General features: G+C 39.5%; 7 protein-coding genes across 18 annotated transcripts; 1 reads left to right on the top strand and 6 right to left on the bottom strand.

Annotated features, from left to right (window-relative positions):
- The first annotated feature begins 2606 nt into the window (after positions 1-2606).
- Positions 2607-10421, top strand: foxo4 (forkhead box O4). The gene is made up of 3 exons (XM_026917753.3): positions 2607-5125; positions 5254-6738; positions 6970-10421. The coding sequence occupies exons 1-2, from the start codon at positions 4694-4696 to the stop codon at positions 6718-6720; spliced, it is 1899 nt and encodes a 632-aa protein (XP_026773554.3). The 5' UTR covers positions 2607-4693; the 3' UTR covers positions 6721-6738; positions 6970-10421.
- A 1527-nt stretch (positions 10422-11948) lies between these two features.
- On the bottom strand, positions 11949-28743 carry sesn4 (sestrin 4). The gene is made up of 9 exons (XM_026918216.3): positions 28549-28743; positions 19139-19339; positions 18612-18794; positions 18142-18351; positions 16710-16824; positions 16471-16601; positions 16006-16172; positions 15404-15548; positions 11949-14518 (listed from the first exon to the last, which is right to left on the bottom strand). Exons 1-9 carry the CDS (start codon positions 28612-28614, stop codon positions 14429-14431), a joined length of 1308 nt encoding a protein of 435 aa, XP_026774017.3. The 5' UTR covers positions 28615-28743; the 3' UTR covers positions 11949-14428.
- Positions 28744-47594: 18851 nt separating this feature from the next.
- Positions 47595-52281, bottom strand: il2rgb (interleukin 2 receptor, gamma b). 2 transcript variants are annotated; one of them, XM_026918318.3, is made up of 10 exons: positions 52142-52281; positions 51871-51985; positions 51740-51770; positions 50544-50673; positions 50258-50433; positions 49423-49565; positions 48413-48569; positions 48199-48304; positions 48023-48107; positions 47595-47930 (listed from the first exon to the last, which is right to left on the bottom strand). In XM_026918318.3, exons 2-10 carry the CDS (start codon positions 51922-51924, stop codon positions 47793-47795), a joined length of 1020 nt encoding a protein of 339 aa, XP_026774119.3. In that variant the 5' UTR covers positions 51925-51985; positions 52142-52281; the 3' UTR covers positions 47595-47792. The 2 variants fall into 2 exon arrangements, with proteins under 2 accessions (XP_026774119.3, XP_026774118.3); XM_026918317.3 differs by lacking the exon at positions 52142-52281 and having other exon boundaries at positions 51740-51985.
- zgc:92907 (uncharacterized protein LOC436733 homolog) lies at positions 51987-58770 on the bottom strand. The gene is made up of 4 exons (XM_026918319.3): positions 58576-58770; positions 58213-58375; positions 55186-55324; positions 51987-52395 (listed from the first exon to the last, which is right to left on the bottom strand). The coding sequence occupies exons 1-4, from the start codon at positions 58729-58731 to the stop codon at positions 52284-52286; spliced, it is 570 nt and encodes a 189-aa protein (XP_026774120.2). The 5' UTR covers positions 58732-58770; the 3' UTR covers positions 51987-52283.
- A 2365-nt stretch (positions 58771-61135) lies between these two features.
- Positions 61136-66238, bottom strand: rap2c (RAP2C, member of RAS oncogene family). Its single transcript, XM_026918316.3, has 3 exons — positions 65213-66238; positions 64662-64969; positions 61136-61834 (listed from the first exon to the last, which is right to left on the bottom strand). Exons 1-2 carry the CDS (start codon positions 65483-65485, stop codon positions 64691-64693), a joined length of 552 nt encoding a protein of 183 aa, XP_026774117.1. The 5' UTR covers positions 65486-66238; the 3' UTR covers positions 61136-61834; positions 64662-64690.
- Positions 66239-68659: 2421 nt separating this feature from the next.
- Positions 68660-110978, bottom strand: mbnl3 (muscleblind-like splicing regulator 3). 11 transcript variants are annotated; one of them, XM_053235770.1, is made up of 11 exons: positions 110508-110978; positions 95182-96252; positions 85430-85594; positions 84969-85169; positions 84321-84572; positions 81437-81484; positions 80562-80712; positions 79822-79857; positions 79055-79162; positions 76870-76964; positions 68660-75002 (listed from the first exon to the last, which is right to left on the bottom strand). In XM_053235770.1, exons 2-11 carry the CDS (start codon positions 95353-95355, stop codon positions 75000-75002), a joined length of 1233 nt encoding a protein of 410 aa, XP_053091745.1. In that variant the 5' UTR covers positions 95356-96252; positions 110508-110978; the 3' UTR covers positions 68660-74999. The 11 variants fall into 11 exon arrangements, with proteins under 11 accessions (XP_053091745.1, XP_053091743.1, XP_053091744.1 ...); XM_053235768.1 differs by having other exon boundaries at positions 68660-74999; XM_053235769.1 differs by lacking the exon at positions 110508-110978 and adding an exon at positions 96346-97171 and having other exon boundaries at positions 68660-74999.
- A 1090-nt stretch (positions 110979-112068) lies between these two features.
- hs6st2 (heparan sulfate 6-O-sulfotransferase 2) lies at positions 112069-124427 on the bottom strand. Its single transcript, XM_026918570.3, has 2 exons — positions 123470-124427; positions 112069-113494 (listed from the first exon to the last, which is right to left on the bottom strand). The coding sequence occupies exons 1-2, from the start codon at positions 124006-124008 to the stop codon at positions 112660-112662; spliced, it is 1374 nt and encodes a 457-aa protein (XP_026774371.1). The 5' UTR covers positions 124009-124427; the 3' UTR covers positions 112069-112659.
- Positions 124428-127966: the final 3539 nt, after the last annotated feature.

The following is a 127966-nucleotide window of genomic DNA, read 5'->3' as shown; positions in this document are numbered from 1 at the left end:
ATTTCCTTTGTTGTCATTCTATCAAACAGATCAAAGAAAACACTAGAAAAATCCTTTAAAAATGTAGCCTAAAATATTTCCATCCATAGTGCATTCAGTTTTTAGGAAATTACTTTGCTGAGTACATATACACTACCAGTCAAAAGTTATTGCATTATGTATTTTCATAAGATGTCTTAAAATGTTTAGATAAAGGCTTATGGAAATTTGCTGGTAGGACGATTGTAAATAGATTGTAAAACTTCATGCCCCTGTACAAATTTAATTTCTGATCCAAAATGTATTTTTTTTTTTAAGAAAACAAGGTAGGTTTTATTGAAAAATAGTTTTCTCTGTAAGTTTTCATTTATAGCTAAGAAGTTGTGATTTGTTTAACACTTTTTGTTCATTCCAGCTGACCAGCTGATTCTATGTCTTATTTCATAGTGTTAATTTCTTTATTATTATTATTATTATTATTATTATTATTATCAGGGGGCCAAGCACCAAAGGTACATAGGCACCCTATTGTTATTCTACCTTTTCTTCTTCTTCTTCTTCTGGCTAGGGTGTCTATGGCAGCCCATAGAACTGTCTGGTAAAAAGTTGTGAAATTTGGTAGATTGATTGGGGAATCAACTGAAAGACTCCTTGATTGATTGAATCCCTTTGCCTAAAGTTATGGCTCTGCTTTCCTGTGATTGCTTAGGCAACAATTGTAGCGCATCTGTGAACGTGTGGCTCACCAAGTCTGGGTGCTTGGCCCCTGAAAATGCTGCTTGAAGTTTTAATTATTATTGTTGTTGATGATGTTGTATTATAAAATAGTTTAAATTAATAAAAACGAAAGGATGGCATGTTGGTGGAGCAGGTGGTGAGTTGGTGTTTCCATCTCACAGTTCCAGGGTATCTGGGTTGATCCTGAGCTTGGGTTACTGTCTGTGCAGATCCCCTCTGGGTTCTCTGGTTTCCTTTCACCTCCCAAAAAATATGCCAGTAGGGAACTGGCTAAATAAATTGGCCCTAGCTGTGACTGTGCATGTGCATGGTGCCCTCATCCAGGGTGTGTTTTCGGAACAGGCTCCAGATCTAGAGGAACAAACCAAAGGAATAGTGTGCGGCATTGAACTTTGTTTTCTAAGAGTGTATAAAGATAGGAAGACAATACACATTAATGTGACTTGACAAAAGAGTCCAAGGCATAGGGTTGAACAATTAAGAACATTTATTTATTTATTTACATTTATTTATCTGGCATACACTTTCATCCCAAGTGACCCCAAATGAGGTAGAATTCAATCTAAGCATAGAGCTGTTAAAGGAGCTGATAGCTATATGATAGCCTGGAGATTAAATTTCCACCAACTGACCAGAAACAAGTGCAAGATAGTCATTGGAACAGCAGAAATGGTGCCATTACTAATGCTCAGGAGTGCTACAAACATTGAGGGAGCTCAAAATACTGAATATAATGTTAATAAATGGGGTAAGCTACTTTCTCCCACTACATTTAAGATTCAGTGAGCTGAACTGTCGAGTTTTTCCCAGTGTTGCCAACAATAATAGATAGATATTAGTAGAGATGTTATTAGAATAAAATAGAATAGAATAGAACAACAATAGAATAGAATATAGTTTTATCAGAATAGAAAATAATATTAGATATTAAATTAAATTAAATCTTAATATTAAAATAATAATAGTATAATTTATTTCTTATAGAAAAAAGTCATCTTTGGTCATGGCACTACAAACTAAACTTTTACTCGTTTACAGAATACTATATTTTCTATCAAGAACGCAGACAAAAAGAATCAGTGAGGAATAGTGAAAGGTGAAAGGTCAGCAGTAACCAGGAAACGGTTTCTCACTTTTAATACGATCTCCGAGTTGAAAACGTAGAAGGAAAAAGCTTGAGGGCGGGACAAACAGTGGTGATCAGTGATTGGGCGTTGAGAAACAATGGTGATCCGTGATTGGCCATTGGGAACAACTGTGATCAATGATTGGTCGCAAGAGCAACACAGTCAAGCATCACTCACTGATGGTGAGTCGAGCGAACCTGCTCTCGAGCCATAACACGTTCAAGACTGTCACTAAAGTGTGCTCAGAAAGTCGCTAAATTTTGTAAATTTTGTCGCTAGGCTCTTTTTTTTTTACAATTAAAGTCGCTAAAGGGGTCTAAAAATCGCCATATTTAGCGACAAAGTCTCTAAGTTCGCGACACTGTTTTTTCCTGTTGCATCATGCAACGTGTCGCCTCTACCGCCCAGCATCTGTAGCGGCAGGGCCGCGCGCACCGCCTTCTGGTCAATGTAGTTTTAGAAAGAGAGCTGCTGCTAACACACACAAGGAGAGTTCACTAATGGCGGAAATCCGGTCACGTACAGACACCGGCATCACTTCAGCTCAGTGCGTTTGTCTACGCCACAAACATATTGTGACACGCTTTTTACAATTACTAGTTGTATAATACCTTATTATATACATAATTAATAATTTATATAACAATAAAATAAGGTTTTATACAACTGATACTCCTTAAAGTATATTCTCCTAGTATGGTTTTTATATAAATTAATGTATAATTAAGCATAAATTACTGACTATATTAAATAGTCTAGACCTTTGGCTTATAACCTGCACTGGTTATGGTGTTATAATTGGTCCTATTATTTAAAAATGCCTTTTCTCTCATTATTTTTATTGTACCCCTTTATCCTCTATTTTGTTGTAATACACTGTAAATATTTATTTTTGTGTTTGTTTATTGAATGATGTAATTAATTAAATAAATCGATCCACACAGTCATCTATCACATGTCCTCGGTACAGTGTTAAGAACATGAATAAGACGAGACCGTTTTAGCATCACACCGCTTCTGGAAACTGTTACATAAGAGAGAGATTTAGAGCAGCCCAGCTTTCTCTGGATTTCTGCCATCCCTGTTTACAGCACACACACCATACCACTAACTGCATTTCCCAGACACCTCGCTCGCGCATGCGCAGGAGCCGTTGGCTGGCAGTGGTAAACAGACGTCAGAAGGGAGTCTTCGCCTCGAGTCAAAACAAAACAAAACAAGATCCATACGATGAATGACTCTTTGAATGTCTGAATCGTCCGCACGACGGAAAGGATTGAACCCTAACTACAGCGGAAAACCAGGTTCCAGAGGAAAAGCCGCTTTCTGCCACTTTTACAGGGGGATTTTTTTTAACTAACCGGAGGAGTTAGCCAACTAGGTGGCTACCTAGTTTCTTCTCACGTTAAAACTCTGGTGTCGAGTTTTGTCCGGACCGACGAGTCGCTGAGGACGGAAGTGAAGATGCATGGTTGAATTCTTGCACTTTCGAGTGACAAGAAGTACGTAAATTTCGCTCGGAATTAGCGAACTGTGTACGGACGCATTCGGCGTAGTTGCCGCGCAAGCATCGTGTGTGTGTGTGTGTGTGTGTGTGTGTGTGTGAGAGAGTGTGTGTGTGGAGGAACATGGCAGATGGTGACACGCGCCTACACACAGCGTGTCGGAGCGGACACACTTGAGCGAGAATAAGACGGACTGTTTGAGTCTGATTTCGCTATCAGACATAAATAATCGAGATTAACTAGTTCAGTTAACTAGTATTCTCCTGGAAAGGTCTGACTATTCAAAACGCGTTTAAAGGGCGACGCTAGCTGTGTATACAACTGGTGGCGAGGAAGAATCTGGGTGGAAGAATCAGTACAAATAACCTCTTAGTGATCTATTGCTATAAACTGATCTATTGCTATAAACTGATCTATTGCTATAAACTGATCTATTGCTATAAACTGATATTTGAGTTCAAGTGGAATTCCGGGCCGTGAAATGACAGATGATTGGCTGATTTTGACAGGCATGATGTTGCGCGTGCAACTATTACCCATTAACACACTGATTAACACACAGCATGCCATTGCGGCCATAGAGTGATGAAAACGACCACAGTTTATTACAAGAGATGGTAAAAAAAATGGTCTATCACTATAGTAATGACTTGAAAGGAGCTGATCTCAGTTGTTGAGGATGACCTGGTGTGCGTTTGATAGTCTAATATAAATTTACTGTTTACTACATTGTTTCCACGCATTATTTCCCTCTTCATTGCACGCTTTTCCCACTTTTTTTTCTCTTGTTGTCATTAGTTTTAGCCTTCAACCCCTAGAGAAGATATGTTTTAGACGTGTTTCTTCTTTATTTAAACTTCAGTCCTGGCAGTCACCAGGTTTTAATGTATTCAGTGGTGTTTGTCATGTGAATTTCCTTTGTTCTTTATGTAAACAAAGAGACCCTCCGTTTCAGTCGGAAGCTTTATGATAGTTACTATTAAGGAGATTATTTGGCCCGTTTAATCTATAATCTGAGGATTAAGCAGCGCTATAGATATACATACACACATATACATTGGTGCGCACAGATTATCACGTCTCTGCTCAATCCGCTCAAAAACAAACAAAAAATCAAGTCTTCAGAAATTAATTTTTAATAAATATCCTTAAAAAATCAGCCAAACTACAAGTATACCAGCGGCATAACTTTTAACGATCAAACAGCATTATTAAGTGAAATCTAAAAGTAGTTATTTTACACTTGTAGTGTTTTAGAGGGAAAAAAGAGCAGGTACGTGGTTGCTATTTTCAGACTGTAAACTGTCAGACTCTTTCCTGAAATTGGAGTAATTGCTGTGCACAATGGAGACGGACAAGGCACCCCCGATTGACCCAGATTTCGAGCCGCAGAGCAGACCGAGGTCTTGCACATGGCCGCTGCCTCGGCCCGACATCTCAGCTGTCAAAGTGGAGGGGCCAGACGGCGCCGAGTCCGCCGCGGGAACCCCGCCTGCCGAGGAAGATAAACAGGAGCCTCAGCCAATCGTATCCGAGCCCGAAAAATCCGCCGCCTCGGAGGGAGGAGCGATATCGGGAGTGGGCGGAGCCGCACCTCGAAAGGGTTCATCCCGGCGCAACGCCTGGGGTAATCAGTCTTACGCTGATCTGATAAGCCAAGCGATTGAGAACTCACCGGAGAAGCGACTCACTCTGGCACAGATCTATGACTGGATGGTCAAAACAGTGCCGTATTTTAAGGATAAAGGTGACAGCAACAGTTCTGCTGGATGGAAGGTAGAGTTACATTCACAATGCTTTACTATGAGGTTATTAATGATCTGATCTGTAGACTTTATACATATTTTATCAGGACCAATCACCTCATAGTTGTGTGTGTGTGTGTGTGTTTTGCTTCCACCTAGAACTCAATTCGTCACAATTTGTCACTCCACAACAAATTTTTGAGAGTACACAATGAATCTACTGGAAAGAGCTCCTGGTGGATGCTTAATCCTGAAGGGGGTAAGACAGGGAAAGCCCCTCGTCGCCGTGCTGCCTCCATGGACAATAGCACTAAATTGCTAAAAAGTCGTATGCGGGCAAAGCAGACCAAGAAGCAAGCTGTAGCAGGTGGTGTTGGTGGTCCTGGCGGTTCCATACAGGGTGAGGGTGTGTCCGGTGCAGGGAGTGCAGACAGTCCTGGCCCTCCAGGACAGTTTGGAAAGTGGGGAGTGAACAGTAGCAGCCCATCATCACGTGGTAGCTTGGATGACCAAGACATGTGGACAAGCTTCAGACCACGCACCAGTTCAAATGCCAGCACTTTGAGTGGCAGGCACTCTCCAATTCCCCCAGTGAAAGAAGACGAAGATGACTTGCCTGAAGACGGACTTTTGGGTGGGTATCCCACTAGCAGTCTTCCACCTACACTTACTGAGACCCTAATGGAGGAACTGGACCTAATTGATGGACTTACCTTAATGACAGCACAGCAAGGTGGTGCAAGCCCGAGCACAGCACCGCAAGCTCCACCAACTCCATTGCCTTCTGCTTCTACCCTTCTGCCCCGTGGGTCTAATTTTGCTTCATATCGTCAGCTGCAGCCAGTGAAGGGATCTCAAGGACCATCCCAGCCAGGGTCACAGAGCTCTGTTCAGCAGGCCGGGGAGTCCAACACAAGCCTAACAAACTTTGGAAACTCCCTCTTTAATCCTCTGCCTGGTCCAGGATCTCGCAGTGGTTTCAGCACCCATGTGCCCTCCAGTCTTGAGGCACTCCTGACCTCTGACTCACCCCCACCAACCGATATCTTGATGACTCAAGTGGACCCTCTGATGCCCAGCCAGGGAGGTGCAAATCTTTTGGGCCTCGGGGACACCATGTCTGGCAACCAAGCTAAGGCTGGTCAAATGATGTTGGGCAAGAGTATGGAACCTAGCCCAGTGCCGCAAATGACCCTTCAGCCTCAATCCCAGCTACCGCCACAGCAGCACCAGCAGCACTCTCAAATGAGCTTTGGCATGATGCTGTCTGGCATGGGCCAGGAACTACCACAGCTGGCAGCCATGAAGACCCAGCATCAAATGCCAGGTGGAGGGCTACTTCAACATGGAGCTGTCCCTTCTGCAGCAGGGAATGGAGGTCTTCAAGGGGTAAGCCAATATGGGACACCAGCTGGCTTTCTGTCCTCTCAAGATCGTCTGCCCACAGACTTGGATATTGAAATGTTTACAGAGAACCTGGACTGTGATGTTGATTACATCATAAACAGTGACCTTATGGATGGAGATATGAGTGACTTCAACTTTGACCCCATTGTACCAGGTGGGCAAAATTACCCTGGGCCAGCCACCACACAGAGCTCTTCTCACAACTGGGTCCCCAGCTAACTCTGCTAAGGATAGGAGGTAAGGCACATAGAAATGTAAGCATTTTGGTTTCAAAATGACCACAAAGAGCATTAATCACAAGTGCTATGCTATTAAATTATTAACATCTCTTTTCTTGTACATTATTATTGGTCCATGGTATAATATGGCTTCCCTTTTAGATTTTTGGTGTTCTTTCTTCCTAAATGTCAATTAGAATTTGAATAAGAATATGTTTAACAATTCTTTATTGTTTATTTTTTATTGCAGGTCAGCCCTTCATCCCTAACCAAATAATGGAATCTCACATGGTGCATTAATTAAAATGTCACCCCTTCATTTTTTTTTTTTTTTTTTTTTTTTTTTTTTTTTTTTTGCCTCCATGTTCGCCATTTGTACCTCAAATGCATAAACTGCTTTGGCTGAAGATACAAACTTTGGCCAAATTTTTAAGATATTTTTGGCAACTTTTTTGGATCACAAAAATAAACCTTACTCAAGTGCCAATATTCATTAGACACCAGACCCAGAAGGTGTCTTTGGGGGAAAAAAATGACTGGAAGTTGCTGTTTTCTTTGATGTCAGTGATATTGACTAGGAAAAAAGGAGAGAAGAAATTAATGATGAAGCACAACTAATAAACTACTAATCACATTTATTACAGTAATGCCTATTACTAATACCAAAGTAGTACAGGGCTGAGATGGTACCCTCACTAGATTTGAAGACAGAACTGATTTGGCCAGGAGAATCAAACTTTGCTGATACTTGAGGATCTTTCTCAACTGGTCAACAGTTAAAAAAAAAAACAAAACCGAATGGACTAAAAGTCATCATGCAATTTCAAAATCAAGCAATGCTTTCTTGATCACTTGGTTGGATCCTTTGATCAGGTGGAGCACAAACCTGACACCATATGAACATCTTCAGCATTAATCATAGTTTGAATGGGGACTGTCCCAATGAGCCCAGAACATAATGAATATTTGGACACTTATGCTGCGCTCAAGTAGTACACTCTCAGTGGTACGAACTGTGCTTGTATTTTGCATCGGAGGCAAAATATTTTGAGGTGGTTGATAATGATTATTGTCATGATGATTAATGCTTTTGGTTTAGCATTTATGACTCTACTCAGGAAGGTGTTTTTTTTTTTTTTTTTCCCTTTTGTCCTAAAGAGTGGGGACTGATCATTGAGTGAGAATTTGATATTGATGATTTGTTCTTAAATTGTTAACAGTATGAAGAAATGTGATTATACATAGGGCATTTTGATTTTACCATAGAATTTTAATGGTCATGCTTCTATGGTTTCTACCACTTTGCCAACTCTGTCAAGTTGAATGGCATTGTGTTATCAGTGTGCCCATTTGGAGGATACAATATTTGAAGGGTTTGTGTGTGTGTGCGTGCGTGTGTGTGTTTGTGTGTGAGATGTGTGTGATGTTTTAAGTACTTACAGGTGCTTAAATTCAGCAGAGAGAGAAACAATCAAAAATAATGTTGAATAGTTTCATTCAAAGGATGAAACTGATTGGTTATTCAACAGATGCTATATAAAATGTGCCCTTATTATATAGAATTCTGTACAGCAGTACAAAAAGGGGCAAGACATACTTTTCTCAGTGATTGACTTTTTCTTATGTAGTACTAACAATCTTTTGTATAAATTTGTTAAAAAGAAACAGAAAACAATTAAGTATACTGACTAATTTTAATGTTTAATTTACATTGGGGCTATATAATGGAAAATATTCTAATCAGAATCTTATACTAATCAGAAAGTACCCTCTTAATAGTGCAGAAACTATTTTTAACGGTCATTTTCTATGTAATCTTTTATTTTTGTAAAAGATAAGATGCATGTAGATTTTATACCTAACCAAAGGAACACTAAGAAGACTGGGATGGCCTGAGAGGAAAGTATTGCAGTTTTTATACATGTTAACTTTTTATGGATTTAAATGGATTGCATGGGTGCAGTTAACAGTATAACACCTTGCAGATTAGAAATTGCCATGTGATCGCTACTATATTTGGAGTAATTTTTAAAAAATGAGGGTGAACTAATGAGCTGTATCACTTTGCCAGGCAATTTATATTTCATCGAAAAATGGTAAAACACAAAGTGGATGATGATGCAATGTCTAACTCTCAGGGTTTAATAAAACAGTAGTAATGTTAAGTAAATAAGTAATATTGATTAAAAACTTCCTGATGGAAGCGGTAAGATAATCATTGCTGATTTTATAAAAGCCACTCAGCCATCAATGGAAATGTTTTAACATTACAGAAGTATAGCTTATGCTCCACTTGAAAATGAGAGGTTGTGTAACGTATGCATTCACCGAATTTCGGTAAAAAAAAAAGTTATAAACTGCCAACAAACACTAGCATGTTGCTCTAGAACAAACCATGTATCTCCATACTCTTTCTTTTTTTTTTCTTTTAGCTGTTGATGTAGAAATGTAGTTTTTCCTTTGATTTTTTTTCCTGTTTATGTAGTTTGAACTTTGGTTTTAGAGCTGGATATTATTCATCATTTAACGGTAATAATATGAGCATATTAAAACATGAACTAACTGTTCAAGCGCTCTGTTCTTGCAGAGGATGGTTGTTTCCTCCTGTCAGTTGGTGCTAGACATGACAAAGTCGGCCATATTTAGATTTAAGGGCCTTTATGCAGCACATCTTCAGCACATTTTATAAATATAGAACTTAGAAAGATAAATTCACCTTTATTAATCCACAAACATTTGTTACTTTTGTAGATCCTAAGTAACTTCATAGAAGCAGAAATGAGAGATTAGACACTGAATGAGTCTTTCGACACACATCATGTGCATTTCTTGAAATCAGTCCTTTTTTTAAAAAAATGGAAAAAAAAAGGAAACAGTGTTACTTTGTTAATCTTTATCTGTATTTCAATGAACCGTTTACATCGTTGCTCTCGTCGTTTTGGGCTGTCCTTTGTTCCTCTGAAGTTCCACACGTTCGATGGTGTTTGGATTATATGGCGAAATCTTGTAACGGATTTGAGAATGAACATCTGCACAGCTTGAGTGACGAACCAGCAGGCAAGGTTTAGAGCAGTAGGCTGGAGTGCTGAAATGAAATTTGGACATTCTCTTTTCTACTCTGATAAGATCCCGTTGTGATTATTTGCTTAAATTCTCATAAATGTGGTCCAAGTTAAATAAAAAATGTGCCAGAAAAATTGCACGAAAAAATGAAATTGAGCCTCTTGTCAAAACTAAGTCTGAAGGTTCGATTACTATTGAAAATAGAGAGGACTAACAGCATTCAGTTGAGTGGTAGAATGTGAACAAGATTGAATTCCCAATAGACAGAGCTTGAAACTTTATAAAATAAGAGTTTAAATACATTGACCTCAGATCACACCTCTGTCTCGTGGCTTTCTCGTGTTTAATATTAATTTCTTATCATTTTTTTTCCTGTTCTCCTGAAAAGGGTCTGCTAAATATCCCAGTTGATAAAACACTATGTTTTAGTTTGTGGATAGATTTTGTTGTTGTTTTGGGGAAGGGGGTATAAAAGATTGGTGAGTGCTTAGCCAGGTCACTATATGTGTATTTCATTCATTGCTTTATATTGATTAATGTATTTTTTCTTTCCCCTGCTCTTCTTACTTTATCGTTAAGTTAGCCAGAGGTGACTGTGAAACCAGTCAAGAATATCTGAAATAAACTTAATCAGTTTAACTCAGCTGCCCTCTTGTGTTTCTGATGGTGTAAATCCATATTAATTTATTAAAGCAACTATGTTTTACAAACCTGGAACAATAGTAGTGATTCGAATTTGAAGGACACCTCAAATTCAGAGACATTTGATGCTTTTTCATAAATTCATAAACTGAACTGAATTCAAACTCATGAACTAATAGTGAATGGGGAAATTATCATGAAGCTTCTTATATCCTTGTAGTTTCTTGTCTTATAGTAAACAAAGTATTATGAAATTGTTATTTCTGTTCCTGGATTCCAGTTAGCTTGGCCTCAAAGTGCTAAACAGTCCATACAGTTTACACAGAAGGGTGTGAAAAACAAAAACCATCCAGCGAGCGTCATTTCCATTTGCGTAAATGCCTTGCTGAGGAGAGAACTCGTCGGAGAATGGCTAGATTTGAGCTGACAGGAAGTCTATGGTAAAACAAATAACTACTGTTTACAACCACGGTGTGCAGAAAAGCATCTCAGAACACACATATTAAACCTGAAGGTGAATGGACTACAACAGCAGAAGACTAAGTGATGTTTTTACAGTCAACTGTAGAGTTTCAGTGAGTCTGTACCCACTGCAGCCCAAGATTCCTGTATTTGGCTGACAGGAGTGGAATCCCATGTGGTTTTCTGATGCTGTAGTCCATCTGCCTCATGGTCCGACTTCTTGTATGTTCTCAGATGCTTTTCTGCTCACCACAGTTGTAAAGAGTGGTTATGTCCAGTCTGGCCATTTGCCTTTGAGCTCTCTCATCAACAAGGCATTTCCACCTGCAGAACTGCTACTCACTGGGTGTTTTTTGTCTTTGCACCATTCTGCGTAAACTCTATAGACTGGTGGGCATGAAAATCCCAGGAGATCAAAGCTCTTGAACCTGTATTTGCATGATTTTATGCATTGTGCTACTGCTGCTACATGAACGACTGATTAGATAATTGCATGAACGAGCAGGTGTTCCTATTAAAGTGACTGGTGAGTGGAACCTTATTTTTTTCTGTTTAAAATAATTAATATACCTGTATGTTACAGTAAGACAGCTAATTATTTGGGGGGTAAAAGGACAGGACAGGGCAGAGGTTGACATACAAAGGATGCTGTCAATCAGAATCTGTCATCCTTGATTAAAACATCATGCTATAAGACCAAATAATGGTCAATAGACTAGTAATACATGAGTAATTGTTAAGTTTCTCAAAACAGAAGATTACTTAATGGCCATTTAAGTGCACTAAGGAAAGTAACGCAGAATAACCTATGATGAGCTTTGCCTCAATACCCTCCCATCCTAATTGGCTTCTACTTATTCATGGTCTGTTTACATTTCAGGGACAGGAGAGCAAAAAGTCTGGCACTAGATGGCACAATTGCCAAAGTAGTGCAGAACAGGTTTGAGGGTAATATCTGACTCTGCACAAGATTGCACAGCAATAACCAACACTCAGCTTAAGCCAGAAGCATCCAGATGAAATAAGTGCATTAGGAGAGGAAAAAAAACAAACAGACACAAGTGGTATAGCACATCTTTATAGAAAAAATAAGTTCTTATTTCAGGGGAAAAAAGATTTTTTTGCTTAATTTTCCTTGTTTTGACATTTTTTTTTGTGTGTTCTTTTTTTTTTTTTAAACATCTCTACATTTACGTGGTAAATATTAGACAACTTGGCTAAAGCCACACTTGTTCAGTCTTTCAGTCTCCACCAGGGATCAGAAGGAAAGCCAAATGGGGAAATAGTCCACTGCTGCATTTCGATGTCACAGAAGAAGGCAGTGAGGGAGAAACCAATACAGACATGCTGATGGCAGGCAAATGACAGCACGTTAGCGCCATAAAACCGTGGAACAGCTTGATAGTGCCGGGGATTGGCCAATAATGAGAAGTAAACCACTGTCCCTGTTCTGTTTGACTGCTGGGGAAGGAGCAGGAAGAAGCAGCATGAAGACAACAGTTTGGCCCGTGCTACCAAACAGGGCTGAATCCAGCACGCTTTAAATGAGCCTCCGGCGTCGCAGCAATACCACCAGTCCACGTCTGCCTTACTGATTTAAAGCTAAAGGCACTGCACTTAATAATCTCCATCGCTTCACACAGTCCAGTGCTTGGCTGAACCGTCAGTGGAGACACTCCACTATACAAAGTTCTTAAATCCAACAAGTCAGTCCATAAGATCAGCATTAGATGAAATAAATCTTTTTTTTTCTTCTCCGATATGTGACTAGTCATTCCCCAATAGTCCCACAGTGCTGTACTATATAAAAGGCTGATGAGACTCAGCACTGAAGTCCATCTTGCCCCACCTTCTCTTCCAAAAAAAAAAAAAAAAAAAAATCAACAACAACAATCATCATCACTGGCTATGTTTAGACAGGTGCTCAAGTTGGATGTAATGCAGAAACCCTTCAGTTCCAATCAATATCCTGTCACAATGTAGAAGACCAATTAGACTTGGAGAGGGGAAAAATACTACACCCTGTCTGAACACAGCCATAGTGACACAGTAATGCAATATGTTTAAAAATAAATAAAAAAGAAAATAACATTGGTGCCCATGTTTCTTTGCTCTGTACCCTACATGAGCAACACTTCTGCACCAATTCAATACTATCATGGCTTTATCTAGCAAGTAACGCTTGGCCTTTTCCACAACCAAAACATTTGCAGTAAGTATGGCATCAGCGTGGTACCAGTGAACGGAGGCCTCACCGGGTCATTTGTTCCAATAACTGTTACAGCTGCTCAGAGGCAACGCAGGTCACTTATGCAGTTCTGTGCAAAATAGTCCAGTGCAAGGAAACAAGTTGTGCAGATCAGTTACAGGAAGCATCACAGCAGGCCTGACCTTTGACCTTCTTCGCATTATAAAGTATCACAGATGGCAAAGTATCACTGAAATGTTTTGCAGATGAATCAGGAAAAAAGTCCTTCATTTGACTAGAACTGGCCAACATTAAAAATTGTGAATTCAACTTAAGCTTTTTCTAAATGTTGTAGTTTGGGTGGAGTGTAGCCTACATCATAAGCTAACATATGCAGTAAAATTCCTAAAAATGCACCAATTGGTTTGAAAGTGCTGCCAGATTCTCCTAAATCACAAATGTGTGTGTTATCTGTAGCCTTCACATGGACACTGGATAAACCAGCAGCACAACTGGCATTTTAAATTGAGTCAATTGAGTCAAAAGCACAACCTATTTTTTAATAAATCAGTCTGATGCTGTAGATGTTTGTGCCTAAATAACTTTTTATCTAATCTTAAAAGTGCCATTAAAACAAAGTTATAGCCAGGTAACTTTTTTCCTATATTGTCTGCTGTCTTGTTCTGAGCTTAAATTCAAATGAAAGAGTCAGAGAACATGCTGAGCTTTATCAACATTCAGCTGTTCGTCTCAGCTTCAGTAAACACTGCCTTCGATTTCGGGAGAGGTCGAGTCATCTGTTTTTTTTGCACCTTTCAATACTCTAGAATTGAAACTGACACATTCTCTTCTCCTTTCTTGACTGTCAGTCAACAGAGGAGCAACAGGCAAAACAACTAAACAATAAAAAGAACCTCAACAATACAAAGAACAGAATAAAGATAATTGCACATGAACAATCTAAGAAAAAAAACAACAACATTCAAACTGAAGAGTAGAAAAGACACACACATACACACACAAGTACATAGTTGATGACACAGAAAGTAATGAATGGAACAACATGCAGAAAAGGGTGAAACAGAAATAAAGATTGTTTCTGCCTTCAAGTGTCACCTTGAAGACGCTTCACAGCAGTACCTTAAGTCACACTTTAGCAACCTCTGAACAGAACAAAAAACAAAAAACACAAGATATGGAGAAGAAGAAATATTGCTCTTCACAAGTCCTCTCCGTCTTTTTTTACCACCTATTTCCTTTCCCCATTGCCCCGAGTCAGGTCTTCTTCTTTTTTTTTTTTTTTGTACCATAAGTGACTGTGCAACTCTCTCTCTCTCTCACGTGTCTTGCTGTCCTAGGCGATCATGTACTGAGTGATTGCTCGGAGTGCGTAGAGCAGCTCAGCCTGCAGCCGTGCCTCCATCACCAGCAGGTTCACATGTACCTGAGCAAAACAGATCCACTACATTAATAAATATTTTAATATCAACTTTAGATACATTTTATATCAATAGATCAACAGACTCTGGGTTTAGCAAGACTAAGACAGTAAAAGACAGCAGTTTTTCCACAAAATCAGACACAAACCGTAACATATGGAATAAAATATGATGGGGAGTGATGTTATAGGAAAATAATCCATGACCAACTGAAGTTGATTATTTTCCTATAATGGCACGTCCTGAAGCACGTTATTCCTCTTCTACCACAGCAATTTGCCAAGGATCACAAATTTTATTTATTAATGATTGACACCTCATGCTTTTCAACCATTTAAGGTTACATTTAATGTTGTGAACGTTCGCAAGACAAGTTTCCTGTTATCACTTATGTTACAGAAGCTATAAACCATCACCCCCCTTTTTTTTCCTCTCTCTCTCTTTAACGTTAATGAGACAAAAAAAAATGCAGCTTGTCATGTTATAAAAAAGTAAATGTAAAGCGCAAAGTGCTCTGTACTGAGGATTTTCCTGTGGTGGAAAACTGTTCCAAAGTGCTGGCACCTCAGGCATCTTCCAATATTTTGTGAAATTAGCAGAAAACTATAACATACCAATGATTATATGTCTTTTTTGGTAAAATTTAAAAAAAAAATCTGTTTATTAGCCTTCGATTATGTAGGCCATCCGCCAGTCAAGTCTTTTGAATGAGTTACTAAAAAAATGATAATGCATTAATATAATCTGTAATTTGAATTAACAGCCCGCACTATTGTCAGAGCTGCTGCTATAGAACATTAAATCAACATCTGACCAATTAGATTTGAGAATTCAACAGCACTGTGGTATAAATAGTAACAACAAATAAAATCTGATTCCCTCAAGCCTACCTTTTCTGAGGCTTTTAAAGAAACCAAAGGCAGAGGGCACAGAAGTTTCTTAGTGGAGTCAGGATTGCAGGCCACAGCCTTAATATAAAGCTTCAGTCCGCGTTCCAGCAGCTGGTTCACTTCTCCATAATCATAATCATCATATCTGTTGAAACACACAAATCCCACGCTATGATTCCTTACCACATATAAATGACAATGGCAGTGAGATCAGTGTGAAAGATCAGCATTAAACACAACCTCCTTTTTTTCTCCTTGATGTGATTATATTGGACATAATTTATCAGTATCAATTACTGATACAAAAAGTAATTACAAAATTACTTTAAAAGCCAAAATTATTATTATTATTTGTTTTTACATTAAATTGCTACTATTTTACCAGCACTATATTATATTACATTACAGCAGTGGTATGTTTTAGGCCTTATTCTCCCACCCCCAGATATCATCAATTGGAAATGCTGCTGTTTCACTAGGAAATACATTAAATCGCACAACAAGATGTGAAATCAAGATGAAATCAAGTGATTTTAGTTCTACTTTACAGAGGCTGTGGGCATCAGTGAGTAGGAATAAACAAAAATGCACACTCTTTGTACCTAATTCCATAGCTGCAATGGATGTAGTTCCAGATGGCTCTCTTGAGGTCCGGATTGCGAGGGGATGGTAGTGAGGCCACACTGCGAAACCGCTCATCTAGCAGGTGCCCGATGTCTGAGTAGAGGCGGTTTACCAAGGAGAAACCGTGGACCTCCCACGAGTAGTCCTACACACACAAACACACACCAGTATTCACAAAAAGAATAAACTCTGCCGAGGCTGGATTCTGTGAACACCATAGGCTCCTTTTTCCTCTAAGTAAAACAACACTGGAACACCCTAGCTGTATTTTGGATCAGTCAAATAAATCCGAAGTGACAAACAATCGAGTTGACCTTTGAGAACAGAGTACAAAGTCTCTCTTTAAGCTCCAGGGAAGATGAAGTGTAGAATTGCCATCAAGGGCACAGAGTGTGACTGAGCGGCTGCCATGTTACAATCTAATATGGTGGCACGATCCTCACCTGCACCCGCAATACTTGGAAATGGTCTTCCTCCTGCCGGGCAAATTCCTGGTAGCCGAAATCAGGGTCCTTGACAAAGCGAGAGGGATCCGTCGAACACATCATCTCTTCTTCTTCCTCCTCGTCCATGTCTGAAGCAGAAAAGTGGAAGGGGACAAGTAGAGTAGAGTCAGAGACGGACAGGGATATGAGAGCGTTCCTCTGGCATGTTTGATGGTGAACCAGGACACACAGCTTACCTATATGCAGGAGTGTGTAAGACTGAAGGCCTGGGTGTCCTTTTCTCTCTTTCTCCTCCTGTGACTTGTGGATTCCTTCTCGTAGGCACGCCAGGTCACAGCTCGAGTCTAGAGACTGTACAAGAGAGAAAAGCCACCATTACGCACATTAACATCCACATCTATCATAAAACCACACACACAAAAAATACAAGTCTTTAGCTTACACAAATAACAAGGTTTCATAAGAGATACTGACAATCTTTGGCTCATTACTTATGGATATTCAGCGCATGGCTAGTGATTGAGTTCTTTTCCTTTCCAGACATTTAAGATTTCCAGATTCACACTTTCAGTATTCATTTTATCTAGCTATTTAGGCCATTAGAGCCCATGAACTGCATCATAAAAAGGGAAAATGCTATATGCAGAAAACAAAAAACAATGGAAGGTCTGTTTTCCTACAGAATGTCTGTACATTTTCTAAATTTCTGCATTCTTCCAATTGTGGAAATGAGCCATAAAATTCCATACTTTTCTCGACTTTCCAGACCTGCCCAAGAACCAAGCATTGACTAAATTTATTTATTTATGAAAAATAGCCAATTTATGTTATTTTCAGTATACTATACAAATACTTACTGAAATACACACACAAAACTTTCACATGATTTTGGATTGTCCTGAGGGCAGATGAGTGTGAGCTGGTGTTAGGGCAAATAAGCTATAGTACAGATGGCAACACTGTTAACAAGAAAAATCCTTGTAGGCAGACAATACAACAGAATTCTACCACAAAACCCCCAGTGTAGGTAGATGGACGAGACAGACATTTTTTCTGATACAAAGCAAGAGAAACACCTCCGTTTTTTATTGAACAAAGTTCTGCCTTTTTGGTTTTTACTGGCTCACAAGATTCATGAATTCACAAGTCAAAGTCACCTAGATAAAGTCAGTGCGAATCGAAACTAAGTGCTACCAAAAGGAAATGCGTATATTTCACATCCTGCTCCATTTCCCCTTCAGTGAATTGGTTTTCTGCCTGCTTAATATTGCTCGTGTTAGGTCTGACTGCTGCTTTATCTGAGAAAGCGAGCTTTCAGCTTTGCAGTTTTCAGCTGGCTCCTGCATCACCATAGCAAGGTGTCAAAAATCGCAAGGTATATAAATATTTACTGAAATACACACAAAAGTTCATAAACCACAGATGTTGGTATCTATGCTATACAGATCATGGACTAAAAATTCCCTTTATTGATTATAAAGGTGAGTATTTTGAACACATCACTCTGACCTAAAAATTCTCAAATATAGAAATGTTTAAAGATGTTTAGAATCTGCTGCATTTTTCACCAAATGTGATGCAACAGAGCTACGCTTCGCTGCCTGAGACTCAGGCCATGTTAATGATGGAAAGCTGTGTGTGGGTGAGATGAGCACTTTAAGCACTTACCCTCCTGCGAGGTGGGAAGGTGGCGTTGCCATTGGCAGCATCACAGAGGCAGTAGCCTGGAGGTGTTCCATGTGGCGCTCTCGGGCCGGGTTGTGTGTCCTGTTCAGAGCCAAACACGAAGCTGCAGAGTGCATGGCAGTGAGCCAGCAGAACTACAGCCTGGACCAGCTCAGCCAGAGACCAGCACTGCTCACCTGACTTCAGCAAAGCCTGCACAGACATCACAAGTCCCAGATCAGCACAACTACGACACAGCAGATCTTTCGGGAACCGATCTCTGCTTTCTCTCTTTGTGCACAATAGAATACTGTTACGCATCATAACTAATTATCAGTGATTTGCTCTAATATACTGAAATTTACATTCTAGCACTATTAACACACATCATGACGTGCCCTCAGACACTTTTAGTACACACAATGCAAGGTGTCCTTGCTTTCGTATTGGAACATAGCTTCTGTCCACTGTACCTGAATGTGGGAGCGAGCAGTGAGCCAGGGCTGGTGAGCCAGCACTTTGTTTATGTGGTCGAGCTGCTGGAGGCGAGCTGGTGCAGACTCCAGCCCTTGCAGCCACACCGGGTCTCCACCAACCCGCAGGAACAGAGCCGAGTGCAAAGACACAAGGTAGCTGCAGTGATGCCGTGCTGCAGCCTGAAAAATGCACAAAAAATGGTTTTCCACTTGTACAGGTCATTTTAAATGGTTGATAATGGTTGAAAGTGACTGGACTCGGGGTTTAACTGAACACAGCAAAAGTCCAGTCACCTTCGTACTGCTATTACTACTACACATTCTGCACATTGTGAGCGGTTTTGTCTACAGTTATCGTGCTTATACACCAGCTTCTCTTTCTAGTTCCGTTTTATGTTTTTCTTCTACTAATCTCCTCTCTTCACATGCGAATCATTTTTACTAGCCCTGTCTTTTAGAGTGACGTACTGACGTATTTCCTCTCTTAAATATAAACATGTGCAGTCATCTAAAGGCACTCTTACCATGATGGCTATGTAGTGGCGGTAGTGATGGGGCAGAGGGCCGTCCATGTTAAGGATGTAGTGCTGCGTGCGCAGGAAGCTCTCTAAATACTGCGGATGGGAGGCCATTTGCTGTGATACTGTATCCAGGCGCCCCCTGCCGGCCAGAGCCTTCATGCACAACGGAGAGGAACCGTCCTTATCAGAGCTCATCTTCATCACCTGCGTACAGGAGAGCACAATATAGCACGTCTGACATGACCAGGTAAAAAGGCTTTTGAAACTTTTGTAAAAGTACTGATAAAAAGAGAAAATCAACCTTGTTTGTGATGTGATTAATCCACATCCTGTCTTGGCATTTAACTATAGATTACAGAAGAAAATAAATCAACCCCAGATTGACCATCAGGTCATATTCACTACAAGTGTATTTTCCCGAATTGGGGCTGCACTGTAGAACTTTAAATATAACACTGAAATGACAACAGGCTGCAACACTACCATGGCTAAAAAGCTTGAATCAGCTGAACTCCTCAGACTCCTGAAAAAGAGGGAAAGAATATACCAACAACCCTACCAGCAGCACTCTAAATAATTCCTCAGCCAAAAAAAAGAGGAAGGGGGGAGAAAAAGAACAAAGAAGGACTCTGCAGCGCGTCCTGGAGGCATGCAGGCAGACAGAGAAAAATATTCCGCAGTGAGAGAGGCCTGCTTGTCTGGAGTTTTTAATCTTTGAGACAAAAGCCAGACTGGAGTCCAGCTGAAAAGAGTAACAGACAGAATTTGCTTGGATAAAATCATTAAGTCTTTAAACTGGAAGTTTAGTCAGAACATGTAATTAGAACAGCAAATTCAGAATTTGACAAACATTCCTGGTTATATGATGCCTCTTTGATGGGCCTATTAGATGGTAAGCTTTGTGCTTGACTTACGGGATGAGAGAAATTTGCCCTGGAGCCTCTTTCAGTCTCTTATCTGTGTATACATGAACGCATGAACGAACGAACACACACACGCACACACCCCGAATGAAAAGGACTAAACAGATAGTACCAAAGCTGATGATAGATTAAGATTAGTAAAGGAATATGGCTATAAGGAAAACAACACAGAAAGGAAATTTTGTATATAGTAAATGCCACTATAAAATTTCCAAGACAAACCAGTTTCGTCTATGAAAACTACTGCAACAGTTGTTATACAAGTTATTATTATTGAAACTAAAATGGGTCATGCCTCTCTTTCCTGGAATGGGAAACAGGAGAGCAAGGCCTCCCACAGCCAAATGTCTCTGTGCCAAAAGCACAGCAGTGCTGGCAGCAGTTATTCCTTCGAGTAAACCGCTGCTCAGCAGGCCAGGCTGACAGGCAGTCATGATGGGAAGGAGGTCAGTTACACACAGGGAGGGGGGGAGAAGCAGCACAGCTTCTGACTAAACTCACACATGTACACCATCACGTATTTATTCTTGTATGGTCTTGCAGCATGGCTTATACAGAACTGAGTCATAGCTGTTGATAGAACTGTTCCCTAATACACACGTTTCTGTTAAACCAAAAGGCTGAGTCAACTCTTAGCTAACGCAAACTTAGCCTTCAGCAGGTCAGGTACACACACGGATCAATCATTATCTGTATTTGTTCTACAGTTCTACCATTGTTGCTGAAAGAAGAGAAGAACCATGTCAAATTAGTACTTTAAGTACAAACTCTGTGTTCACACTGGGAATTTCAACAAGGATAAGTACACTATTAACACCCCGATTACATAATAAAACCACTGAGAAATGAAGTGTGGTGTGTTAACACAACTTTTTCTCTCTTTGGCGGAGAGAAAAAAAAAGCCATAAGAGGGTGTTGAACTTCTTTTTTTTTTTTTAATTTTTAAATAGCTGGCCTATCAAGCAACACCTTCACATTTTAGATTTTAAAACTGATGGCTGTGACTGTTAAAAGCTGGTCTGGTGTGGATCAGTCACGTCAGGTACAGTGTCAAATTTTCAGACCTGATTACCCTAAAACTGTAGTCAGTTACCTACCATGTGCCTCTACTCACTGATGGTGTATTATTCACAGCACAGCAACGGCATTGGTATGCTAGTATACTAGCTATACCTCGCCTGTTGGTCCAGTTTGCATATATCCAATTAGAGTAGTTCATCTTTTTCCATGCACAATTTGTGCTAAAATATCATCCAAACCTTAATAAGTGCTCAGATACAATAGATTAATCAGTTTGTTGAGTTAAAGGGTACAGCCATACAGCTAATGCTAAATCTGAACCCTTAAGCAAGGGGGCAAATAGCAAACAGCAAGGCACAACTGTCTCCTAATGGAAAATTATTTATTGAAAGCATGATTCGACACTACAGATCATCCCCTGTTACAATTTAAACTTCAACAACAGACAACCTAATTTTAAAATAAAAGTAAGTGGCTAAATTAATCTAAGCCCAGCAACTTAAGAGAAAAACAGCACCAACTAGCTTGCTATACCAGCCTCTTTTACTATTGTCAATTTCTACCTTTATCAGTTCAAAGCAAGCAGAACACACTAATGAAATAAGGACTCCACGATTGAACACTTTTTTGCTGTTCTAGTGAGCTGAGCTAAATGGCTTAATACTTGGAAATAACATCAACAATCTATTACTTGCTTGGCAGCTGAGTGACTTTCACATCACAGATACAGTCTTTAGAACAGGACTGAAGAGCACGCATGTGCACACACACATACATTATTATATCATTAGCTTTTAGCATGAGAAAAGGTGAATGCTGCGGGGTCAAATACAGAAAAGACAACAAGCAGCAACACTATATGTGAGAAGGAATTTGGTTTTAAGTGAGGTGACCACATCAGTTTTGTGTAAAGTATGTCAAGCTATCACATCAGTGAAATAATGCGAAATGCAATACAAAAACACCAAGTGCTTTCGTGACAGGCGGAAAATGTTGCACACTGAAAGAACACAGGGACATAACTCTGCACACACAGTCAGATGCTTGTGAAGGAATTTACAGAGGCCAGGTGTAAATCTCATTAAGCAGTGCAAACTCCAAACTCCCGGGCACTAAGCCGCACCAGCACATAGACTAGCGTATGGACGGCCAAGTGAGTGCTGATGTTTCCCCTCTCAATACAGCAGAGGCCAAGTCACCAGAATCAGGCAGTTATAAATATCTGAGTGAGACAGCTGGGATAGCAGTTGGACAGATAAGAGCAAAATGGCATCTCTGCACAAGAGACAACAAGCAACAAAGCACTGACGCTCTCACACTCGCTCAGGCATCAGCTGCAGTCCTCACGGGTAGAGGAGCAGGACTCTATCACTCTACACAGGACAGGACCAGGATCTTAGTCTACATGTGCATGTTTGCAGTAATTCCCACCTCTGTACATCTCCCTAATCAAACTGTGTGTTAATCAACCAATGTGGGTCACGACAGGCTTTTTTTTTTTTTTGTGTCAACACACCGAGTTGCAGGTTTTCCAGCAACAGGGTCACACTGTACACGCAAATCTAACACACCAGACATCTGAATGGTGCAAAGGAAAAAATGACTCGATATTTTAAATATTTAACCAGATAATTGCTTCCGTTAGCTAGCAGTCAAACAACTGGCTGCTCAGTGTATCTGGTCGATGTTCAGTTTTCTGGGAATCAGCATCGACCAATGAAAACAGACTTTACTGATTATGAGAGTATCTGTAAAGAACAGGCTTTGAAATACAGAGATAAACGTGCTGATTAGTGTGCACCTGTGTGACCATGTCAGCTAGTCATCAGTCAGTCACTACAGCTGAATAAATGTCAGTCTAGAATTTGCTAAAGAAAAAAGTAAGGAAGTTGAATAAACTTACTTTCTGTCTGTGCCTAATTTAAACTAAAGTAACATGTGAGGACGTTAAATGTTTTTGCACTCTGGGAAAGCTCGCTATTATGAAACATTGCTTTCCTGAATTTTTGGAATTTCTGTTTACTTACTTATAATAAAGGGTTTCCTACCAAAACAACAAGGAAGGTGTTTATTACGGTCTAATCTCACAAGCCAGGCTTCTGGCATTTGTTAGAGAGGCTACAGAGATCCGCCTATGTTCACAGAAATGTTAGCAAACACATGAAGACAGCTTGTATACTCACAGCTGAGTTTTTAAGCAAAATTCTCTAATAACCACTGAAAGACTTAATAGCATGAACTCTGCAAGCTTTTGGGAGCAATACGTAGTCACTGGATTGACAGTGTCTCAGTGTTCAGTTTGTTTTCCGGCTGGAAACTGGAGCACAGACGCGCAGAGAGACGGTCAGACTGCAACCTGAAGCGTGTGGCCAGAAAAATGCAGAAAAGATACATGGCATGTGAGCAAGACAGAATCTGTTAATCGTTGTTTTGACTAAACATGACTGTAGAAGTCAGTCAATGCTTTTTCAAAGAAAAGTAAAATAGCTTATAAAGCCTAAGACAAACTTTTGGGGTCCTATAACACATTTAACAAACAGCAGTGAATCCATTCAGCAATGATGCAGCAGCCAACTGCAAACAACACACAAGCCTGTTGACTTTCAAGGAAATTAAATTAATTCCAGTTAAAATAACACATAAGAAATTATTATTAATCGGTTCCGAATTGGTAACATAATACACAGGATCATAGAAAGCCTACCTAAATAAAGTAGGGTGCAGGCTGTTCAGTTAAATGTTGAAGCCTGCTGAAAGATATTTTAACCATGTCTATAATTAATAAATCTGAACTATTGTCATTTAGTCTTATTCTAATATCTTAAGAGGTATTTAATTACACGTATCTGCATTTCATCATCAGGGCCTACTGCTCCTTAATGTGATTTTCCTAAAATCCCTCAAACTCCCATACTGGTCGACTGTTAATACAGCAGCGTTTTTTTTTTTTTTTTAATAAGCCCATCTGATAGAAGATAAAAGACTAGTCGATGGTTCAAACAGTCCTGGATAAATGCATAAACGTAATTTCCTTAACAAAAGACAGAGGGTTATGCTTGTGAGAGCTGTGTGAGTGAGTGTGGTTTTGTAAGACAGATATCTCATCACTTCATATCAGGTAACAACTGCCAAAAAGAAAAAGGCCTAATGCAAACCTTGGATGAGAAGTGATATACTTCATTACCAAGTATTTCAACTAGCGTTGATGTTTTTTATAATTATTAAACAGGTATTGATAAATATCTGATGCAAATATGTGGCAGTGTGTGAAATTTTCTCCCTGTATGCGCCAAGCATGAACGAGTGCCACGGTATCAAATCTTGCAACATAATACATGGCACTTAATAATACACACACTTGGGAAAACCCCTTCACAACTGAAATTAAAACATATGGCAGTCCCAAGCGTCCAAAGATTCCTATTAAGTGAGAGGCTGAAAACTAGTAACTGAGCTAGCCATTAATGGGGCTATGAGATGCAAACCTCAGACTCCCATAACAGCTCAAACTCTTCTCTCTTGGGGACTCTCCAGGGGGCACTTTCCTGCTAAATAGCTCTCCGATCACAGGTCCTAATAGTGAAGCCCACAGATCCACAGTACGGTGTAAAACGCATTACTGAAAATACTATAAATAAAAGAAATACTAAACCAGACCATCAAGATCAGGACACAAATCCAGAATGACTTGTAAATACCTAACAGTTTAAAGTCTAAAGTACTACTGAGATGGGACAAGATTTCAGGACGTGTGTTAACTCCTTGATTACTTCACATGGAATAAATGATCTCTGTATATGTAAATGGTCATCACTCCATGTGTGCTACATACACCCCATCTGTTTAATGAAATGGAACTGCTTTGACCTTTACTGACCTTTATTGTAAGCTCTTGTTTTAGGGCTTGTGCCTATTACATGTCTATAATGTAGGCTTTACCTGTGCTAAGAACTCAGTACTTACAATAATCCCACAGGAGCGTTACTTATCTCAAGTCCTTTTAAATGTCATCTATATTTTCTTATTCAGCATTTCAAACTTGACCACTACTTGGTTTTGATTTGGTTTCAGACTGAAATGACAGAAATCAGCACTTCCTGGAGAAAATGCAATACAAGAAAATGTACTGAAGAACTTGCATGATACCAAATTTTCTATCGGATACAATGGAACCACCCTGTTTATCAACAGGATATATGTTACCTTGGTTATTTCTAAAAGTCCTTTTTATACTAGGTAAAAGACGGCGTAATCTTTGTGGAGAAAATGTTACTGACATAACGGATTTGAGAGGGACTAAAATCCCAGGGATACACCTGTAATAACTACAGTACCCCAGCTCTCCATGTAAAAAAAACTAATCCAGTGTGTGTGTGACTGCACATGCATACATCAGAAGGAGAAGGAGAAATTTCTGAATTACTAACCCACAGCTGTCTAAACTGAACAAAGACAAAAAAAACCTACATACAGAGTACCATACCATACGTTTAGTGTCAAACGTTGGTATTTGGTCTCAAAAAAAGATGACCCTGTCTGGTCATCTATAACATGCACAGACATGCCCTTACCCATACTCAACATGAAACAGGAAGCCAGTCACACATCCTCCTGGCAAGTCCCTTTAAAGTTCAGCCTAAGGTAAAAGTGAAGTTGGTACTTTCAGATTTGCATTAAGAGAACCCAGAATTCACCTAATAACACATTTTTGCTTTTCCCTTCTAATGTCTCACTTCCATCAAATAATGATGTCCATAACTTTTGTTAGTTTCCAGAGCACAGGCTTTGGCTTACTTGCACAGACAAACAAAGACTGCCTAAACTTGTACAGCTAGTATTCGAGTCTGTTTACATCAGAGTTATCATGGACAAACCAAACAGTGGGCAGATTTGAATAGGTTTAATGTGTCCAATTTGAATGGTATCTTGCCAGTGTGACAAAGTGACAAATACTCAATGGAAGAAAACAAGACCCTATCCCTGTTCAGGTGGCTTTTAGTCTATAACTGCATAAACTACATTCAGTCTATAACCAGGTCATAGACTTACACACACTGTGAATGTGAGGGATAAAATGGTGCTTAGATGCAAATTATTACGTGTTATTAATACTTCAGAGAGGCCTACAACTAAAGTGTGCTGAAAAGTTTGGGGGAAATGAGGCTATCGAACAAAAGAAGAGAGCAGAGACATATTTAGATAACAACACAATAATTAAGCTCAACCCAAATCATCTAAACAAGGTAGTGAATGTGTGGGACTCCAGGGCCGGGACAAAATAAGAGCTGGATGAGATTCAATCTGCCTTCTCGGAGTGCTGGGAGGGGTCCGTCCTTGTCATGCACAAGTGTCCCTGGTGCTCTTACAAAAACAAAAATCCTTCTTGCTACAGTGGAAATACTCTTTTGGTTTGGCAACCTGAAGCCAGGGAGGGGAACAAAACAACCAGCTGCAACGTTCTGGGGGTTAGACGAAACCCAAGACAGCAACACACACCACGCGCACACACACACACACACACCACACACACCCCAAACACAGAGACAGAGACGGTTGGGATACTTTCAGTGTAGACGCACTTACACACCCACACACACATGCAGTCAAACACTAATGCAAAATACGACATGATACAGCAATTTAAATGAAGTAACAATGTGCAAGACTACCCTAATAATTCAGCGATGTGTTTACTACGTTATTTATTTTTAATACAGTATCAATGAGTATATAATTACTAGATGGTTTCGTAATCATGCTTTACTATTGCACTCTAGCGATTGCTTGAAACAATAAATAAATGTACCAGCACCAAGGCTGAAATACATGTTGAGTCATCCAATAGGAACACCTCTACAAAGCCACAAGTGTACATGCTATCTGTCTTATCTTCTGTACAGTCTATGCTATAACAGAATTTATACAAAGGTTTACATGACCTTACAAAAAGAAAAAAAAAAGATGACCTTGTCTCTCATAATGATGCAATTTCTTGCTCTTCTGCACTGAGTTTTAATGCCACTCTCCTTGTTTAGGTTTATTGTAAGGATCAGAAATACCAGGTGTGTATAAGGTGCATTATTACCCGACAAACTTTAAAAGCAGGTCATGTAAAGGAAAATTACTGATGATAGCAGGGGAAAAAAAACAGACCAGTACATCCATTGTTCCTTACAATACTGAAACGGGTTTCTGTGCGCCCTCTAATGGCCAAAGGCGGAACAGCAGACAGCACAGGAGAAAAACAACTTTGATTGGCAGTGCATCAGCATCACAGCACACAAATGCTAACAAAAAAAAGGAAAGAAAGGCCGCACAACACACAGCATTATGAAGCTAAATATACGGAATACAGCACGGAGAAATGGCACAGCAACATTTGGTCAGGGTTTTTTAATGTCTGGATAGACTGCTTGCCTTTTCTTTTTTTTTAGCTCTATCTGAATTGGCCATAAGGCCAATGTTCATTCAAACTACAGAAACCACATTCCTCATCTCTTCATAAAAGTGTCTACACCTAGAGGTTATTTTCTCCATTTCTGTAACAATCTTAAATACATATGAAACAGAATCCAGCTCTGCTTTTCACTGCTTTATGAATAATCTGTGCATGCTACAACAGGATTGTCGAAATGTAAAAAAAAAAAAAGAAGAAGAAGAAAAAAGAAAAAAGGGACACTTCGCATTTTCAGTTTTGCATATGCAGGTAAAATGTAAAGCACTTCAGTACATGTGAGGTATGCATAAAGCATTAATAGCAAGCAGTGCCCCTTTTGTGCAGCACACAGGGAACAAAAAGATTAGCCATCTTTCAGCTCGCTACCCATAAAACAGCCCAAAGCCCGACACTCGACAGAAAGAGCTGTGTTCATATTCAGCGAGATGGATATTACAACCCTACTCAGAACCATTTCAGTGATGCGCTAACCGAAAGGCTAATAACACAAAGCCGAGTTTACACGAATAAGAGATGGGCTAGTTTGAATTAGTTAGCTAACGTTAGCCAAGTTAACACAAACGCCCCCTCAAGTCTCTATGGTCAAGGGAAGTTTTAGGTTTAACTGCTACCAGCTAAGTTAGCTCGCATCAGCTAGCTAACAATAGCCAGACAGACCAAGTTACCTACATTTTGTCATAGCAAGCTAGATATTCAGATTTTGTAAAACAAAATAAAAAACAAAAACCACAAGTTAACCAAGCTGAGTAGAAATAGTGTTAGTTATGTGGATAAATGTACAGTTATTCACTGTGGGCTGCGTCAAAAAGTAGCTACAATTCAACACACCAGGCTTTTAAAGAAACAGTCATAAATAATAAAAGAAGGATTGAATGAATCAGTTAATGAGACTGTATGGTTTAATTATAATGTTAACTTTCAAACGGACTTGCAACGACATCTTTAGCTTGCTGAGCTGCAGGACAGGAAAAAAACCCTACTGGAAATGATATTGTGTACTGTATAACGCCTACCTGACTCCGGACACGCTGGCACTGAGTTCCAAAGCGATACTCCATTTTTTGCGCACAGATGATCATTTTCCTCGGTGTAAGGGCATGAATACGGTTCCTCCGTCTTTCCTGGGCTTAAAGTAACTCGCGAACAAAAGCCAAGCTGCGCTGAAATGTGGTTACAAGTCCGGACATCAGCCGCAGTGTTACTGGGTGAAAAGCATAGACTGACACAAGCAGGGAAAGAGCAGCCAATCAGAGCGCAGAAGGGGCGGGACCAATACGTGGGCGTGTTAAAGGGAAACGTCCAATCAGCAACCGCATGTATGATTTTGGGTTACAGCTGTAAGAGGTCTGAGCCAATCAGCTGCCTGTTAAATAACTGCTCTCCTTTAGCTTCTGATGAAACGAAAACATGAAATTAGACACTTAAGAGAAAAGGGGAGTTTTAAGACGTGTTTCGAGAGTTATGAGTTCATCTCTGTGACAGGACAACACTATGGAGTTGAGTTGGGATCTACAAACAGCAGAAGCTTAGGGACAAATGCAAGATTTAAGCTTTTTCTCTGAGTGAAACTGAAATCACATAATCAAGTGCCTATATTATTCCCAGCCTGTGTGGATTATATTATTTGACTCTGACATAAGAGTAAGAGTCTGTAAGAGTCTGTGGGCATGTTCGTCTATCTTGGTGGAGACCTAATATCAGTTTTGAACTCATGGAGACATTTGGTTGTTATTTATTTATTTATTTAAAAAACTGCAAATTTTATTAAAAAAAAAAAAAAAAAAAAAACAGCCAGAATGTGGTTAGATGGTTAGATTGAAGTTGTAGTCATAGCATTAATTAGCTGCATTAGGCTTGTGCAATGCTGATGTGTCCCTGCTTGCAATACACCTTTTAAAAATGATATCGATTAAATGATTTAAACCATCAGCCTAGAAAAGACAAGAAAACAAGCATTTCCCCCATTTCAGGTTTAATGAGAGTGAAGGAGGGCAGATTAATATTTCAGTGCAGTCAGGAACTGCTTGCTGGCAGAGGCAATTGCTAAATCTCAGTTGGATGGTGATTCTGCTGTAATGTACAGTAAACAGTAAAATAACATAAAAGTTCATTTTCGACGTAATTGCTTTACAAATCGGTTGTCTAATGTCCACCTGGCTGACATTTTTCATTGCTATTCTGCTACTCAAAGTGTTTGAACACTTTTGATTACTGACTGGTGTTGTGCCAAATTCTAACTCCTGGGTAGAATCCGACTCCCCTTCATGTACACCTGATTAGGTTACAGAGTAGGCATACACATGCTGCAGATTTACTCAAGATTTCTGTTGTTTCCCTTGAGAACATGCAATGTTAGGAATATCCTACTATCCGGAATGCACGTACATGTGCAGTGGAGTTAGATACTGCCAGGGAGTCAGAATTTGGCACAATACTGGCGCAGGAGTGCAAAAGAAAAAAACTTGTAATTAATCACTTTCTAATCATCAACATTAACATTATTTTTTAAAGTGCTATATTTGACACTTTGTCATAGGTGTATTTAAAAGATTAAATAGATTAGTTTTGTCCTTTTTGCTCTTTCCTAAATTTTTTGGTGGCATCCATTTACCTTTATCAGCTGAGAGAACATAAAAGGGGGCGGGACTTCCAGTCATCGTCAGTTAATATTGGAGAGTTCAAAACACCTGCACAAATCATTCCAGATTCATATGTCGCTTGGCTCATTTCACATTTTTATTTTGGTGAAAACACTGCTCTTTTCGCACATTTTTTAGTGATAACTATTAGTGTCCTCCAATGTTAAACTGAGGAGCTTCTGTGCAAAATGCGTAAAGGTTGGCAGGTCTGCCAATATAATGGCTGTAAGTGTCACTGGATCTGTGTAAAACCACGTAGAGACAACTACATCATTAAATCACACAAATCTAAGCTGCATGATTATGTCAATGTAAAGTCCTGTCAAGGATAGTAAGACAAATACATTTGTTTGTGTGTAAAGTACAGAGGACAAGGTAATGCCACATTAAGACTAACAGGTTGTCAGGCTATAAACCTTGGGTGGGCCTCAAACCTATATCCCACACATATTACGCAGTTACACCTGCTGTCTAACATGCTCTGCCCAAGAAAAGTGTTTTTAAAAGTGTTCAATAGCCGGATAAGGGAAAAATCCTGTTACAATGAGTTGGCCCAACCAAAGGATTGAGTACAGAAAGGACATTATTCAAATGGTCACTTATTAGTTTTGCATTCATATAGTTTTTTAGCTTTAAGCTTTTTTTTAGATTCCTCTCCTCACCTCACCCATACCTGCCCTCGCCCACAGAGAGAAGCCAAAAGCCCTGTAGCACACCACAGCACAGATTGATAACCCTGGGTTTCCTGTTTCATATACTGTTTTATATAGAGTTTCAATTCAATTCAATCTTATTTGTATAGCGCTTTTAACAATGGACATTGTCACAAAATAGCTTTACAGAAATATATAAATTCTGGATATAAATTTTTCATTTATAAATTTATCCCTAATGAGCAAGCCAGAGGTGACGATCGCAAGGAAAAACTCCCTGAGACGATATGAAGAAGAAACCATGAGAGGAACCAGATTCAAAAGGGAACACATCCTCATCTAGGTGACAACGAATAGTGCGATTATAAATAATTGCCTTCTATAACTGTATACTATATAGTCAAAAAGTGCAGTTGTGTACACAGGAACTTATGAGCTTACGAGCAACTTATGCATATGAGCATCAAAGTTATCTCTGAATTCATTATAGTTTTAACATTTAACTATTTTGTTGAAGTTATCAACTGTTCAATGATGGAGACTTGAGTGCAAAACTGTTCGTAGCAATTGCAGTCTTGAAAAGACCTGAAACTAGCTCAAAGAGTTGGAAAAGGGAGACACATTTTTCTTCTTTTCCCAGCCTTTGTATGTGAAACAAGGTCACCACTGCATAATTCCCCTTTTCCTCTCCCAAGCGTCACAATATATCTTAGAAATGTTCTGAATTCTGTACATCATAGACATACAGTCTGCACTTACACTTTGCCTTTGTTTGCAGAAATGTATTAGCTTTGATTCTGATTATTTTCTATAAAACAAAACATTGGTGTCAGCACGGGGCCGTGTGACTTCTGCCTCATTGGGCCTATATTAGCACTTGTTGGAGTTCCCAATCTTGACCACTAGGTGCAATAATAACTCTGTTTAGCTAAATGGGGCAGTTTGTGATTGTGGAAGATCTAAAAAAGGGAGCAAATCAATGGAACACTGGCTTATATCTGTCAAATAGTGGCATTTTAAAAATTGTTGGTCACAAAGAATTAATTAATATTTCATCAGAGTATAAAATGCATGGGGTTGTGAATGAGGGTTATTTAACAGTCAACAGGCAAATGCATATTTAACAGTCAGGTCACCTGGGGTTAGGGAGCTTTCGTGACCTGTTCTGTTGGATGCGAGCTGTAACAGATTGGAAGACTCTCTGAAAGATTATTCCTTGATGATGGTAAAACATAATTTGATGTCTTTTGTAAGTGTACTGCCACAGCAATCCAGACCAGGTTCTTTTTAGTGTAAAGTGATGGACAAAGAAACTCGTAAATTAAGATAGTGAGCTTTGTCACTGTATTTTATTCTCTAAATCATAGTGTAAACCCAATCATCAAACCTTAGCTGGTTTGTGTGTTAATGTATTTTCACTTCAAATCAGTTAGTTCATATTTTACCAAAATGTAACCAGCTTGCGGCAAACTGAACAAATGTTCAGTCAGAGGCTCCACATAAAAGTGTAAATAATCCTGACCAGCAAGTTCAGGCAGAGCTGCTGATGTCTTCCTATATGTTGCATGTATGCAGCCGTTAGTGTAGTCACACATTCAAAGCCATTGTAAGAGTAGCTATATATATTTGCTTACACTTCCTCACATTTAACTGTAGCTCTTAGCTTCCTAAAGGGGGTCTTCTTCTAACCTTTTCTAAATAGCAAATGCAATTTTATAGGGTTTTAGATTTTTTTGTAAGAGATTTATTATTTATAGTCTAAATTATATTTATTTATATATATATATATATATATATATATATATATATATATATATATATATATATATATATATATAATACATACATACATACACACACACATACATATATAATATAATTTTATTTTTACTGCTAATTTTGTCAACACATTTTCTGATGAGTGTACAGAGTACAGCAGAGCAGGGAAGTCCATGACCTGCATTTTTTTTTGTGCTTTCTCTTCTATAACAGAGACTGACTTGGCTGGCTCATGAAGGGCTTTCTAACCAGCTGTATCAAATTCAGGATAACAAACACAAAGATACTTGGCACAGGGTAGGTTAGAGTGAGGCATAAAATTTTACCTTCACTTTATGGCCTGCACTGAGGAAATGGTGATTCAGTCTCTCTGGGAGAAAATTATCAAGATATGTAAGATATATACAAATAAATGAACACATATATAAAATAATTAATTATATCAACCAATAATGAATGTGAATTTGATGTAACACCACCATGTCATTTGCGTTCCAACCAACTTTAGCCTTTAGCTTTCAATCCTTTTAATGTTATCATGGGTTACTGTTAGACTGCTATTTACATTATAATAGTAGCACATTCTGAATTCACTAAATAAGAAATTGTGACATCTTAAAAAAAGGCTCTTGTCTCAGATTCCATTAGAGATAGGCAACAATATTTATCTGCAATTCAATCTCCCAACTGAGGCTTAAAAAATACTAGCACTGGGTAATGTACAGTATTTATGGTATACTATTGAATTATTGTTCAAGCAGGACTCTGTTAGGAGGCCCGGGGTGCAGAGAGATAACTGATTCCTCTGGAATATTTTTATTGGCTTTGGTCCTTAAGCAAACAGTACAAACCTTATAAGCAGTGTAGGAATATGCAACATACTGAGACTGGAATTTCAGAAGAAAAAAAAATCATGATGTTAGAAATTGTCACTCATTTGTAATGGAGATAAAGGAGCTGACATGACTTAATAAGTTAGTTTTCTCAATCAGTATTATAAACCACAAAAGTGTATATTAAAAGCACACTGGCTGCTCCCCACAGAACTCTTAATACAGGCGTCTCTGGCCTTTCGTTATTTTCTGCTTACCCTGGACTAATTCTGTCATTTCACTGACCCCGAATGAATAGTGCCGTTGTTTAGGAAAAGAACATACTAACTGGGCTTCATTCAATTCTGCTTATTTAACTGGAGTTGTTTTTGTTTTCTCTAGCCCAAGATCCTTGTGACATTCACTGTACAGTTGCACAATTACTGTTTATCAGACAGGCTCAGTCATGGCATTAACTGCATGTTTACTATTTTGTGCATGCTATTTTAAATTGATCAGCCTTATCAAAATAGGCTGTTTGCGAGTTTAGCATAGTGCCAATTATTTATTATCCTCTGAGAGCATTATTGTCATTACCATTTCATACTGGCTGCTGTTCCCCTCAGGCTTTATTTGTTATTGAAGGTGTTTTTCAAAAAGTGTCACATTTTAAGGGTTGCCCAAGAATATGAATAAAAATAGTCCATAAATGGCCCAAGATTGTCATTACTACAATGTAATTAGGGTTAATTATGGCAGTAAGTTCACTATCACTGGAACCACGCCCTAACTTTACAGTATATTCAGTCTATTTCACATTATGATACATGGAAACAAACAGCCAGATCAAAGGCAGTATGATATTTTTATGAATAGTGTAGCATATATACCATATATGAAACCATAATAGACAAGAAGTAAGGATATTTTGTTTTGCAACAATTGTTTTGCCCTTTATAAAGTGATGTGCAGAGCACATAGTTTTATCTGGTGCTTAGAGTTGAAGGTTCATTAAATGAACACAATTCTCATAAGAGGAGAGTGACCGTGCCTCTGGTGGGGTGGCGGGTGGGGTAATCACAAAAAGGGAAGAGTTGTAATCAGAAGCAAAATGATTGCAAGCCTCATCCCCTCTCTGTGCCATAGAACAAGTAAGCGATTCATCAGCATCCCTGCAATGGGCCTCTTAACAGTGCTAGTTACTGAATTATAAGTACTGAGAGGTGAACAGGGCCTGTACTCAGAATTCTGCTCTCTCACACCCACACTGTGCATGGACTCAGTTCCACAGGGAGAGGGCACTTGTGTCTCCATCCTCTTCAGCAAATAAAGCACTCTTTAATAGACAGGCATTATGATGAGAAACACACACACACACACACACACATACACTCGTAATTTCTGCATTATGCATTTATTCTGTTATGCTGTGTGTAATTATGAGAATGAGTTTTCATATTCTATTTGACTCAGTTTTTAGGAACCAGTAATGACAAAAAAGGAAGCAAAGCTCCCAATATGGCAGATGAAAAATAGACAGGCTTCTCAGGAAAACTGTATAAACCTCTGAATCATAAAATAGTTCTTTTAATACAACTTAAATTCTGTCAAGCTCTCAGCACATTATGCATATTGTATTATGCATAATTATATATTGTATTATGCATATTATGCATATCATTGAAGAATAGTTTTCAACAATGAAAGTGACATTTACAGCCATTTTAATCATTTATTTAATATATTAAAATATCTGTGATTTAAGAAAGGAATAAAACATGATGAGGCATACTGGTATAGGTATATAATCCATGATGGGGTGGTGTGAGTTGCTCCAATATGAAGCAGATTATTTTTCATATGACAGCGTGCCGCGAAGTCTTTACTCCTCTTATACAACAGCAATTTGCCAACAATTACAAATCTTAATTTATTAATGAACAACACATCATGATGTATAACCATTTATACTTACATTTAATGTTGTTATATGTTCACAAGATAAATTAGTTTCTACTCCATTATGATGTATGTAACAGTTGGTGGTGGTGCACTATTTTCACATTATCATGCGGTTTATTATTTTCCTATAACAGCACATCCCAAAATGTTTTATTCCTCTTACACCACAGCAATTTGCCAACAAATGAATTTTAATTACTTAAAGAAAGACACATCTTACTTTTTAACACATTATAGTTTTATGTAATGTTGTGAAACATGTTAGATCCCAATCTAACATACAGTCATGGGAAAAAGAAAGTACACCCTCCTTCAAGTTCTATGTTTTCATTTATCAGAGCCTAAATAACAATTGTATGGTCCTCACCAACTTCTATACACAAGCAAATAACCTCAGGTGACGACAACAGATTTAAATATGTACTCATTTTTCCTCAAATAGTAAACCAACACCAACAGAAACCAGGTGGGAAAAAATAAGTACACCCTATAATTCAGTAACATGTAGAACCACCTTTAGCAACCATAATTTAAAGTAAATGTTTTCTGTAGGAGTTTATCAGACTCACATCATTTCAGAGAAGTTTTGGCCCACTCTTCTTTACAACATTGCTTCAGCTCATTGATGTTTGAGGGAATTTGTTTATGCACAGCTCTCTTAATAACCAGCCACAGCATCTCAATGGGGTTGAGGTCTGGATTTTGACTTGACCTTGATTTATTTTTTTTTTAGCCATTCAGATGTCGATTTGCTGGTGTGCTTGGGATCATTGACCTGTTACATGACACAGTTTTGGCACAGCTTAAGCTGCTCAAGCTCTCAAGAATATTCTGATATAAAGTGGAGTTCGTCATTGTCTCAATGACTGCAAGTTTCCTAGGTCCTGTGTCTGCAAAACAAGCCTAGATCATCATCCCTCCACCACCATGCTTCACAGTTGGTATGAAGTGTTTGTGGTGATACGCTGTGCTTGGCTTTCGCCAAATATGGCGCTGTGTATGATGATCAACCATCTCCACCTTGGTCTCATCAGTCCAAAGAATATTGTTCGAGAACTTTTGTGTTTTTTTCCCATGACTATACACAAATTTTCTATAAAATGAACTATTTTACAGAAAAAGAATGATGATACAAAAAGACACGTTCCGTCTTTAATCCATGCATATTGTAAATATGCAAAGATTTAAACTGTTTTTTCCTTTAATATCATGAAAATACCACTAGAAGGCAAATCCGTCAGCTGAATTAAATGAGTTTGCTAATCAAGAGATTCAGTATTCATCTTCAGTAGCCAGAGATCCAGAGCACATCCAAGGTATACTGGACGTGAGGTGGAAATTTTGGGGACTGGATGGGATGCCAGTCCATCACCGTGCACACAAACATCCACCCACTCACTCACACCTAGGGGCAATTTAGTGTAGCCAATACACCAATGTTTATGGGAGGTGGGAGGAAAACAAGAGAACCCAGAGGAAACCCACATGGACATGGGGACAACATGTGAAACTCTAAGTAGGACATATTAAAGATTTTAGTTTGTATATTCTTTGACGTTCATTAAGAAAAAGCAGTGAGTGTGATGATATTAGTGTGTACAGTGCTTAGAGCAGGATATGGTAATGCTGGTCATTTTCAGAAATCAAACTAAAAAGCAGCTTCCTTATTCTTGTATATACCTCCTATTTAATGACTAAACATCAATACATTTATGTATGTGTAGCAGAAGATTCAACAAGACCACATTTTGTGTCATTATGGAAAATATTTTGCATTTTTTTGAATTTTCACTTCCTTCATAAAGAAAGAAGTTGTTGTTGCACTCTAACCACATCATCACAGTAGTGCTACCAAAGCTTACTGCTGAGTTTTACAGCACATGTTAATCATCATTTAATTCTTTACACTTTCCAGACAGCAGTCTTCAACATTTCATACAAATAAACTACCTGTTTAAAAGATCAGAGGAAATATTTGTTCTGCATGATCACCATGGGCACAACAGACAAAACTGCTTGCTGACATTTCAGTCACTGCTGCACAGCTGCATTCCACCCACATGTTGCAGAAATATGTCTGGAGCAGCAAAAATGCTCCCACACTCAGGACCAAGTTCTTACCGAAAATTACAACCACATTAATGACTGTATACAGAAGACAGGAGACAGAAAATGGAAAGATAAGAGATTGGCTGTGGGTTTCTAGAAGGCTCTTTATCTGAAAGGCTGCTGCCTTCCTGAGACGTTACTTCCACATCTACACATTCAGGCTGGCAGAATTAAGCAAAAATGGAAACGAGCATAAATGTTGGCACAACACCCTTGCCTACACCTTTCTAAATATAAACCTGCGCCTTGAGAGTTTCATCAATTCTCTCCCAGCTGAGTGAATCGTGGTAACAAACAGGTATTCATACAAGCCAATCACAGTTGACTGCGATGACATCATCTGTTACTAAATGTCAAAGCAGGTCTGCTGGTGCTCAGAAGTAGAGTGAGACGGAGGATGGAGATAAACTGCCTAAATGAAAAACAACTGGAAATTTACTACTCCTACATGCCTTATAAAGGGGAAAAGTCAAATACATAGACATCAAATGAAGATACATAAAATGTAGTCACTGACAAACACAGAATAACCTAAATTAGTACTCAAACCAATTTAAATGGTAATTAGCCTAATTCATTTATTACTTTAACTGCAGCACAATATCATTTCAAGCTGGTGGATATAAAACATCCATGTGATCTTAATTGGAAAAAACAAATATATATATAAATATATATATATATATATATATGCAATAACACTTTGTTATTCATATTCTCTATGACCCCAAAACTTCATCTCAAAAGCTTAAAAAAAAATCCAATATAAAATCATTCAAAGAACCCACACTACAACTAATAAACTGCACTGCATGGTGATACATGTCCACATTGACAGTGACTATCATGCTTTTGCTTTGTCTGCACATGCATCATTTTTAGTTGGTCATATCTGTGATCCTGGGCCTCAACTTCCCCCTCTCCCCTACTGTAGCACTACCTAATGATCTTCATTATCAATACCCAGCCATCTCAAACCCTTTATATTAATATCACTCACGATTGATTATAAAAAAGATTATACTTCTGAACTGGACTGAACATTTCTATAAAGTATTGGCTTTATAGAACCTCCACGTAGATCACTACATCCTGGATAGATAGAGTGACAGCAAACTTTTTTTTTTTTTTTTTTTTTTTTTTTTACAATATATTGTGAACTAATTCCTCCAAGGTATGCACAATGCATTCTTCACATGTTGTGCTGTTAATCGTCATCCCTTAATCTTCAGAACCACATCATACATTATCTTATTGCATAAAAAGGGAGAGAAGGATTTATTAAACTAATTTTTTTTTTATAAGCAATGTATACAGTGTATACAGCTTTGCATAAATATTCACAGCCCTTACACTTTTCCACATTTTTATGAAGCTTGGAAGCTGACAAAAGTATTTCAGTATGAATTTTGTATATTTGAATTATAGACAACACAAAATTCATGGCATAAAACTCAGATGGCATGAATTATAGACATGTCACCTGTCATTCTTTTTTTTTTTCTGTGGTGTATTTGATAAATTTTCCTTGGTTTTGAACTTGTTAGGGGTATGATTTCAGATTGAAAACTTCTAAAAGCTACATACAAATGCCAAAAAATTCAAATCTTAGAAAGACAAATTTTATGTAAATTAGGTCAAAGGTGTCTCATCCAGGATTCCCAAGGAAACGGTCAAACTTAGGATTTGCCACAGTCTTCTGCCACACTCACACCGTGAATATGAAGTGAAGAGATTAGACGAGCTGTTGGGTGCAGTAAAAAAAGCGCCTCTAAAGCTTTTATGTTCTTCTCAAATAGCTAGTTTTCATTAATGATGTTTAACACTTAGTACTGCATATGCCTAGCTAGTTAAGCTATGCTAATGTTAGCTTGCTAGCAATCGTTAGCTGTTTTGACATGGACATAGAGTGTCCCTGAGAGCCTGAGAACCTGGTGCAATTTTATCATTAAATTAAAATGCATCAAGTAAGATTTAGCCAACATTCTTATAATATAACACTCCATACAGGCTTTGATTTAGCCCAGGAGTGTCAAACTCAGGCCTGCAGGGCCACACAACCCTTCGGAGATTTGTGTTTACCTTCTTCTAATACCGAATTCTGCCCATAAATGTCTTGGGAGTTATCCGATGAGTGTAATCAGATGTGTTAAATGAGGTACTGGGGCCTACCATGACTGGACTTTTAGATGCTAACGATTGCCAGCAACCTAACATTAGCGTAACCTAACTAGCACTAAGTAACACTACAAATAAATAGTACTAAATAGTAACTACTAAATAGTTACTAAATAAATAGTAACTACTAAATAGTTACACTGGGCATATACTAAACATTGAGTGCTTAATATCACTGTAGAAAAGTAGCTATCTGAGAAGAACTTCAAAGCTTTTGATGGACTTACCTCATTCCTCTTCCTCTGTTTTTATTCCCTCTTCCTTTCCCTTCCCTTCCCTTGATTTGAACTGCCCTTGATTGCTGAGTTTGACCACTCTGAAAACATCTACTTTTCCATGGGAAACCTGGATAAGTTCAAACAAGTTCAAGCAAGTTAAGGAAAAACAGAGATAAAATTTATAATGTATTAAATATAAAAATAACATTTTTTTAAGGTGACATGACTATAATTCGAGTATACTAAATTCATATTCAGATACTTTTGTCAGCTTCCAAGCTCTATACATTTCGTAGTGTCACAACCAGAAACACAAAATAGCCCATTATATTGTAGTAAGTGGAACATTTATATAGTTTACAAAATTCTTTACAAATAAAAAGTTAGGATTGCATAAGTATTCATCCCTGTTTGTGTGAAACCCCTAAGTTAGTTCTGATGCAATCGCTCACCATCAGAGAAGCAACTATTTTCATCTTTATTTGAGCCATTTATGAGTAATGGGAATTTTAGATGGGAATTTTGGTCAAGCAGAAAGGGAAATGGAAGCTCTTTTCTAGAAAGATATTAGAGGTAGGAATGTAATAAAATATGACCAAAGAAACACATCATCTGCTTGCTGGATTATGAGGTCTGACATGCTGTTTCTGAGTCTGTACTGACGGTTTACGGCCCTCTGAAGCATTCAGGTTCTTACGACGAGTCTGCTCAAGACTGACTGACTGATTCTGTAGCACTCCTGAAAGAAGGGCAAACACAATCAACTCTTCAAACATTATAATAAAGTACACGCTCACTGGACACTTTATTACAAACACCTGCTCATTCATGTAATTATCCAGGCTGCCAATCATGTGGAAGCAGTACAATGCATAAAATCATGAAGATACCAGAACATCAGTTAGTGTTCAGACAGAACATCAAACAGAAATGGAAAAAAAGTCATTTCAGTGACTTTGACCATGGCATGGTTGTTGGTTCGTTTGAGCATTTCAGAAACTGTTGATCTTCTGGGATCTTCACGTAGACAGTCTCCAGGGTTTATACAGAATGATGCTGAAAACAAAAAATATCCAGTGAGTGGCAGTTCTGCGGGTGGAAACACCTTGTTAGTTCAAAGGAGTTCAAAGGAGAATGGCCAGACTGGTTCATGCTGAGAGGAAAGCTACAGAAACTCAAATAACAACTCTTTACAACCGTGGTGGGCCAAAAAGCATCTCAGATTGCACATCACACCAAACCTTGAGGTAGATGGGCTACAACAGCAGATGACCACGTCAGGTTCTTTCCACTCCTGTCAGCCAAGAGTCAAGAATCTGAGAATCTGGATGTCTTCTGTTAGGGTCAGAATTTGGTATAAATTGATGGTGCCAACCTGCCAACATTTCAGGCTGGTGGTGGTGATGTACATGTTTTCCTGGCACACATTGGGCCCCTTAATACAAGTTGTTTGAATGTCACAGCCTATATGAGTATCGTTGCTGAGCACTTGAACTTGAACTGGAACGTGCATCACTTTATAGCCATGGTTAACCATCTTAGAATGGCTACTTTCAGCCTGATAATGTACCATGTCACAAAGCACAAGTCATCTCAAACAAGTTCTATGAATATGACAATGAGTTCAGTGTACTTCAATGGCCTCCACAGTCACCAGATCACCACTGGGATGCTATTCACAGCATGAATGTGCAGCTGATAAAATCTGCATCACTTATGCGATGCAATCATGTCAACATGGACCACAATCTCGAAGGAATGTTTCCAACACCTTGTGGAATCCATGCCACAAAGATTTGAGGCTGTTCTGAGAGCAAACAGGCTCCCAGTATTAGTATGTGTAAGTATGTGCACTTTATTATTAAAATGTATTATTAGTACTTTATTATTACATCTGTACAATCAATTTCAGAAAATGCATCTAACTCTCTGTGATATATTACCCTGTAGAGCCGAGTCAGGATTTGCCACATGTGGGGTGATGGAGATATATGCTCCATTAGAATTACCTGAAGTAAAGAAGAGAAAATGCAAAATGAGTTTTTTCCCCTTTTCCATTTTTACATCATGCACAGTGAGCTTTTTTTTTTTTTTACGGTGACCTTTCTCTCTTACCGAAAACAAAGTCTTCAGAAATAAGAACTTACGGTTGATGGTGCATACTATATATGTTTTGTGAGGGGTTAATATTTGACTCGCATAATCCTGGAGGTGTCTGAACATGAAGAGCAGTGCTCCTGTTTCATCGCACAGATCCACTAACTCTAAAACACACACACACACACACACACACTTAATTATGCTAGAAAACATTTTAGGGATGTTGTATAAAGCCAGTGTCTCTTTGCACCTTCCATTAGGCAGAGCGTGAAACACGTAACATTAATGACATGAGCGCTTCATTAATGCTGGGTGAGCCACAGGTGTAAGTAGACACCAGCCAGTATGTGTTAAGAGCGAGCCTGAAATATTTACATCAAAGTCAGCTGTGAAGATAAGACTCATTACACACTTTTTCCGTTCAAGATCATTTCATGTAACCAAGAATGATTTGTGGACTGGCATGTGTTGGGGAAGTTTTGCTATTACATGATGTTCCTGTAATCACTGTTTTTTTTTTTTTTTTTTTTAATAGTACTGCTAGGATTCCTATCAAAATTACAGTATATGCATAAGCTTATAGGGAAGCACCTGCTGAAGCTGTTGATACATAATAAGGAGATGTGAAACTTGTCTGCCCTTTCTATACAGTTAAGAATATTCATTATTTTGTAATCTATGCGGAACTGTTTTATTGTTTACACCTCACTACAAAAGAGGAACGCTTCCTCTCAAGGACAACTCACTCCTGCTGTATTGCTGAAGTGTGTTCACTCTGCAGAGAAATAATTAACTTCTCTCCATTTGATCTGAATGACTGTCTGCTGCATCTTATTTAGAGAACAGAGGAAATTCTCCAACAGCATGTTTTGAATGTGTATACCTGACGCAGTTAGTCCTAGCTTGGATCTCACGTACTGCAGCAGGCAAATGATGGAGCAGTTGGTGTTGACCAAGAACTGCTCGTTCTCTAAACATAGGTATTCAAATCAATATTTGAGTATGTTACCATAATCAACCAACCAAAAAGAAAAAAAAAATCAAGTGATAGGAAATAAAGAATTACATGTTGAAATTTTATTCCATATTAGTGCAAGTGCATTAGTTTCAAATAAATTTCGACAGAGATCACAGATGACCTACCGCCATGTGTTATATAGACAAACATCACAGTAATGTGCAGTAGAAAGCTGGCACCTGATGCCCGCAGGTCAGTTTGTCTTTGTTGCGGACTGTAACAGTGACACTGTGGGGCAGAATGATGTCATTTAGCATGTGTGTCATGGCAAAGCTACATTTAAAGGGCCTGTGTTATTATTTTCTGGCATTTTCTATATCATTTGTGTCTAGGAAACACATCTTACATGATTTGTACCCTATAAAATCATGCCTTGTATTTTAAATAGTGGTACAAAGTGCTTTGTTTCTGTCTCTCCATTCCACTGATGGTTTTCCTTGACACTGCACTCTAATAATTAATATTCATAAAGACAACCCCCAACATTCTTTAAGATTGATTAGACCACAATGATGCTGAATACTCAATGCTGATTAGTCAGAAGGTGTTGATTAATTTTCTATAACAGAGGCTCTGACAGTATTGTGGCTGCACTGCAAACCACAGGTATATATTAATGAACTCAATCTAATACATCATTGTTCCTTTAGTAACAGTTAATTCACAGGGATTTGCAGATGCACCACAAAATCTAAAACTAATAAACAGATTTAAAAATAAATTTTATTTAATGAAGAAAAAGCATATTCTGTGATATGGTGAGGTTTTCTGTAAAGAGTCTCCAGGGTTAGTGCTTTAACTATCAGTATGTTTTCTGTCACAGGAAAGTCTTCAGGACAGAGACAGACTTTCTGGTTTCTCTGTAACATGACAAGTTGCATTTTTTTTATACAACTTCAAGAGCCAAAAAAAAAAAAGGGAGTGAACGTTTATAGCTGCTATAAAGCAAGCGATATCAGGCACTAACTTGTTTCATAGACGTTCCACAAAACTTAAATGTAACTATAAAGTGATAAAAATATGAAATGTCTTTCTTTAAGTAATAAAGATTTTAACTGTTGGCAAATTTCTGTGGTGTAAGAGGAATATAACATTTCAGGAATTGCTGTTATAGGAAAATAATCAACGATGGGGTGGTGAGGAAAGAGTGCCCCACCGGCTGTCACATATTAAGGTGTAGGCACCTAATTAGAAAGATATCATGCAGTTTGGGACACAGCCTTTGTCTCTTTTGAGTTGAACGCTGATTAACAGCCATGAACCAATTTTGAATGGCTTGTTAATAAAGGAAAGTATTTGCTACCACACAACTGAAAAAACAGCAGGGGTAGAGATTTCACATTTTTAGTCACTGCTGTAATATTACAACTATAATACAATGTTTCTGCAACTCCTTATAGTCTCACCCAACCCCATCCCCCAATAAAGGAACATAATTTAAATACATAGCCCCCTTGTACGAGGCACTATGCTCTGAGATGCCCAAACCGTCTTAAAATAAAGATTTATTAACATGCCCAAACTATTTAAAAAGGTATTTAAATGAGAACATGGCAATTATTCTTTCTCTTGGTAAACATTTGTCTTTATAAAAGCAGGTCAAATGCAGATCATGTTATTAAACTTGGTGTGGCTGGAGTATGCAGATTCAAATCTGCATAAAGAAATTCCACAAGGTTGAGTTGATGGCGTACTAAAAATGATATTGGGCAAACTAATACACTATTATACATACAAACACATATACAGGCACACATTTTAAGGCAGACAGACAGCTACATTTGTGATTTCCTGTTGTTTTAAGGGCATGATGTCTGTAATGCTCTACTGGGTTGATGCCGTGTTTCATCCAAATAATAAACATGGTAATCCTTTTGGTCAAACCAAAGACAATAAACTTACAGTTCTGTCTTCTGTCCTTTTGCGTAATATGTGCTTTGTACAACGTGTACTTCTATACATCTATCGTCTATCTACTTTTAGTTTTTTCTCCAGGCATTTTGGAAGAAAAAAAGGATGATACACTGCATAATCTACTTCATTCATATTCTCAGTCACTGCAGATGATATCTTATGGATGTGTCAGTGAAGCTGGCAGAAAAATATCAGCACAAATGCACATAAAATCCAGGGTGTGTCTTGGCCTTCACTTACAGGCTACATGAATCTATTCTCTGGGCTAGAAGGAATCAGTCCCAGCTCCACCATCAGCCTGGTTCCACAAAAATCCAAAATAATCTACTTTAAAGACATTTGTTCACAGCAAGTATCTAATGTGGATACCAAAAATTAAACTTTATATTGATGTCTTTTTGTTTCTTTGAAAGACTCAGCCCTGCTATCCCAGGCATTAACTTTAATTAACTATATACATAACTCAGCGTTAACAATAAATTGATCATGTAAAGTCATTTGTCAAAGATGTACAAATTATAGAATTTGTCTATACATTAACAGAGTTGATAATTACTTACATAGATGTATTTGAAATTTTTGAACAAGAAAACTGTTCAAAAATAAGAAAAGATGTTATTAATCTCAACAGTCTATGCTTTTAATCAAAACATGTATTGATTGTAAATTACATCATGGTAACCGTAGCAACAGTATTCCCTGTAGCTCATTTAGTAAAGCTCAGTGTTCTATAGAAGCAGCACACTCCCTGCTTGGTAAAGTATTTCATACCACCAAGTCTCTGTTTTTCCTACAGACAATCACCTCACATCTGAGACAGGTCTTAGATATATTTTGGTGGTGCTTTGTCTCGTGACTCTCATATCTACGTGAGAGAGGTATCGGCCAGGAGTGGAGCACTGTAGGCCATTCATTACTCTTAACTTGGGATTCTTTCAACAGAACATCTCCAGCTTGTAGCTGTAGGTCACTTTTCTTGGTGTCACTGAGTACTCTTGAGCTGCATTTTGCAACTGTAAGCAATCAACACAAACCTTACTGATGCCCAAAGACAGTAAATTACAATAATGTAAAAAGATGAAACAAAAGCATGAATAAACTTTTTTCAAGTCTTGAAAAGACAGAACTGCCTTGATTTTAGAATTGCTTAAAAAAGTCGATTAAAAAAAAAAAAATCTTTACCACAGTGTTGATTTGCTGATCAAATCTCTCTCACTATTGAATAAAACACCAATATTCTTCCCATATTTTTCTCGAACTTATTTTGCCTGTACTCCTAAGTCGTTTAATAGAATATTAGCAGATTTGGATGGACCAAAAAGAAATGAGGTGTGATTTGTTTTCATTTAATTGAGAAAAAAAAAAGAAGAAAATTGCCATCTCATGGCCGGATCGTGGTTCAGTAACGTCCTGGGGAACATAGCTTTGGAAGGCCCCCACCCACGGCACTTACGGCAGACCTCCTCTGCCCTACACAGGTAAACCACAATATCTACACTAACACTGAAATGGAGCTCACTTACCACTCATTTTCTGCTGTCTGATTTTTTCTGGGGTTTGTCTGCCAAAAAGTCCTTTTATGTTCTGATCAAAATTAATATTGAAGTTTCCAGTGATTGCTGCTGTTTATACTGAGACAACTAGATTCCAGAGGAGGTCTGCAAATTCCTGTAGAAGTTCAGAATAGGTTCCTGGTGGCCTGCAAATAGTAATTAGTGGAAATAAATGAGTAGTCTTTTGTTTTGTGGCTATGTTCACTATGTTAATAAAGAGTACTACAAATTAAGTTAAAATTCTTACACAGATTTCTATGTAATACCAAGAGTATCATTATAAATATTCTTCTTGGCCAATTTAGCGGAGCGTGGTGTATATAGCTGTTTTTTTTTTTTTTTTTTTAGGAGGGCTAGCTTTTTTAAAGCTACATGCTTATTTGGTCTAATCCAAGTTTCTGTTAAAAGTATGTTAAATCCCTGATCAGTTATGGCTTTATTTACAATAAGCATTTTAGATGCAAGAGATCTGATATTTAGCCGCTCTAGGTTCAGATCAATGATGCTTGTGGTGATTTTGGCATTTATTCTGATTATTAGAACAAACTTTGAGAATTTTGACATTTTTTGATTATGTTTAGCTCAGAGAACAGACACATTGTCTCTACATGGAGGAACCTGAGTGATACCTCAAGGTTGGATTTGTCCCAAGCCAAGACTGTCACTGATTAACTAGGCCTGTTCTAAAACTATAAGCTATGTTACAAGAAATGAAAGCAGCACCTTCCCATGTGAGGTGGTTATCTACCCTCCCTAAAAGGTCAGATTTGACCTGCCAAGTACTCCAATTACCAATAAAGCCTGCATTGTTGTCACAGCACCACTTGGACATCCAAATGAAAAAAAAAAATCAACTACTGTTCAGTTATTTACTCAAAATTAAGTACATTTTAAACCATGACAATATCTGTTTAAAACAATCAAGCCTTTTAAAGACTTTTTAAAGACAAGTGAACCCTGCTACTAACAGGAATAAAGGTCTTTCCTACAGCAGGCCTCCATCAACTTTGGCTGAGGTTGTGTTTCGCCATCAGAAACATGCTGAACAGAAAAGGAACTCATGGTAATCCAAGTAAGGCAGAATGAAAAACATGAGCATTCAAGACTGCCAAAATATACTTGGATGATCTTCAAGTAGCACAATCACCTTTATTTATAAAGACTGGGTGAACTAATGTTCAGTATCAAAAGTATGAAACATGATCTTGATGTTTCTATTGTAAGTCTCTTTGAATAAAAGCATCAGCCAAATGAAGTAAAGATAAATGTAAATCTTCCAGTTGGCTTGGACCCATTAACAGCAATGAAAGAGTACAATAGATTTAAGAGACAGGCTGCTCCGTAGGACCATCCTTAGTTTTAGTTTCAGAAGTGGGACTTGGTTCACATACAACACATGGAGACTCTGTGTAATCTGGCTCAAAAGCATCCTTCAGCTCCCTGGAGATATAAACCCAGCTCTGAGGAGGAAGATTTGGAAATGGTGTGAGGGATAATGTAGTTAAATGGTTAAATTATTTCAAGAAACAATAAAGAATCGATATTTAGATACCTCAACATTGCCATTATATTTCTTGAATAAATCCTGCAGGCTCTTGCTTGGGTCAGGTACCACAGGAACGAAAACAACTTTAATCCTTCAAGTAACAAGGGCAAGACTTAAAAAAAAAAAAAAAAAACGGCCAAAACACTGGTAAAGATATGTGTAAATCTGTGTATGTGCCTTACCGTTCACTATAGCACAACAGTAAAGAAAGGCTGATGAGGATAATGACTCCCAGAACAGAGCCCAACACATGCCAGTACACCTGACGCTGTGCTGTTGTCCTTACATCTAGAAAGAAATATAGGCAAGGAAAAAAGTTTGTGAACAGGATATTACTAGGTGAAAAGGACACTTATTTTTAGCACTGATGTAGTGAATATCTCCACACTCCGGTACCTTTGTTGTTATTCCACTGTACTGGATCACTCCAATCACTCCAAAAATCAGAAGCACCACACATATCTGACATGCTGCTTCTTACTTGGAATGTATACGTGACTCCACTGGACACAGGAGACACGCAGTATGAAGAGTAGAGCGTTGGAGTGGAAATCTGTATAGGACAGAAAGATAAAAGTCATATTATTCATCTGATAGAAGATGACCTGTCTAATGCTAAATAAATTCCATTTAACACAATGATTACATGTGCACATTGTGCAAGCAGCATAAAAAATGGTAAACTGATGAACACTAAAAAGAAGTGTTCTTCGCTCTCTCTTCCTCCCTCTCTCTCACATACACACACACAAAAACTCTCACACACCCACAAAGACAGACTCAGACAGACAGACAGACACTCTCTCTCTCTCTCTCTCACACACACACACACAGACTCACTCTCTCACTCTCTTTTCTCACTCTCTCACACATACACACAGACAGACTCAGACAGACTCTCTTTCTCTCTCTCTCACACACACACACACACACAACCACACCCACACAGATAGACACTCTCTCTCTCACATATACACACACACACCCATACACACAGACAGACTCACACATTTGAACATGTGAAACTCCATGCGGTTCAGGGGATCAAACCCTGGATCATGGAGCTATGAGGCAGCAACATTCCTTGCTGTACCACTGTGCACATACAATTTCTAACCATCTTAACAAAATGGACACACTAAATGCAACACAATTACAGTTGAGTCATGGATTAACTGCAGTGGATCACATTACACTAATGATATTGATCCATTTTCATTTTACATTATAGCCCTTAGTTGGTTTATTACCCTTTATATTTATACTCCACTCCACATAACCCTTTGACACATGGATATTCATGTTCATGAACCAAAATTGTGTCCACGAGTCCAGAAGTGATTGCTCATGCCACTGAATGTTACAGCCACAGTTCTGACATCACCACATTAAGCCAGGTTGCTTACCTTCCATGGGCCAGAGGCCTTCCGATAGCCTACTGTATAGTTCACACAATCCTTCTTGATATTACTCCTTATCCAGTGCACGCACACCTCTCCTTCTCTACCACTCGCATTCACAGACAGGTTTTGGGGAGGGTCGAGCTTCACTGGACATACAAACAGCACATAATCCATGAGCAACCTCTGCAGTGTTAAATTGGTAATAATGTTTATTGATTGAAAGCTATATTTGAGTACGTGTTCTCAAAGCTTTCACTTCCACACTTCTACTTAAGCTTTTAAAATCCACAGACCTCCTTAGTACAGATTTGAACAGTTGGATTAAATTCACAAATTAATCTATGAGCATAATCCAACTGTTCACATAGTGGGCTTATTATTTAAAATTGGACAATAGTATTTTGGCTATTAATTGAGGCCAAATAGCCTTTTAATTCCCAAACTTTTCATTCACAGAAATTATTTTGATTATTTATTATTTATTATTTTCATACATTCAATATGACATTTGTTACTGAGGTCTGGATTAAACCCATTCAAGACAAAATGTTTATTTAAGTAGCCTATAAATATAAGCTCAGTAATAAATATAATATCTCTGATAATGTTAGGTTGTGATTTCCACCACTGTAAGAAAATAATAAAAAAAAGGTTTAGCAAGTTCTTATTTGTTGAATTAGTACAAATTTGAACTTGTTTGACATATCAAACATCACTTGAAATTCAAATAAGACAAATCTTTCCTTAATGCACAGGCAACGAATGAAATGTTACCTGTACAACTAATCTCAGAGGACAGAACTGCCTATCAAAAAATCCTTCTGATGTTCTCTCTTACCTCTGTGTTTTAGAGTTGTGTAATTTTTACAGATTGACTGATTTCTTCCAACAGAGAGCTTTGTGTGGAAAGGATCAAATCGCCGTAGTGGGGCCCCAAGGGGGATCCTGCAGCCTACATTCTGACGGTGCTCCTGGAGGTACTGCGGACACTCACGAGACGAATTATGCAAAAATCTGAGGAGCAAGAAATGCATTAATATATCTTTTTTCTGTGTCAACCATAAACTACAGAAATTGATGAACAGTGTAGATGCTGGAGTGGAAAATGTGCACCACAGACTTACACACTACTGAAGGTGTAGTTTATCTGCTGCATCTGTGGTTTGGTCCAGTTGCATTCGACATACTCCAGATTGATGATCAAACAGCTGATGTTGACCTTGTAACCCGTATTGATACAACTCCCATCTGCACCTGGAATACAAGACATGATCTTCAAAACATAGTAGCGCATGCATGGGAAATGTTCTCATTTTATTCATTTACATTTATTCATTTGGATGAGTCTTTTACCCAAAGTAAAAGTAAGCCAGGCTGTTAAAGGACCCAGCACTGAAGAACCATAATGCTACATTTCCATCGACCAACCAGTAACAAGCACAAGCTTTTGTAACGGAGAGTAACAGTAAGGAAACATGAATGTTGGATTAAGTGCTAATACTCCACTCTTCTCTACATTCACACTCTCATGTGACAATACATTCTGTTAGGAATAAAAAACAATGCAGCATAATAGGAAATAATGCAGCTATAGGAAAATAATCATCAGTTGGGTGGTGTGATGCTGCTTGATATGAAGCAGAGTTATTGTTAGCAACAAAAAGGTTTTTTTTTCCAATAACAGCATGTCCTGAAGTGGTTTATTCCTTTTATTCCACAGTAAACTGCCAATGATTGCAGGTTTTTATTAAAGAACATGTCATAATTATATGTTGTGGGATGACTATGAACCAAGTTAGATATTGATCCACCACCTACGCTGTAACAGCTATAAAAGACGTTGTTTGCTCACCAATTTTGTTTTTTAAGCTAATATAACAAAAATTCATCTTGCCATGTTACCATAAAGCACTCCGCTCTAAAGACTTTCCCATGTCAGAAAAGTGACAGCTTACAGAGTACATTACATTTTGCATACAAATATATAAAAAACATAAGAAAATGTTAAATAACATCAATCAGGCTGATAAAAAAAAAAAAAGAAAATTAATCAGCACAAATCTTAATGTCACAAGTGACGCATGGGGAATCCCCACAAACTTTCCAGACCCATTTTTCATTGAAGTGTAAACTCTACACCAAAGAAAATGATATAGTTGATTTTATTTTTTGATATTTTAAATTGTACTACATTCACAAATAACTTTCCTCATTACTTCCAGTATTTGAAACAATTAAGATCCATGTTTATTTTTGTTGATTGATTCAAACAGTATTAATTATTAAATGCATAATTAATAAAAATAAGTATTTTACTTACGAGGAGAGAACTGAGATCTAGACCAGCATCCCTGAAAAAAAAATAAAAGGCATCCTGGTAAAATAATGGTCACTGGTAAATAAGTCATATTAACACTCTCAAGCGAGAGCTGTGTGACAGATGCGGCTTACAAAACACAGGATGTCGGCTAGGACGTGCTTCTGCATTTTAAAACTTCCTCCCATGTGCTCACTGTCTACGTCATATATATGTCATTCATTCAGAGAAAGACGTGGGTGGAACAGTCTTAGTAGAAAAATATTTTATTAATCATTTAGAAAAGAAATATATATGTATGTATGTTTATTTATTTATTTATTTATTTATTTATATAACATTATAAAGTCGCTATTGTATAATGCTGCTACTGAAATCAGTTTCTGTATTATAAAGTTACAATACCAATATTTATCTTTGATTAGTTTGCCACAGTCCTTGACCTGAGAAAATCAGTGCCATTTGACAGTCTGCTATTCTCCAAAAATGTGTTTTGTTGTGCAATTTCTCTCCACACTGACGTTCAACACAAAACATCCAGCAACAGTCAAACAAATCCAACTGCTTTGTCCAAAAACTGGGCGAAGTTTTCAGGCTGACCACGCTGGAATGGCAGCAGTGTGGACAGGTCCATGTCACGCAGAGTCTCTGCAAGAGTGCTAGAAACAGCGGGGAAAAAAAGAAGAGTCAGGGTCTGAAAACTGATGACTGCATACTGTGCAAAAAATAGTATATTATAATAAAAACTGTTGATGTGAGCATGTGAATTCCTAAACTATTACTTGCACACATGGAAACAAGCTTTTGGCATTGAGAATCAGATAAATGTAACAAATATGATGTTGGGAAGAAAACAGACTTCACTGCTGGTCAAAATTTGTTTTTTGTTTTAATAAATTTATGACTCTACTGTGTGCACTACAAAGATGACAGAATAAGCAAATGATGAAAATGTGCTATGGCATGGTGAGACTCAGCTGTTCATGCTGATCAAGATGTGTTATTTGTACTAAAAGAACTGATTCTGGATGTCCTCAAAATAAAAACCTATTAAAAACACATTTTAATGTCACTTTAAGGTCCAGTTTGCAGGGGTGATGTACCAAATATAAAAGCAGTCCAAAATCCACAGATGTCACACCATATGAGTGTGGTAATGTACGTTAACCTCTTTTTAATACACAGTGTTGTCTTGTGTGAGTGATTCACATTATCCAGTATGTGTGACATGATAAAATATTTTTAAAAACAGATATACACTCACTGAGCACTTTATTAGGAACACTATACTAATACTGGGTAGGGCCTCCCTTTGCTCTCAAAACAGCCCCAGTTCTTCGTGGCAAGGATTCCACAAGATGTTGGAAACAGTCCTTTGAGATTCTGGTCCATGTTGACATGATTGCATCACGTAATTCCTGCAGAATTTCCATGTGCACTTTCATGCTGTTAATCTCCTGTTCTACCAAATCCCAAAGGTGTTCTATTGGATTCAGATCCGGTGACTGGGAAGACCACTGAAGAACACTGAAGTCATTGTCATGTTCATGAAACCAGTTTGAGACGACTTTTGCTTTGTGACATGGTGCATTATCATGCTGGAAGTAGCCATTAGAAGATGGTGAAATTGTGGCCATGAAGGGATGCACATGGTCAGCAACAGTACTCAAATAGGCTGTGGCATACAAGTGATGATTGATTGGTATTAACGGGCCCAAAGTGTGCCAAGAAAATGTTCCCCACACCATTGCATGAATGAGCGGGTGTACAAGTGTTCCTACTAAAGTGTTCGGTGAGTGCATATGCCTTTCATAGTATGTATACAGTTATGGATCTATGCTATCGATCTATGGACACTACACACAATTTGTCAGCCACCCTCTACCGTACCCATCAATAGGAAAGTACCAGATATTATTTGGGCAGTGGACCATTCTCAAGTCACTCTGATATACACTCACCGAACACTTCTGGAACTACTAGGAACACCTGTACACCTACTCATTCATGCAAATATCTAATCAGCCAATCGTGTAGCAGTAGTGCAATGCATACAATCATGCAGATATGAGCCAGCAGCTTTGGGTAATGTTCACATCAATCATCAGAACGGGGGGAAAAAATGTGATTTCAGTGATTTTAATATTGTTGGTTCCAGATGAGCTGGTCTGAGTATTTCTATAACTGCTAATCTCCTGGGATTTTCTCGCACAACGGTCTCTAGAGTTTACTCGGGATGGTGCCATAAAGAAAAAAACATTTGGTGAGGGCAGTTCTGCGGACAGAAATGCCCTGTTGACGAGAGAGGTCAAAAGTAGAATGGCCAGACTGGTTCGAGCTAACAGGAAGGCTACAGTAACTCCGATAACCACTCTGTGGTGAGCAGAAAAACATACCAGAATGCACCACGTCAACCCTTGCGGCAGATGGGCTACAACAGCAGAAGACCACATCAGATTCCACTTCTGTCAGCTAAGAACAGAAAGCTGAGGCTGCAACAGGCACCGGCTCACCAAATCTGGACAGCTGAAGACTGGAAAAACATAGCCTGGTCTGATGAATATCGATTTCTTCTGAGGCACACAGATGGTAGGGTCAGAATTTGGTGCCAACAGCATGAATCCATGTACTCAACCTGCCTTGTGTCAACAGTCCAGGCTGATGGAGGTGGTATAATGGTATGGGGAATGTTTTCAGGGCACACTTTGAGCCCATTAATACCAATCAATCATCGCTTGAATGCCACAGCCTATTTGAGCATTGTTGCTGACCATGTGCACCCCTTCATGGCCACTTCCAGCATGATAATGCAACATGTCACAAAGTAAAAGCAGTCTCAAACTGGTTTCATGAACATGACAATGAGTTCAATGTTCTTCAGTGGCCTTCCCAGTCACCAGACCTGAATCCAATAGGACACCCACGGGATGTGGTAGAAGGGGAGATTAACAGCATGAAAGAGCACCTGAAAAATCTGCAGGAATTACATGATGCAATCATGTCAACATGGACCAGAATCTCAAAGGAATGTTTCCAACATCTTGTGGAATCCATGCCATGAAGTATTGTGGCTGTTTTGAGAGCAAAGGAAGGCCCTACCCGCCATTAGTACAGTGTTCCTAATAAAGTGTTCACCAAATGCACGAGTATAACCAACACAGCACAGTTCTTCCTAGCCACTTTATTAGACATAACTAGCATTGATTGATCTTGTAGGTGTACAGTTACAGACTATGGCTCCTTTTTTAATGCTCTAACATGTTAATCAATCTCTCTCCTTTCATTAGTACCAGTTTCTGACCAGAGGATAGCTATTGGCTACAGTCAGTAATGTATACCTAATAAAATGGTCAATGAATATAGATACAAGGAAAGTGTATGTAATCAATGAGTAAAGGAGCATAAGTGTGTGTATGTGTATAGATGAAATGAAACTACATGACCCAAACCTGCATGTGCAGTAGAGGAGATGGCCATCAGCCTGCAGTTGCTTGGCCAGCTCCAGCTGATGGTTGTTCATTAATTTATCGTTAACCACGACAAGAAGAGGCTTTCCAGCTCCTAAAACCTCCAGACAACTCCCAGCACCTAGAAAGACAAAATAAACCAAGTTAAAACCACTACAGGGCAGAGCAAATGAAAACTTAAGGGGACATTCTAAAATGCTTAACATGAAAAAAGCTTAAGAAGAAGAAGAAGAAGCATTAATGTGGCTCAAAAACAATGACAAAGCAACACCAAATAACAAACATCATTTTTGAAAAGGAAAACAAGCCCCCATCTGGATCCTTTGCAGTTCACCTATAGGACCAACCACTCAGTGGAGGATGCAGTCAACAAGGGGCCTCCACTACATCCTGGACCATATGGACAATATCAGTGTCTATGCCAGAATCCTTTTTTGGTGGACTTCAGCTCACCTTTCACTATTCTCATCCCTAAATGCATGCCAAGCTTCTCCAGCTAGATGTTCCACCTGAAATCTGTCAGTGGATTACTGCCTGACAGACAGGAGACAGTATGTGTGGATTTGACCTATTTTATCAGAGTTCAGTTATTATTATCAGTCAGCACTGTTGCACCACAAGGGTGCGTACACTCTCCATTACTTTTTTTTTTTTTAAATAACAAACGACTTCTATTTCTGTCCACACCTTGGTCAAACTAATCAGGTTTGCAGATGACACCATTGTGGCTGGTCTCACAAAGGAAAATGACGAGTCTGCTACCACATTAAAGCAGCAGAACTTGCAGCCTGAGAGTAATAACCTGTAGCTGAACACTCTCAAACCTGTTGAGATGTGTTCAGACGTCCACAGAGGCCAACCATCACACCCACCTCTGTCTATCAACAGCACCACTGAAAGCACTGTTGAACCTTTCAGATAGCTGGGCTCTATACTATTACGCATACACTTAAATGGGAGGAGAACATCACATGCCTTGTCGAGAAGGCACAACACAGGATGTTCTTTTTGAGGCAGTTGAGGAAGCTCACTGTAGCTCGACCAATAATGGTTCAGTTTTACAGAGACATTGAGAGAATTCTTACATCCTCTGTCACTGTGTGGTTTCTCTCCTCCTCTTCACAGTCAAAGAAACTATTACGAGTAATCTGTACTACTCAGAAGATCATTGCAAGCCTACTCACTCCCATCAATGACTTGTTCACCACCAGAGCCAGGACATGGGGCCAGAAAATTGCTAATGCTCCCATCCATCCGGGCAACCACCTGTTTCGGAAGCTACCATCAGGCAGGCGCTACTGAAGCATACGAACCAAGAGAGCTCGTCACCACAACAACTTCTTTCCATGTGCTACCATTCTCATCAACCAAGACCAATGATATTTATTTTTTTGTGCAGTCAATCACCCAGAACATATTAATACTAAATTTATTAGACACAGTATATCTTGCCTACAATAACTTGTCCAATACTGAGTTCCTGCACTGAACACACATGGTATTTGCACACTACCTCAAAAGAATGCACCTAGTATAATTACAGTTCATACTATGCATCTTATATACGTATGTGTTGTTGTTTTTGCATTTCTAAAGTCTGATCTGTCTCTTTATTTGTATGTTCACTTGGGGCACTTTTTAATGTGTCAACTGGTGTGTCAACTGTTATAATCTGTCATTTGGTGTTTCTAGGTCAATGTTTTAACAAATTAAGCCATGTTAAGCTGTTTATAATAGTTTATAATGCAATAAACTAATGGGAAAAATCATAACATGAAAAGATACAGGTCAAGAGCATCAGTTAATGTTCACATCAAACATCAGAACGGGGAAAGAGTGTGATCTCTGTGACTTTAACCATGACGTAGGTGTTGGTACTAGATGATCTGGTTTGAGTATTTCAGAAACTGCTGATCTCCTGGGATTTTCACACACAACAGTCTCTAGAGTTTACACAGAATGGTGCAAAAAAAACAAAAAAGCGGAGGGTCTGCAGGCTGAAACACCTTCTTGATGAGAGGGATCAGAGGAGAAAGACCAGACTGCTCTGAGCTGACAGGAAGTCTATAGTAACTCAAATAACACTCTTTACAACCGTGGTGAGCAGAAAAGCATGAGGCGGATGAGCTACAACAGCAGGCGGCCATTTCAGGTTCCACAGCTATCAGCCAAGGCTATCATTGGCACAGATTCACTGAAATTGTACAGCTGAAGACTGGAAAAAGACAAGGTGATTTTTCTCTAATCTTCAACTGTCCATGATTGGCTGATTGGATAAATGAGCAAGCGTACAGGGGTTCCTAGGGTGTATACTTTACTTAGAAACATGTGTGTCGTGTACCTTTAACCCTTTACCCTAAAAAGTAATTACAGTCTATTTATGTGTCTTAAATCATTTCAAAGTTACAACGTACCTATGTTTCGAGATGAAAGATATACTATATGGCCAAATGTGTGTGGACATTTGACCATCATATTCGATATCTCATGATGCCGGATCTCATTAATGCTTTTGTGGCTGATGGGTAAATTCCCAGAGGCACACTCCAAAATCTAGCGGAAAGCATTCCCAGAAGTATAACAAGAAGAATAACAGCAAAGAGGTGACTAAATCTGGAATGAGATGATCAGAAAGCGCATACGAATATGATGGTCAGGTGTGCACACACTTTTGGCCACACAAGTGTACATATTAAAGGTGTAAAAGGTGTCTGTATGAGAGTACCACCCCAGTGACAAGGAAAGGAACAGTTTAGTACTGCACTGTCCAGTCTGTGGAAATTTCAGGAATAAGCAAAAAACCCAACAAACAGCTAAAATATTATTGTAATGACCCTAATGTTTGAATAGTTGATAAGTCGAGGGAATTTTTTTTAAATGTAAATGTGTGCAAAAAGTTTGAGAAGCCCTGCATTAAGTCTCGTTAGGCCCAGCCAAAGCATTAATAAACATCTACAGAGATAAACTAGCTTATCTTCCTGTTGATGATGTTTTTATGTAGCTTCTCACCAGCATGGCTAATGACCACATCTGCGCTCTGAATGTTTTCAGCGATGGACTCTTTAAAACGAAAAGCTTGGAGCCTCAGTCCAGGACAGCTGTGTGCATCAGGAATAAACGAGCCTCGGCCAACCTGAAGCACCATGTCCGTGTATCCTCCATGTATTAACGCCTGGGATTAGAAAACAGAAAAGGAACGACATTTTGTGAAGTGAAATTTGCACCATTCTTTTGCCTAGCTGACTTTTAGTTAGCACATATGCTAAGTCGTTAAGGCTAACGTTAGTGTATTCGGCTAGCCGCAGCTAGTCATAATATCAGCTTTTAATTTACTATCTAGATAAATGTTAATATACGTTTGACTTTGACTACCTCTACAACTTCATCTGAAGTCAGGGTGACTATCAAGTCGTCAAAACAAGTTGTTCCAACTGTCACAAAAACTGTTTTCTTCATTGTGCCAGTGAGGTGATTATTTACATAGCGAGAGCCCCTGTGACCACAGAAACTATCAGACTGAGCAAACATGGCGGCGCTGCTGACAGTCTCCTTCACAATAGCAGTAGCTTGCTTTCTTTCTTTTTTTTTTTTTTTTTTTTTGCGGAAATGAATGAAGTTTTATTAATAAACAAGAGAAGTTTAATTATGTTTCTTTTTTTTTTATTTCTGAATAAAATTACTGTCGTATCATATAGAAAACAGCTGAACTGTGAAATAGAAACCGAAATATGTAGGATTGCTGCTAGCAAAATGCTGAACATTAGCCTACAGACTGATACACCACTGCCATCTGAAGGAGTGGAGAATAACATAAAGCAATAAATATGAAAGAAAAAAGCATTGTCTATGAGCAATGTGTATTTTCAGTCTTGCACCGTGATGAGAAAATCTAAATTACACTAAAATACATTTTTTAAAAAAGTATATATTACCATAATTTAATAGAAACAGGGTAGTCTACGTTTTAGTGAAGTGACAAGCCAAATAAACTGTATGGTTTTATACAGTGGACATAAAAATATCAACACACCCATGTTCAAATGGCAGGTTTTTGTGAAAAAATGAAACCAAGATAAATCATCTCAGATCTTTTCCCACCTTTAATGTGATATAGCAACCAACAAAATTCAAGTGAAAAACAAATTTAAACGTTTTAGGTGAAAAAAAGGAAAAGAAAAAACTTAACCTGGGTGCATAAGTGTGCACACCCCTTACATAATACTTTGTTAAAGCATCTCTTGCTTGTAATACAGAACTTAGTCTTTTGGGGTAAGAGTCTACCAACTTAATACATCTTGATTTGGCAAATGTATTACACTCTTCCTTGCAAAAATGCTCCAGGTCTTTGAAATTGCAAGGGGATCTCCTGTGCACAGTCTTCTTCAAGTCATTCCACAGGCGTTCAGCAGGATTTAGATCTGGACTCTGACTGGGCCATTCCAAAATGATGATCTTCATTCCTTTGGATTTGTGGATCTGTGCTTTGGTTCATTATCATGCTGGAAATTTTCTTTATCTTCATCTGTCTAACACAGGCCCGCAGGTTTTGGGCCAAAACAGATTGGTATTATCCATTGGAGCTATCCATGATTCCTTCTATCTTGACTAGAGCTCCAGTCCCAGCTGAACAGAGGCAGCCCCATAGCATGATGCTGCCACCACCATGCATGTTTGGTGGGTGTGGTGTTTTTTGGGTGAAAAGCTATCTTGCTTTTGTGGCAAAATTTTGTGGGCTTGGATTATTCTTTTCACTCTAACCTGTAGCCCAGACATGAAGAATATGTAATGTAGTGCAATGCGTGACCAGGACTTGCCAGATATTCCTGCAGCTCCTTTAATGATCTCTTGGCAGCCTTCCTGATAATTTTTCTTCTTGTCCTTTCGTCAATTTTGGAGGGACATTGTGTTCTTGGTAATGTCACTGTAGTGCCCCATTTTCCACAGTTGTTAATGATGGCCTTCACAGTGTTCCATGGTACATCTAATGTTTGGAAATTGTTTGTACCCCTCTCCTGATTGACACCTGTCAACAACGAGATCCTGTAGATGCCTTGTAAGATTTTTGTGGACCATGGCTTCAGCAGTCAGATGAAACCAAGATGTCAAGATCTTATATGAAACTGATCTTAATTTGGGGTTAATCAGAATCACTTCACTGAGGACAGGTATATGATATATACTTTTGAACATGAGTTTGAATGTGATTGGTTAATTCTGAGCACAGTCACAATTCCCATTACAAAAGGGTGTGCACAGTTGTGCAGCCAGGTTATTCTAAGTTTTTTCTTTTTTTTATCCCCTAAAATGTTTCTATTTGTTTTTCTCTTGAATTTTATTGGTTGTTATATCACATTAAAGATGGAAAAAGATCTGATATGATTTATCTTAGTTTCTTTCTTTTCTTTTTTTTAAACACAAATTTTTAATAGGGGGGTTTAGACTGTTTATATCCAGTGTAAGTTACAAGCAATAAGGTTAACAAAATTATAAATATTTAAAATATTCTGCCAGTTTCCCTACCAAATGATTTAGTGCTTGCACTAGTGTTCTTTTGTATTGTATTTAAACATGGTACTTAACATTAAATAGGCTCTAATGTGAAGTTATGAGCTGATCCTTTGTTGTTGGTTTGGATGGTTATCATAACATGGTTCAATGCTCCTAAATTTGCATTTTAGTTCTTGAGATGTCACCGACAGTCTTAATGAATTCTGTACAATTTTCATTAAAAAAAACTGCTTAGTGTATATCTGCTTACTATAGCTGGATATAATGACATTGTTAATAGACAAAGTTTAGAAAAGTTTTGGTTATTTAGTAGCGGAGTGCTTTAGATTTTTCTGGTAGACTGAGGATCTGGTCAATGGGAGTGTGTACGTGATGTGTGGGTGAGAAATAGAGGAGACAGGAAACATGGAACTCCACACACAAGTTTGAAACTGTAATCATTTAAGGCGTCATTAATGCTCCATTTCAGAAACAATGCATACTGTCACAAAAAGCAAAAAGGCCAATGGAACATAAAAATTCAATATGTATCCATCTTTGTAATTAAACATTTTAATAAATATACTATTATGAGGGGGGAAAAAGCATACATACTGTAGTCTTAAAAAAAAACAGAAGAAAAACAGAAAAAAAGCAAAGTTAGATGGTCCAGGCTTCAAACCTCTGTAATGGCTATTATCACTTTAAAAGTAGATATCAAACATAAAATGTTAAAAGAAATCCTGGGGATGTACAACTGAGCACCGTCAGCATTTTACAGGTCGCAGAAATCCTGCTCATACATAATGTAGTTCCCCCTCTAAGAAAATAGATATTAATAGCCCTGTCACATTTGGCCCTGTTTCCAAAGTCCTCTGCCCTCCCACTGATGCTTATCATGCAGTTCCCAAAAACACCCAGTATACTGTATATATACTGTATTATATATGTGCTCTACAATACAGACACCGATGAAAGTCAGAGATTTCAATGTCCCTGCTTTATGCTGCAGCAAAACCAAGGCTTGTCAGGTGACCTCATCGGTCTGAGTTCAGACGGCTCAGTGACACTGGTGTGGCTCATGGGGTCAAAACATCACTGAAGCAGACACTGGTTCAAAAGGGCCTCCTGCCAGGTGCTGTGGCTGCAGAAAACAAACCAAAAAAACAAACCACATCAGTTATTTTGCAACAGAAAGCATGACTAAACATATGCCTAAATGGTACATGTGAGAGATTTACAAATAACACACCAAAAATGTGGCATAAATTAAATTTAGTAAAATTTGTTTCTAGGTAACAGCTAATCAACATCAAAAGTTATTTATCATGTTATCAATGTTTTTGCCTATAAGGATGTAAACAGACCAAATACTGTGTATACTACATGAACGAAACGCACTGTGCAGAAATGAGTACTAACATTCTATGACAGTTTTCCTCAAAGTGGGTCAAATGATTTTTGGCTGAGTTCTTATAGACAGGCTTTTGACTGGTCACTGGAATTAAACAGGTTTAATTCAAACCCCAATCATTCAAAAACAAATAGCCTATAAATAATGTCAGTTTAAAGCTAATGTGCTCTGTGTGCAGATAGTGTTTATAGGAATAAAAAGCTTTATGTCTCCATAGACGAAATTTCATTGTACACATTTAAATAATGAGTCTAATATTTGAATAGTTGGATTATGTTCATATGAATCTGCACTGAGAGGTCAGTGGAATATATTTTACAGTTGAAATAAACATATAAATGCCCCATGTAGGGATGACAACATCCTTGAGAATCTCTCCTTGAAATTCTACTGCAGCAACAAAACCACTAAACAATGTTTCTTCATTAGATTGTTTTTTAAATGTCATTCTCTCATTTTTGAACATTCTGAAAAACACTTGTTTCAAGAAGTTAGTAACAACTAGAATGGTGCCTCACAGATGGAGAACTTGTTTCCTGTTATTTTGGAACATGAATTGTCATTCAGGACGTCGGATTTTCCTCTTTCTTTGCTGGGAATCTCCCTGCTCTCTTGTTCCTGACACTAGTCTAGACTGTGCTGCTTCTTCACGCTTCACCAGGCCGTCTCTGTACTCGGGCAGTTTAGTTTGTCATGCCGCATTCTTTGGGTGATCTAATGATAACAGAATCAAGCCTGCCTGGAGAAGCAGTCGATCCTCAACTGGCTCCTCTCATGCACCACACTACAACTATACATGACCCTCTCATATGTCTATAGTTCATTATGTGTCATTAACACACAAACATGACATCACAGATTTGTAAAATGCAGCCTCAGTGCTTGTTTAAGATCAAAACTAAAGATCATACATAACCACCGCATTAACAATTTATACATATATTCTTAGAATGACAAAAATTCAGTATAGTCACATGTGTTGGGCCACATTTCCAGGGTGGACATGGGCATTTGTCAATTCAAGATGCTACATTTGCAGGACGAACTAATTTACCAAAGCTTGAATTAAAAGGAATGTGAGTATTCAATAGTAATACAAAAGCTGTATATTTTAAAGTTTGAAACTGTTGAAAAAAAAAAATTAAATGACAAATAAACTGGTATGGTTTGTACTAACTGTCAAAGTCTAGTAAGGAATGTGTGTGTGTGTGTGTGTGTGTGTGTGTGTGTGTCCTGGTTGTGCACTGTTCCTCTGACTGAGTGAGGCACTTCCTGTGTTCCTCTCACAGATGCAATGCTTCTTCATTATTGTGAGGTTGCCAATTAATTTACACATTTTTTTTAAATAAAGTATATCTCTCTCTGAGTTTCTGCTGTTTTGTTTGTATTGTTGCATATTCTCTGCTTTTTAGGCAGCCAGGATTGTCTGTGTCTGCTGTTTTGTATAGAGAGCTGCTGCTGACTGAGTGTACACGGTCGGTGTGCTTCTCAGTGCTGTCTGTCACCATGCTCAGCTAGTCTGATACACTGTACTGTCTTTGTAGGGCCAAACAACACTACTTTGTCCGTTTTCCCAATCGTGATGTTTTATTTATTTTCCAGCTGTGCTGAAATCTAGTTGATTCTGACTAGGTTTATTTTGTTGGGGTCCTGAATGTGAAAGCGGCTCAGGAGTGAGCGATGTTACTGTGGTCATTGTTCAGCTTTTGGTATTGCACAGCTTCATAAACAATATGAGGAAGGTGCTTCCTGAATTTCACTTTTTCTCATCCATGACTATTATGATTAATTGAGATCAGCCTAATTCTGCCCTACATACATTATTAGTGCTGTTCTTTTCTTATACAAGTTTCAAAAGTCTGCCATTTTTGACTGAATTTTTTAATTTTTACACCCCCTCCTCCCCAAAACTTACATTTTACTGTCATAAAAGACAGTTCAATTATTAAATTCAAACATCATGAAAAGGAATAACTGCAAAATGTGTTAATTTGGGTACTGATGCATTTCCCCTCAGTTCCTCAATGCCTGGGTACAACTGCCAGAAGGAGAGATGTCTAAATCATGCTTCAGTAGATTAATGCTCTGATGTAGACCCTGCACAGTGTGGAACAGGGGAATCACAATGACTACCTATAGCAAGAGTTTGATCTCCAAGATGTGCAGAGTCTTTCTTCTAAATCCCATAACCATCCTTAATACATATATTAAGTACAAGAACTGTTCGGCTTAAGCAGCAGTCCTGTCTTAATTTACATGAGACAAACTGTCTGTTTATTGACAATTTTTATGCCACACTTGTCTCTTGTATACATAGATTTGATTATATTTAGCCTCCTACACTGCTTTCAGTGAGTCTGTCAAATAATTTTGGTGCCAAAAAAAATAAGGAGCCTTTCTTGAAACCAATAAAGCATGTGCATATTTGCTGCTTATTTTAAAAGCCCTGCAGCAAAAAGGATCCTGAGGATAAATTGTGAATGGGTGGAATAAGATGATACATGTATGGTTTTGCACAGAAGTCAGAAAGCACAAAGTATAAACAGGCCCTACATACCTGTGGAGTGTGCGGTAAGGCCAGGGACCTCACTGCATCACACACGCCGTGCAGCACTGCTCCTGTTTCTCAGGCAAAGTGGCATAGTTCATCTGCCTCACGATCTCAGCAAAGAGCTCGTCCACCATGGTCTTGCTCTTAGCCGAGGTCTCGATGAAGGGGCAGCCCCACTCCTGTGCCAGAGCTCGGCCATCAGACCCGGCGACCTCCCGCTCAGATTCTAGGTCCACCTTATTGCCCACCAAGATGAGGGGAACCTTCTCAAAGCGCTTCACTCGAACTATCTGGTCACGCATCGGTCTGATGTCCTAGTGAGAAACATGAGTTTGTCAGTGCTACAACCCTTTAGGCCACAGTACACTTTTAGTTCAGTTACATGGAAATGATGTCTTGTGACTTCAGTGTATGATCATATTGACTTCCTCTCTATTTTTACCAGCAACTGAGGGTTTACTTAGGTGTTGCTTGAACATAATTAAAAAGCAATACTTTTTTTGGCTCAAAAAAGCAACACTCGTGTGTGAATGAAGCAGATCAGGTACAGATCTTACCTGAAATGACTGCTGATTTACAAGGCTGTAGACTAAGATGAAGCCTTGGCCGTTCTTTATATAAAGATCTCTCATGGACGCGAACTGCTCGGTTCCGGCCGTGTCCAGAATCTCCAGCACCGAAGGGGACGAGTCTACCTCGATCTCTTTCCGATAGAAATCCTCGATGGTCGGGTCGTATTTTTCTATGAAGGTGCCGGTGACAAACTGCACGGTCAGGGCGGACTTGCCCACGCCGCCGCTGCCCAACACCACCACTTTGTACTCCTTCATTTGGGACTGGGCGCTAAAACACTGAGCCAATCTCGGCTAGCTGTCTAGCTAGCTTTATCTGCTTCCCAACATAAAGCAAACCGCTGGCTGTTAAATTAACCCGCTTTAAATCTCCACCAGATAACCACCTCAAATACTACGAAACCGCTTTAAAAAGTGTTGCGACTACTTGTTTTTTGTTGTTGCTCTTTGTGCTCTGTTATATCTGCCAGGCCAGCTAGCTGTGCTAGCTAGCTCAAACCAAAACGCCCCTGCTCCATCTATGTTCGAGTTTGATTTAGATTTTGCGCAGTGCCGCCGCGTAAGTGCACATGGTGTACATATATATATTTTAAAAAAGCTACAGACGAATTTAAAATTGTTCGGTAACACCTCGTTAAAGGCTAAAGTCGTGGGATATAAAGCGCGTTTATGGTTCCTTCCATGTTAGCGTCCATGTGAATGCACTAGCTAAGAAGCCAGCTAGCGTCCTACACTCATTCCTAGCTAGGCTGGCTAGTAGGCTAGTAGCTCGCGCAAAAAAAAAAAAAAAAAAAAAAAGTCTCGGTCGCTGCGCGTTCACTGGATGGCGGATCTTCCCAAGTTATCCCTGTGCAGCGTCTCTCTTAAAACAACAGGTGGGGATTAGTGCTAAACACAGTTATTTGTAATTTACATAAAATGCTCTGCCTGTTGTGGCCTCTCCCTCCCTCTACCCGCCACCACACCGCACAGCACTCTCTTCAGCTCCTTTCAACGAGCTCAGGCTCTGTCCAGAACCGCATACTACCGCACTAAATAGTGTGACAAATAGTAAGCACCCTACAGCAGGATGCAGAGCCGCGGAGCTCCGCCACCTATAGTAGGCATACTATTTAGTACGGTAGTATGCAGCTCGGGAGGCAGCATCAGCTTGAACTGATCGATTTCTCTCGGAAATTCGCTTTTAATGTAATTCTTTTGCATTAACAGCTTATTATATACACCCAGTGGTCATTTTAGTAGGTAGACATTTTACTTACAGCTTGTTTTATCAGGTAAATGACTGACTGCAGTTCATCTGTTGCTATGCAGTTTGTCAGATTCCTCTACTCCATGTATTCAGTGAAGGCACCGCCATAGTAGGCTGTAATACTCAGCACTGCAGTGACCCTGGACATTTTACACACCTTCTTGGGACATATTAACCTTCCTCTACTCCTTCACAGTGTCTGCTTAAGATTATGGGACGATGGATAATCTTAACCTGACCGTCCTGGCTGAAAGAATCTAGCTATAGTCTGACCAGCTATCAAAAGTACTATCAAAAGTACTCAGGCCAAGATGGTCAAGCTGATCTACACCGTCTTTGCTAGCTACCCTTCCATATTTGAGAAAATACCACAACTGTAAGCCAATTAGGAAACCTAAATGCTTTATTGATCAGCTTAGCAGCTGGTAAAGATGGTTTGCCTGTTTGACCAGCTTGGCCTGTGTTTTGCTGGAGTTTTCAGCAGGGAGAGACATTAAACTGACACTGATGCACCTGAAATGAGCACCAGATGAGCTACACTCAGTAACTTTATATCTACCAAGTGGTCAGTATGATAGGTTTACCTCATAAACTAGCCAATGTGTAGATAAGTTGAGCTAATAACGCAGCCACTGAGGCAATAAGGTGTGCACACGTGTGTAACAAATATTTCTAGAGGTCTTGCTGAACTTCACTCAGCACTGAATAACAGTATCCTAGGGCCACGGTTCTCAAAGTGGGGTCTGTGAAGCATAGCCAGGGGCCTTTCTATGTTTAGGATAAGCATAAATAATTCCATTTATTTATCATCAGGATAACCACTTTATCCGGGTCAGGGTCACGGTGGATAGCCAACCCACCTACCAGCATGTTTGCGGGAGGAAACCGGAAAACCCGGAGGAAACCCAAACAGACGAGGAGTTTTGCATGTTGTCCCCATGTCTGCGCGGGTTTCCTCCGGAATGTAGACAGCAACCCGAGCTCAGGATCAAACAGGGGACCCTATTTTATAATTTAATGGACAAGAATATTAGGATATGTCATGATATACAGTACTGTTCAAAAGGCTTAGGCACCCTATTTTTTTTTTTTGTACAAACTTTTTTATAGATTTTTATTTTATGAATTCTACATTATTGATTCAGTACAAAAACATTTTAGATTTCCAAACATCAGTTTTCCAGCACAAAATTTTCAGACAAAAAAACATAATGAAGGCTGCTGGGTTTCGCTGCAGAAATAAGAAGTAAGTGCGACAGTCAAAGTCTCCAGAAGAACTGTGGCTGGTTCTGCAAGATGCTCAGTAACACTTACAGCTCATTTCCTTATAAAACTGCACACATTGTACCTGAGACTACCATTTTTTTTAAAGCGAAGGATCGTCACACCAAATATTGACTTTGTTTCATTTATTACTGTTTACTGCTCTTTGTAGTATTTTTTTAAACACAGAAACATTTAATTTCATTATTTTTGAAGGCATCTTTGTTCAGCGTTTCTTTGCATGTGCCTAAGACTTTTGCACAGTACTGTATGACGTCAGTATGGTTTAGATCTCACCTGTTTTTCTTCAAAATAAATGACAGAGTTATTTTTTAGGAAAAAAATCCACACCCTGGGGTTTCCATTTAAGTGCTTTATTAAAATGTCAAACAAAAAGAACAGATCATATAAGTATGTATATTTTCTATACATTACTATAATCATAAAAGGGATTGGCAATAAGCACAAATTTTTAGCACATACAAGTACAACACGCTAAATAGAAAGAGAAGCATTTCATATAAAGAGTCAGGGCATTCAATTAGATCTTGTCCTACAGTGGGGGAAAGAGGAATCAACAACATATGGCTTTGAAACAAGGTGGACATTCTTTAAACTGCTTCTGGTAGAAAGCACTTATTCTGCGTTTAAAACTACACCTGACTGATGCCCTTAAAGGGACAAAACCTCAAATCTCGAACAAGAGACTGCATTTACATTTACATCCATAGCATTTTACAACATAAATATGAACTTAATCCTATACACACATTTTATATGTCAATACCGTCAACATCAATTTCCACACAGACTTAAATATGATGTGATTAAATATGAGCGATGGATTCTTTTGTTTAAAAATGAAATAATCAACAAAGAAAAAAAAAGCACTGTCTTCACAGAATGTCCAGGCACAGTAAGGTGGACAGCAGAAGGGTGTTAGTTGTTTTTTTTTTTTCTTCTTCTTCTAATATGCACAGTGGTCAAAAGTGTCCTTTTGATTGCATTCGTTTTCTGCATGTTCTGTAAATCAGGACTTAAAGATATCAAACTCTGTGCTGAGTCCACTTTATAGTCAGAAGGTTTGGGACCATGTGAATGTGGTCCAAAGGTGCATCGATATGCAGGAACCTACAAAGACTCAGTCTCTCCCTCACTACTAGGACAAGTGCCATGGCAACAAAATTCTTGGCTTCCAAAGCAACTGTGGACCACAGAATGTACAAGATATCTCCAGGTTTCACTGTGTTAATAGGATTTGTCTTGAGGAAATGCACTGAGATATTTAGAATTATTGATCAGTTTTTGGGAATGTGTGAGTGTTTGAACACTGAGAGGAAACCAAATACAGAAATGTAACTTAAACTCCTTATAACCAGTTGCAATGCTTTCCTGCTGTAATCTGACCCTGATGTTGGTGGTGTGTCCTGTATTTGGATGATGGTCAGCCCTCCTTACAGGCAGGAAAAAGGGTTTCGCTGTCTGTTATACCGTTTGCCATCTGCAGGGGGCAGAACATCACCAGTACAGATCTCACATGAGCTAAAATCCCAAGCAGATCCATTTTGAATCCCATTTCTTTTCAGCTCTTAGATCCATGAAGACATTAAATAATAATAATAATAATAATAATAATAATAGTAATAAGCACAGCAGAATATCTGACACTAAATCGTCAATTCACAACGAATAAAGAAATAAACAGAAAGACGAGTGAGCTATTTATTCTTTGGTTTCTTGGATGCAATGCATCACCTGCATACAATTTAGGGGCCATGCTTCTTTCCAAACACCACCAACACAGTTTAGGATCAGATATAAACAGCCTCTGTGCTCTGTGTAATATGCTTATTTTTGTAAACTATGACAAACTATAAAGCATCTTTTCCTTTTCATCTATTTTATCAGCAAGCAACAACATGCTCATGGTGCGAACAAGGGCATTAGCAAAAAAGAACATACAACGAATCCCTCGCATTTCTTGAACAACCTAGTAGAAGGACAGATGTTTACCTGTATTCCGAACAATACAGTCATTTCATTTGAACAGGTTTTTCAATATATATTTCTATATATTTGTATTTATCTATGCATATTCAAAATAAATTCTGAATATTTTCACTCATTTATGTACATAAGTGCAAACGAGGTGAAGGACACACATTCGTACACTGATGGGGGCACAGCAGGTCCCAGCACAGCTGGGCTAAAGGCTGGCTAGAGAGCACAGGGAGAGAAATGAGACGTTACCAGGAGGTTCAAGTTCTAGCTTACTACGCCCTACATCTCGTTCTGCTCCTGACATCATCGAGTTAAAGATTCAAGCACTCATCATCAAAACGAGTCCATCTGCAAGCTCCTTTCTGGTGTCTACCAGTCCAGACAGCCCCCCCCCCCCCCCCCCCCTTTTTTTTTTAATGATTCCCCACCTGAAGACACGGTTTTGCACCAGAATATCTCTTTCAATCATCAGAGGTTATCAAGTTTTTCTTTTAGCTATTGATCCAACAGGTCCGTTCTAAAGCTCAAACACTGACTCATCAGACTCATATTTTTAGTCATTTATCTCAAGCAGACAACTATCCTGTTAGAAAAATAAGAAATAATTTAAAAAAAAACCCCAAAAAACAAATAACATGACATCTCCAAATGGACTTTGGAATTGAGGAATCTTTTTTGTACAAAATAGGCATCATTTCTTAATCCAAGGTAAGATATCTACACATTCCCTTTCAGAATAAGTTAACCTTGTACATTAATTCAATTGAAGTGTGAAAAAAATTCACAATTAAGATTCACAAAGGTAGCCATGTTGTAGTTTTGTTGCCATAGCAACAACAACTTACTATCAAGTTACAATGAATTGATCATTGTAATACAAGTGTGTATATAGATTAATATTTATATATAGAGATATTTCTTTTTTTTTTTTTTATTTACTGCTAACTACACAAACTATGTATCAGATTATTCAGATTATTTCCATTTCATGCAATGAGAGTTTATGCTGTAGAATAAGTAACTGATAAGAAATCATTAATGATCAAGTTAACTAAAATATGTTCATTTTCAAAATGTAAAACTCACAATAAATTTACTTAACATGTGGAAATACAGATAAAATAAGTACCATTAAAAATGATATTAAGGTCACGTGACCTTAATGATGACAAAACTATAGCAAGGATGCACTAGTAATATGTACATATAAGATTATCTAACTACATTACACATGAATACACACTTCTTAAAAAGTGAGTGTTCTTAAAATGCTAAAGCCCCAAACGAGGCATGTTTTTTTCCTTAATCAAGTATTTTGTTAATTCCAGCTGGATAGCAGTTGGAGAAGGCATAACTCTTGATATGAGAGAAATAAGTGATAGAGAGAGAGAGAGAGAGAGAGAGAGAGAGAGATCTATACCTTGGCTAGGCAATGAGACTCGCCCAACTACAAGAAAAAATCCATTATACAAATCAAACAGCTTAGTACACTCTTAAACAATTTAACGGCCAACATTTACACACACCCACACCTTAACATTTTATAAATTGTGTACAACACAGAAACTCCAATAACACAGTATATTGTCTTGTTGATTTTGCATTTGACCTCGGTTTACTCTATTGAATTTGAGCACTTCATGCTTATTTTGTTATATCACTGTAATAAAGCATAACATTCTTCTGAGCCAGTTTTCCAAGGCTTTAAGATGTTGAAGACTAAATGAAATTGTCAGTGAGCATTAAAATTGACAATCAGTTTTAGTCTTGGGTTAACCTTAATTTACATTTAGAAAACAGGCCCTGAGCGTTTGGCCTGGAGAGTCTCCTCTAGACAAAATAAAACCTCACAAATACACTATTTCCAAAGAGGTCCTCTTTTTATAATAGGTGCAGTGTTTGACCATCGAAATTTGCTCCTCAGTGTGGCTATCTGTACAAAACAGCACAGCTGTTTCATGTAAGGACGACAGCAACAACTTGACAAGGTCCTTGACAAGTCTCTTAGATAGAATCTTGTTTCTATAGTACATCAACAGTGAATGGCATTTGGAGAATTTTACTCCTTTGATATGTTGAAATATGTTGTGGTTTGTTTCAGGAGGAAAAAGGTGAGACAGGCATCCTCAAGCTTTAATGACATTCTTCTTTGTCCTAAATGTCACATTCAAATGTATATAAGGCCCTTTCCTGGCAACATTTGTAAGTGAGGTTCATCAGTACCCCGGCTACAGCCGATCCCCCGCCTCTACACCTCGGCACTTTTCTCCTGCAGAATTACTGCTTTTAGTACAACGTGAAATGAACCGCTCATATGGCTGACAGTCAGCTTTGCCCTGTTTTTTTTTTTTTTTTTTTTTTTTAGAGTCTGTCGACTTTTGAACATAAGGACACAATAAGTGGTCAATCTGTAAGCTGGATTAAATAGACACACATTTCACAAACATAATACACAACAACTTAATCCTGATTAAATCAGCGAGCTGCGAAGTTGAAAAAAAACAAAACAAAAGAAGGTAAACACATGCACTACTATTACAAAAAAATGTTGCAGGCCTCAGTTGGTGCTTTATCTTACATCACTGTATTTGTTCTTTCAAAACAAGGATCTACTCCAATTAAAGCTTATAAAAGATTTCTCTGTAGATCAGATCAGAAATGGCCTTTAGTCCACACACTGTAAGTAAGCTACAGGAGCTCCACTCATATGGTACAGCAGTATGAGGTGAATTAGGAAAGATTGAAAGCCTGAATGAAAGCCCAGCATTAATGACTGCATTAGCTGTAGGGAAAATAACATTTTCAATCAGTCTGCTTTTTGGGCCTTGGCATGTAATAACTCTACTCCTTTTTTCCAGTGATTGGCGCCGAGTGAGCCAGCTCTGGGAGTCATTGGCACATAAAGCAGTACACTTGTTTAAAAGTGTACTGCTGCCATTAGTAATTTAACAGGACAGTGGGATTACCGTAAACATCCGTATTCTGTGCGAGTGGACTCTGTATATTTATTTCTCTCCGATTCCCACACTATGATTTATTCTGGGAGCGTTCAACTACATTCATTGTGTTCTTAATTACATTTGCACCTTACACTGTGTATATTGTTAAGACATTGTTAAGACTTGCACATTAGCTCCAAATAAAAAAAAAAGGCTCTATGAAAACTCTAGAAGTGTAGCTTTGGTTTCTGTCACACTGCGAATATCACAGCATGGACAGTTCCAAGATCTTGTGTTACTGTGAGATGTAACAAACAGGGCTAAGCAATAAGCACAGACAAACAGACTGTCACACAGTAGGAGGGACTGGGCCATGGATTTTGGCAGGGACTGTCCAAGCTATAAGGAAAGACAGAAGCAGAGATGGTGGCAGACCCTAATATATCGCAATGTCTCTGATAATCCAAGTCAAACTTACAGATCAGTGGAAACAGAAATGAGAAAAAAAAAAGCACTAGGTTACAGGAGATGAGTAATACGCACTGACGTTGCTGACTACAGAGGAACAGTTGGGCTTTGAAATGGCGCCGCTCCAATCGAAGGCCACAGCTGCTGTGCTGGCACTGCCTATCACAGTATGGTGATCCGACTCATCCTGAGCTAGTCATCTATCAGACCTCCTGTGCAGCGCTGGCTATAGGGCTGTAATCAGACCCTGCAGATCAGTGTACATCATCATGCACAATAAGACATGCGGGTACACTGACACTTCTGCTTAAGGCGGATTGCATTAAGAAAATGGAGGTATTCACGCAGGAATCTACCTAACCTCAGTCTGAATGTTTCACGTAAACAAATCTGTGGTATGTCCAGGCATGGAAAAAATTACACTTCCCCTCATCAGCCAATTGCAGCTTGTTAGGATTAGGCTTAAATAAATAACACCCCTCCACCAATCACTCGCTAATGGTAGAAAAATTGGATTGGTATGTAGAATGACATGCTTGCTTTTAAATGGTACACATGTATGCTGAATTTGTTTTAGTCTGTGCTAAGAGATAGGCCAGTGGTTTGAATAACAAGGCCATTTCATACCAAATGCGTTTTTAATACATTTTAGTTGCATGTCTCACGTTCTTTTTTTTTTTTTTTAAATACGTGCCATGTCTGTTTCTTTTTTACTTGTGTGTCTGACTGATTCCATTCAAATTACACACACTTCCATTTGCTGTATCATCTACAACAGTGTTATGATTGTGTAGCCTGCACAAGTTCTGTATAGCAATGATACATCAACCAGAATAAACACAAAAATGCTAATCACGGTCCCACTGTCTAACGTCATGTTTTCAAGTGAACTGTGCTGTAATTACAGGTGGCCCACTCCCATGTCCCTTTGACACTGTTGTATGTCTACGCATTCACTCCTTGTTAAGAATAAAGTGCAGTATTGCGGTGTGGACTAGACGTACACACTTATGCTATACGGACGTGTTACTTAAGTGTCGCATCTGGTGTGAATTCTAGGTCAGGGACATCTAATGAACATCGGCAACCTTTTGACTAACAAGTTATGTGGACAATAATGTGTAAATGTCTGCGACTAAAAGAAAAACCCATGTAAAGTTTAAAAAGTGCTTTCACTAAAGCTCTCATACACTCCCATCTCTGATCTAAGCCCTGTGTACATTACACTCCTGTGTTCTCTGCACAAGCTTTTGCAGAATCAATGTGTGCTGTCAGGTGACATCAAGCCTCAGCTTCACTGCTTGCACTGGATTAATCCGGGTCTGAGACCTCACTCTCATCTGAGGAGGATGCACTGTTCTCAACTTTGTGTGTGTGTGTGTGTGTGTGTGTGTGTATTGTGTGTGTGTGTGCATGTCTACAAATCTGTGTACTTGTATGGCTGTGAATTCAAAGGAGCGCTCAGATTCAGCATCTACATGCTTCTTAAGTCTCCTTGCATCATGGCACACTTCCTTAAACAGCTGAAGGTCCTAGCTTAAATATTGCCTGTTTTAGCATCAACAAACCATTTTTTGTTGACTTTTGTTGACGTGGGGCATCAAATAAGAGGATGAAAGGGTTGTCCTTGCAGGACGCAATGATTAGGCACACGTTTGTTGCATTCATGTCTCTATGGTGTGGTTGGATTTGGGGATGGCGATAGTGGTGTGTTAACTGAGATTGCGGCCGAGGCTTACTGAGTTCAGGCTCACCGGTGCCGCCACCAGCAGTTTGGGGATTGGACAGAGGTGTGTTTCCACAGGAATGCAGTGGAGGTCGACAGGGTCAGCAGTCAGTACCTCGGTGGGGTCTACTGAATGACAAGGATATAGGAGGAAGAAAGGGGCGAGAGGGAAGAGGAAGAAAAACAGAGTGTTGAGAAATAAAGTGGTTTTAGTACAGGTATCACAAAATATGTAAATGCAGACAAGTGCAGGAACTAATGTAAGGCTAGCTTTGCTTTACCTCAAACCAAAATCTCAACAGTGTCTGTGAAAACAGAAGAAACTATAATATCCTGTTGTAATACATCACCGATCTTCGTACGTTTCAAAGTACGTTGAGAGGTTATGTGGCCAAAAAACACAGGAAATTAATAGAACTCTTCTGCACTCCACTGCGATACCCAGATACTTTTTAAAATTGTGATCAGATTAAATAACACAGACCACACCACAGAACTTTATTTACACACAGAACTAAAATTAAAAGAAACACCAAACAATCTGCTACCAGCATACCGCTGAACTACTACTCATAATAATAATAATAATAATAATAATAATAATAATAATAATAATAATATGGTGGGTGTCTTGTAGTTCAGCAATATCAGCAGTCTGGAGTGTGCTGGAGACGTTGCAGTACTGACACCAAGATGGAGGACTATGCAGTGCTTCCCCTCTTGATTAGTACAGCATCACTGGGAATAAACCCTGCCAGTGGCAGCAAATTGCACAGCTGGGACTCAAAACTAAATCCCCAATGCACTGCTACATTATGAGGTGTGCTTCTGGGACCTAGGGCCAGATGTATGTACGTGAAAAGACGCAGCGCAAAATGTGACTCATTGCAGCCACAAAATGTGTTCATAATACATTTGTTTCCTCATTAGATGTGAGGACTTTGATGTAAGTTAGTGACGAGTTATGCTTTATGACCAGCTTTGCCAAATCTTCACTAAATCATCCTACTGAAAAGCAGTACTAAAACACAGTTTTCCTGAGTATTTGTTTCACAAAGATTCTAAAATTGTCTTGTATTATTACAAATTTTGTCATAAATAAATACTATTTATAAGAATGAATAAAAAGTATCCCAATCCTGCACTAAAACCATGCGCCTGGCAATATATGTATATTCATACATAAGGTGTTATGTACAGTAAGGTTTTTCAAGCAGCCTTTTAAAACGGGTGTAAACAGCTTAGTACATCTGGCCCTGAGAGAGTTAAACAACAGCTAGCAGCATTCACTGTGTCACTGATTAATCTCCGAAGCTAACTTGAAAAACTGTTCAAAAACCAGAGAAAGAGAAAGAATGAATATGGACACTATAATGTTTTAACTACACAGAAGATGCTGTGTGCCAACATAGAGTGGAGACATTTGAAAAGGCAATGTGAATACACACAGAGACACGGTGACAGAGGGCTACACAGAGGCTCCGCACTGATCCACAGAGAGTTTAAATCCAGCTGGGTTTAACTAGCACAAACAGCTAGCTCAGGTGGGTTGCCTAGGGCCAGAGCTCCCATGTTAAACAGATCACAATCTCAGAAAAACAGAAGCTCATTATAGTGAGAAAGTGACTTTGCTCTCATTTCTGGCATATACTTTCTGTCAGGATCATCATTCATTTACACATTCATTCATCTTCATTAACTGCTTTATCCCGGTCAGGCTTGTGGTGCATACGGAGCCTATCTCAGGCACACTGAGCACAAGGCGGGTTTCCTGGATGGGATGCCAATCCACATTCGCACGTTCATGCACTCGATCACAACTAGGGGCAATTTAGACTTCAGGATGATCAAATCTAATTACATCTCCATCACTAATACATTTTCCTGATAACATGTTGTGTGAACATTCTCTCTATAAGGCTGGATGTGGTGTCTGTGGACCAGTGCTGGATGCCGTACAGCTGAAAAGAGAAGAGGCCAAAATGAAGGGGCAAACCTGATTGGAGGCAGCTGATTCGGCAAAAGGAACATTGGTGACTGGGGTCGTAGCCGACGAAACAGTGGAAGTGGTGGCACCGTGCATCATGGGAACTTTTTTCAGGCGAGTCAGACAAGAAACAAGGGAGAGGGGAGAGGTGGAGGGGAGGAGGAATGTTATGAGTACCATGACATTATATGCCAGAGGAAGAGGCGGAACAGTCATGGCAAGTAGCATTTATGTACTGCCAAGATGATTTTCACCCAAGAACATGCAAGTAAAACTTAAAGGTAACACTTTATAACATAAGACCTGATGCATTTGTAAAGTAGTAATTCAATAAATAATGGATCTTATTTATTTACATGCATAGCATATTTGTTATGGATTATTTTTAAATGTCTATGACTCGCATTAACATTAACAGACATTATATGAACAATGGTGATAACAGTTAGGATGTTTTTTAGGATGTTTAGTTTTGGTTCTCTGCCTGAACATTTGACCAACTATATTTATTACTTAATTATTAGCGTCTTCTGTTTTTGATCAAGGATGGCCTCGCATGCCATACCACTAACATTCACTGGAGAGTCAGGTATGTCAGTAACTGTGGCCATGAGCTGCCTAATTTCACAGAAAGAGGCAATTTGACTGACATGGCAGATACCCAACCACCAAATCTTTCCTGTAGCCCACTATCAAACATAAATTATTAACTTTTTTACTCAACACTACCTGGTTAAAATTCTTTAATAACTTTGAAAGAAAGCCAGATTGTCACCTTTGACATTCTGAAGCTTGTGGCCAGAAAAGTGTACAAAAGATACTAGGCACTATCTGAGCCATGGGTGGGGAGACTAAGGCTAAGGCTATTGATCAAAGGCTGATCTGATTTTTGGTTCAAGCAAGATGTTTTGAACTTGCAATATACCTCATTTTCTTCCTCAGTACCTTTTCTGTGATAGAAATGAAAAACCCCCTTAAATGTAAGTCTAGAACTTCAAACAATAAATTATGCACAGATTGTTTTGTTGCTATACTGTATATTGGTGGCAAAAAGACTTGTATGCTAGTAGCATATGATTTGTAACAGATGCAAAAAAGTAAAGTTTAAATATTGTTTATAAAATATCAATCTAATATGTTAGATTGAGGGCACCAACCTCATCCAATTAATAGTACATAATTTATGGATTAATTAATAATTTAGTATATAATGTCTAGAAATATTCATATTTATTTAATGAAAATGTTGCTATTTACTTTACTATTTAATACTATCATGTTATAAATTCACTACAAATGTTACAATATTTAATGTATTTACAACCTTTTTTTAAACAATTTTTTGCTAACTGATGCTTGAAAAACTTCAAAACAGTTGTTATTATAAAGTGTTACCAACTTGAAATATCTAAGATCAATACTTATTGCACTGCAGCTGTGCACTTAAAAAAGTCATCAAAATCATACAATCCAATCAGACAGATATATCTGATAATTGTATTTTGATGGAGCTGGACCATGTGTTGAAAGAAAGCAAAACTAAAATAAAACTGACAAAAACAGCAGAAAATGTAGCCTACACATACAATGCATTCCAGCACAAGTCTAGCTTTGAGAATATGGCAATTTCCTTCTTTGTTTTTATATACCTGCATATATACTTGATATCTGACCGAAAAAAGAAAAGTTCTTTTAATTTACTACCGATGTATGAATGTGTGAATGGCACACATATGAAAAGTCACCCTAAACCTCCTCTCTTTATGAATGAAGAGTCATATATGGCAGAGAGCAAACTAATACAGCATGATACACAAACAGCAACGGCATCAAACATGATACAGACACACAGTTCCCCTTGCATACACACACATACAGACATGCTGATTAAAGTCTTAATTCTTGTTTGGGAGAGATAGCGGAGCTGTCATTGCAAAGCTACCTGAACATTAGGATTAGGCAGACTTCTGAGTGAATTCTACTCTCAGAACATATGTGGACGTGAGACAGTGTGTTTATGAGTGTATAACCTATAGAATGTGTGAACTGGGACTGATTCGGCCTTAGGGCATTGACCTAGACTTCAGCATAGCATATGGCAACCAGGTGAAGTATCCTTATGATCAGTGCATGGGTGAGATGTGTGTGTGTGTGTGTGTGTGTGTTGGAGGGGGGGCCTGGTCTCTACCCTCACCAGTCTGTCCGGGCCCTGATAGGTAGCGGCTGTGGGGGGGCCGGCAGCTGCTCCAATCCCGCCTCTCCCAGCGGCCCTCTGCCAGTGGGCCGGGCGGTTTGAAAAGCCCTACAAAGATTTAAAGGGGAGATGACGAAGAGGAGAGGAGGAGGAGTAGGAGGAAGAAAAAGGAGCACAAAGAAAACAAACAGGAACCGCTCTTAGTGGATTAGGAATAAGGCCTAACTTTGGTCTAGCTTTGTGGCTCCATCACTTTCATACTTGAGCACACATACACAAATGAACTGAGAAGCTGCACAGAGAGCAAAAATAAATGAGCAAACAAAGAGAGGAAAAGCAAGCAGACAGGTGACAAATAATGTGGTAGACATCACAGGCCTGGGACTCTACTGTCTGGATAAATTTTATTTATTTATTTATTTATTTATTTAAATTCAAAACTCTTGACCATTTGAACCACCATGTATTAAAAGGACTGTATGTAAAAAAAAAAAAATCAACATCTAATCTTTAAAAAAAAGAATGGTTAATGCAATGATGCCATATTTTATTGATACCACACCATCCTGTTCTTTTATTTAATTTTGACTCCAAATTATGTAATTATTCACTGGTTAAAGTTATTAGAGTTCAGGCAGGTTACCAGCGCATTTTTGCGTCTTATAGATATAGGAGCTGTTTTTGGGTCTCTCTCTCCTGCCTGCCACAAAGCCTCAGCCCTGCTCTAAGAGAACCTGTGGAGCAGAGGTGACTCACGAGGGACCTACCAATGCCTCCAGATGGAGCCATGCAGAGCAGAGAACCTGGTGCACCATGCACAGAGAACCCAGCGCGGGGAGTGGTGGTGCGGATGGGGGTGGGGTGGTGGAGGAGTAAGAGACGAGACCAAACAACAAGGTTAGTGTGCCAGTAAAGGCTGTGTTGGTGATTACAAGCCATAGAGACAACACAGAGGCCACACATGACACAGGCTAAAAAGCAGAGATGCTGCTGACAGTGGATTACTCTGAAATCAGTTAATACATTATGAAATAATTTAATAAATGGGGCCTGAAAGATGGCATGTAGAGAGGACAGGAAACCTGTATATACTGAAATGGTGATGTTTTTTCCCCAAGTAAACTTCAACTAAAATACGATTAAATCATTAGTATTACAGGTGTATCATACTCATCTACTTACCATTGTGTATAGAGTATGAAGAATATTTAGTGGTGGATTTATGCAGTGCACAGATGCACTGCAGCAGCTGCGCACAATTAAATAATGCAATGCGGCATTAGATCACTGGCAAAGCTCAGTGTGTGTGGGACCAATTAGTATGACACGTGTGCAGAGTAGACTACCCAGAGATGCAGAAGATGCATGAGCTCAAAGGGAAAGAGAGGACAAGCAGGGAAAGAGCTGGGCCCAATATTACTTAAGTCCAACTCCTTGCGGCTGAGCCGTGTTGTGTAAAACCACTGAACAGATTGTGTGTGTGGAGTAAATAATAGCTGAAACTCACCTGTGGGGATAAAGGCCGGCTGCTGCAGCTGCATGCTGGCCAGAGCTTGCTGGTAGTGGAACATGCTGGGATTGAAGACGGCTGCAGCGCCGTTAGTCTTCTCCAGGGTGGGCCTCTTTGGTAGCTGCTGCATGCTGCCTGGAGGCAGGGCCTTATGGAAGAGGAGAGAAAGTGACAGAGGGAAAGATAGAAGAACAGAGAGAAGGAGGGAGCGAGAGATCAAAAAACTAATGCCAGGTTATGATCAGATATAAGAGCACAACAGTGAATAGTGATAAATTTTCACTTAAACACTCTGGTGTTATTGGTGCCTGTTCCCTAGTACTTTACAAACTGGGTTACATTTAGCCCTAAACTACGTGGCTACTTATATTAATTTGCATAAATGCAATCTGCATATTGAAAGCATAGCACTACAGCATGGTAAGCACACATACAAAGCTTCTGCAATATACATGCAATATGACACTCATGCAAAACATTGTCCACACTTTGCTTCAGGTTCTTACATTTACTATAGTTATGTACTAAAACCTCTTATTTTGTTGGTTTTAGAGTACCAGTCATGTCCAGTGGCATAATTCTCTCTGCTTCAACTCTGAATGTACTGGAGGGTGAAATAAAAGTCATAACTTTATTCTTTTATAATTAGGTGACTGTGTACCAGCAGACTGCGCTACAACAACATAAATAATTAATTGTGCAAGCCCAGTACTGCGTAACAGGCTGAACTGTGTTTGTGTGATCACAGTGAATGATGATGATACTTTTGAAAGTCATGCTTGAATGAGTACACAGTTTAGTATTTGGCGGTGAAAGAGATGTCAACAGGAAAAAAGTATTAAAAAAAAAAAAAGGTGAGAGGTCAAAAGTACCAGGTCAGGGGTTGACTGCAGGTTGCGCTTCAGAGGACGCGCTGCAGGCTGTGGCCGGGTTAGCAGGCAGTGAGCGCATCATGACAGCAAACCAATCAATGAAGACAGACAGACGCACAAACAAACACAGGGCACACAAGACTGTAACCAATGTGGGAATGGTGTCAGCTGAGATGAAATTTTAGAGCATAATGTGGAGACAGAATGAAAAAAATAGAGGCTGTTAGGACAACACAGGGCACAAACATCAGTTTATCAATGAATGGCTAACACAATAAGCAGTATGAAGAAAAGAGCGCATAGCCTAAACAAAATCAAAATGAGATGATAACAAATAGAAACTGTGGCAAGCTGATTAGCAAGCTCGAGAGCTAGAAAATGACACAACACTTCAATAAACCTGTTAAGAACACCCTGCAGGAAGACTGAAAGACTGCAGAATACTGGCTGTTGCAATGGTGAAATGGTACAAGCGCTGCAGAGGACACAGAACAAGCGCTGGTGTCATGCAAGGGAGAGCTCACTGCAGCAAAACAGCTGTATGCAGAAGGCAGGCAGTTAGCTGGTGTTGCACAATTTCCTTTTCTCTGCTTTATCTGCTTATCCACTCGTTTCTCCTCTTGTTTTCTGCCTGCTCCTTCACTGCAGAGCTGGTGTTTGTAACTTATCATTGAGCTGAAAGTCTCCATACATCACTGAGAAGACAAAAGACCAGCTTCTAACACTCACGCTTACTTACCCCCTCTCTCTCACACACACAACTAGATATACACACACAAGAGGGATTCTGAATTATTAAACACACTCTCCATACACACGGTTTGTTAATACTGACACACACACATTTTATTTTAAAGTAATTTGATTACTAGTGAATAATAGTAGTTCGGAGAGTGCTTAAGGCAAGTCTTTGAGAAGAAATGAGAAATTACCAACAATTAGAGCCCAATATTAATATTTAATATGAAGTTGCAGACTGCAAATCCCATGATCCTCAGCCTGTGACCTTGTACAATGATCATCAGTCACCAAAAAAAAACAAAAAAAAAAACCCCACAAATTCACATCTGTGATGATTCCAAGCATGTGGTCTATGCTCGTTTGCCTCTTTTTTGACTACTGCCTACTTCTTATCATTATCCCATTAGCCTTGTCTAATGTATGCCTGACCCTTAGGGTTTTTCCAAAACTCTACCTAATACCTCCTTAATTAATTGATCCTTTGTCCATCATCCAGTGACCATTTCTTCAAATCCGCTCAGAGCATTCAAATACACAGGAGATACAGAGGAGGCTTCTAGTGTGAGGGCACACAGGTGCACCGAATGCCGAGTGTTTTTTTTTTTTTTTTTGTAGTGTGATGTACACCTATAGTATGAATGCGCCACCTCTCCCAAAACATAAAGTACAATAGATTATACAACTGTAAGAATCACAAATACAAAATTAATAATCTTAATTAACTAAACAGTGGGTACAAATAAAATATTTGCATGAAAGTCAATTAATGTCTTGCTTTAAAAACTGAGAAGTGACGAATCTTGTTTAGGCTAAAATATCAACATTAAGCGTGTGAAGCCCACATGCAATGTTTTAATTAAGGATAATTTAGTGTAGTCACTGTTCTGTATAGGTAGATCTGTTATACAGTGAATGAATTCAGTCGCTTTAAAGAGACACTTCAGTGAACAAGAAAGTCTCATTTGTTTAATATGTTTGCTCTCGATTCCTGTACTCGTTTCCGTTCCTTGCATCCTTCACTTCCTCAGAGGGAGGAGTGGTTTTAATAATACCCATGAAGCTGCACCTGTGAATACCCTGTGAACCTGCGCCTTACACCTTATGCACCCGATTTTGTCCATCGCAGTTTAGGAATCCGAATGGAGACCTGAATGGTATTGAAAATTATTTATCTGGCAAAATTCATATCTGGCTACATGCTCCTGTCTGCATGAGAGTAAAAATTGTCCGCTCCCAAGACTTTTTTTAGTCCCCAAGCACACACAATGAGAGCACTGATCTCTGCAGCAAAATACACCCACACATGGCTTTTTTTATTTTCTCAACTAACAAATACCTGAATACTGATTCTATTATTTGAATGCCAGCAACTCAAATGGTTAACTGAGTATTCAAATATCTGTGCAGAGCACTGCTAAGTACTAAATATCCAGAGAATCAGAATGTTTTAGACAAAAGCTCTTCATCAGTGGTGCAAGCAAAGTGCTTTGTGAAACTGTAAGTGACAGGGAAACTTTCAAACTGTGTGCTACGCTGCAGTTTTTTTCATCTACAGATGGGTGACAAATGACCGGGAAAAAAAAAAAACAGTAGTTCTGTTGTGCTGTCAGGGACATTTTGCTGGCATGCTTTGCGTCCACTTATCCCCTTAGAGCAAATCAATACGAAGTTATACTGACTGATCACCTTTATCCCATTTCCTTCTGATTGAGTGGTCTCTTCCAGAATGACAGTGACCCCATCCACAGAGCACTAGGACTAACTGAATGGTTTGATGAGTATAAAAATGATGTAAATTGTATGCTATGTCCTTCACAGTCACCAGATCTCAACCTAACTGAATATCTATGGGAGATTTTGGACCGATATGTTAGAGAGCATCATTGAAACACCGGTTAGATGAATCAGTCTTTTGGAAGAATGTCATTCATCCTGCCAGTACAGTTCCAGACACTTGTAAAATCTATGCCAAGACACACTATTCTGGTGGCTTGTGGTTGCCCAACACCTTATTAAAACCCTTTATGCTAGTTTTTACTTTAATTTGTTGTATGATGTTTATTGTATATTTGGTGTATGATGTTTATATAATTGATGTTTATATAAAACTGCAGCACTCTAGGTGCCACTGTCTCCATCTCACCATGGCTGCTGCTGCTGTAGCAGCTGCACTCTGGCTGGCCTGCTGCTGCTGTGCTGCTTTAATCCTGGCCTGCAGGTGTGCCGGTGGGTGGAAGTACTTGCACTTGTCGCGTGAGCAGCGGCCCTTGACGTAGTCCATGCACACGATGACCGAGTTCTCACTGCCATCCACCATGCCCGCCTCTACTGGGTGAGCGTAGCGGCACTCGTTCTCACCCCGTGTACAGTTGCCCCGCTGGAACTCACGGCACACCTGGAAAGGAAACGCAAAAATAATCAGAAACCCAGAAAAGTATAGTTTTAGTTTTGTTCAGGTTGGTTATTAAGAACTAAAAAGAGAAAACAACATTTGTTCAGTTCTTCTAACCTATCAGCAGCTGATAACAGCAAGCCCATCTTAAATCCTTTAGTAGTTTCCTTGAACACATACTTTAATAATTGCACTGCTGCTGCAGAAGTGCTTTTGTCGTTTAATGTCATCCTCTTTGAATAGACAAAGTAGAAAACAGATACCATGATAACCTGAAATCTGTGATAGTGTATTAGATGGTTATCATACGGCAAATATTTTATATCCCCTACATACCTCTCTGATCTTAAATAACCCACTACAGGTTAAACAGAAATGAGCCCCGAGCAGTAGCCATACCTCAAGCTTGTCTGTGCGAACATGCTTCTGAGCGGAGTGTCCGTTGCCCACAGTGATGCCCGTGGGGCTCCCCGGGACCAGCACGGGGGTGCTGGGCAGCAGCTCGGGCATGAGGCCGATGCCAGGGCTCATGTGGCCCATGTATGGATTTAATGCCATACTCTGACTGGTGGCCAATGAGGGTGATACTGGGAATGTGGTCTAACATACAGGAACAGACCAAAAGGAGAGAGGAAAAGTTCATTACTTTCAGTAAAGGAGTAATAAATTCTAGGGAACTGGACTTATCTACTTATGCAGGGCTTATTACAAGGCTGTAGTAAATTACACTGATTAACCTTCAATCACTGTTTAAAAACATGCTTAATAAACCCTTCATGTTAAAAAAAACAGAAGTGGTTTAGTGGTTAACAATTAAACAACACTAGGAACGAAAAGATGAAAAGAAAGAAAGGGCTCACTATGGGCTGTAGCTGGGCTCCAGGCAGCATGAACTGCACCTGCTGAGCTAACATGGCAGCTGCCGCCTTCTGCTGGATCAGGTTATTCCGGCCATTGATTTCTAGCTGGGTCTTCAGGTGTGGCGGGGGGTGCAGGTACTTACAGTTATCACGTGTGCAGCGGCCCTGAGAGTGAGTGAGAAAAAGACACAGAGTGAGATAGAACAGACAGTTGAGTGGGGTTGGATAATAAATTGCATTGACTTTTAGATTCAAAAGGAGCCGATGCCTTGTATTGGAGAGATAAGGATCCTGCGATTCAGAGAATAAAATTAAAAAGTAGCTCTTTACATGTGTGAAAGGCACTAACATAATACAAAGTGGAAAGAAAGCACAAAATGATTGAAATGAGTCTCAGGAGTGCTGGAAATGTAGGAGTCACTGATAAGATAATGTTGGACTAATGATCATCCTTATTACATTTCCAAGAACTGGTATTTTAGATTTATTACAATTAAGCATGAATATGGACAATAATCATAGCGTTCATAGCAAAGGTTCAGCAGGTGTCCTTTGAAACACATTATGTCCTTAATGCAATTTGTCTCATGTTTAATTAGCTGTGAAAGTGCCACAAGCAAGTTCCTTAAACAGGAACATTAATGCATCATCCTATGAGCAATCTTTCAAATCCTAATGAAGAAGCTGCCTTTATTTGTCACATATATGTTTCAGCACAGTGAATTTTTTTTTCCACATATCCCAGCTTGTTAGGAAGCTGGGGTCAGATTGCAGGGTCAGCCATGATACAGTGCCCCTGGACCAGACAGGGATAAGGGCCTTGCTCAAGGGCTCATTTGAACCCCTGACCTTCTGATCAGTACCCCAGAGCTACCATTGCTGAAATAAAAGCCAAATAAATACCAAATAAATACTGATATAGGGCCATATTCAGAGCAGAGTTGTGTGTGTGTAGTGAAGAGTTATTACAAATTTGGGCACATTCAGGGGTATTGGAGCATTTGGAGTATTCAGACGTACTATTCTTGTTTAAATTCTTCTAACTGGTATGACATCATATTAGTCTGAAATGTATTTTTATGGTCTCTTGCTTTTATGCTACACTGTATTGCAAGTGACAGCCAAAAAAGTTCACATAGTTCACAACATTATTATTATTCACTATTCATTTTCAGTAACTGCTCTATCCTAGCCAGGGTCGTGTTTGGGTCAGGAGCCTATCCTGGTAACACTGGGAGTGAGGCAGCAACACACTCCGGAGGGGATGCCAGTCCATCGCAGGGCACTATGTACACATGCATTCATGCACTTAAGCAAGCCTAGGGGCAATTTAGTGTAGCCAGTCCACCTACCAGCATGTTTTTGTGAGGCGGCTAGAAAATCAGAGAACCCGGAAGAAACCCACTCAAACACAGCGAGAACATGCACAGAAATAAGGATCGAACCAAGACATCGGAGCTGTGAGGCTGTAATGCTACCCGATATGCCACCATGTCTACCACGGAGATTTCATTCCAACTCACGTCTAGATTGAGGTATTATGTCAATCTCATAATGACACACGTGTGAATCATATAAGATGTTGAAATAAACTTCCCACTGTTCAGGAAACTGATGATGATTTGTTAGGTGGTGGCTCAGAGGCCTGTGGAGGCTTAGTGTTTAAGGTTCTGAGAAGAGTTCAAATCTCAAGAAAACCAGACAGCCACTGCTGGACCCCTGAGCGAGATGGTCTCAACTGCTCAGCAGTATGCTTGGACTATATTACCTCTCAGTTCAATCAGACGTCACTCTGGTCTGTTAGAACAGTGGTTCACAATGTGGGGGTCCATGCATCATAGCTCCATTCAGAAGTCAGTGTTTTTTTTTTTCTTCTTCTTCTTCTTTTTTTTTTTTTACTTTATAACAGTGATGAAACTCACAACGCACCATTATCAAATCTATTACTGAGATGTTACAGTTATTATAGTTTATTGAACAGTTGATAACTTCAGTTTGATATAACAGACTTACAGTTAAAATGAAAATGATGCTCATATTCAAGTTCCTGTTAACACAATTAGCACTATTTGACTCTATAGTATACAGTTATAGTAGAGACATCATTTGTAACTGCACTGGTGTCATCTGGTGTCACTCAGATGAGGATGGGTTCCCTTTTGAGTCTGGTTCCTCTCAAGGTTTCTTCCTCTTGTTGTCTCAGGGAGTTTTTCCTTGCCACTCTCACCTCTGGCTTGATCATTAGGGATAAATTTTAATTAAAAATTTATATTTGGATTTCTGTAAAGCTGCTTTGCGACACTGTCCATTGTTAAAAGCACTATATAAATAAAATTGAAATGAATTGGATTATAATTATAACTGAATTGGATTATACATATATATATATATATATATATATATATATATATATATATATATATATAATATATATTATAATTATAATAACTGGTAAATTAAATTGAATGGCTTTAATCCAAACCTCAATAACCACGAACAAGTCAAAACAAACAAGTCACCTTGTAAGTAATATGAACTTGGACCTATTGTGTTTTGTCAGCAGAAATGTCAGGAATAAAAACCTCTATTGGCTCTAATACATAGCCAAAATATTACTGTACACATTTAACTAAAAAGCCTGATATCTCGATTAGACTAATAGCTGGATTATCTAGGCACCATCACAGGTTTCACAGTGTTTCACAGTGTTTATTTTTCTTAGTATTACATGCATTAATACTATTATATTATTATTAGTGGTATATTAATTTATTATAATGTACAAGTATTCATTAACAAGAAATTGATCTTAAACATTCAGATACTGTGCATGTTTTAAGGTGTGTTATATCTAGTGTCAATATTGAAAATTATAAACTACTAGAGAATACCCTATATACACTCATTGGTTATCTGCAACATAAAAACTGCCACTGTCTACCTGTCTTTAGTTCCTGTTTATTTGGCTATATGCCTATGTCTAGATTATGAAATATTTATAGACACATTATGGAACCACATGTTAGTTTTTCACGGCCAGCCTTCCCCATATGGAGCCTTCCCATTGCATGACTGATACAGTTATTCACTTCCTATGCCTTTGGCTTTTATAATAGTGGGGAACCTTGTACACCGCGAACAGGGTGCATTAGCCAAGGGTGAAATTCAGTCAACTTACTGTAACTTCATTACCCCTGTGGAGTAACCTGCACTCTATTCACACTCTACAGAACAAGCACAAACTTTTTTGTTCACACAGACACACACACACAGGATATACTAGCTCAACAAGTTTCGGTGCAGGGCTTCTTGTGAACACCAGGGGAACCTAGAAAACTGAGGTTTAACTTCATTAAGAGCATGTTACGGATTCGATTCTAACTTCTGGCACTGCCATCATCACTGGCTATATCTTATTTACCACTGAAGCACAAAACACAGTTTGCTGCTATGGTTCAAATGTTTGTCAAGCATGCTTTTAAAGCCTGTTACGAATGAGTTCCTCTTCTTCTGTCCCCACTCAACCATGGCCATAAGAGTGCAAGTGTGTGAACTAGAAGAACTGGAAGTAAAAGTTGGCAATGTGGAGGTGTCTTTGCTCTGAACATTGATGAGCTGCTGGCAAATGAGATGATGGATGGGGAAAGCTAGGGAGATGTGTTTACTCCCATCCACCAACCCACCCACATACGCACACACCCATCTTTCACACAACAAATGAATGCTGCAGTGTCTGTCAGACCACAGTCCCAAAAGTCACACATCTCTCATTAAACTGTTATATTTTTGAATTATTGTACAACGGATAACACTCTTTCTCTGTCAAATCAGTAACTGGGGCTTGTGCCACCCACCAAGAGAGTTTGCCATCTCCTGAATACTAAATGGTTGCCATAGCCATCCATTATAATCACTTATCTTAGCGTATACCCTGAACAACAGGCTACTCCGTCTCTGCTGGTTCTACCCCTCTTGGTTGTCACAATTCTGAGTGTTGTTGTATATGTTGTATTTCTTTTCTTTCTTCTTGGGTTGTGACTCCCTGACTGGTTGTAGTGATTTTTTATTCTGGTTATCACTAGATTAGACTTGAATTGGTTTTTTCCCGTTCTGGCTAGGCATTGTCAGAAAAAACTGCACCTCTGCAACACGGATTCAGCAGGTTTGAAGGTTAGACTAGATCGTCAAAAGCAGGGTTACAGGAGTTGCCAAAGCTGGAACCTGGGCCTGCAAGGTACTTCCCAACAAACTACTCATCACCACCAGATCCAGGCTGCTGCCAAGCTTGGATCATCTATTGACATGATTTGTCTACCCTGGTGATTTCATGCCAGTTCATGCATCCAGATTTAGGTATCATGTCAGTCTCATAATGACTCAGGTGTAAGTCACATACAGAGTTGAAATAAATTTTCCACTGTACAGAAAACTGATGAAACCCTTCGAAAAAGTGGTATTAGCTCAGAGGCCAGAGGAGGCTTAGTAGATACTGCTGCCAAGGTTGGATCATCTGTTGTCCTGACTATTGTGCTAGACCATTAGGATGGAAAATCCCAAAAATATAAGGGGTTTTCTGATTGCTTTACAATAACAGTAGAACAGATGGTAACTTAAAATAATCAGACAAAGAAAAGATACAAACAGACTGGCTTGCAGAGTCCTCCAAAAGTAGCCATGATCTAATTGCATTGGCATAGGTGCTCACAATTCCACTGAAGGCCTAAGCTGTTATGGCCACACAGTCCGCATGGCCACAGCACCACCGCTCTAAGCCCCATGCCAAGGTGCTGCAGAGACGCAGAGCTGCACACAAAGTGAGCAGACACCGAGCAGCCCTGAACATGCTCATGACAACAGCAATCTCCCTGCCATCGATGCAAGCAGCAGGTATGCCAAAAGTGATCAGATACCGAACTCACACCTGGGGGAAGGCCTGGGGAATTCGCCGCTAAAAACAAGGTCTGGAGCTCCGCACAACCGGCAACCAGCGGACAAACTTAACCAGTAACGAAAACACCAAAAAGACAGCAAAACATAACTTGAAACACACAAATAAGATAAAATGGGGAAAAAAAGAAAAAAAATGAAAAGAAAGTGCCAAAGTGCCACAACAGAAAAGCATTCACCCTATCGTTGGGAGATTGCAGAGAGCAAAACTGGCTGTCTGGGTGGGAGGGATGGCATTGCAGGCATCTATGAGCTCAGGTATGAGGATATACAGCACTTTCCTCCCAGTTACGCTGCCCTGTGATGTAGAATGAGCAAGAGTTCAAAAAAGATGTGCTGGCTGGCTTCACGTGTCTTGGAGGAAGCACATGCTAGCTTTCACCTTCGCTGGTTGGTAGCTGTTGTGTTATAGGAAAAAGCTAGCTAGTGGGTGGGAATTGGCACATGACCAAACTGGGTAGAAAAAGGGAAAACAATTCAAAAAAGCAAAGAAAAAGAACAAAAATGTATACTATTCAGAAAGGAGCCTGCACAGGTCTGAAGCTGCCTGATCTCAAGACTAAAGTGACACTAATGGGTACATTTCTAGTAGAGGTTAGGGCCCCTGAATTAAGTGTATATGGGCAATGCTTTATGAAGACCATACACCTCTGTACTTCTATTCACAGATGTTAACTGTTTATGAACACAATGTTGATGTAAGGAATAGTTCAAGTAACAGTTCAAGAAGAGCAGCACTGGCTTGAGGAGGCTCAGCAGCTCCTATGGAGCTCTTATCTGTAGTATCTTAAAACTTTTAAGTGCTTGAATTCCCACCAGTCCAGGTGGGTGCTGCTTTTTCCGCACATTAATTGACAGTAACTTGTAGACCGAGGTTCAAAAAATACCTTTGGTGAAACAGACTTTTCTTGCTAGTACAAAGCATGGTGTATTTTGGTATAAATTGACACTATGTCAATGCCAATGCCAACAGGCTTTAGAAGCAGAGTTTAGGTGCCGACACTTGGCACCTGCTATGTGCCAAAGACAGTTGCGGTGGGTGCGCACTTTCTTCAGTTCAACATGTTACTTTGCTGGTTAAAATAGTTGCATTTTAGGCCAAGTCTGTTAGAAATTTGCCAATTCCTCATAGACTCAGGTCACATTACAATACAGACATCATAACAGAACTTCCAGTCTTAAAGCAACTTAACTAAGGTTGGGAACTGCCAGAAACTGCCAACCAGTCCCTGCCTCATAATTCCTTCTAAAGCCATAAATCAGGATGAACAATGATGATTCATGTGCATAATTCGTGAGAGAGCTCCTGGACATAGCACAGACGTTAGCTATTGAACCACCAGCAAAAAAGCTAAGTAACAAATCATCTGACTTCTAACATTAACCAAAGTCCTCAGGCAGGTGGATCTGATGGAGAAATTCAGAGTAAATTAACATAAAACCATTGTACTTTGGTAATGTATTTTATTATTTCCCATTCAATCATCTTGTAAAAGCATTGAGTGGTTTTTCACAAGAAGCTAATGAAGGTACTAGTTCACTGGCAGTGCGGAGCAGCAGTGCGGAGAAGCCTCAGACTATGGTATGAATATAACATAAAAGTGTGTAGACAAGAATGTGAAATATGTTGATAAGGTATATGCCTTTCAAAACCTTGTCACAAGATATGTGTGAATGATGTTAGCACTGGAAGTGCAAGTGCTAGAAATGAAACCAACTTTAATGCAGTCAAAGGCAAACACTCCTGTCTTATAAATAATGATTATGGCCAAAGTTGCTTGTACAAAATAAAAGCTAAACATCACACCTGTATCTAAACGCTGTTTGTTCCTGCAATAGGCTCCAGCTTTGCGGGAGCACACGCGGCAGGAGATTTGTTTGGTACAACTAGGGAAAGCACAGACATTTTAAATAGGTTAAAGTCTTTATTTTTCAAACTGGAAAGCCAACTTGCCGAAGTCTAGTCGACTTGTGGGATCCTGTGACTTGATTGCTAACAAATTAACAAGAAATAATTAATTAATAAAAAGAAATTAGGTTATATGGTTATCTGTATTTTGCTCTGTTTTAATTGTGAGAAAATCCTGGATGAAAAAGAAAAACAGAAATGGGAATCCTACGATGCTGATTCTTGATCGGTTCATTTAAAAAAATATATTTTTTAAAGATGGCACATTGTACTGTCATCTAAACAAAAAATGTTTAAATCTTGTTTTCTAATAAAATAAAATTTCCAATTTTCGAATGTTATTTTTTTAAATAGAATAATTAAATATATAGCTGCAGTGTGCTACATTTTAGCTTTAACTCATGTTTGTTCTAGTCCTCTTTGAAAAGTCTTGTTTTTTTGGACACTGTTGTGCATGCACTATTGCTTTGGTAACTGCTTATGTTTTTGTTTTTTTTGTTTTTTTCATACATTTGAAATTTTGTACTGTCTCTGAGCTTTTACCACGTCAACGGAATCTGATCTGTTCATCGTCTCTCTCACAAACAAGCACAATTTTCTAGTGCCTATAGTGACAGCAATGTTTGCATCAGAAGTAAAGAGAGTATGTTCTGGGAGTATTTAGCAATGAGCAGACAGTCCCATAAGAGGAGAACTCCCCAAAACACAGAGGAGAAGGCAGCTGAAAGCAAAGATCAGCAACAGTGCTAATCTGCATTATTAATGGCCAAGCTGCATGGCTAAACTACCAGAAATCTGTCATCCACCAACAAAATAAATAAGTAAGGGGGGGAAAAAAAAACATTCTACACCATATGGTGGAGTTGTGTACTGAGTGCTGTGTTTTCCTCCTGATGCAAATATAGACAGAGAGAGGAATGAAAAGCTGTAAGTCATGTCGTGCTGGATTCAGTGGGTCAGGGATCTCCTCCACGTAGCCATGGTAACGCGCCCAGCAACTGGGAGGAAGTTTTGCCTCATCCGGTCTCCTCACCGCTCATTGGTCATAGAGAGAGCGGAAGATCATAACAGACAAGATGCTGTCTATGATTCCCCAAGAACAATCCTGCCCATGCATTATGAGAGAACTGATTCATTTTAATATTAATGCATCATCAGAGGCATTCTTCTTGCAATCTTCTTGCTCATAGCCAAGTCCTTTGCACCAGCACGGTTAATACAAATGCCTCTTAAAATATTTTCCACTCTTTTGGATTCACGCATGAAACGGGAAGCGTGTTAGAAGAACGCAGACATTAATAAAAGCAGCACAGAGTAGAATTATACAGAATGCATAATTTATGTGTATCTAGACCAGTGTGCTGGCAGGCAGGCCAGTCAGAACTAATGGATAAAGAAGCGTCTCCAGCAGAAGACACTATTTAGGAGAAAGGACATTGTGGTAGCCATTAAGGGACGTCGATAAATTAGCAGAGAGAAGGAGGAGAACAAGGAAAGGGGGTGGTATGGGGGGATGGGCTCTTGTACGCAGAGAAATGAATGAGTACTATTAATATGAAGAGTACTGTATAATTAAAACCTGAACTGCAGTTGCAGACAGTGTTGCGTATTTTCAGAGCTCACTAACACAAGCGAGTTGTGTGGCTACGTTCTTCTCTCCCTCCCTCAGTACTGTGACCCTGAGCCTGCAGCTGACTGTTTTTCTACTTTTGAAAAATAATCCCATTTCACATTTGTAATCCAGACGGCGCGGCACTGCCCAGACTATCACTGAATTAATGGTCGACGTGCTGCTTTGGTAGGGAGGATTAGTGCATGCTGAGCTGCGGCCACTGCTAGTTCTCAGCCCGGCTCCTGAGGAGACTTTCTATATAAAATCCACCGCTCCAACTTTCGAGCCTGCTGACCATGCTGCATCAGTGACTAGTAGTACTGAACATATACTTGGAGCAGATATGTAAATATCTGCTCCATATGTTAGATAGGTTGCTTGAAGGAGAAGGTTAAGTGCTATTTTGCCATATCGACATCCTGAAGGTTGGGATTTCACTCTTCAGTCTTCCCAATCGGAAAATCACCTTCTCTAGACTCCAGGAAAAAGTGATCACAATGCACAATTGGCACTGAACTCTGATTCTTACCAGTTTAACATTAATAATCCTCTCAAGAGTTTTTTTAATCTTTTCTTTTTTTTAAAAAAAAGTTCATATGTATCTTTTTAGCACAGCAAATTTATTACAGTAAAGTAATAGTCACATAATATGGTAGTATAGTTTAGTGACGTAGTAACAACTACAAAAAAATAGACAAGGGTAAAAATGCTGACTTGTCATATTGACCATATGCCCTCTCATACTCCTTTGCGTATGATACCTGAAGTTTGAAAAAGATTCCAGTATTTGATGGAAAGACCAATGGGAAGTTCCAGTGCTTTTTTCAGATTGTATTTCCATAAAAAATGTGTATACTGTGATGTATACCATTTTGTCCAAAAATGCTCAAAATATTCTATAAAATTCTGGTTATGTTACCCTTCCTGATTTGCAGTACATCTTGGCAATTACTCTGCATTGTGCAAGCTTTGACTAAAGTGCTTAATCATGTTTTTGTGGATGGAGTTGACCCAAGCCTGCTCTATACTTTTAAGGCTGACACAGACACATGCTGCTTTTTAGGACATCAGCAGAAGAGTGATCGCAACTCAGCAAAAAGAGCCTGGAGGTGTTAGCATAAGAATACACCAGTGTGTCTTTGTGTGTTAAGTCATATATATATATATATTTGTGCTGTAAAGATAAGAGATATATGGGTTTACATTTGGCAGCAGAGCTAACTTGTAAAAGTGTGTGCTTTGAGTTAAAGTGAGGAATTGTGTGTATCTTTGTATGAGGGTTACCTTGAGAGAGTCGAAGCAGGCAATGACGCGGCCGTTCTCCACATGGCAGGTGCGAGAGGGGTGAGCAAACTTGCACTCCGTGTCAGAACGCGAGCACGAGCCTCGCTGGAACTCGCGACACACCTCTAGCGTCAGCCACTTGGTGTCCCGGCCTAAAGCAACGTTGACGGCCATAATGAGTGGGTGGTTAGGGTCGAGTTAAAGGTCGTCTGGGGGTAAGAAGGTCAAAAGCGCACGTAGCAGGACAAAAATCACTGTGCCACAGCACAAAAAACACTCAGTCTCTGGTAAAAGGAAAGGGACATGCTCTAATGTTCAGATAGAATGGCAAAAACTGTTAAGAAAAACAACAGTGAAGAATCTAGGACTCTGTGTGTTCCATATGAGCTGGATAGCAGAGCAAAGAGCAGGCGTGTCCAGGAGAAGGATGCTGAGGCAGAGCAGGTCACTCAGGCATGCTGCAATGGCTTCTTGACCGCTTCACTCAGACTGAGGCACTAAAAGTGCAGACAGACACGTTCTTCTGGGCTGCAGTGGCCGTCCCGTCTCATAAAACCACCCTTTATCCACTTTTCCCACCTTCGGATTCCTAAAGGCCACCGTCCTGCTGCTGCAACATTAATGTTTTCTAAAGATGCTCATATTTCCAGACAACAGAAGATGAAGAAAAGGCTTCGTGACTAAAGTGAGGCGTGTTGGGTACAAAAGAAGAAACTAATAGACTGTCCTTGTATTAACAGGATGATATTGCGAGCGAGGTGGGGGGAGACCTGGGATCGAGGAACAGCAAATGGGCCGATTGACTGTTTGCCTGTCAGAGTGAAATATAGCCCGAGTCAAGGCCAAGCACAATCACAGATACACTTACACAGGCAAGCAGTCAGGTCTGCGGGGAACAGCAGCGTGGGGAAAAGCATGCGCCGGCACGAGGCTGCTGCAGCATCCAGCACATCCAGGCACTTTGTGGTGATGCGCGTCCACTGCCTTCTACTTGAGTCGCATTCTTGTCCCTCCTGTTTCTCCTGTGTCTCTTCTTTTCATCGTAGCCCTCCACTGTCTCCTTTAGTTCCTCTGAAGCACAACAAAAAAGAAGGAAAAATTACAAAAGAGTAGTGACAAGCCAATATATTTGACTCAAAATGGAAAAACAACCACTGTGTCAACCTTTGTAAGATACGATATGCTGAATGAACTGGCAGATAAAGAAAACTGTAGAAATGAAATTGTAGAAGCCAATGCATAGAAGCTCAAGTATTTACACTGCAAACCTGCGAGTCTGGGATAAAAAGAGGGACAAGCGGAGAGAGAGAGCGAGAGAGTGAAAGTGCATGGCAGAGAGTGCATGAGCGAGAGGCAGCGAGAGAGGGAAAGAGAGGTAGAGGAGGCATGCGGGCTGGAGGCAGGCAGCAATGCACAGGAAAGGGCAGGCTGTGTCTTGATTAAGAGATAGAGGGAGGGAGAGAGGGAGGGAGGGAGTGTAAAAGGAGGGGGAGAGAAATAAAGCGTGAGAGAGCGCCGTCACTTTATGATCGGCAGAATGTATGCAAGAACAACAAGTTGGTGTCAGATATGACAGAGCTTGCGCTTATTTAGTGAAAAAGCACTAACAGAAGGGAGAGTTCAGAATTTGTGCACATTCAGAAAATACAGGTAGTGAAAGAGAAGAGGAAGGGAAAGCCTGGCCCTCGCAACGGCAACTGCTCAACGCTCAGTGACGTGACAGCCAATCAGGGATTGCTTTGCAAACAGGCTGAGTGGGCAGCAGCCAATGAGGAGCAGAGTTACGCATTGACAGTCTTTCTTTCCTCTCCTGCCTCCTCTGGAAGAGACTGTCACTGCATGTGCTCTTGGGCTCGCCTGTGAAAAGAATGAAGCATGTCTGCCTCTTTTTTTTCCCACAAGCTTTATGAGGAGTTTCTGTACTGGTGTATTGGCTAGATATGCTATCACCACACAGCCTGAGTCTCTTAAACACACACACACACACACACACACACACACACACACACATATTACATATATGTATACTGTATATATATGTTTGTGTGCACAGAAAGGATGGCTAAGTTTCTCAGTATTAGTCGTCTTTAACATATCCAAGGAATTAGAAAAATCATGGTTAAAGTAATATAGAGAGAAGCATTATAATCAAAAACCATGAGATCAACACAAGGCATGGGAGGAACAGTGGGAGTGAGTTTGCATTTGTGTACGCATGTTTGTGTCATGGGTGGTTTAACAGCTGACATGCAGTCTGCGGAGAAGAAGAATCAGTGATGTAATACAGATGAAGGTGGGCGATACTGAGAAGGACTGACAAGCTAAGAGTAAATCTGTGTCTGTTCCTGCTACTGAGGATCTAAACGTTTGTAAACAGAGTCTACAAACTGTATATGATGCTGTACATGATGATTGGTCAATGCTTGTTATTCAAGCAATTACTATTAACTACGATTACAAGATTACTTGTCTTTTCTGTAGATTTCAAGCCACTCTTATGATATTACAATAATTACCATGGCAACACTTAATGTTAAGGTTGCCTTAATTAGCATCAAGCTATAATGCTAAAAATATAATTACAGTTTATAAAGTTTATAAATACTGCTAACTTACTGAACTCTGGTCTCCACATGTAAATATACAGACTTGCTTTTTCACCTCTTTTCAGAATTGCACTGTTAATGAAGCTGTTGGTTCATATCCATCACTGCGTGCTTCATTTTACTCACTGATGGCATAAACACTGATTTGATTTATTACATAAAATCAATTGATTCAAGTGTTATTTACTTTGATAATGTTACTTGTATTAATGCTATTAATATTAATTACTATTGTTAATATTAAAGTTCACAGTTTGCTCATGTTAACTGATGTGTTAAATAAGGTTGGTTATGGGAAAGTTAATGTAAAGCATTTCAATTAAAAATAATTTCCAAAAATCATTTACTGATATGTATACATAGATCCTATGAAGAACAAGTGTTTCTCAAAGTACATACACGCAAATCAAATTGACTTCTTGAGACCGCCAAAATTTGCAGATTAAAATTTTACATTATTTAGATAGATAGATAGATAGATAGATAGACAGGAATAAAAAAATTTAAATAAAGCCTATAATTTAAATAAATACAGCCTATTACTGAATTACACAAAGCGGTTACTGAACATAAAACAATGTACTATAGCAAAAATGATATGAACAATGTATAGTGCCTGTTAGCTACAAGATGTTTTCACTATAGTGCCCAAGTTAAAGCCAGGTTATGACCACATTACACAACAAAACACAGATCAAATATTTCACAGATCAAAACCTCTGCCCAAGAAAACTGATTAAGACATGATGATGCAGCAATTTTATTATATCGATAAGGGTCATGTTTGCTGACACGTTCCATTTCATCCACTACATGCATTTCTATGAAAACACGTGATTGTGTAATCTAATAGTTAATTGTGATCAGGTTAAGTAACTGTAATTAGGTGATTATGTAATAATGTGACAGGCCTAATCAGTAAGCTACTCGATTTCATATAGCTATAGAAACAGAAGTCTTTAGCTGAACTTGAGTGACAGTCTAAAGCCTGTATGTGCTATACTTGATTTAACTTAATATAACAGTTTTGTAGGGTTGATGTTATAGATCATTTGTCGTAACACTGTATGTGGACAGGCATAATTAGCTGCTCCACTGGTTTAAGACACTTGGCTGCTTATTTTATTCTTCATCTTTTTATTTTTTGAAAATGACAGTCCATTGCTAAATGTACAATATTCTGGTCAAATAAGATGATCTGTGGAAAGTAAATGAGCGTGCTTTCACATATAGAACGTTTAGTCGATTTGAATCGAACCCTTGGCACACTTTCTCCCTCTGTGCGGTTTGCTTAAGCAGGTAAAAACAGAGCAATCACACTCAGCTGTGGACCAAAACAGACAGCGCCTGAGTGAGGTGGTCCAAGTCCGGTTCCAAGCTAACTCTAGTGTGTGTCAACCACAGTGAGAAAGCGGTTCGACTCTGAATCGACTCGTGTATTTTGGGTTGTGGGCAGCATTTTTTGTTGATGCGAGCTGCTAAACTGCGGCGTAAACTGAGTCAAAGGTTATAGCTGTAGTGCTGCAGAAATGCGATGGATATCTGGACTGACAAACAGAAGAATATACACTCCGTATGTGATACACAAACAGTTAGTCATATAATTTGCTAATATATTATTTGTACATGCACCTGGTAAAGTCGCTGTATTTCTGACCAATGAGTGAAAAAGTACAAATATGTTTACATGCTCCTCAGACACTGTTTAGCTACAGCCTAAGTTGCAATGTGTGTAAATTAATTCAGGAACGATGCTGCTATCACCCAAAAACCAAAGGAATCAGGAATAATAACAGATGTACAGATCATCCTGATAAAGTTTAGCAGGGCTGAGTGATGCTCGTGATTTGAAGATGCAGCACATAGGGATGAATGAATATAAGGCTATGGCGGAGCTAGACAAAATAGCACTGCAGTCATTGAAAAAAAAGAGTGAAATATCTGAGAGAGGGAAGGAGCAATGGAGTGAGAGCGGGAGACAGAAGGGCAGATAGGATCTGTGCCCGTGTCTCACAGAAACACACACAGACGGAGGAGGCGGCGGGGGTTCGGGAGTGTGACTGCGCAGACAGACAGCCCAGAAGGGAAGGAGAGCACTGCAGTGAAGTGGGAGAGGGTGTGAGCAGGATGATGTGAGCATGTGTCTGTGTGTGTGTGTGTGTGTGTGTATGACGGTGAGAGAGAGGGGGAGCGGGAAAGCAAAAGAAATAAGAGAAGGGGGTGGAAATTAAATTACTAACGCACTCCACACTCCAGAACAAAGGAACCTCCACATGAAGCAAAAAAAGCAACAGAAGGATGCTTTTTTGCTCGCTTTTACATGCTGCGCTGCTCTTCCTGCGTGCTACAGGAAAAAGGCAGCGAGTGGCCTAGTAGCCAGGCTACGCCACACACACACACACACACACACACCTGTTCTCTGTATAAACACACACTACTTCTATATGGCTCATAGAAACGGCAAGTGAACTGTGACAAGAAGTGGACCTGCCATGTTCCACCTGGTCCCACTGAAAAGTTCAGTCTTGTATGGCTTAAAACAGCTGCAGACAGCTGTTTTATGAGGTATGGTGTATGGTTATAAATAGAGAGCTGATGCCACAACATGAATGTGTAGGCTGAATAATTAATGATGCAATGCAAACCGGAAGACGGGTTCGGAGGGAGCGTTTATGATGTAGCCTGGGCCCGGCCTGCTCATCATGAACTGCGATTGCTGCAGTGCCCTTGAAAATGTGCTTTTCAGAAGGCTCTCTGCAACTAGCAAGATCATACAAATTAGCATGTGTCATGCAAGACTCCATACGAGCTCATAGTAATATGTTTTGACAAACATGACTTGATGACTAATGATGTTAGCATGTTGAACAGCAACCATTTCCTCTGCCTGGGCAAAGAGAGCAGACAAAGGATCATCTGTTTGAGCCTAATAATATTATCAATTCACGGGACAGGCTTTGCTCAGGCGTTGTGGCGATGTGAAGCTGGTTTACAGTAATGTTCTCCGGCTGGGACGTGGCTCAGCAGAGAATAGAGACGGCAGACGGTGAGATGTGTGTGTCACTGCTGTATGTCTGTGAGGAGGCCTGCAAATATCAAACGTCTGGAAACGGTGAGTGTATTGACTGTACAAGGTCACTCAGCCAAAAGCACCGAGAAACGTGTGCACGCACACGCACACGCACACACACACACACACACACACACACACACACAGACTTCAAACTGCAGTGACCTTCAGGAATGGAGAGAAGTGAATGTGTATGCACAGTGTGTGACAATGCTTTAAATTCACAAACCAGTCTTAGAAATCAGACCCTTAGCAAGGGATCTAGAGGTTTTTCTAAGTGCGTGGATTAAAAATATATGCAAAACAGAATAAAGAGAATGAGAGAATAAATAATTAAATTCACCGAACCAGTTTGCAAGATCTATGCCAGCTATCTGTTTCCTCACATTTTTGTTGCAGACATCTGTCTTTCATTAAACATTAACTTTGATAAAACCTCTGACTAAATATAAAAGCTGCAGGCGCAGACAAAATAAAGCTGTTTCCTGTAGGCTGTGCAACAAACAAACTAATCTCCAAGCCTCAGACGCTTGATCAACTTGATCAATATGATGTTAGTAAGCCATCCCCGACATAATACTCGCTACGGTGATGCTTTTCGTCTTGCTGTTTCACTCTCCATCAAGTCATCCTTCATACTACAGGCTACAGTAACACCAGTTAATAATTAACCCAGTACTTCCAGGTCTATTCACTTTTTAAGCTTTACTATCCTGTGTTTTATCCAGAGCAAAGTGAGCATTACCATGTTGCCCAATAAAACAAGTGTAACTAAACAGGTCATAGCCTTGAAAAGATAATCAACTTAAATACACAAACCAACGCCTTAAACTGCTGGCCAGAATATTTTAATAGCTAACTCTGAATGTCAGTGTAGACCTTTTTTATTTGATTTCTTGGCCTTACGGAAGACATACAGCACTTAAAATAGATTTCATGACTAAATATAACCAGAAGGAAAATAATTACATTCACCAGCCACTTTATCGGGAGCACGTGCACATTCATGTAATTATCGAATCAGCCTATCATGTGGCAGCAGCACAATGCATATAATCATGCAGATACAGGTCAAGAGCTTCAGTTAATGCTCATATTAAACATCAGAATGTAGAAAAACTGTAATCTCAGTGACTTTGACCATGGCAGTATCACTAGACTTAAATAAAACGATGTGAAAACCAAAAACATGTTGTCGGTAGAAACGCCTTGTTGACGAGACAGGTCAGAGGAGAATGACTGGTTTGTGGTGACCGGAAGACTACGGTAACTGAAATACTCAAATGTGTCTGGAATCAACAGCCATGCCATGGTCAAAATCACTGAGATCATATTTTTTCCCCATTCTGATGCTTGATGTGAACATTAACTGAAGCTCTTGACCTGTATCTGCATGATTATTATAATCATTAAAATAAAATCAGCTGTGGTGTTAAAATAATAATGATGTGAACTTGCAAGGAAACCGAGCTGTTATGTTCCAGTTGGGGACGGAGCTGATTTCTGGGCCAGAACAACATAAACGATCATTCATTCATTCATCCATCTTCAGTAAGCGCTCTGGTCAGGGTCATGGTGGATCCCTATCCTGGGAACAATAAGCGCGAGGCAGGAATACACCCCGGATGGGAAACCAGCTTATCTCAGAGCATGACAAACATGCAATCACATGCCAGTTTAATTTAGAGTCACCAATCCACCTACCAGCGTGGTTTTGAAAGGTGGGAGGAAACCCATGCAGACACTGTGAGGACATCCAAAACTCCCAGCACCCTGGAGCTGTGAGGTGTCAGTGCTACCTGCCGTACCACAATGCCACTCACAACATAAACAGAAAGGTGAAATGAAGAAACTAGCCCATGGCATGGTAATCTGAAACAGCTGCAATTATTATTAACCCTTTTGAAATTTTACAAACTGCACCTTTAACAGCCCTTCATGTCTTCCTTTAAGTCTCTGATAGCTTTACTGTAAATCTCAGCAAGATTGAATTCAAATAGCTATCAAATAAAGCTGGCCTACAAACATTCTACTGTATTCACTCTGTGTTATGAGGTCACAACAGCACTAGCTGTGCCATATTTGAATGTTTTGTCTGAATCTCCATCCCCCTAATCTCCCTAATCTGGTCTTGGCTAATTCCCTCCCACTGATCAGCTCTCCCCATCATACGATACCAACCAACAAGGGAGGGTGAAGACAGAGGACAGTGTCACAGTGCAGCATAATACATGTTATCGGCCCTCTTCCGCATACATGAGCTCACCGACCCCCACGATTGGCTGAAGTCTCTGTGATTGTCAGGGGAGGGAGTATGCCACCACTCGCACTCAGAGAGCATGGCCCGATTTTGCTCTCTTGGCTCCCGGCCACAGATGGCTGTGGCATTGCTGGGATTTAATCTTGCGATCTCCTGTTGATAACACAAAGCTTTTCTCTTGCGCCACTTGGGAGCCTGTCTGATTTTTTTTTTCTAACTCTCTGGACATACTGACAGCTATCACTATCATAGATGCTGTGAGAAAAATTCCTCTGTGGCCATCCTCTACTCTGTAATCAGCAACTAAACTTTTCAACACAGGCCGGGTTTACACACTTCTCCCTGTCTGCCAGCTATTTTGTGCATGAATAGCCCACATGATGGAAGACTATAAATGAACAGCATGTGGAAGATGAAGAAGCCTATACTACAAAGCAGCCTATGAAAATGATGAGTGCTGTTCCTCGAGATTTGAAACCTGATGCCAGCTGCATGACAGCTACGTATTTTTACTTGGTAGGTTCTGAGTAATATGTTATCCTTCCAAAAGACTGTTATCCTCCCAATGTGTAACATTATAACAAGCAAAACGCATGGACACTAACCTAGTGCAGCATTAGATTTCAGGAGTGCGCTGGATATTCTAAACTATAATTTTAGACATGATTATAAAATGGCAAACATTTCTAACTAAGGCACTATATAATAAAGACAGGCAACAAACTCATCAAAAATAAAACTGATCTGAAATCAGGAGTGTAAGTGATGCTACATGATGCTCATGTGTGAGTGTATATTATCGGCGTGAGAGGTTTGCATAAAGGGCGTGGAGGTGAAGAGAGGTGGAGGACAAAGCCGTTTTTGGCAGCTGAGTCGGGGAGAAGCATGATCGACAGCATCAATTACAGTGGCTTCAATAACTACAAGAAGAGACAAGAGCTTTGTAATATTGTGGTGGGTTATAACACACAGAAAATGGTGTTATAACACACACAGATGCGTAGCTATGTTCAGCACCATAGTTATGCTTAGTGAATGGGTTAGACGGAGATGAGGGTGGGAGTGAAACACAATTCCTCAGCATGGATACCGCATATTGGTGCACTGCACAACATACCCAATGCAGACATACATGCAGTATGCAAGCAACCCCAGGATCTATACGATGCTCCTGCACAGTAGCAAAGCGGCACTAGAGTATAATGCAAGTAGTAATACTCTGTAGTACTGCTTGTACGAGGTCATTAATCATTTAAAAGTTTCTGTCCAGATCACACATACTGTACAGTCATATTGCACTGCAGCTGTGTAATACATAATGCAATGTGCTGGTGTATAGTGAAGCATTCACATGAAGTCACGACACACAACATGGAGGAAAAAACTAACTTATCATGCTGACCTTGTCCACTTAACACCACAGCCAATAATTGCTGAATTTTTTTGACCTAAAGTATGAATTAGCCTATACGATGGAACCGAGGACATTTAACTCAGCTAAAGAACTCCTACAAAGCAGAATTCATTCTCGTTATTGTAGGTCTGACCATCAAAATGACCTCAGGGCAGACAAAAGTGATTTCAGAACTCCTCAACCATGAATGTTCCTAAACCAGACAGTGCAACTCTGCAGTGTGCTTGTGGGAATTTACTTTGCTATAACATAACTTTGCTTCTGTGTCCCATGCAAATCCTTAAAGCCAAGTAACATAAGTTTTTCTATGTTAATCTCATTGCTAAAAGATGAAATCCTTCTGGTTTTGTCTTCAAAAATCTGTTTTGGGAAGGAGATAACAAAGCTCTTGTTTGCATTCATTTGTTCGTTCATTTTTTCATTCATTCACTCATGTGGGCATTTGATTTAAAAATAAAACATGGATGCATACAACATTGATGCATATGTAGAAGAAATGTGACGTATTCCATGGCGAACACACTGCATCTGCTTGTGCAATGCGATGCTGCCAGGGCAGACGCAATATATAACTGAAAATGACCTAATTGTTGATGTACTGTAAAACACGCACAGGGTTAGGGTTAAGAGAGCATCATGTAGCACACTGCATTATCTGAAGCACGTGTTTTGGTCAAAAATCATACGGACATGAAATCCTAAGAGCAGCTGAGGTCTTTTGACTGTTTAACTTGCAGAACTGAAACTGTAGGCAGTGGATCAAAAAGGAGAAGTACACACTTCTTGAAATTAGCCAAGCTGCCTGGTTTAACCATTTTCCTAAACTACTTTTACTGTTAAATATAGCGGAACTGAAACAAATGAACCTCAGTTTATACTAATCATACAGGAATATATATATATATATAAAAAAAAAACCCTAACGTAATATCACTTAGTGACACAACGAAATGAAACTTCTCAGCTCAAACTGAAATTTCAGACCTGGGCCAAAAACTGAAGTATATTTTTTCATCCTTATATGGACATTCTAATATATATTACAATAATTTTCATACAGTACATTTTATATAGCTGCATATCAACTTTATTAGAACTGTATTAGAAGCAGGTGCAATTAGATGACACAGCAGTCATGTTGCAATGAAGAGAGATGTGCCATGTTCGGAGCAGTCATGCTTTCCACTGTGTCTGAGTGAAAAATAGAGAAATAGCAGCAGAGGAGCACGGGGTGGGAGCATGCAGAGGCAGAGCTTAAAATGGACGCCAGACAGTTGAGGTTGAGGTGAGTAAGAGGAGTGGTTAGGAGACAGGCGCCGGCAGCTGCATGAGTTAAACTGAGAGAGAGAGGGAGAGAGAGAGAGAGAGAGGGAGAGAAGGAGAAAGACCATGGCCTAAGAGCAAAATAATTAGGTTAAGTACCTCTAATCCCCTCAGCCTACTCCTGCACTGCAGTCTCCATTCACAAAAACCTCCAGTGTCCTGTGTCCACACAGGAACACACAGTCACAACATGCTAAATTTACAGAATCCGGGCAAGATTGTGTGTCTGTTTACAGCAAACTGATTTTTTTCATTCTCCACCCAAGCTAGTCTGACCAAATACTAAAATAGCTAAAAAGAAAATAACTAAACCATATAAGATGACATTTCTCAAGTAAGGAGTAAAACACGATGGGCGTGCTGTTACAGCAAAATAATCAAGCTTGACATGTTACTGAGAAACCACAAAGCCCTCCATCGTGAAGACTTTCCTGTGTTGAAATGTTAGAAAGTGCTGACACTGGAGACTCCTTCCAAAAATGCTTAAAAAATTTTCTTCTCACAGAAAACTTCATCAAAAATATCATCAATATCACACATCTTCTGGCTCGTTTATGTGGAGCATTTGTCATGCAAGTCCCTGTGTAAGTTGTTACTATAGAAACAATAAAGTATTAGAACAAGTGCATTAATACAAAACTTGCAGCCAGAGCTATTGCCTGAGTCGTGCTGTTGTGTAAAGAGTAAAATATGACACTATGTTTTGTTATAGAAGAATAATCAGCGGTGTGATACAGCCCGACTGTTACCACCCCACAGTTGATTGTTTTCCAATAACAGCATGTCCTGAAGTCTTTTACTAAATAACAATGACAATTTTTTATTTATTAAAGAACCACACATCATAGTCTTTTTTCTAATTCCCACACACCTGTCAGCTCTTCCCTATCACACACAGACTCGTGAAGCCGTTTTTGAACTGCTGCTCATGCTACATCATAGTGGTGTAACACACTTGGAGGAAAGCACCATCCGCCCCCTTCTGCATGCATGAGCTCGCAGAACCCCATGATTGGCTAGTGTCCCTGTGATTGACACGGGAGAGAGTATGCCATCCCTCCCACCCAGACAGCATGGCCAATTTTACTCTCTTGGACTCGGCCATGGGTAGCTGTGGCATCGGATTCGAACTTGCAATGTGCGAACAACTGGGCGATTGCTTTTTCTGTTACACCACCAAGGAGCCCACATGTCATACTTCCACCTTTTCACAGTTACATTTAATACTGTCGAATGTTTTGAGACAAGTAAGTTGCTGTTTTCACTTATGTTATAACAGAGACATAAACAGTCCTTCTCTCAGTAGCCTTTTTTCCCTCTCTCTTGACATCAATAAGACAAAAAAAGCAACGTGTCATGTTACCGAGAACCTGGAAAGACCCTCCCATGGTGGAAAACTTACTGACTGTTAGAAAGTGCTGACAGTGGATATTTCTTCATAAATGTTATTCAAACATCTCCTTACAGAAATCACCGTCTCAGCATTTAAGCTTATATATCTTTGTTAAATAATGTTTTTTAACAAATCTGTTTATTATTAGGTTATGTATGTAGAGCATCCTTCATACCACCATACCCTCTGAATGATATGTTACTATAGAAATCATTGCATATTAGACCAAGTGCATTAATGTACACCTGTTTGAATCACAGCTGGCACTAGTCTCAGAGCTGCTATTACAGAATATTAATCAACACCTTCTGACTGATCACATTAAAGAATTCAGCAGCACTGTGCTACAAAGAAAATTAATCAACACTTTCTGACCAATCAGAATCGATCCTTTAACAGTGCTGTGGTGTAAGTGATATTAAAGCTTACTGCTGCTATGAAATCTTTCTCTTCTAAGACCACCTGAGCAAAAGGTACACTACACAAACACTTTCTGATATTATTTTTACTACACTTCTGATAAAACCAAACTCTGATAAAAAATAATCTACATGAACAGACAACCTGAGATCAGTAAGTAAGGCAACACAGATGGTAATTACTGCTAAATAAGACGTCTGTGAGATTACAAGTTAATAAAGTAAGATAAGCATGAGATTATATGCTTACAGACATGGCCTAATCCGTTATGCCTATGTACTTTGTTATATACACAGGCTTGCCAGAGCATTCAAGCTTGGTAAGCAGGTCTTTGTCATGATAATAATCATTTCTTTATGAAAAGTTCGAGTTCAATTGTGGTAAACACTTGACTTATCCTTCTTGTGAATGTATATGTATTTCTCTCTGTCCTAGATTGCCAATTAAAGATGGATAAGCACCACGCAGCACCCTTTCACATGGCAGAACTAGTCTGAGCTGGCCTGTCAGGAAAAGGGGAAACGAGGACAGGTTGTATGTGTACAATAATGTCACACAACATGTGGCGTGGAAACAGTGATAACAGCGCAAGCGAGCTAGACAAGTGCAAAGTCCACGAGTGCAGAAAGGCATGGAGGCAAGTCAGGACCTGCAGCGGGTTACTGTAAACGACGCGCTGTAATGGCAGTGCTCTGTGCGGCAGCGTGCGTGACTTTACGATGACCAGTCATTCCCTCATATCACTCTGCTCACCTCTACAAGAACCAACAGCTCCCCTGTTCCCATCTGCCATCACCAAGCCCTTAACACAACCTACTTTATTCCTGCCCTATAACCTGCAATAGGTCTTCTGTCTGCTTGTTGGTTTTTTTTCTGCTCACAGATTGGATGCTGAGCTTGGAGGACTAATTATGGCTTTCCCAGTCCTTCAACATGTCCATAAGTGGCCGTTGCCTTGACTGGTTACATCAGCTTGGTGTAATGGTTTAAATGAGGAAGGGCATAACAATGAGGGCACTCAGAGTAAGACGTTCCACCTAAAACAACACAGACATGTAGAGGCGGATGATTGTGCAAGTGAGTGCTAAGATTAGCTACAGCATTTAATATTCCCACATCAGCGAAGGAGGAATATCATACCACTGCCCGCAATCAATCCCTGTGTCCGAAATGCCTTATCCACTATTCCTTACAAACAGAAAGTGCATTATGGGTATGCAGTGGCTACTAGGGTACACCATTTGGACACTAACCTTTTGTAATTTCACTGTGAGATTTCATGAGTATACTGGTTTAATGAATTTAAAGATGCATTAGGTCAGATTTGAGTGAGCTTTTTGATCACTGAACCTGACCCCATTTCCACCCATGTACACAAAGCTCCGCCCCCAAAACTTATGGTGGTTCAACTAGAGTTAGCATGCTAACTAGAATTACCATTAGCAAGGAATGTCATGATATCACTTGGACATTCAAATGCTTGAAAGTCAAGTTACAACCCATAACATAAACAGGTAAAATTCCTCTCATAATTGTTTATGAGGATATGAAGGGGTGGTGGGGGCGTGTCGAAAAAATGTCTGATAAGAAGCCAATCCAAATATAATCTAAATACATTCTAGACCTGAAGGCAAGTTTCCAAACTTGTTTTTTTTTTCCAGCTACATGTCCTGAGACAACAGCCTAAACTTTTTTCTACATTATTTCCACATTATGTGTACTAACAAGAAATGAACAATATTGACTATTGCACCTTTAAACAATCAGACAGTGAGAGAGACAGAGCCACCCTTCTGATCTTATCTCGGTACGGCGCTTTGACAGGGCCGCAGTCCACATCACGTAATGTGAAATCGGGCAAAACAAACTACCTCACACACACAAATACACAAAACACACACACAGTGCCACTACCCACACTACATACCCTTGACATGCCCCATAACCTTTTACTGTGCAACACTTGACACACACAATATGTTTGAGACATGCCCTGAATCTGCCGGCCCATCAGGAAGTGCTAGTGTGAGAGAAAGGGACATGGAGGGAGAAAACTAGGCAGAATGCTAGGGCGATCGTAACTGCAGACTGTATGTGCAGGAGCAAAAGGTCAGCATGGTCAATCAGGACATGCATTTCCTGTGGGCGTGTTAAGCCTGTGTAGCCTGGATCATTACAGTAATGGCAACTGGAAGCACAGGAAACGGCCTACAGTAGCTGTGGATGAGGGGGGAAAAAATGCACAAACTAACAAGACATTATGGTGGAGAGCTGGACTCCATAAATCTTGAGCTATTTTGAGACTAGGTAACTAACAAGTTGCTTTAAAATCTCTCTCTCTCCCTCTCCCTCTCCCTCACACACACATTACATTTCTATATTCACAGAAAGCTCATTTCTGGGTTTATGTTTCTATATACTCCTTTACTAACAGCTGAAGTGGATAAAAAGTGCCTGCATGTTGCTCACCTTTCTGCCTCACTGCCCCTCAATGTGACTACTGAGCAGATCACCAGCTGCAAAAGTAAACACACTAACTTCAAGCATTTATCCTGTTATACACGACAAAATCTGCCATAATGCATTAGGAAAATGACATGTTATAACAGGCATGCTTCAAGGCCATATGCAAAGCAGGGTTAGCTTGAGGCTCACTACCATTGTCGAATGGCTGAGGAGCTTTAACAGGATTCTTTACATCAGCTTAAAGATATGACATATGTTACACTCACACTGAGCTGTCATGCACGGACATGGCGCGAGCTCAGCCACAGCACTCGGGAATGTTATTCCGCTTTAATGCTAGTTTGCTAACTGCGCCAGAGTGAATAAGCACTTACCTGGGTAGACAGACCTCTTGTTTTGCTCAAGGTAGAGGGGGGGAAGTGCTGGATATTGTAGCTCGTCCCCTCGTTTTAAAGCAAAATCTACGCAAATAAGAGAACCATTTCTTTCAGGAGAAGCGTCCCACTCATTGGTTTGTGCGCGGCGCTTTTTTTCAGCCCTTCCCTTCCAGCAAGTTTACTTCTCCTCTGGGCTGGGGGTTAGCTCAGCGGCTCTGTGCGGCTCTGCGTGGCTCTGTGTGGCTCTGTGCGGCTTGCAGCCTGAGCAGCAGCGCGGTGTGGATTTTGAGGAGAAAGGACGAAAGCGAAGGAGGAAGCGTGAGGCGAACTTGCTAGCGGCTGGTAGGCAGCAGGAGAGGAGAGGAGAGGAGAGGCGCTAACGAGGGAGGAGGAGAGCAGAGTGTGCATGGAGTAGTGCACTACAGCGTGCACTACACTTCCTCCATTTTAGGGGAATCCCATTCCTACTTAAACGGCAAAAAAAAGCCTGTTGCAAGGGTGGAGTCGGGAAAGCTGAAGAAAAAGCCACCCCTCTCAGTGTTTTAACATAGCATAACATATCAGTATAAACTTCCATTATTCACTTCTTTAACCAAAGTAACGCTTATGTCTCAATGTACAGTTTTAACGGCTTTTATTATTATTTTTTTTTAAAAAAAACAAAGTCGCTAAAGTCTAATAATCTATACGGTGTGTAATTACACAAACTCAAACTCACACATAAAAGCCAAAGCAGCTTTTATACAACAAACGCGTATATTGTGTATTTATTTCAGAGATTGCTCGTAAACGGCTTCTTAACCGACACTTTGGCGCCATCTGTTGTCGAGAAAGGGAACTGCAGGTAAATGCAGCCGGGTGATGGGCTGTGTCTCAAATACTAACTAAGGCTCTGTGAAGCGAAGCTGAGTGACCTGATTCGGTGAGCCTGAATTCTACATATGCTGTTATATTGGGACACAAGCAACATGTAGCACAGCAGTAAGCCTTTAGGGACCATCCGTCCATCCATTTCTATACCGTTTATCCTACACAGGGTCACGGGGATCATGGAGCCTATCCCAGGGGACATGGGGCACAGGGTGAGGGACACTCCGGACAGGGTGCCGATCCATCTCAGGGCATAATCACACACACACACACACACACACACACACACACACACACAAAGGACAATTTAGAGATGCCAATCAGTCTACAACACATGTCTTTGGACTGGGGAGGAAACTGGAGTACCCAGAGGAAACCCCTGAGGCACAGCAGAGCATGCAAGCTCCACGCACACAGGGTGGAGGTGGGAATCGAGCCCCTAACCCTGCAGGTGTGAGGAGTGGTTCCCTTGGGTCCACTTTGGCCCTCTGTCTACTCATAGCCCTTAAGCATATTCCCCACTGTACCTACCTTTACAGCACTCCTGTTCACCATAAATAATGTTAGCACAAGCTTTTAATTCACACCTATTTCTTTTTCAAACACTGTCTAGAGAAGTTAGACAAGGCTATTTTAATACTCACACCAAAAATATAATACCCACATTTCAGTGTCCACATACCAAAGCTACAATTAATATCAAAATTTATTTGAGTAGCAACAAATTGCATTCGATTACCAGTATATTCACACATTTATCTGTTCATACAATTTGTAATATAGCTTATGTTAGGAATTACAAATAATGTGATTTGCTACAATATTTTATACTGAAGCCAGAGGCTACATAATCAGTACAGTAAGAATGCTAGAAAATATCACACCGCCACCTACAATCAAATGTCGTAGTGAAAGTTCAAATAAAAAAAAAAATTAACCATAAAGAAAACACACCTCTTTGATTCAATAGCATTTTTAACAACATAAATTCAGTTAAGGACCCTAAGGTACACTGGTACATAGGGAGGATTGCAGTGCGCATGGATTTTGAGGGGAAAGAAAAAAAAAACAAAAACAAAAGGCAGAAACCAGCAAAATTCACTCAGTTCCTAGCTGCATCTGACACAAACAAATGCACTTTTTCCATGTGCTAATCGAGAACATAAAATTAGTGTTTTGGGGTTTGAATGAGTAGAAAATGCATTGCTTGGCAACCTAGTGGAGAATATAGGAAGGTCAGCAATTCCACCCATTTTTTTCTTCAATGCCCACTGGGTTATCACCATTGCTCCACATTGTCTAAATAGTCCTCTATGGTTTCATTCTCGTCATCGTCCTCCCACCATGGATCTTCTGATTCCACTCCTACATCTTCTTCCAACATTTTCTCATCCTGTTTTGGCTCAGCAAGCCTAGTGGCTAGGGACTGCCTCGTTTGTGGTGGGGTTTTAGTGGGCCTAGTACCCTTCCCCCCTGTCCAGTGTGGCACCTTGGCGCGCAGCCTACGCCTCTCCTGCTGGCGCCGTTGGCGAGCCTGGCGTCGCTCCTTCTGCCGTGCATACTGGAAGCGCTGCAGGAAGAGGTCACGTGCATACTCGTACAGCTCCACATCCCAGGCATTGAGTTCACGGATGCGCTGCTGTGTCTCGGATGCCACATCAACGCTGGCAGCACGTGTGCCGTTGAGCTGTGTGAAGGGTGCAATGAAGGCCAGGCGGAAGGTACGCTCAAACAAGTACTGCGTCTTGCGTTGGTACTCAGTCAGGCCAAAGAAAGCCATGCGTCTGAGGTTGCGTTTGGCACTTTCCAGTAACACGGCGCCACGCTGCTGCTCACTCATGACTGATGCATTGTAGCAGCCCACGAGGCTCAGGTCGGCCAGCATGCGAGTCTGCCGATTGTTAGCCAAGTTGTAGGGGCACGCCATGAACTCGGCGAGTGAGCAACCTGACCAGTCATCACCCGTATAGCAGCTGGGAAGCTCTGCCACAGTAGGCGCCCGACCATCACACACATGCAGCGAGGCTTTCCATGTGGCACCACGCTGCACGTGACGCCACTCACTCAGGTAGCGTGACACCGGATCCCGCAGGATCGTGATGTAGTAATAGTTCCTGTGGAGAAAGAGAAAAATAAATTAATAATAATATAATATAGATTAATAACATGCATACTGTTGTCACTTCTAAAACTGATCAAGTGTAGATTAAATCTTGGGTTGACCTTAGGAGTACAGGAATATCTTCAAGAAGGTGGCTGCTAGGCTTGTGCAATATAATGATTTAATTGTGTGTACAAGATATTACACTGCCACTATATTCAGTGACGGTTACCACGATTATATTATTATATAATTCTATTGTTACCAGACCAGTCAGCCTTTATGCAATTTGTGTAGGAGCTCTGCAACTTAACACTGGAATGCAGTAATAAGAGCTAAAACTCAAAAATACTCCTAAAGAGCAGTGTTTTTCTTCCCAAATAAAACAAGAGATGAGGCAATCGTCATATGAATCTGCAGTGTTTTGCACAGCTGTTTTGAACTGTCCAATATTAACTTAGGGTGTATCTCATGCACCCCCACTTTCTGTCAAGGTAAACGGAGAATATAACAGAATTCATTAATGTAAAAAGTACGCCTCCTTCAATTCTATGTTTTTATTTATCAGGGGCTAAATAACAATTCTGTGGTCCTCGCAAACTTCTATAAACAAACAAATAACCTCAAGTGACACCAAAAAAAAAAAAAACACAACAGATTTCAATATGTAGTAATTTTTTCCCAAAAAAATGTAAATCAACATTGAGAAGTCAGATGGGGGGAAAAAATAAGTACTTCCATAATCATTAAGAGAGAAATTAGCAGCCAGGTACATTACTAATGAAATGTACAAGATTAGTTAATCATCAAGAAGTGTGACTACCTCTATAAAAGCAGAACCTTTAGCAGTTTTGTGTTCTGGAGCACTCAGGTGTGTGTCTACATCATGCCAAGAAGAAAAGACATCAGCCATAACCTCAGAGAAGCAATTGTTACTGCTCATCAATCTGGGAAGGGTTATAAGGCCATCTCCAAACAATTTGAAATTCACTATTCCACAGCGAGAAGGACAAATGGAGAGCCTTCAAGACAGTTGCCAATCTTTCCGGGAGAGGGCATCCCAGCAAATTCAGTCCAAGACCAGACTGTTTAATGCAGAGAGAAAAACCCAAGAGCTACATCATGTAACCTACAGGCCTCTGTAAGCACATTAAATATTTATGTTCGTAACAGCACAATCAGAAAAAGACTGAACAACAAATATGGCTGTCATGGTAGGGTGGCTAGGAAAAATCCCTTCTCTACAAAAAGTATATGAAGCACAGTTTAGGTTTGGAAAAATTGCATCTGAACACACTGAGGTGGAGATGTTTGGTCATCATGCACAGTGCCACACCACAATCATTCCAGTCCATAAAGTGCTTTGCGAGGAGAGTCACGAGTCACTTACGGAGTAAGTGACTCCCACTATACAGTCCCCTCCAGTTTCCCTATAACCCTAACCATTCAACTGATGATTCTATATCCTTTGCCATTCCCTTGGCCCTTACCCACCTGCGTTTAAAAAAAAAAAAAAAAAAAAAAAAAAGACACTTATGTGAGAATGGGGTTTATTGACTTTAGATACACTCAACTGTGCCACAGAAATCTACACAAACTGAGCTTGCTGGGCCTGAAACCCAACATCTGTAACTGGATCCTAGACTGCCTAACTGAGAAATTTTTAGTCAGTACAGCACCTCCAGCACCATCACACTAAGTAATGCAGTCCCCCAGCGCATATGTGCCAACTCCACTGCTGTTCACACAGCTGACTCACAACTGTGCAGATCACATCATCCATCATTATCCTCAAGCTCATAACGAAGGTGAATTAAGAGTGATGCAGCAGGTCAGGATGCTGTCTGGAGAATTTTAATGCGTCATATGCAGAGGACAATGAGCACATTTATTACAAATGCACATATGCACAAAAGGATGGCAACGAATAATTCACTTAACCTGATTTAATTGACCAGTGATCCCACATAATATTGTTGTCCATCATAACAGGGCTGGGAGAGAGGACGATGTAATCAGATATTGGCAATGACCAACATATAATCAGTGCTGTTCCTTAACAGACAATGATATCACTCATTTGGGGAAGGATAGAAAACTAGAGATGTAATTTTAAACAACTTGTAAAATCAGCTACTTTTAACTAAAGTAAGATTTACATTTTATTTACATTTACTTATCCTACAAATTCAAAGGACTAAAAATACTCTGAATTATGACAGCAAAGGCAGCTTAAATAAATTCAAAAAGTGAAAACATCTTGTAGGCTATACCACAAAAGTATTTATTTATGAGGCATTTTCCATTTACTTATTATAAAATGAACAATATTCTTCTAAAATTGAACTAAAGTGGCTTTAATTTCAATTTATGATGAAAACACACACACACACACACACACAAAAAACACTTCTTGGTAACATGTTATCTTGTACACTCCCTGACAAAATGTTGACTTTGACTTTGTGTCTTTCTTTTATGTTTTCTGGGTGTATTGGGTTTTACTGTAATACATTTTATTGATTTATTGTCTCCTTACAGGTGTATTCTCCATCTATAGTATGAATGTGCCATCTGCTTAATATTGGAATATCTATAAGAGTTAAGTGAAGTAACCACTATAAAAGCATCACTTTCTGGACCTGATTGTTGCAAAGTGTTGTCAATGTATGCAAATGCCACATGACAAGATTACGGTCATGACTCCTCTGAAATTCCACGTTTCCTAAAAGAAAATGACTTATTTGAATACAATGTTGAATGCAACATAGTCATTATACAACAGTTCCAGTCCACTAATTTGATTGGATGGGAGGTGATCCAAGAGTGCTTATATTTAGTATAACCTTACTGGGACATTTCACTGTTTGTATCACTCCGCTTGTCTGTGTTTGCAATGTAAAATTCCTATTCTAGCAACAGTCCCACTGGAACCGTTACTGCAGTAGAGTTAGCATGACATCATCAGCAGACATGGTGAACGGTACATTTTTCATCAATATAATTTCTGAATTAAAATATGAAAGCTTGTCAGATGAAAATGAAAATGAAAGGGAAGAAGGGAAGCCAGTTTCACCGGCTGCACCTTTAACGGAAATGTACAAATAATTGTGAGCTAGCTAGCCAGCTAGACAGGCTATCAGGGCTGTGGCTTCTTTGGGATCTAAGAAACTGTTGTATAAAAGCAATATCACACTCGCAATCGTGCTGTGATACTGAATATCAGCTTTATCTGTGGCCAAATAACAGCCATGCTGATACTCAGTATAACCAGACTATTGCTCGTGCAATACTGTTTATATAATTATAAAAGCTCTCCAATCAGAATCCTCTTCGCAGTAAAATGCCAACATACTAACGTGACCTTAAGATAGGGGTAGACTTTTTTTTTTTTTTGCAATATTTCAACATCCCCATGTAACATCGGGGGACTGAATGGTTATAATTTCTACATTTGACTGATGGCTCAATTGGAAGCCAATGGGAAGAAGAGTAAACCTTAATAACCTTAAAGAGTAAACCTTAAGAGTAAAAGTTAAATGGGAAGAAGAGTAAACCAGATGATGCCTGAAGGAACTGGTTGGATGATCTGTTCAGTAAATCCAGTACACAGCAAAATAATCACTATATAAAGCTTTGAATCCAAAAATAGTGCAGAGTTGCAAGAGATGTTTTGATACCTTTTCCAATACTACAACATGGCAAAAAGTTTGATTCTGTAACATTTGATACTTTCAATGTTGCAGCAGTATCAAGCGGCTGTAGTATCAAAGGACTTCAATTTAACTAGTGTCTAAATCAACACGCAATCATAGAAATAACGGATGCTTTACGATTGATGGATTGTGCTGCCATGGTTCACATCACCTACACTCTTTACTGGGAGCCCATTAGAAGAAAACAAATGTGCAATCCAACACACTGTTATGTATTTACACTTTATGTAGTCTTGGGTACTGTTATGAGTTGCACCATGGTCCTGGAGAAACGATGTTTCATTCCAATGTATACAAGCTTTATAGAGGATTGACAAATTAAAACCCACTTGGCTTGACTTAAGCTGGCCAGTATAAAGCCTCATGCATGCCACAATATCATGACTGTAGTTTTCTGTAAATAAATCCATTGTACATTAATGTGAACATACCGCTGTTTAAAGCAAACATGAAACGCAAGAGGAAAGAAAAACAAATCTATACGCCCATGTTGTTCATTTCTAGCTATCCATGGAGGAGCTTTATCATAGGAGATATATATATATTTTTTTTATTGAAGACAGCAGCCTGAGAAACTAACAGCATGACACGTGACAATAAACTGAGATTCTTTTTGTCAGTTTCATAAACCACCCCGTCTGTTGTGACAAATATGCATAAGTGCAGAAGTATAAACCAGGCTTAACTCAGTTTGTTAAATGTGGAAAGTGGCTTGATCGGCTAGTGCACGGCTTGTTAAACCGGCCATATAAGCAATTTCGTAGAGCCCAAACATCGTAAAAGGCTCTCCGTGTTGCATTTTCTGGATGTCTTTGGTAATTAGTCTTAGTAAATCTAAAGAGCACATGTTTTTACTTTATAGTTTTTTTTATTGTAAAGATTACAGCTTAATCTGTCTGGATTTTAAATTATTATAAGTACTCATATATGTGTGTTATTTGTGCTATTTGATGGAGTTGATGGAAACCTGGCATGATGTGCAGACATACTGTACGTACTGTACTTGTGTGCTTTGGCTGGACTGTTGGGGTAATGCTCAAATTTCTTAGTCAGCTCCCAGCTGCAGCAACAACCCTGCTTTGTAGGAGTATGTATGCATGCTGGAGGGCCCATTTTCTAAATACTGCATAGGGCCTTACAGACTCATGGGCTGGCCCTGATTGCACGGATAAAGAAAACATGTTTCAACATGTGGGAAAAAAAATTTGCAGATTTTTATGAAGATGCTGATGAAAAGGGGGAACAGGCAAAACAACAAAAGCAGCATGCAAGAGTTGCTGTAAATCCCTACACTGCAAAACAGCAAACATGAGCGTGAAATCTCGTAGATTGTTGGCAAACGTATGTGTTTATGAACACATTTTATTGAGAGTTTAATTCTGGTTAACGATTAACTGCTTTTCTGGTGTAATGACTCATGAAGGTCGTGACACCATCACAAATTAATTAGTTAATTTTTATGAAGCCAAAATTTGTAAGGAAATAAAGGAAAGTAAATTTACATAAGGAACTACATAAGGAAACACACTGGGATGTACCATAATAGGAAAATAATCAACGAGGGGTGGTATGATGCAACACACACACAAAAAAAAAAAACATAGTTTGTCATGTTACTGAGAAACCTCAAATGTAAAATCATTGTTGGACATCACTGAACATGTGTTAAAACCAAAGGCAACTGGGCTAATATTTTTAACTAACATTAACTACTTGTTACACTGACAGACCTCGAGAGATTTGTTTGAAAAGAGTGGCATGTAAACAGTTTGTTCAGAATGAACAGAATTCATTTGGACTGATGAAAAAAATCTTTTCATGCCCAGTCTTTCTAACAGAGCAGTGTCCTATTTGAGGAAAAAAGGGCTCAATAGTAATACAGTGTAGATACCAAAGTCTGTGCAACAAGACAAAGTTAGCAACCAACAGTGTGCTGCTAACAACTAGGAGCCATTTAAAACTTCCACCTGTGACTACAGAATATGAAAATAAATGTAAATGCACTAATGTAAATAGAATGGTTTTACATGTCAGCATGCCTCTGACAAATGACTGACTCTAGTGTTAAACATATCAGCTTCACCCTTAGGACTAAGCATGGATTTAGTGTATACTGCTTATAAATAATGTAAGACTCCTTTCAGTCCCTTTTGAAAAGCAAAGGCCTGTCATGCAACCAGAGCTGCATTCAATTAGTGGTACTTTTACCCATGGCAATATTATCATATATTTTAGGATCAAGTTTAGGGTGTCTAACAAGTATGTGAAAGACGTTTCAGCAGGAGAATGAAGGATTACCTTAGAAAAACTTGTGTTTCAAACAGCACATGAAAAGTACACAGACGCCATTCTACATTCAAGCAAATATAACATGTGAAAGCACTGGAAAAAGTCCCAGAACTCCAAGAGTACAGAAGTGCGTATCTTTCTAACATACTTAAATTTGCATAGATGCAAATTTTATTTGTTCATTCATCTTCAGTTACTGTTTTATCCTGGAGCTAGAACCCATCGTCAAACCAAGGAACATGGTATTCATGCAAAGCAGGAATGCAACCCGGATGGGATATCACATGGCACCACGTGCACACACGCACGCACGCACGCGCATGCACATTCACACACTCATTCACACCTAGAGGCAATTTGGTGCAGCCAATCCTCCAACTGCTATGTTTTTGGGAGGAGAACTCCTAAAACTGCACACAGAAAGTAACCTAATCAAACCGTGACGTGGCAGCACTACCCGCTGCACCACCCTACCACTTAGCCATTTTAACAGCGAGTGTAATTTGACAGAGAATACGTATCTGGAACAATTACCAAATACACTATATAGCCAAAAGTACATGGACACATGACTATCACACCCATATATGGTTCTTCCCCAAACTGTTGTACAACGTAATTGTATAAAATGTCTTTGTATGCTGTAGCATTACAATTTCCCTTCACTGGAACAAACGGGCCCAAACCTGTTCATCATGACAATGTTCCTGTGCACAAAGTGAGGTCCATGTAGTCATGGTTTGCCAGTATTGGAGTGGAAGAACTAGCCAAGCCTCCTCACCCAACATCAGTGCCTGATCTCACTAATGCTCTTCTGGCTGAATGAACAAATCCCAACAGCCATGTTCCAAAATCTAGTGGAAAGCCTTCCCAGAAGAGTGGAGGTTATTATAACAGCAAAGGGGACCAACTCTGTGTTAATATAAAGGGTTTAGCAATGGGCACATAAAGGTGTGATGGTCAGGTGTTCACATACTTTTGGCCATGTAGTGTATTCTTAGCAGAATGGGACTGGATGAAGCATGCTCACGCATCCTCTTCCTGACAGTTTTTTAAATGATCTGTTTCTCCAATTAAGGGGAACCTTTGAATTATTGTATGTAGTGTTTATTTCATACAGTATTTTTTTTTTTTAATTATTCTCTTTAAGAGTAGCAATAGTCCTAGAGTTGACCGTATATAGGAAGCAGTGAAATTGGGACACTTTACGAGTAGTTTACAAGTATATAGCTTACGTACTTAATCCAGTACACTAAATAGTATGAAATTAATATTCTTCTAATGTCATATTTGTTCTTGAACTTATACTGTAGGATTCAACCTAGCAGAGACTAGGGACTTATATGAGTCTACCATCAGGCTATAGTCTCAGGAAGGTCTGTCCAAACAGTGACTATGTGACATTTTTGAAAAGATGAAATATATTTTAATTTGGCCTGCTGTGTAATATATATATATATAGATATATTATTATATTATATTATATTATATATATATATATATATATATGCACCAAATTTAAAAACAGATGCACTCTGATTCTCTTCTGGTCTGCTTCTTTGAAAAATTAATGCTGTTATTGTCTTACAATGGCAATGTCATCTGTTTTTTTTTTTTTTTTAAAAGGGCAGCTCACATTCACACACCTAAAAATAAGAATGATCTTTAAATATTATGCATAGAGGAGTGTCCACAGTCCATCTACAAGTGTCTCCCACTGTGTTAGATTTTACAAGAGGAGGCTCTGTGCCGTTATTCTCTCCGAAGGACACTAAATATGAAATGTGGGGGTGCTTATCATTTTGAAACCAGTACTTTGCATAAAATAAAGCTCCATTTAAGACATCCAGAAAATAAAACTACCCAGCTTCTTAGTGTTTAAGCTCTAGAGATTACACTGTACCCAAACTTTTAGGTAAACATTATGTATAATCTCTATTTAAAAAGGACTATACAAGCAGGTTTTTAACACATTATTTGTTACACTACTGAAAAGCAATCAATGAAGCTTGGTGTTTTTTTTTTAAAATATATATACATGTATATATATATAAATATATATATTATCATTTTAATTATCACGCACACTCATTTTCCCCCATCTGGCCCACATATTTAGAGCAGTTTGGCCAGCCCTGGTTTAAAGAGTGAATAGATGTTAGAATAGACCTCCTGTGGTTTGAGTTAGCTAAAGAAAGGCGAGCCTCAGAGCGTTGTCAATGACCTCGCGGTGGCCTTTTGTCTTGGCGCATCTGGTTTCCCAGTGGATTTTCTCTCACTGAATAATAGTGCAGGTAGAAAACAATGTAAAGAGGAGGAGCACTCAGTTCCATCAAGATTAGTAGCTGTACAATAGCACTAGAGAGATAGCAAGCCAAATATTTTCCAAATGACGAGAAATGTGTGTGAAACAGTGACAAAAACAAAACTGGAACTGAAGCCATACACACACTGAAGGCATACACATACACTGAAGTTACACACACGCTGAAGCCACATACACTGAAGATACACACACACGCGCTGAAGATACACACACACGCGCTGAAGATACACACACACGCGCTGAAGATACACACACACGCGCTGAAGATACACACACACACGCGCTGAAGATACACACACACACGCGCTGAAGATACACACACGCGCTGAAGATACACACACACACACACGCTGAAGATACACACACACACACACACACACACACACACACGCTGAAGACACACACACACACACACACGCTGAAGATACACACACGCTGAAGATACACACACGCTGAAGATACACACACACACACGCTGAAGATACACACACACACACAGTCTGAAGCCATAGACACACACTGAAGATACACACACTGAAGCCATAGACACACACTGAAGATATACACACACTGAAGATATACACACACTGAAGATATACACACACTGAAGCCATAGACACACACTGAAGCCATAGACACACACTGAAGCCATAGACACACACTGAAGATATAGACACACACTGAAGCCATAGACACACACTGAAGATATAGACACACACACTGAAGCCATAGACACACACACTGAAGCCATAGACACACACACTGAAGCCATAGACACACACACTGAAGCCATAGACACACACACTGAAGCCATAGACACACACTGAAGATATACACACACTGAAGCCATAGACACACACACTGAAGCCATAGACACACACTGAAGATATACACACACTGAAGATATACACACACTGAAGCCACAGACACACACTGAAGATATACACACACTGAAGCCACAGACACACACTGAAGATATAAACACACTGAAGCCACAGACACACACTGAAAATATAAACACACTGAAGCCATAGACACACACTGAAGATATACACACACTGAAGCTACACACACACACACTGAAGCTACACACACACACACTGAAGCTACACACACACACACACACACTGAAGCTACACACACACACACTGAAGCCATAGACACACACTGAAGATATACACACACTGAAGCCATAGACACACACTGAAGCCATAGACACACACTGAAGATATAGACACACACACTGAAGCCATAGACATACACTGAAGATACACACACACACACTGAAGCCATAGACATACACTGAAGATACACACACACACTGAAGCCATACACACACGTAGACACTCACTGAAAATGTAGACACTCACACACTGAAGATACACACACACACACAGAAGCCATACACACACTCACACTGAAGCCATACACACACTCACACTGAAGCCATACACACACTCACACACACACACACACAGAAGCCATACACACACACACACACACACAGAAGCCATACACACACACACACACACACAGAAGCCATACACACACACACACACACACACACACACACAGAAGCCATACACACACACACACTGAAGCCACACACACACACACACTGAAGCCACACACACACACACACTGAAGCCACACACACCTCGGGCTCTTGCGGCTTGGGGAAGCCTCTCGGCTGTTCATCTTGGACGGGACGCAGCTGGTCAGCTCGGTCCAGTCGGCGTGCAGTCCGCAGCTCCAGCCGGTGGAAAAGCGCGAGAAGAGCCACGTTTCTTTCTTCCCGGGCCGGTAGCACGTGCACTTCTTCTGACCGACGTGACACTCACACGGGCGCTCGAGCTGAATGTTGCGGACGAGGTGGCGGCCGAATGTGGTGCCTCCGGTCTTCTGGATGTGCAGGAACACGATCACGTCGTCGCCCTTGATGTTGAAGTCGACGACGCGGTCCAGGTCTTGCTGAGTGAAATTAAAGCGCGGCACAAAGCGCGCCAGAGCGCCGTCTTCTGCCACATACGGATCACCATCACGACCATCACTTCCGCCTCGCAGCTCGGAGAACGAGCCCAGGTGCAGCAGCTGGCACTCAGAGCCGGGACACACATACTGCAGCACAATGACGCCGAACAGCAGCAGCATGAGCAGCCCGAGCAGCACACGACTGTAGCTGGACCTTTCATCCATCTTCTCGCTGGAAAATGGGAAGCATTACTCACTCAGACAGGCGGCTAGCTCTCCCCTCACTGCCCTGCTTCTCCGCTGGATGCTGTACTACACCACCACCACCACCACAACTACAACAACAACAACAACTACTACTACTAGTAGTACTACTACACACCGCCACGGCTCGGGCAGCTTCACCGCACAAAACCCAGCAGAGCTGCTCTTTATCCCCCTCTCATCTCCAACTCCCAGCCTACTCACACCCCAAGCACAAAGTCACGCTTTACAGCCCACCATTTAAAAACACGAGTGTAATTAAGATCCTCCAGCCTTCAACACTTCCATTATGGATTCGTACAATTCGACTCTGACCCTCTTTTTTCCCAGAAGGACTTGCGTTTGTGTTCGTCGCTCCTCTTTTCCAAAATAAAAGTCCCACCCCAGCACCAGTAAACACACTGTCCTTTATGCCACAGGGCATTTATTTATTTATTTATTTATTTAATTAACTGTCTCATTTAACTGTCCCGCGAGGTATTTAATCGAGATTATGAGATCATAATGCCCTTCACGAACAGAATTAATAGAATTTTGTAAGCTAACTTTGGTTTATTTGTGGTCTCCTCTAAAGAAAACATGTCCATGAAGTTTTTTCTTGCACATTTCTAAGCTTTCTTACCATTAATAAAACAAAATACCCACAACACATGACACATTTCTAAAATCCTGAAGTTGGCGACTGGCTATATGTAAAAGAGAAATGTTTATATTATATTCTAAAGAAGGGGCGTGGTTTGTAATTCTGGCGGATGTTTTACGTATTTGTTGTGGGCGTGTCCTGTTAGGGGCGTGGTTTGTTATCCTGCAGGACGCAGACGGCTACACTTGCTTTACTTTCATCCCCAGTGACACGTTGAAAACATTATTTACTTGTAGCATACTTATTCATGACATCATAAATGAAATGATATTACACAATAATATTGAAATATTATAGGAACGCATATATATTAAGATACATGCTTAAATATCATTTATAAATAAATTCTTACTGCAATAACAAGAAAAAATCGTCACTATTTTCCACATTCATAATCAAACTTTTCTAAAATTCAATATAAAAAAATCAGAGTAGAAAACCACATTTTTAAACTCATTTCTTGTAGTAGAAAAATATAATGGGATTAAACAAAAATAAACATCTTCAATCTCGAAAACTGTATGAACACAATACACTAGGTAAAATATCTCTCCATGCTACATGCATACTATTTTTTACTCTCTCTTTCTGTACCTCCTTCACTCCTGTCTGTGTCCTTGGTGCTATTCCCCCTTGTAATGCATGTATCATAGATAGGGTTTGGTTATAAGAGAGCAAAAGTAGATTAGATTATCTTTAGTGTAAACACATATGAACCACAACAATAGCAGACGGCTGTTTGGTCAGCTTATCTGTTAAACCATGGGAATGTTGTAAGACCACAAATCAACCAAAACCTGTCATTCACACACCATGTTTTGACATTTTTAAACATGTACAGTTCATTCAGAAGGTATGCAGATTCTTTCTCTATTTGCTCATTTTGTTAAGTTACAACCTTACTCTAACACAGATCAGATAATGATATTTTCTCATCAGTCTGCAAAAAATATAGTTCGTACAGTACTGTGCAAAAGTCTTAGGCTCATGCAAAGAAATGCTGAACAAAGATGCTTTCAAAAATAATGAAATTAAATGTTTCTACATTAAAAAAAAGTACTATAAAGAGCAGTAAACAGTAATAAATGAAACAAAGTCAATATTTGGTGCAACAATCCTTCGCTTTAAAAAAAAATGGTAGTCTCAGGTACAATGTGTGCAGTTTTATAAGGAAATGAGCTGTAAGTGTTACTGAGCATCTTGCAGAAGCAGCCACAGTTCTTCTGGAGACTTTGACTGTCACACTTGCTTCTTATTTTTGCAGCAAAACCCAGCAGCCTTCATTATGTTTTTTTGTCTGAAAAGTGTCTCTTATGTAATATGCTGCTTTCTTTACTGACATACAAACATTTTTCTGTAACATTTAATTTTGTGCTGGAAAACTGATGTTTGGAAATCTAAAATGTTTTTGTACTGAATCAATAATCAATAATTTAGAAGTCATTAAATAAAAATCTATAGCAAAGTTTGTACTAAAAAAATAACTGCCTAAGACAGTACTTTTGCACAGTACTGTAAATAAAAAGCATAAACATGTTTTTACAAAGTTAAGTAAATTCATAGCATAGTCATTTTTAATACAATTTTTATCCAACAATACACAAGTATCAGCAGCAGTTTTCTTGAAGCTCTGGCTTATAGTGATTATAGTTTGAACTGCTCTGAGGTATGATGATACAAGCTTGATACAGCTGAGTCCTCACTTATCAACACCGCATATACACAGATATGTGTGTGAGCTGTATGTAAAACACAAAATGTGGGAGTTATTAAAATGAATGGTGGCATACATTTGTGCATTTGCGCTCTTATAGAAAAAAAGGTTTTATACAGTGGTAGGCCTATAGTTTATGTAAGTATTATAGGGTGCTATAATTTCCATAATTTGCTTATATAATAATTGCGTCATCCAAATGGATTTTTCCCAAAAGGATCATCTTCTCATTCATGATGATGCTGTAGTAATAATAATAATAATAATAATAATAATAATAATAATAATAATAATAATAAGGGGCAGTCGTGGCCTAATGTATAGAGAGTCAGACTTGTAACCCGAAGGTGAACCTGAAGGTCGTGGGTTTGAGTTTCAGGTCTGGCAGGGATTGTAGGTGGGGGGAGTGAATGACCAGCGCTCTCTTCCACCCTCAATACCACGACTGAGGTGAGACCCTTGAGCAAGGCACAGAACCCCCAACTGCTCCCCAGGCACCGCAGCAAAAAAAAGGCTGCCCACTGCTCAGGGTGTGTGTGTGTGTGTGTGTGTGTGTGCGCACTTGGATGGGTTAAATGCAGAGCACAAATTCTGAGTATTTGTCACCATACTTGGCCACAATTCACTTCACTTCACTAATACTTTCTTATAATGCAAGAGGGACCCCACTGCTGGTAAACAGAGAAACATGGTGCTTAACTGCAAATCCAGCTACAAAACTAATCTTCACATGACCTACCAAATATTAAGAACATTAAGTAAGAGCTGAGGCTGAGTTAGAGTGAAGCAAAACAGTATTAAGCAGTAATACACAGTTAAACCCTGGCGGTAATCTGGGGTTTATAGAACCACAGTAACGTACTGTACGTAACTTCTTTTCAGGCATGTTGTGACTATCACTGCACACAGATAACCTACAACTAAAGCAACACCAGCAATTATTCAATCTGTCACTGTCAGGCTAGACCTTAAATGGCAGTGGTGGCTCGGTGGTTAATGTGCCGGATTACTAATTAGAAGGTTGGAGTTCAAACACCACCAAGCTGCCACTGTGGGGTCCTTGAACAAGGTCCTTAACTCTTTCTGCTCCAGGGCTGCTGTATCACGGCTGACCCTGTGCTCTGACCCCAAATTGATAAGAAGCTAGGATATGAGAAGAGAAGAATTTCGCTGTACTGTGACAACTAATGGCTTTCTGAAGTACTATAAAAAGCTAATTAAACCATATTTTAATCCATGTTTTAAAAACTAGCTAGTTTAACTATCTGTATATTAAGATGTTGAACAGTGCTGAGTGTGTTCAGTGTGAGTATATAGTGAAGAAGAGTCCTGAGATGAGCACAGGGCAGTCTTTATGATTACAGCAGCGGTTCTTAGGTACAAGTCTACACTATCCAGGTGAAACTATCCACTTAAGAAACGATGAGACTTGGTCAGCTGTTTTTGGGAAGTGTAAATCTTTGTGGTACCGTTCACAGAAGCAGAACAATACTTTACCTGACCCAACGAGTTGGTGATGACGTACAGACAGCATGGTGGCACAGTGGCGGTGTTGCCATCAC

The sequence above is a fragment of the Pangasianodon hypophthalmus genome, chromosome 7 (genome assembly GCF_027358585.1).
Source record: "Pangasianodon hypophthalmus isolate fPanHyp1 chromosome 7, fPanHyp1.pri, whole genome shotgun sequence".
Classification (NCBI taxonomy): Eukaryota; Metazoa; Chordata; class Actinopteri; order Siluriformes; family Pangasiidae; genus Pangasianodon; species Pangasianodon hypophthalmus.
The sequence above is the reverse complement of the archived record's forward strand: the minus strand, read 5'-3'. Positions and strand labels throughout refer to the sequence as shown.

What these genes read in the sequence shown, in the direction of transcription:
- rap2c (XM_026918316.3), bottom strand. Translation starts at nt 65,485, where the DNA reads ATGAAGGAGTACAAAGTGGTGGTGTTGGGCAGCGGCGGCGTGGGCAAG. An exon ending in TAAATCAGCAGTCATTTCAG is followed by an intron (nt 64,970 to 65,212) that starts GTAAGATCTGTA and finishes GTTTCTCACTAG; the next exon opens with GACATCAGACCGATGCGTGA.
- mbnl3 (XM_053235768.1), bottom strand. Translation starts at nt 95,355, where the DNA reads ATGGCCGTCAACGTTGCTTTAGGCCGGGACACCAAGTGGCTGACGCTA. An exon ending in GCCGGCCTTTATCCCCACAG is followed by an intron (nt 79,858 to 80,561) that starts GTGAGTTTCAGC and finishes ATGGTGCACCAG; the next exon opens with GTTCTCTGCTCTGCATGGCT. An exon ending in GGCTCCATCTGGAGGCATTG is followed by an intron (nt 79,163 to 79,821) that starts GTAGGTCCCTCG and finishes AAATCTTTGTAG; the next exon opens with GGCTTTTCAAACCGCCCGGC.
- foxo4 (XM_026917753.3), top strand. Translation starts at nt 4,694, where the DNA reads ATGGAGACGGACAAGGCACCCCCGATTGACCCAGATTTCGAGCCGCAG. An exon ending in ACAGTTCTGCTGGATGGAAG is followed by an intron (nt 5,126 to 5,253) that starts GTAGAGTTACAT and finishes GCTTCCACCTAG; the next exon opens with AACTCAATTCGTCACAATTT.
- zgc:92907 (XM_026918319.3), bottom strand. Translation starts at nt 58,731, where the DNA reads ATGTTTGCTCAGTCTGATAGTTTCTGTGGTCACAGGGGCTCTCGCTAT. An exon ending in CTTCAGATGAAGTTGTAGAG is followed by an intron (nt 58,376 to 58,575) that starts GTAGTCAAAGTC and finishes TTCTAATCCCAG; the next exon opens with GCGTTAATACATGGAGGATA. An exon ending in CTCCTCTACTGCACATGCAG is followed by an intron (nt 52,396 to 55,185) that starts GTTTGGGTCATG and finishes CGCTGTTTCTAG; the next exon opens with CACTCTTGCAGAGACTCTGC.
- il2rgb (XM_026918317.3), bottom strand. Translation starts at nt 51,827, where the DNA reads ATGACTTATTTACCAGTGACCATTATTTTACCAGGATGCCTTTTATTT. An exon ending in TAGATCTCAGTTCTCTCCTC is followed by an intron (nt 50,674 to 51,739) that starts GTAAGTAAAATA and finishes CTTGTATTCCAG; the next exon opens with GTGCAGATGGGAGTTGTATC. An exon ending in AACTACACCTTCAGTAGTGT is followed by an intron (nt 50,434 to 50,543) that starts GTAAGTCTGTGG and finishes CTTGCTCCTCAG; the next exon opens with ATTTTTGCATAATTCGTCTC.
- sesn4 (XM_026918216.3), bottom strand. Translation starts at nt 28,614, where the DNA reads ATGATCATCTGTGCGCAAAAAATGGAGTATCGCTTTGGAACTCAGTGC. An exon ending in GCCACTACATAGCCATCATG is followed by an intron (nt 18,795 to 19,138) that starts GTAAGAGTGCCT and finishes TGCATTTTTCAG; the next exon opens with GCTGCAGCACGGCATCACTG. An exon ending in CTGCTCGCTCCCACATTCAG is followed by an intron (nt 18,352 to 18,611) that starts GTACAGTGGACA and finishes ATGTCTGTGCAG; the next exon opens with GCTTTGCTGAAGTCAGGTGA.
- hs6st2 (XM_026918570.3), bottom strand. Translation starts at nt 124,008, where the DNA reads ATGGATGAAAGGTCCAGCTACAGTCGTGTGCTGCTCGGGCTGCTCATG. An exon ending in CCAAGCCGCAAGAGCCCGAG is followed by an intron (nt 113,495 to 123,469) that starts GTGTGTGTGGCT and finishes CTTTCTCCACAG; the next exon opens with GAACTATTACTACATCACGA.